This window comes from Phyllobates terribilis, unplaced genomic scaffold (genome assembly GCF_046119375.1).
Source record: "Phyllobates terribilis strain yellow unplaced genomic scaffold, ASM4611937v1 Scaffold_11__3_contigs__length_659146591, whole genome shotgun sequence".
Lineage (NCBI taxonomy): Eukaryota > Metazoa > Chordata > Amphibia > Anura > Dendrobatidae > Phyllobates > Phyllobates terribilis.
In genome coordinates, this window is record NW_027362771.1 from 533,277,524 (window position 1) to 533,413,098 (window position 135,575).

General features: G+C 46.5%; 1 protein-coding gene across 1 annotated transcript; it reads left to right on the forward strand.

Moving 5' to 3' along the window:
- Positions 1–30,212: 30,212 nt before the first annotated feature.
- Positions 30,213–92,345, forward strand: LOC141165287 (melanin-concentrating hormone receptor 1-like). The gene is made up of 4 exons (XM_073650881.1): positions 30,213–30,661; positions 31,122–31,785; positions 69,278–69,829; positions 89,803–92,345. Exons 2-4 carry the CDS (start codon positions 31,427–31,429, stop codon positions 90,017–90,019), a joined length of 1,128 nt encoding a protein of 375 aa, XP_073506982.1. The 5' UTR covers positions 30,213–30,661; positions 31,122–31,426; the 3' UTR covers positions 90,020–92,345.
- The last annotated feature ends 43,230 nt before the right edge of the window (positions 92,346–135,575 follow it).

Genomic DNA, 135,575 nt, shown 5'->3' on the forward strand with positions numbered 1-135,575 from the left:
GGCCATTGCCCGCAACTGGGTTCGGTGGGCATTGCACAATAGACCCTCAATAAATTGTTCAGTCAACAGCTTATCTTCATTTCCCACGCTGTCAGGGTCTGCCTGCTTAATGGCTCTCAGGGCCTCTTGTAGGTTTAGAGCATAGTCTCTTATACTCTCATGTGCCCGCTGTTTACACCCGTAAAATCTGAGCTTTATTTCGGCTGAGGTGCGGGTATCAAATGTGTCTTTCAGCCGGGCTAGTATTTCTTTGACAGTCCTCTTCCTCCCAGGTGGCCAGGACTTTACCTCCCGATTAATTGGGCCATCAGGATGCTCACTTTTTGCTCTTCTGTGAGGGGGTACACCTGGAAGAGGCTATCCAGTCTTTCTCTAAAGTCATTTAGAGTATGTGACTCCCCTGAGTACTGGGGTAGCCAGGTTGCCCCCGGGATATAGGGCATGGTGAATGGCATGACTGCTGCAGCGGTTGCGCTGGCGGTGGCTGTGGCAGTGGAGCTCCCCTCGGTATCCGGCATCCTCCTCCCCCCTAGTGGACCGTGGCCTACCTTGCGATGCTCTTCTTCCGTAGGCCGCGGCTCCGCAGTCGATCGTCGGGGTTGAGGACCTGGCGTCGCGCTCCGATGACGTCAGCGTCGCTCTTCCTCCCTTCCAGGATCTTGCGCAGCGTCAGAGCGTGGGGCGGAGCTTCGGATCTCGCGCGCTTTCGGCGCCCACGCCCCTCTTCTTCCCGTGCGGCATCCCGAAGATGGCGTCCGAAGGCGGGAAGCAGCTGCGGATGGCGGGAAGAAGGCAGAAGACGGCGGGAAATGGTCCAAGATGGCGTCTGATGGCGGGAATCGGCTCCGGGTGGCGGGAAACTTCACCACAGGTAAGTATAAAAGTCTCTTTTTCAGGCACGCAGTACCCGGTGGTTGCGGGCACGAAATCCTGCCGACTACGCCAAAGTTGACGCGCCCCCTGGGCCTGTGTTGTGCAGGGGAACCCGGAACCGGGCCTGTTGTAGAATGCTGGGGGTTGTAGTCTCCGTGTGGCGGTGACCCGGTCCGTGCCCAGGGTGGTCAAACCAGTGGCAGTCTTAATGTATAGCAAATGTCCGACTACGCCACCCGTGGATTGCGGTCAGTGGGGACCGCCGCTGCGCTGCCGACCGCTGAGGCTGATGTTGTTTGCGCAGCCGAGTATGGGATAACTCCCCACGGGAGAAGTATTGCCTCAGGGCAGCTAATGTGAGAGATGATGGGAGTGATGGTGTGAGGGTCCCAGTGCTAATGGTGCTGGTGCGGCAAGGAATCACAGAGACGTGAGGTGCAGTTCAGGGTCTTTACTGATGGTACAAGGCAGACCCTCCCGGGAGTACTGGCTAGTATAAGGGGCCTGGTCAGTCTGCGAGCAAGCAGGAGTTCCCCTGGCCAGGTGGAGTTGTAGGCCTCCCCGTTTATCTGCACTCTTCCTGGCTACCTTGCTGTTAGCGGTTACAAGTAGCCCACGTCCCTGAGTATACCGTGTGGTGCTCACCCGTATGGCTGGTGACTTGGGGCCTTCTGTTAGCCTCCGCTCCTGGATGGCGGCGCTGGTCCCTTCTTTGTGACTGAGTGTCACACTGTCACAGAATACTGGAGGTAGGGGGCCTAAGCTGACCCTAAGCTGGGGCCCTGACTAATCCCTCATCCTGGAGGTACTGTTAAAGGTACAGAGGTCCAGGCCGCCAGCGTAACCCCTACCTCCTGAGGATCCCTGCACCACAGTAATCTAGTCCTGAGAAGGACCCCGATCACAACAATAGGGAACCAGCAATAATATGCCCACACACAGTATTTAGACGAACGAGACAGTACAAGGGAAAAACCAAAACCACCTTGCATACAACTTCAACAAAACTACAACAGAGGGAACACCAACGGGAAAGGAGATAAATGATAAAGCGAGGAAAGGGAAATAACACTTTCAAATACACTTATCTCAGCAACTCCAAACACCACGATCCGCTCTGTAAGTCAGAATGAAAAGCTTTCACCGACACCTCACAAACAGACCTGCAGGAATATAAAGGAGTCTCACTAACGAAGCATTGATTGCAGCTGGGCGAGGCTGGACCTCAGCTAGCCCAGAGAGAGAGAGAATTAACTCCTTCACTGCCGAGAAAACACAAAGCACCAACAAGTCAGCTGCGAGAAGTCAGGCTGTGTACTCGTGACGATCTTCGTGGCAACACACCCGTGACAGTACCCCCCCTTCTACGAGGGGCCTCCGGACCCTCAGGGCCAGGTTTATCCGGGTGAGTCGTGTGGAAGGCCCGAACTAATCGGTCTGCGTTAATATCCGACGCAGGAACCCACATCCTCTCCTCAGGACCATACCCCTTCCAATGAACCAAGTACTGAAGGGACCGGCGATTAAAGCGTGAATCAATGACCCTCGATACCTGGAACTCCAAGTTACCATTGACAACCACAGGAGGGGGAGGTAAAGGTGACGGTACCACCGGCGCCACATACCTCTTAAGCAATGATCTGTGAAACACGTTGTGAATTTTAAACGTAGGGGGGAGGTCAAGACGGAATGCCACCGGATTAATAACAGAACTGATTCTGTACGGCCCGATGAACCTGGGACCCAGTTTCCAGGAGGGAACCTTAAGTTTAATATTCCTGGTAGACAACCATACCTGATCGTTCACACTTAGGTCCGGACCAGACACTCTCCTCCTATCAGCCATACGTTTGTATCGGTTCCCCATAGTATTCAGATTCTTCAGCACCCCTCTCCATACTGAAGCGAGAGATGAGGAAAATCGTTCCTCCTCCGGAACCCCCGAAGAGCCCCCCCTACTGAAAGTACAAAACTGGGGGTGAAAACCATATGCCCCAAAAAACGGGGACTTACCCGTGGACTCGCTTCGCCTATTATTGAGAGCAAACTCTGCCAGAGGTAGGAAAGAAGCCCAGTCCTCCTGGTTCTCTGACACAAAACACCGAAGATATGTCTCCAAGCTCTGGTTCATACGTTCCGTCTGACCATTGGTCTGAGGATGAAAAGCCGACGAGAATGACAAATGCATCCCCCGCCGTGCACAAAACGCCTTCCAGAACTTGGACACAAACTGAGACCCCCGATCAGACACCACCTCGGAGGGTACCCCGTGAAGCCTCACAATCTCCCCAATGAACACCTGCGCAAGAGTTTTAGCATTAGGGAGAGCCGGAAGAGCGATAAAATGTGCCATCTTGCTGAACCTGTCCACTACAACGAGTATGACCGTTTTACCCGAAGACGGAGGGAGGTCCGTAATAAAGTCCATAGACAGATGAGTCCAAGGACGCTCCGGGATCTTCAAAGGTAAGAGGGCCCCAGACGGACAGGTATGTGAGGTCTTAGAGCGCGCACAAACCCCACAGGACGCGACAAAAGTTACCACCTCTTTATGTAAGTTAGGCCACCAAAACCGACGCGAGAGGAGATCCACAGTTGCTTTACTCCCCGGGTGTCCTGCAAAAACTGAGTTATGGTGTGCCTCGATCACCTTTTGTCGCAACTGATCTGGAACGAACAGTCTCCCCGGAGGTCCAACAGGGGCGTCCCCCTGAGCCTCCAATATCTCCTCCTCCAGCTCAGAGCATACTGCCGAAACCACCACCCCCTCCTGAAGAACAGGAATCGGGTCGTCCGTATTCCCGGCCCCAGGGAAACTACGAGATAAGGCATCCGCCTTTACATTTTTAGACCCAGGACGATATGTAACGACGAAATTAAACCTGGTAAAAAACAATGACCACCTAGCTTGTCTGGGATTCAGACGTTTAGCGGACTCCAGATATAGCAGGTTCTTGTGATCGGTGATGACGGTGACCGGATGAACTGCCCCCTCCAAAAAATGGCGCCACTCCTCAAAAGCTAACTTAATGGCCAGGAGTTCCCTATTGCCGACATCGTAATTCCTCTCAGCGGACGACAATTTTTTAGAGAAAAAGGCGCACGGATGCCACTTACCAGGGGACGAACCCTGTGACAATACTGCTCCCACCCCTACCTCGGAAGCGTCTACCTCTACAAAGAATGGCTGAGACGCATCAGGTTGAATGAGTATGGGTGCCGAGGCAAAACATTTTTTCAAGGAGGAGAATGCTTGACAAGCCTTGTCAGACCACCTAGAAAAATCCGTCCCCTTTTTAGTCATGTCTGTGAGAGGCTTAACCACGGACGAGAAATTACGAATGAACTTCCGGTAATAGTTAGCAAACCCCAGGAAACGTTGTAGTGCCTTAAGATTCTCCGGCCGATCCCACTCAAGAACTGCCCGCACTTTCCCAGGGTCCATACGAAAACCGGACGCAGAAACCAGGAAGCCTAAAAACTGGAGTTCCTGTACGGCGAACACACACTTTTCCCACTTGGCATACAGTTTATTATCCCGCAAGATCTGTAACACCTGTCTAACGTGCTCCTGATGAGACACCAGATCCGGCGAGTAAATTAAGATATCATCCAGATATATGACAACAAACTGTCCCACCAGGTGGCGAAAAATATCATTAACAAAGTGTTGAAACACCGCCGGGGCATTAGTCAGACCGAATGGCATGACAAGGTTCTCATAATGCCCCTCCGGAGTGTTAAAAGCCGTCTTCCACTCATCCCCCTCCTTCATCCTAATCAAATTGTACGCCCCCCTGAGATCCAACTTAGAGAACCATTTGGCGCCCACGATCTGATTAAAGAGATCGGGAATAAGTGGGAGCGGATACGGATCTCGGACCGTAATCCGATTAAGTTCACGGAAATCCAGGCAAGGGCGTAGGCCTCCATCTTTCTTCTTAACAAAGAAGAACCCCGCGGCCACCGGTGAAGATGAAGGTCTAATATGCCCCTTAGCCAGACTTTCAGAAATATAATCCTTCATGGCCTGCCTCTCAGGACCAGAAAGGTTATACAACCTAGCTTTAGGTAACTTGGCCTCAGGGAGCAGTTTTACAGAACAGTCATACTCGCGATGAGGAGGTAGTTCCTGACACCCATTCTCCGAGAATACATCCTCAAAGTCTGCCAGAAATGGAGGTAAGACCCAAGGAGTAACCGCACCGATGACCGTGTTCATGCAGTTTTTATTACAGAATTTACTCCATTGGCTTATCTCTCTGGTTTGCCAATTAATAACAGGGTTATGCTTAGCTAACCAAGGAAGGCCCAACACTATAGGAGTGGGAAGACCCTCCAACACGTAGCAAGACAACAGTTCTTTATGTATTGCCCCCACTTGAAGTTTTACGCCATGCACAGCTTGCAAAAAACTTCCCTGACCGAGAGGCCTGGCATCGATCGAGAATATGGGGATGGGTTTAGCCAACTCACTCAATCGCATACCTTGAACCCGGGCAAACCGAGCATCAACCAGATTAGCCCCGGCCCCACTATCCAGAAGAACAGATATCCTCTCAGTTCTCGTACCCACCACCACCTCCGCCGGTACGAGAAACTGAGACGAACCTAGGGACGAAATACCTACTCCCAGATTGCCGTCCACCACACAACCTGGGATCAACAGTTTTTTCGACGACTCTTTACTCAGCAAGGGACGGGATGGACACCCCCCAATAAAATGTCCCTTTTTCCCGCAGAGGAAACACCTTCCTGTCTTATGGCGCACCACCGGTCCCCTTCCCCGAAATGATGTCCCTCCTAATTGCATAGGCTCCTCCGGACTGACCAGGGGAACCACCATATGAGGGGACCTTGTAAGAGGTGGAGACATTACAGGGGGTAGAGTTATCCCGCACCTCTCCCGAAGCCGTCTGTCAACGCGAATAGCAAGGGCCATAGCGGCTTCCAGTGACGCGGGAGAGTCATACTGTGCCAACACATCCTGTAATTTGTCGGATAAACCATGACAAAACTGGCTCCTAAGAGCCGGGTCATTCCACTGGGTGTCCGTGGCCCACCTACGGAACTCCGAACAGAATTCCTCCGCCGGACGATCTCCCTGCTGAATCCTACGTAACTTAGACTCAGCAAGGGAGATCCGATCTGGGTCATCATACACGAGTCCCAAAGCAGCGAAAAACCTATCCACTGGCTGGAGAACTGGGGAGCTAGGGGGAAGAGAGAACGCCCAAGATTGTGGGTCCCCTTGTAGGAGCGAGATGACAATTCCCACCCTTTGTTCTTCACTGCCCGATGACCGAGGCCGCAGCCGAAAGTACAATTTGCATGCCTCCCGGAAAACAAAAAACTTGTCCCGCCCCCCAGTGAACCTGTCAGGGAGAGCTACTTTAGGTTCTGGTCCGGCTTGCTCCAGAGGATGCAAAACCTTGGACCTAACGTCCGCCAGCCCCATGGACAAACTCTGCAACTGCTGAGCTAGACCGGCTACTGGATCCATGGTAGCTGGAGAAAAACTAAGATGGTCGGTGAAAATGTCACACTGTCACAGAATACTGGAGGTAGGGGGCCTAAGCTGACCCTAAGCTGGGGCCCTGACTAATCCCTCATCCTGGAGGTACTGTTAAAGGTACAGAGGTCCAGGCCGCCAGCGTAACCCCTACCTCCTGAGGATCCCTGCACCACAGTAATCTAGTCCTGAGAAGGACCCCGATCACAACAATAGGGAACCAGCAATAATATGCCCACACACAGTATTTAGACGAACGAGACAGTACAAGGGAAAAACCAAAACCACCTTGCATACAACTTCAACAAAACTACAACAGAGGGAACACCAACGGGAAAGGAGATAAATGATAAAGCGAGGAAAGGGAAATAACACTTTCAAATACACTTATCTCAGCAACTCCAAACACCACGATCCGCTCTGTAAGTCAGAATGAAAAGCTTTCACCGACACCTCACAAACAGACCTGCAGGAATATAAAGGAGTCTCACTAACGAAGCATTGATTGCAGCTGGGCGAGGCTGGACCTCAGCTAGCCCAGAGAGAGAGAGAATTAACTCCTTCACTGCCGAGAAAACACAAAGCACCAACAAGTCAGCTGCGAGAAGTCAGGCTGTGTACTCGTGACGATCTTCGTGGCAACACACCCGTGACACTGAGCCTCTGGGCTTCTATGGCCAGAGGACCTGGAATCCCCTGCCGGCTGGTTTCTGCTGCTGGGTATATATCAGTCCCCACAGCCTCGGACTCCTGTGTCCGGTTTTAGTAACTTCAGCCAGGGCGAGCTATATCTCTGCTCACAGCCCCTGGCCTTCTGCCTCTGCTCCTACAGAGCTCCTGATCTCACTTTCCCTCTCCAGGCTCTGACTGCTCTGCTTGTTCTGCAGGCTCTGTCTCTGTCTGCTCTAATCCCGCCCCAGACCCAGTTTATAAGGGCAGATTCCTCCCCTCCCAGGTCTGGGCGGGCAGTGTTGCATGCTTAGGGCTCCTGACCAGAGAAACCTCCCACTTGCTCTCAGACATAATATCTCTATTACTGTGGCAACCAGACCCCTGGGGTGTCACACAGGCAAAAGATGCTAGGGTCGGGCCTATTGCGAAAGCAAGAGCAAAAATACTGGCAGGTTTTTTTTCTGAAGAAAACGCCGTTGGCTCCGCTGTCAGACTAAACACGTCGTGTGCACATTGCCACTGAGCGGAACTCTCCAAATCTCAAAACACTTCAAAAATGTTACGTTTCCGCTCAGTTTCTGCTCCGTAAACTCAGCACTAAGATTCCATGTGTACTTAACCTTAGACTATGTGCAAATGACATGCCGCAAGAGCGCCCCATAAAATGATTATAATGCACAGCAATGTCAAAACTGCATTGCTGTGCACATGTTCCGTCTTATGTCATATCTTTTAACTGCTTTGGGCTTCGGAAATCAAACATTTCATGCCCCTTGTCAGTGCAGAGCAGGGTACTGAAGGGCTGGGTTAGAGGAGTTTGATTTTGATTTAGGGGGTACGGTTTCTTCTCTTCCCACTTGGAAACAGTTAACAAGCTGCTCATTAACTTAATTAATCAAGGTATATGGCGTATTAAATATTTATGTGTTAATCAGGCCATTTGGATATTTGTGCAATAATAATGAGAAGTATAATAAGGTAAAAAACTAACTGTGGCTTTTCGGAGTTCTTAGCTTGGGGACACAAGTCATTAGATCCATCAACATCACTTACCCTGCAATTGGAATATTTCTAGATAGCTATATAATTTGACCCATAGAATGGTAAATAAAAATTAAGAAATCATTTAAAACAGCAAAAAAGGTAATGCAAATACAGCGGGTGGAATAAGTATTGAACACGTCACCAATTTATTTCTAAAGGTGCAATTGACATGAAATTCTCACCAGATGTTGGTAACAACCCATCCAATCCAAACAGGCTAAATAATCAAACCATAGATGTCCAAAAATTAAGTTGTGTGTAATAATAACAAATGACACAAGGAAAAAGTATTGAACACACTTACTGAAATGTAATTAATACTTTCTAGACAAGCCCTTGTTGGTGATGACAGCTTCAAGATGCCTCCTTTATGGAGAAACTAGTCACATGCATTGCTCAGGTGTGATTTTAACCCATTCTTCCACATATACACTCTGCACATCCTGAAGGTCCCGTGTTCTCCTTCTATGAACTCTGAGCTTTAGTTCCTTCCATACATTTTCTTTTGGATTCAGGTCCGGTGATCGGCTCGGCCATTCTAGCAGATTTATTTTCTGTCTCAGAAACCAACTGAGAGTTTCCTTGGCTGTGTCTTTGGAATCATTGTCTTTTCTGAAATATCCACAGTTGATTCATCTTCATCATCCTGGGAGATGGCAGCAGATTTTCAACAAGAATGTTTTGGTACATTTGTCCATTCATCCTTCCTTCAATTACATGAAGATTGCCAGTGCCTTTGCTGAAAAACAGCCCCACACCATGATGTTCCCACCTCCAAACTTCACTGTTGGTATGGTGTATTTGGGGTGATATGCAGTGCCTTTTGACCTCCAAACATGATGTGTATTCTGGCATCCAAAGAGTTAAATTTTGGTCTCATCTGACCAGACTATATTCTCCCAGTATTTCACAGGTTGTCTAAATGTTGCTGAGCAAACCTTAAACGCGCTTGAACATGCTTTTTGTTCAGCAATGGAGTCTTGTGTGGTGAGCGTGCATACAGGCCATGGAGGTTGAGTGCATTACTTATAGTTTTCTTTTAAACAATTGTACCTGCTGATTCCAGGTCTTTCTTTAGGTCTCCACTCTCCACCTTTGCTCTTGGATAACTCTTCTGATAACTCTTTACACTCCTCTGTCTAAAATCTTCCAGTGGAGCCCCTGGTAGTGAAAATTATATTCCTATGGTGAAAGTATGTTCTTTCCACTTCCGGATTATGACCCCAACAGTGCTCACTGGAACCTTCAGTAGTTTAGGAATTCTTCTGTAACCAATGCCATCAGTATGTTTCGCAACAATAAGGTTGCAAAGGTCTTGAGACAGCTCACTGGTTTTACCCATCATGAGATGTTTCTTGTGTGGCACCTTTGTAATGAGACACCTTTTTATAGGTCATCAGTTGAACCAGATGATATTATTTTTCACTAAGTGGCCGGATTACTGATATATTTCAGCTGGTGCCATGACTTTTCATGGCTTTTTGCACCTCTCTTTCTTCATGTGTTCAATACTTTTTCCCTGTGTCATTTCTTATTATTACACATAACATAATTTATGGACATCTATGGTTTGATCTCTTTGCCTGTGTGGATTGGATGGGTTGTTACCAACATCTGGTGAGAATTTCATGTCAATAGCATCTTTAGAAATATATTAACTTAGAAAATTGGTGATGTATTCAATACTTATTTCACCCACTGTATATGACATTGCCAAGATTGTTAAAACAAGCACTTTTGTGATTTACTGTTTATTAAAACTTTTCTTGATATATTAACACTTTTTTTTTCTTTTCCATATAGCCAGTTGCATAGGTAACCGACCACCACATCTGTGTAGCAGCAGTGGCCGAACATGCACAGTGCTTACAGGTTCTTTTCTAGTGAACTAGTAAGCACTACTTTAAAGCTGGTGGGATCACTGGAACGTACTGTTATCTCCTAATCCCGGCCAGCGTCAGCTCAGTGCTTACAAGATAGACAGCAGCGGTGGTCGGTCTCTTAGGTAACGAGTTGTAAACAAAAGAAAAGTGTTAATATATCTCAAGAACGGCTGCAAATTTTGATTAACAATAAAGTTCAAAATCACTTGCAAGCCCTATCTGACAATATCCATTTATAAAGATGGGAATTACCCTTTATAGGAGGGAATGGTAAATGAGGCGGAATACAATAAATAGCTAAATGCAAATAAGAAAAAAAAACAGAGAAATGCAGTCACAATTCAGATCCAGGTCCATCAGATAAAATGCTGATCAGTGTATTTATGGAAATGAATTCAGAACAATAATTAACTTAGAGGAAATTACCTTTTACTATTACTATAGGAAACATTGGGGCGATCACAATACAGTCTGCTCGTGTAAAAAGTGTATAAATCATATAAGGAAAAAGTGGGTCAAAGATAATGCAGAAAAGGCAACATAAGGACATAGACATCAGAAGCAATGAGAAGCAGTACTGAAGATATATAGAGAGGTGGACTTGAGTTCAGAGCTTCAGAAGAAACTTAAAGGGATTGTCCCAACTTGGCAAGATATGACCTATACAGTGATCGCTGAAGATCCTACAGCTGAGTTGGGACTGTTGGAATATGTTTAGTGCAACAACTCTGTTCCTGTGTATGTAAATGTTCTATTGCTAGGTTTGTGTATTGTCTATAAAGTTAAAAAAAAAAAAACTCCCAGAGGCTCTCACACAGAAAAGACCATGTGACTGTGTTCAGTTTCCTGTGTCTGTGCATAAGAGGAGAGGCAGCCTGCTGATGCTGCACAGAGACACAAGATATGTACCGTATATTGCTGATTCCACAAAGCCTATCATATCTGTACCTGTTTATAGCTAATTAAATCTTTGTTCTGTTGTCAACACGCTTTGAGAGTATCCTGAATGATCCGCTGCTAACACGTTATGGGCCCAGTGTGACACAGAGCTCCAGCGTGACACAAAACTCCAGGAGTGACACAGAAGAGTAATACAGCAACAGAAGTCCAAAGCAAAAGCAGCACAGAGCAACAGAGAAGATGTCCACAAGCAGGGATCACTGCAAGTTCTCAGTGCAAGTCTCACCAATCAGAATTATCAATCTTGGAAATTTAAGGTGAAAATGCTGCTCATAAGAGAAGGTACATGGAAATATACGCAGGAACAAGTGCCTCATCCATTACCAGATGATTGGCTAGAGAAGGATCAGAAAGCTCAGTGTAGATGATGATCAGATTGTGCATATATGCAAATGTGCAACTGCAAAGGAGATGTGGTATGAATTACAGAAAGCGAATGAAAGATCAAATCTCAGCAATAAGCTTGATCTCATGAGAAAACTGTATCAGTCTAAGCTAAGTGATGAGCAGAATATGCAGGACTATATAAGAAACACCCTAGAGATTGTGGAGCGTCTCAGGGGCATTGGAGAAGAAATTAAAGACTTTCATGTTGCTGCACTACTATTAAGTGGTCTTCCAGAAAGTTATGACACACTTGTCACCGCACTAGATGCACGGCCAGATGATGAGCTCACACTAGAATATGTCAAAGGCAAGCTTGTAGATGAATTCAAGAGAAAAACACACAATCTAAGGGAAACCCGTGAATGTTTAGTCTGTAGAAAGCTCGGCCACCTTAAAGCAGACTGCAGAATTTGGAAAGCAAGAATGAATCAGCTTAAAAAGCAGAACAGTGATCAAAAGGTGAAAACAGCTGTAGAGGAAAAGCCTGCATGTGTTGAAACTGCATTTAATACCAGTACAGGCTCATATGCAAAGCATATGTGGTGTATAGACTCTGGTGATAGCAGCCATATGACAAATAACAAGGATTTCTTCACTGACCTTGATGAAAGCAAGTCAGAAAAGGTCATCTTAGCTAATGGTCAATAAATGACTTCAGAAGGAGTAGGAGACGGCTACCTCCACTGTCCAGTTTCCTCAGCACAAAGCAGAAAGATCCCAGTAAAGCATGTTCTCTATGTTCCCAGTATTGAAAGTAATCTTCTGTCAGTAAAGAAGCTTACGCAAAAAGGGAATGTAGTTCCTTTTAAAGATAACAGCTGCATTATATTAAAGAAGGGTCATACTCTTGCAGAAGGAAAAATCCAAAATGAACTTTATCAGCTAAAATGCAAAGGAAGAGTGTACAGTGCTAGACAAGATCTGCATAAGAACAGTATCCATATATGGCACAGACGTCTTGGGCACAGAGACCCAGAAGCAATAAGGAAGCTAGGTCAACTTGCAAATGGTGTGGAAATCAAGCAATGTAGTCAAATGATGAAGTGCACTAGCTGTCTTAAAGGGAAAATGTCCAGAAAATCCTTTCCTAAAGTAAGCACCACTAGATCTGCACAGCCACTGGATTTGATACACACAGATGTTTGCGGTCCAATGAGTGTTCAAACTCCAAGCAAGAAGAGATATTTTCTCACATTTATTGAAGACTACTCCTGATATACAGTCACCTACCTGCTTCACAGTAAGGATGAAGTTCCACAGAAACTTGAAGAATATCTTGCCGTAGTATTTAACAAATTTGGAAAAATGCCAAAAGCCCTGCGTGCAGATAATGGGACTGAATATACAAGTGGTAAGGTGCAAACCATTTTGAAAAAGAATGGAATCGTGTTCCTGACTACCATCCCATACAACCCAGAACAGAATGGCATTGCAGAGAGAAAGAACCGCACTCTCTGTGAAAGTGGAAGAAGTATATTGTTTGATGTGAATCTACCTACAATGTATTGGGGGGAAGCCATCACGACAGCATGCTATCTTCAAAACAGACTGCCAGGTAAAGCCACAAATAAAACTTCATATGAGCTATGGACTGTGAGAAGCCTAACCTGAAGCACCTCTAAGGATGTTTGGAAGCAAAACGTTTGTGTATGTTCCCAAAGAAAAACGTTCCAAGTGGGAATGACATGCAAAGCAAGGAGTCCTGGTGGGCTATAGCGAAACTCAAAAGGGATACAGAATCTTGCACCCAGAGACCAACACAGTAACAATCAGCAGAGATGTGGTGATTGAGGAGAACTCAGTTTCGCTCAAATTCCATGAAGTTACACCAGTCATTCAAGCCAAGAAACAAGAATCTCAATCACCAAACCCAGACACTGAAAAAGAAAACACTGAAGTCTGGATAAGCTCTGAAGCCAGCAAGAAAGAAACAGAAGAACCAAGTCAACCTCCAGTCAGGAGATCAGAAATCCCAAACAAAGGTATCCTAGCTAGACGCCTTTCTCATATGGTCAGAACAGTCATGGCAAGAGATGCAAAAACTGCCTGTCCACGAGAAGCAGAATATGTGTCAGCTGCTTATGTAAGTCAAGAAGTTATTTGGTTGAAACAACTTTCGGAAGATTTCGGCAAGCCACTAGCTCAGCCAACAGTTATCTATGAGGACAACCAAGGATGTATTAAAATTGCCAGCAGTGAGAAGATTAGTGCAAGGACTAAACACATCAACGCTAAACATCACCACTTACGTGACTTAGCAGAACGTGGTGTACTAGAGTTTGTTTATTGCGAGTCTGACAAGATGTTAGCTGATGGTATGAGAAAACCATTGCCAAGAGCCAAGTTTGAGGACTTCAGAACCGCAATGGGACTAACAGGATAAGTAGTTGTTGAGTGGCGGTGTTGGAATATGTTTAGTGCAACAACTCCATTCCTGTGTATGTAAATGTTCTATTGCTAGGTTTGTGTATTGTCTATAAAGTTAAAAAAAACAAACTCCCAGAGGCTCACACACAGAAAAGACCATGTGACTGTGTTCAGTTTCCTGTGTCTGTGCATGAGAGGAGAAGCAGCCTGCTGATGCTGCACAGAGACACTTAAGATATGTATATTCCTTATTCCACAAAGCCTATCATATCTGTACCTGTTTATAGCTAATTAAAGCTTTGTTCTGTTGTCAACATGCTTTGAGAGTATCCTGAATGATCCGCTGCCAACAAGGACCCCCACCATTTGCCAAATTGGGGCTCTGAGATGCATGTTCAGTGCTGTTCTATTCATTGTTTATGGGACTGTCACATAGGGTACTTCCTTTAACAATTCCATTCTGGTTTTATCACTAGTATTTTAAAGGGAATCTGTCAGCAGGTTTTTGCGACCCTGATTCCAGTGATGTGTCACTTACTTGGCTGTTTGTTGTTGTTCCAATAAAATCAGCAGGAGACTATCACTACAAGACAAGCTGCCTCCTGCCACCTAGTCAACCTGCTTAGTGTAACCCCGCCCCCACCACTGATTGGCAGCTTTCTGTCAATGTACGGTGTACACAGAAAGCAGCCAATCAGAGGTGTGGGCGGGGCTATACCCTGCTCAGTATTCTGGGCACTGCAGCAGAGAACACAGTGATTGTATCAAAATGACATCATGCAGACCAGCAAGTGACACATCACTGGAATCAAAGTCTCAGCCCCTACATCATGCTGCTCTCAGATTACTTCACAAAAAACTGGTGACAGATTCCCTTTAAATACCATTTTATTTTTCAACTTCAGCTTGCGTAAAAAAAAAAAATGTTTACCATGTGTTGATTATCTCCCTCTTCTGACTTAAATTGATCTCTTACAGAATAGCTATGGAGGCAGCCGCATACTTTTCAAACATTGGAATCAATAATAACACAGTATGCAATACGCTCCTAAGCTCCCTCTACTGGTGACAGAATTTAACTGAATGTCCATGCAGGAATTTGGGGCTGTATATGAAAAAAAAACCCATAGAACTCTAACCCTATAAAGAGTTTTTAGAAAAATCAGCACAGAATGTTAGACCTAGAAATGATTAGGGTTTAAGTAATCTAAATGAAGCAATATCGAATTTTCTTTTAGTGCATGTCGCCAGGGAGAAAGAATGAAAGGAAATAATGATTGTCTCGTTAAATGGATGTGAAGACAGACAGGTAATTGTTCAATGTTAATTAAAAGAGAAAAAGCGAGAGTAGCATAAGAATAAAATATAAAATAAGAAATCTCATTGGTTGCACTTGCAGTACATGTTAGGAAGAGACGTAAAGTTACAGATGACTAGATCTACTGACTTGCTGCTTTCTTCCTTCTGGAGGAGAGCTAGTTTGCATACCTTTTCCTGATGGAGGGTTTGCTTTGCCTATAAGTCTCCTTATGCTAGCTAGGGGTCTTTCTTTACATGGAGACATAGCACCTGCTGCCATGTACTCCTTCATATTCATGAGCGCTGTATAACCCCGCCCCCAGCACTGATTGGCTTTCTGCTTATGCACAGTGTACGCAAAAAGCTGCCAATCAGTGGTGTGGGCGGGGTTATTCAGAGCTCAGCATTCAGAGATCTGCTAGATCTGCAGCATCACATGGCTCAATGACGTCACCACAGGTCCTTCACACCACCGCGAGCAATGCAAGACACCGGACTGAGCAGACAAAACACCGGGAGGACAACGGAAGGTGAGGATAAACTTTATTTTTTTATTTTTTACCATTCTTATTCTTTTTTTTTTTAACTAACTTGGTCACACTACTATAAATCCATACCGGTTGCATGGATTTATATAGTGTGAACAAGTTGTCAAGCACTTTTCCAAGTGATGCTAAAATCGCTTGGAAAAGCGCTTGATAACCCGCATGCGGAAATGCATGCAAAGACGCTTCACAAACGCTTCTACCTGGCGGGAAAAACGCATGTAAAAAACGCAAGCGTTTTTCCTGCCAGGGAGAAGTGTAAAAAATATGCAGCATTTCTGCATCGTGGGCACATAGCCTTAAAGCAATGCTCAAAAAGGTCGTAGAGTAGGATGGTCGTGACTGGGACTACCTGCGACTGTTCCTCCTTTTCTCGATAAGAGAGGTCCCACAAACCTCTACTGGTTTCTTCCTCGTTTGAGCTACTGTGGACGACATCCGCTAGGGCTTCTTGATATCGCCAAGGAAACCTGGGAAGCCGAGGTTACGCCCCACCGGAGCATCATAGAACATGTCGCCCAGATACAGGAGAGAATGTCGAAAGTGATGCCTATCGTGAAGGCGCATCTCCTCCAGGCGCAAGAGGCACAGGCAAGGGTCTATAACCAGTCAGCAAGGCTGAGACAGTTCCAGCCTGGGGATCGTGTTCTGGTGCTTATTCCCACCGTCGAGAGCAAGTTCCTGGCCAAGTGGCAAGGCTCATATGAGGTGGTGGGGAAACTCAGCGAAGTGAACTACAAAGTTCAACAGCCTAGCTGAAGAAAGCCGCACCAAGTGTACCATGTGAACTTGCTCAAGCCATGGCGAGATCGGGAAACGTTGGGGCTCTTTGTTTGGGAGCCAGTCCCAAAGCCAAAATCGAGGATGTCACGATAGCAGAGACTCTATAGCCGGCACAGAAGCAACAATGTAGAGAGCTGCTGCAATGGAACCGTGACCTGTTCTCGGAGTTGCCAGGGCGTATGCAGGTAGTCGAGCTTGACGTGCTGACGGAAGCGCATGTTAGGGTATACCTTAAACCCTATAGGGTTCCTGAAGCTTGCAGTGAGGTAATCTCAGCCGAGGTGAAGAGGATGCTAGACCTCGGGGTGATAGAGGAATCAAAGAGCGGATGGTCGAGTCCCATCATTCTTGTGCCGAAGCCCGACGGGGAGTGGAGATTTTGTAATGACTACCGCAGACTGAATGAGGTATCCAAGTGTGACGCATACCCAATGCCCCGCGTCAATGAACTCATCGAGAGGCTTGGACCTGCGAGATATATTACCACCCTCGACTTGACGAAGGGCTACTGGCAGATCCCCATGTCCCAGAGGGCCAAGGAGAAAACAGCTTTCTCACTATCTGATGGGTGTTTCCAGTACACCCTAATGCCTTTCAGACTGCAGGGGGCACCAGCCACCTTCCAGAGGGCCATGGATCGGGTCCTCAGCCCACATAAGAAGTATGCCACAGCCTACCTTGATGACATTGTCGTCTTTAGCCCAGACTGGGCTAGTCATCTGCCAAAGGTACAGGCGATTCTGGATGCTCTAAGGAAGGCGGGATTTACGATAAATCCAAAAAAATGTGCCATTGGAAAGGAGAAGGTCAAGTACTTAGGATACGTTGTAGGGAGAGGCGAAATTAAGCCACAGGTCAATAAGATCGAGGCAATTCAGAACTGGCTGCAACTGCCATCCAAGAAGCAAATGAGAGAGTTTCTTGGAATCGAGGGATATTACCGGCGGTTTATCCCAAATTTTACCATGATTTCCGCACCACTGACGGACCTTCTGAAAGGCACAAAATCAACGATGGTGAAATGGACGGTTGAAACTGAGATGGCATTCCAACAGCTGAAGCTAGCACTCTGTAAGCAGCCAGTCCTGGTCGCACCAGACTTTATTAAAGAGTTTGTGCTCCAGACAGACGCCTCAGAAGCTGGCCTAGGAGCTGTGCTGTTGCAGGACATAAATGGGGAAGAGCATCCCATCCTGTATATGAGCCAGAAGCTCTCGTCCTGTGAGAAAAATTATGCCATTGTGGAGAAAGAATGCTTAGCCATAAAATGGGCCATAGAAATGATAAGATATTACCTACTTGGCCGAAAGTTTTAATTGGTGTCACACCATGCCCCTTTGAGATGGTTGAGGGAAAAGAAGGGTAAGAATGCTCGGGTAACTAGGTGGTTCTTAGGTCTCCAAGACTTTAATTTTCACGTGGAGCATAGACCCGGGAAGTTACACGCTAATGCTGATGCCCTTTACAGAATTCCCTGCTTGGTGTCTGAAGGTGCCCAAACCCCCGGCTTTGGGCAGAGGGGGGGGATATGTGACAGAGTCACTGGTGTGATATACGAGAGGAGGTATGTGTCACTCAGGTTGCTCTCCTGTGTGAACTGAAACCTACTAAATTTCTGCCAGAATGTTATATGCTGGGGGTTAACTCTCTTAAAGGGTGTGGTTTTATGGGAATGGCAAAGAGGGTGGGAGGCAGAGCAAGGTTCAGGGTGTGGTAGAGCAAGGTTTAAATGCTTAGTCCTGTTTTTTTCTGTTGTTGGTGAGTCTAGAGCAGTGATTTTCAACCAGTGTTCTGCGGCACACTAGTGTGCCGCGACACATGGTCGGGTGTGCCGCGGGGAAAGTTCCCCAAACTATGGTGCCCCCTGTGTTTTGTTTCCCGGCAATGCGCTCGATGCGCAGTCACGCCTTCTTACAATGTAGGAGACGTGTACAATAACACATGCGCAAGCTTTGAACCTCGCGCGACTTAATGACGTCACCGAGGCCGGCGCGTCATCCTGAGAGCGGAGAGACTCTCGCATTTGCCCGCCACCAAGGTAATGCCCGCCAATAATGCTGACTATATGAGCTTTTGCCTGAGTATATGAACTGTTGGCAGAATACTCAGCATATGAGCTGGTACTTTTAGTACTCCAGCAGTATACTGCATATAACAATGAGAAATGTAAAATGAGAAATACTATAGTCATGAGGCTGTAGTACTACAAGTACCAGCTCATATGCTGAGTATATGAGCTGGCACTTGTACTCTGGCCTCATGGCCATAGTACTTCTCATTGTACCCCTTTATATTGCAGTATATGAGCCACATAATAATCAGCACCATATACTGTGGCGCTGTACAGTGCACATCACCACAGTATATGATGCTGATAATCATGTGCTCATATACGTGGGACTGTATTTATGAGGTTACATGGGATTGAATATATGAGGGGGTTATCCTTTTTTATTTCACTTTTTTAAAATAAATAATTTATTGAAAGGACCTCTGCCAGGCATATTTCACTCTTGAGGGCTAAAAAAGTAGCTCTTGTGGTGGTAAGAAGCTGATTTAAAACCCCCAAGAGTGAACTCCGTGAGAGTTGTATGTATGGAATAATAAATGATATTAGTACCGTTCTTCAGCAGTCATGTCCTGCTTGAATTGACTCTAGTGGCGTAGCACTTGGCAGCCGGCTCTATTCTACTTATAGAGAAAGTTGAGTGCTACGTCACTAGTGTCAATTCAAGCAGGAAATGCAGACCGTAGTAATATAAGTTATTATCACACACATACAGCTCTCGCAAAGTTCACTCTTGGGGGGTTTAAATCAGCTTCTTGTCACCACGAGAGCTTCTTTTTAAGCCCTCAGGAATGAAATATGCCTAGCAGAGGTCCTTTAAGTGTGGCAGATAATGTAATACTCTTCTATTTTAGTGTGTGGCTGCGCACACTATCTCAGCAGTGATGGAGAAGTATTTGAGAATGGAAAAGGCAAATGCCGAACAGGACCCTGGACACAATTCTAACCCAAATGAAGGCCCTAGTATGAGAGTTCGACAAAAGAAAAAAGACAAGACGGTGAGCTCAAGGCAATACAGTGAAAGCTATCTTTCATTTGGATTTACTTCCACTGGGGATGCGACAGCACCAACACCGCTGTGCTTGGTGTGTGGTGAGAAGCTTTCCAATAGCGCTATGGTGCCAAGCAAACTTAAACGCCATCTCCAAACGAAACACCCTTCCGTTTAAAATAAACCGATGGAGTATTTTGTACGCTTACGTACAAACAATGAGAAAGGGGCAACTTTTTTGAGAAAAAGCACAAAGGTTAAATGAGAGAGCCCTCAAAGCTAGCTACCTTGTTGCTGAACTCATAGCTAAATGAAAAAAGTCCCACACTGTGGCAGAAACAATAATACTACCAGCTTGTAAAGCTATTGTAAATGAGATGCTTGGCCCTGAAGCAGCTAAAGAGATAGCTAAAGTGCCTCTCTCTGATAACACAATTGCCAGACGGATTGATGACTTGTCTGCGGACATTGAAACAGTTGTTTTGGAAAAGGTGCGCATCAGTAAGAAATTTGCCTTGCAACTTGATGAGTCGACGGATATCAGTGGACATTGTCAGTTGTTGGCCAATGTGCGTTTTGTGGATGGTGAAGCCATTAGAGAAAACTTCCTATTTTGCAAGGCACTGACAGAAAAATCAACAGGAGAGGCAATATTCCAAGTCACATCGGAATATCTTGATAAAAGTGGACTTACATGGGAAAACTGCACAGGTGTCTGCACTGATGGAGCCGCAGCCATGGTCGGGCGCATCAAAGGCTTTGTAAGTAGGGTTAAAGAAAGAAACCCAGATGTTCTTGCTACCCACTGTTTCTTGCACCGTGAGGCCCTCGTTGCAAAGACCTTACCAGCAGATCTAGCTCCTGTGTTGGATGATGTTGTGCGCATAGTGAACTTTGTGAAGACGCGACCTTTGAGATGTCTCTTATTTGCGTCTTTGTGTACAGAAATGGGAGCGGAACATAAAATCTTATTGCTCCACACGGAGGTCAGATGGCTGTCACGCGGCAAAGTGCTGGCCCGTGTGTATGAGTTGCGAGAGGAACTTAAAATATTTCTTACAAACGAGAGGTCCGATTATTCAAAGCTGCTTGCAAGTGATGAGTGGTGTGCAAAGCTGGCATACCTGGCTGATATATTTAAATATCTGAATGAACTAAACACACGGATGCAAGGTCGAAATGAAAACCTGCTTACAAGCACTGATAAAATGAACGGATTCCGTTTAAAGGTGCAGCTCTGGCAACAACATGTGCAGGGTGGCAACCTTCAGATGTTCCCACTCACCGAGAAACTGCATGATGACAATACTGCTGCAATGTGCGAAGCGATTGGCAGACATTTGAAAACTCTTGAGGAGAAGTTATCGTTCTATTTCTCTTCAGCCTTCACAGAATGCCTTGACTGGGTTAGGGACCCATACAGCTCATTATCCGTTGCTGGAAAGGACATGACTTTAAAGGAGCAAGAGGAACTCGTTGAACTGAAGCAAGATCGCGGTTTAAAGCTAAAGTTTGCTGATCTTCCTTTGGACAGTTTTTGGTTATCTGTTGCCAAGGAGTTCCCCATTCTGGCCAACAAAGCTATTTTGACATTGCTCCCATTTTCAACCACATATCTATGTGAGCTGGGTTCTCAAGCTTGACTGCAATAAAAACTAAAAACAGGGAGAAACTGAGAACTGTTGAGGAAGAGCTTCGTGTGTGTCTTTCCACCATTCCTGCCAGGATATCCCTTTTGTGTTTATCGAAACAGGCCCAGGTTTCACACTGAGTGAGTAAAATAAATTTAGAATCTATATTATTAACTATATGTATAATATGACAGTTTTAGTGTCATTTTGTGCTATTTTGGTTGGTGGTGTGCCCCAGGATTTTCTAAGTATAAAAAGTGTGCCGCGGCTCAAAAAAGGTTGAAAATCACTGGTCTAGAGAGACAAGCCTCCAGGCTGTGTAACTTCAGCTCAGAGAGAAGTTGAAGGTGCTGCAAACTGGTGTCTTTTGTTTTACCTTTATGCCAGCAAGGCTGAGTTTATTTTTGCTGAAGTCTGCAATGCTTTATGCTGACATAATAAACCTGCAGACAAAATCGTTCCTGTGTCTACTTCCGACTGCAGCCGAGTGAGTCGTCTTGCCACAATATATATATATTGTGATGAAAGCCGGCCGGTGGGTGCAGCTCTCTGGCGCCCCCTTACCTCTCAGGTCAGTCAAGGAACTGCACCTAGGATAAGCGGTCGCCAGAGAGACTGTCCTGTAACCTACTGGGTATCGGGGCCCTCTGTAGTGAGGGCGGTATATATATCTTCCTTGGCCGCGCCAGGAATATATATATCTGAACCTCCGACCGTCACTACCAGCCTTCCCCAATCCCCAGTTGGTATGCTGCCACCAGTCCCTATTTTAGATATACGCCCAGTCCGTGAATGGGCCTATATCGGGTCAGGAACCAACCCTGGGTAGCGTTTTTGGCTTGAGCCGAGCTCACACGGACGTGCGTTCGTTATGCAGAATAAAAGGCAGGCCCACAATTACTTGAGGTAATTGATTATAATAATACACTAGATACACGATATACAACTAAATATACACAGGTATAAGGTCAGGCTAAACTATACAACAATGGAATACAACACACAGAATCACCACAGCATATCAGTTACCGGTTTCTTGATTTTCTTGTGACGCAGGGAGAGGATTCTGCGGTCGCAGGCACGGTTCTTTGTTACAGGCTGAGGCCTACCACCGCATGGTCAAACTGCTCCTCCCCTTGGTGGCCTCAGCTGGTGCTCAGATGTTCAGCACCCCACTCTTGGGTCAACAACTGACTTGTCTCTTGTCTGTCCTGCTATCTTACCTGCCCCGTCCCGCCCACTGCTGGTGAGGTCAGCTGGCTCAGTCTCCACCCTCAGGTCTAACTTCGATCAGAAGCCCAAATTCTAAGGAACCCAATAACTTCTTCTGGGATGGTCTCAGGATACCCACAGGGGTTCCCACGGATTCGGGCCGCCGTAACCGACCTTTTGATATCAATTATGATACCATACGGTCCTCAGGAATGGCTCAGCGCTATATCTTGGCTTCCAGAGCACGTACAAACGTCTACCGCGGAGGCTTGTGTGCGCAATGGCTCCGGGACACCGTGATATTTTTTTATTGGCCCATCCCACGCAACATGCGTGTACTTTTCATGTTTCTATATCTTATGCCTCCATGCTTGTGACAGACAAAGAAACTAGTCCTATGGGACAAATGGTCAGGTACAGATAGACGAAGCACCCCCCCCTGCTGGCTGTGTTTCCTCTCGAAGTCTTTGAAGCTCCTAGCATTCAAGTGTTAAGTAGGCTTCTTATCTTACAGGAGCCTGGATGGGGGGAAACTATCTAGTTGACGTTTTAACAGAAGGTCCCAAGGGTGGGGGCTGCTGAAGTGTGGCCATCCCTGGATATGATTTATCATTACCAAGATGGCGGCTACAGGTTCATCACATATATATATATATATATATATATATATATATATATATATATATATACGGTATACTTATACAGTACAGACCAAAAGTTTGGACACACCTTCTCATTTAAAGATTTTTCTATATTTTCATGACTATGAAAATTGTACATTCACACTGAAGGCATCAAAACTATGAATTAACACATGTGGAATTATATACTTAACAAAAAGGTGTGAAACAACTGAAAATATGTCTTATATTCTAGGTTCTTCAAAGTAGCCACCTTTTGCTTTGATGACTGCTTTGCACACTCTTGGCATTCTCTTGATGAGCTTCAAGAGGTAGTCACTGGAAATGGTTTTCACTTCACAGGTGTGCCCTGTCAGGTTTAATAAGTGGGATTTCTTGCCTTATAAATGGGGTTGGGAGCATCAGTTGTGTTGTGCAAAAGTCTGGTGGATACACAGCTGATAGTCCTACTGAATAGACTGTTAGAATTTGTATTATGGCAAGAAAAAAGCAGCTAAGTAAAGAAAAACGAGTGGCCATCATTACTTTAAGAAATGAAGGTTGGTCAGTGCGAAAAATTGGGCAAACTTTGAAAGTGTCCCCAAGTGCAGTTGCAAAAACCATCAAGTGCTACAAAGAAACTGGCTCACATGAGGACCGCCCCAGGAAAGGAAGACCAAGAGTCACCTCTGCTTCTGAGGATAAGTTTATCCGAGTCACCAGCCTCAGAAATCGCAGGTTAACAGCAGTTCAGATTAGAGACCAGGTCAATGCCACACAGAGTTCTAGCAGCAGACACATCTCTACAACAACTGTTAAGAGGAGACTTTGTGCAGCAGGCCTTCATGGTAAAATAGCTGCTAGGAAACTACTGCTAAGGACAGGCAACAAGCAGAAGAGACTTGATTGGGCTAAAGAACACAAGAAATGGACATTAGACCAGTGGAAATCTGTGCTTTTGTCTGATGAGTCCAAATTTGAGATCTTTGGTACCAACCACCGTGTCTTTGTGCGACACAGAAAAGGTGAATGGATGGACTCTACATGCTTGGTTCCCACCGTGAAGCATGGAGGAAAAGGTGTGATGGTGTGGGGGTGCTTTGCTGGTGACACTGTTGGGGATTTATTCAAAATTGAAGGCATACTGAACCAGCATGGCTACCACAGCATCTTGCAGCGGCATGCTATTCCATCCGGTTTGCGTTTAGTTGGACCATCATTTATTTTTCAACAGGACAATGACCCCAAACACACCTCCAGGCTGTGTAAGGGCTATTTGACCAAAAAGGAGAATGATGGGGTGCTACACAAGATGACCTGGCCTCCACAGTCACCAGACCTGAACCCAATCGAGATGGTTTGGGGTGAGCTGGACCGCAGAGTGAAGGCAAAAGGGCCAACAAGTGCTAAGCATCTCTGGGAACTCCTTCAAGATTGTTGGAAGACCATTTCCGGTGACTAGCTCTTGAAGCTCATCAAGAGAATGCCAAGAGTGTTCAAAGCAGTCATCAAAGCAAAAGGTGGCTACTTTGAAGAACCTAGAAGAACCTTTGAAGTCACCTTCAATAGAATGGTCAGCTGGCTATGTTCAAAGTAAACTCAAATGTGGATTCATGTAGCCCAGAAGTTTCCTAGGGAATGCAGTGTTTGGATCAGCAGTCACATTTTGCTGGCCTTTAAGTGCTCCAGTCACAATGAGCGAGGGCGCGCACACAGCATTCATGGGGTGGGCGAGCGGTCCACGTGGGGGAGCCCCGACATTACAGCTTGTAGCCCAGGTAACCTTCTTGATATTATGCAGTATTTGCCTTTATTCAACTCTACACCTACCTATTTTCATACTGTGCATCTGATACGATGAAAAGCACAGTCTATTAGCCCACATATGGCATTCAGATAGTACTGATTATGAGTCCCCCCTGAGGAAATCTTCAAGTACTTTAATACTGCCTGTGACATGCATTACTATATGTATATTACTATGGGTATTTCTCTGTGGCTATCCGATAGTCCTCCTTATTGACATTATAGATGAAGGACTAGATATATATATGTTTTTGCTGTGGTGCTGAGGCCCCCCCTTCGTCATTTGTGGACCACATCGTCCCTTCAGTGAGACGGTTTTTTCTACATGTTATATGTCTTTTCGTATTTCTGTACTGTGCCCTATATTGACTATGTAGTAACTTTTTATACTATTTATGAATAAAAGTTAATTTTTATTATAATTTTGGGTTGATATGGTCGGATTTTTTCTCTTCAAGTATTTAACACAGCATTCATTATAGAACACTGCCGCGCACGCCATATATATATATATATATATATATATATATATATATATATATATGCCCCCAGACACTCCTGTGCTGTATATATGACCCATGTCTCCTGTGATGTACATATGCCCCAGCCCCCCCTGTGATGTATATGCCTTATGTCTCCTATGGTATATATATATGCCCCAGCCCCTTCTGTGATTTATATATGCCCCATCCCCTCCAGTGAGGTACGGTATATGCCTCAGCCCCTACTTTGATGTATATGCCCCGGCCCTTCCTGTGTTGTATATGCCCCGGCCCCTCCTGTGATGTACACAACCGTTCAAAAGTTTGGGGTCATTTAAAAATTTCATTATTTTTTAAAGAAAAGCACATTTTTTTTCAATGAAGCTAATATTACATGAATCAGAAATACACTCTATACATTGTTAATGTGGTAAATGACTATTCTAGCTGCAAACGTCTTGTTTTTAGTGCAATATCTACATAGGTGTATAGAGGGCCATTTCCAACAACCACCACTTCAGTGTTTTAATGGTACATTGTGTTTGCTAACTGTGTAAGAAGGCTAATGGATGTTTAGAAAACCCTAGAAAACCCCTGCACAAGTATGTTAGCCCAGCTGAAAATGGTTTGGCTGATTTGAGAAGCTATAAAATTGACCTTCCTTTGAGCTAGTTGAGAATCTGGAGCATTACATTTGTTTGTTCTATGAAACTCTCAAAATGGCCAGAAAAAGAGAACTTTCATGTGAAACTCGACAGTCTATTCTTGTTTTTAGAAATGCAGGCTATTCCATGCGAGAAATTGCCAAGAAACTGAAGATTTCTTACAACAGTGTGCACTACTCCCTTCAGAGGAGAGCACAAACAGGCTCTAACCAGAGTAGAAAGAGAAGTGGGAGGCCCCGCTGCACAACTGAGCAACAAGACAAGTCTCTAGTTTGAGAAATCGACGCCTCACAGCTCCTCAACTGGCAGCTTCATTAAATAGTACACGCAAAACGCCAGTGTCAATGTCTACAGTCAAGAGGCGACTCCGGGATGCTGGCTTCAGGGCAAAGTGGCAAAGAAAAAGCCATATCTCAGACTGGCTAATAAAAGGAAAAGATTAATATGGGCAAAAGAACACAGACACTGGACAGAGAAAGATTGGAAAAAAGTTTTATGGACGAATCAAAGTTGGAGGTGTTTGGATCACACAGAAGAACATTTGTGAGACGCAGAACAACTGAAAAGATGCTGGAAGAGTGCCTGACGCCATCTGTCAAGCATGGTGGAGGTAATGTGATGGTCTGGGGTTGCTTTGGTGCTGGTAAAGTGGGAGATTTGTACAAGGTAAATGGGATTTTGAATAAAGAAGGCTATCACTCCATTTTGCAACGCCATGTCATACCCTGTGGACAGCGCTTGATTGGAGCCAATTTCATCCTACAACAGGACAATGACCCAAAGCACACCTCCAAATTATGCATGAACTATTTAGGGAAGAAGCAGGTGTGGCACCCCAGAGGTCTGGTTGCCACAGTAATAGAAATATTATGTCTGAGAGCAAGTGGGAGGTTTCTCTGGTCAGGAGCCCTAAGCATGCAACACTGCCCGCCCAGACCTGGGAGGGGAGGAATCTGCCCTTATAAACTGGGTCTGGGGCGGGATTAGGTCAGACAGAGTCTGAGAGTCAGAGCCTGGAGAGGGAAAGCAAGAACTAGGAGCTTTGTAGGAGCAGGAGCGAGTGCCAGAGGCTGGAAGCTAGAAAGCTCGCCTTGGCTGAAGACACTAAACCCGGACACGGAGTCCGAGGCTGTGGGGACATCCAGGTCCAGCAGCAGAATCCAACCGGCAGGGGATTCTATGTCCTCTGGCTTTAGGAGCCCGGAGGCACGGTCACAAGCAAGGGACCAGCACCGCCATCGTGAAGCGGAGGCTAACGGAAGGCCCCAAGTCACCGGCCATACGGGTGAGCACCACACGGTATACTCAGGGACGTGGGCTACTTCTACCAGCACACAGCAAGGTAGCCAGGAAAGAGTGCAGAGAGACGGGGAGGCCTACAACTCCACCTGGCCAGGGGGAGATCCTGCTAGCTCTCAGACTGACCAGGCCTCTACTGCTAGCCAGTACTCCCAGGAGTGTCTGCGTTATACCATCAGTAAAGACCCTGAACTGCACCACACGTCTCTGTGTTTCATCGCCGCACCAGCACCATCAGTACTGGGACGCTCACACCATCACTCCCATCATCCACACTAGCTGCCCTGAGGCAATACTTCTCCCGTGGGGAGTTATCCCATACTTGGCTGTGCATACAACATCAGCCTCAGCGGTCTGCAGCGCAACGGCGGTCCCCACTGACCGCAATCCACGGGTGGCGTAGTCGGACATTTGTTATCACACTCAGACTGCCACTGGTTTGACCGCCCTGGGCACGGACCGGGTCACAGCCACGGAGGACTACAACCCCCAGCGATCCGGCTCCGGGTATCCCCTGCACAGCACAGGCCCAGGGGGCGCGTCACAGGCAGCTGGTATTCTATCTGTAATGGAGTGGCCAGCGCAGTCACCAGATCTCAACCCCATTGGGCTGTTGTGGGAGCAGCTTGACCGTATGGTACGCAAAAAGTGCCCATCAAGCCAATCCAACTTGTGGGAGAGGCTTCAGGAAGCATGGGGTGAAATTTCTCAAGATTACCTCAGCAAATTAACAGCTAGAATGCCAAAGGTCTGCAATGCTGGAATTGCTGCTAAGGGAGCATTCTGTGACGAAAGCAAAGTTTGAAGGAGAAAATTATCTTTCTAATAAAAATCATTATTTCTAACCTTGTCAATGTCTGGACTATATTTTCTAATCATTTTGCAACTCATTTGATAAATAAAAGTATGAGTTTTCATGGAAAACACAAAATTGTCTGGGTGACCCCAAACTTGTGAACGGTAGTGTATATGCCCCCAGTCCCTCCTGTGCTATATGTACGCCATGTCTCCTGTGATGTATACATGCCCCAGCTCCTCCTGTGATGTATATGACCCATGTCTCCTGTGATGTATACGCCCCAAGCCCCTCCTGTGATGTATATGCCCCATGTCTCCTGTGGTGTATATATGCTCCCAGCGTCTCCTGTGATGTATATGCTCAGCCCCTACTGTGATTTATATATGCCCTATCCCCTCCTGTGTCTTATATATGCTCTAGCTTCTCCTGTGATTTTTATATGCCCCATGTCTCCTGTGATGTATATATGCTCCCAGCGTCTCCTGTGATGTATATGCTCCAGCGTCTCATGTGCTGTATATACGCCCGGCTTTTCCTGTGATGTATATGCCCAGAGTCTTCTCTGATGTATATGCCCCCAGCCACCCCTGTGATGTATATGTCCCCAGCCTCTCCTGTGATGGATATGCCCCCAGCCCCTCCAGTTACGTATATATACTAATGCACGTTATTTTCAAAATTATTAGCAAAAAAGTTACCTGTGCTCCAGACCAATGCAAACCTGGAAAAGCAGTTGTGAGTAGCAACATCATCAATACAACCTAACATCACATCTCACCAAAGAGAAGCAGCTCCAGCCATCACATTAGAGGTGAGTTAATTTTTGATCAAATATAGTATGATAGATTTCAAGATGATAATTTTGTACGACCCCCAAAGGATGGTATAAATATCCAAATGGCCCATGGGAGAAAAAAGGTTCCCACTCCTGATGTAGTCCAATGTATATAAGACACGCTGGGCGTCCTCCAATAATACATGCAGGACTACAATACATGTAGATCAGGAGACCATCAGTCATTACATGTCTCACACTCGTAACATCCTCTTGCATTTAAAATAATCTTTGGAGGTAGATTCTCAGGGAGATCTATGTCCGGCCCGTAGATCTTAACAGCTCATTTGCATTTTAAGAAAAATGTGGATTTCTCCAGAATAAGACATCGGATCACAGATATCAAGGTATCATTTTATTCAGATTTGTATGTCCTGCATGCCCATATAGACGGCTTAGGAGGGTTGATCCTACAGACAGAATGGAAGCTAAAAGAGAGAAAAGGATGCAGAAAAGGAGTACAGAAGGAATTATAATTATTACTGATATTTATTTTTAAAGTACCATTAATTCCAGGGTGCTGTACATGTGAAGATGGATTACATACATAAAATACACAGAAAAATACAGTAGACAAACTATCAGTGCCAGACTGGTACAGAAGGAAGAGGACTCTGCGCTCATGGGCTTACAATCTATTAGGTACTGGCCTGGGGAAGGAGACCGTAGGTTTCTCCAGCATAAAGAAATAGGAAGTAGGGAGTAGAAGAGAATAGAAAAAGATTGAGAGAGGAGCAAAGATGAAGAGCAGGAGAAGGAAAGCAGGAGGTAAGGGATGGAAGAGAAGATGGAAAAAGATGGACAGAGACGCTAATGAGGCAAATTAAGAATGGAAAGAGTAAGGGGGGTATTAAGGCAAATAAGTAAAAAATATAAGAAAAATTGCAAAGTGAGAAAGATAGAAGGACAGAACAATAAAAGAACATAAAAAAGTGGCGTAAAAGCAATGTACAAGCACTATAACTAGTGTGTACGAAAGTACTAGTGAACTGATCTGGACCAGATTATAATACCTTTCTAGACCGACTCATTTGTTCATATTCCAAGAAAACATATTTCTAGAATAATCTGGGAAGCTAATTGGGGTAAGATGAGAAGCAAAGCAGAGAAAAATAAGGGTTAACCAGAAGAAAGAACAAGAGCGAGGGAGAGGAGTAGAAAAGAAGAAAGGAAAAGGATATGTAATGGGTAGGAGGTAAAAATAGAGAACATGGAAATGAAATGTAGAGTATAGATAACTGCAAAGAGAAAGAAAGAGATAAACTGGGAAAAAGAGACGGGTTAAGGTGGGCGAGGAGTAGAAGAGGGTAAATAGAAAGGAGACGGAAAAAGCGGAATAATACAAATATGAAGGCAAAAAACTGAAAAAGAAAGAATAAGAGCCTCGAAAAGAGAGGAGGGATTGAATAAAGAGTACTATAACAATGAGAGTGCTGGATGAGAGCGCAATAATGAGACACTAATGGAGAGAGTGGAGGGGTGACAGAATATGAGAACGAAGGAGGAAATGAATGAGGGTGGAGAGGATGACTAAAAGGAAAAATAAAGGGAGGGAATGAAAGAGGCAACGTGAGTCGGTCTATACAGAGGGGGCAGCAGAAGTGATCGGAAGCAGAAAATGGACAAGTACAACTGGAAAGCAGGGGGAGGAGAGACATAAGACAATGAGCAGAATACAAGAGAGCAGCTGTAGAAAAGGCAGGAAAGAGACCTGGCTTTATTAATAGAGGGAGGGGAAAAACACTCAGGGACAGATTTAAGTAGATTAATATGTCCAGTCCTTACCTAGCAGCCTTCTCATTTCTTGTTATTTTTCATGCACTTCCAAGCAACAAGTCCCAGGTAATGGTAGCAGGGATCTAGTCTGGGTGTCACATACTTCCATGCAGGCACAGACATACACCAGCTCTCAGACACAGCTGGGGGAGGTAAGCGGCTGGCACAGAGACGTCATCTATGGATTTCTATATGGTATTGATTGGGGTAGTAAATGTGTGGGTATAATGTGTGTATGGCAAGTGCTGCATTGTAAAATGTGGAGTGATATGATACGTGTGGATGCCATAGACATATTGTGCCTTGTGCTCCCTCCAGGCTCTGTACGGATGGCTTGCGAGAGGCATACTATATATATCAGCATATTTCTGTGCTGCAGAGTGAATGGCATTTGTTAATGCAGTGCAGGTGCAGTGCCCGGAGTTATAGGATGTATGCGGTGCTGTAGAGCTGGCTGTGGGCTTATATAGGGTGGCAGTGCATGTATATGGGGTATATTATATATACTGGACTGGATTGTACGTAGCCACTGCTGGCACAGAGTCCTACAGGTGACTGATCCGTGTGTGGGAGGGAGGTGATTAACTAACCTTCTATCCTTTTATATTTCAGCTTTCGGTCTGTCACACTGGAGGAAAAAGTGAGAAATGGTGAAAAGGAGACGGATACAAGTGAATCAGCTCACACCAAGAATATGAAGAGTAAATAGTGGGATGTGTGAGAATGAGGGGTTCGCTCTGTATGTATGTATCCTTATAACATTTCGGCCAAACTGGACTTAAAAGATATTAAGAATTATTACAGTGAAGGACCATCTCTTCAAATCTCCCCTATGGGATGGACTATGACAATCTAAGAGGGAGCAGGACAATCTCCAACATCCACGTCTTGACCCCTGTTCACACCACTGTAGCAGCATGACACCATCCCTGCCTCTGATGCCAACGACTCTGCCCCCCGCCTCTGGTGTTTTGTCCCTACGTGGTCCTGGGTGGGGAGTAGTCTATGGAATGATCTGTGGTTGTGGAGTCTTGTGCAATGGACTGGTCTTGGCCGTACTTCTCAGCTGTAGGCACACCTTGGTATCCGACCTGTATGTGGTGAACCTGGCGTTGGCTGACCTCCTCTCTTTACTTGGCATGCCATTACTTATCCATCAGCTGCTCCATGATAGAGGATGGGTCTTTGGAGATATCCTGTGTCGCGCTGTGACCGCCTTGGACTTGAACAATCAAATCACCGGTGTGGGCATTATTACTGCCCTCTGCGTTGACAGGTAATAAGTCTGGGATGCTGTGGGTGTTTCTTTTACTTTTAAGACTTTTCCTTGCCTACTTTTTCTGTTTCTGGGACATTGGTTAAATATGCCTATAGTGTCCTGAATTCTGAAAGTCAAGTGTGCAACAATATGTTTTGTGGGCATGTGAGGGTGAAATCACACATCATTAATTTTTCGCTAAAATTTTGGTTGCAAAATCTACCCAAAAATTTAGCAAAAAAGTATAAAGTAATGTAACGCTGGCCATAGACATCAGTTAGCTGTCAAACAAATGATTGTATGACTGGCAGCTATTTCTCCACGATACACAAGAAGGCTTGGCTTCTATGTTCCTTATGAGAAAGCAGCTGCCAGAATCATTTGGCAATGGCTTATCTAAGGGTTGTTTCCTAACTGATCAATACATATGTCTCCTGACATAATCTGTCGGGGTACAGTTGAGAGGTCCCCATGCTCATTAGATAGTCAGCTGATTCTGCCAAAATCGGCGGGATTGGCCAACCTTTATCTAATTTAGATGGGGGTCTTAAAGGGGTTTTCCAGTTTCTGAAAAACCCTGTCCGCCTTCTGCAGTTTGTATTAAAAAGACCTTCCCCAAGTGTAGCGCTGAGTCCCCACCGCTGCACCTGGTGCCTGGTACTGTCTGCAGCGCTGACGTCACATTGACAGTGCTGCAGCCAATAACTGAGCCCATCGGCAGAACCGCTTGGGCAGAACTGCTGAGCTCAATTATTGGCTGCAGCACTGTCAGTGTTACGTCAGCGCTGCAGACAGTACCAGGCACCAGGTGCAGCAGTGGAGACTCATTCACTCACATTGTAAAAACCTCCATGGATTGTAGGCATGCTGCCAATTTTCTGACTCTGCAGCATATCCCTATACTTGCAGAAACGCTGCTGATTATTTCTACAGATTTATTTCATTCCAATGCAATGAGATAAATATGCGGTAAAATTCTGCATCAACATCTAAATCCGTAGGTAACACACAAGGATTTAGTGGCAAGTTTTGGCACAGATTTTAGGCCAGTTCCACGGTATAGGAGGATATGACGCGCCCCCTGGGCCATGTTCAAGGGATACCCGGAGCCGGATCTGGATAGGGGTAGTAGTCCTTGTGGCGGTGACCCGGTCCGTGCCCAGGGTGTCAGACTAAGTGGCGGTATATTAGCAGTAGATGTAGGACGACTACGCCACCCGTTGAATGCAGCTATGGAGCTGCCGCTGCAGGGCAGACCGCTGAGGCCGGTGGAAGGATGGTGCAGCGTGGATGGTATAACCCCCAACGGGAGGGGTATGGCCTCAGGGCAGCCGACGTGGATGATGGGGGTAGTAGGAACCACTCAGAGACGATGCGGTGTAGTTCAGGGTCTTTACTGGTGACAAAGAAAGACCCTCCCGGAGTACTGGCTAGCGGTCGGGGCCTGGTCAGTCCTTGGGCAGATGGGATCCCCCTTGGCCAGGCGGAGTTGTAGGCCTCCCCAACTAATTGTACTCTTCTGGCTTCCTTGCTAGAGGCGGGTAAAGGTAGCCCACGTCCCTGAGTGTACCGTGTGGTGCTCACCCGTATGGCCGGTGACTCGGGGCCTTCTAGTGGCTTCCGCTCCACGACGGCGGTGCTGGTCCCACGCGTGTGACCGTGCCTTCGGGTTTCTTGGCCAGAGGACCTGAAATCCCCTGCCGGGCGGTTTCTGCTGCTGGGTCTGGGTTAATCCCCACAGCCTCGGACTCCGGGTCCGGTGGTAACTCTTCAATCAGGGCGAGCTCTTCAGCTGCCAGCCCCTGATTCCTTTTAGCACTGCTCCCACTGAGCTCCTGATCTTTCTTTCCTAAGCTGCTCCTCTCCAGACCAGACTATGTCTCTGTCTGGGACTTCTCTTCTTCTCTTCTCTCTAACCCTGCCTCAGCCCCAGTTTTATATAGGGGAAGTTCTTCCCCTCCCAGGACTGGGCAGGAGGTGTGGCATGCATAGGATTCCTGACCAAGAGACCTCCCACCTGCTCTCAGACATAACATTGCTATTACTGTGGAGACCAGACCCCTGGGGTGCCACAGATATGTCATCGAGGAACACAGGAAAACAGAGTGACAAGCCAGATGAGAGTTACAATTGTAGCCATATTGGTTGTTATTAGTGATGAGCGAACGTGCTCGCCACTACTCGGTACTCGCCCGAGAATCATGGTGCTTGACAAGCTCGGCGAGTATTTGCGGGGTTGCTCGGGCGGGAACTGGGGTCCCCTCCCTGCATGTTTGGCGCTCTTTAGAGAGCCAATGAACATGAAGGGATTGCCTGCCATGCACTGTAATACCGTAGCCGTGTTGGTTGTGGGCATTGTAGCATCGGCGTCTCTGCCCCGTTCTAGGCAGAGATGCCGTCCCTCTCACCTCCCCACTCCTGGCGCGGCGTCCTCCAGCGCTGCTCTCCCCGCTGCTTCCGGCACGCGCTCCTTCCCCGGCAGTGTGCTTAGGGCGCGCGCGCTCCCCCTCTCTTAAAGGGACCGCGCGCGCCGTCCTAAGGAGTCCCCGGCCTATTGCCGGAGGACCTCCCATATAAAAGGCACCTCCTCCAAAATGGAGGTGCCCGAGCAATGTTGTAGCACTGTTCACTACTCTGCTTCAGCCCTCAGGTCCCGTTGCCAGTTACCTGCCAGATACCTGCCAGATTCCTGCCAGTCTGCTGTCTAATTCCTGCCTGATTTCCTGCTACCTGCCTGCTAGCCTGAGGTCCGAAGGTCTGCCTTACTACTCCTGTCAGTCTGTCTATGGACCAGCTTGCCCGCTCACCTGGGAGCGCACTCCTGCTACCTGCCTGCTAGCCTACCTGGAGGCTCTGCCGTCACGTGCTGTGACCACCTGCCTGTCCAGTGACTCCTGCCCGCTCACCTGGGAGCGCTCATCTGCTGCCTGTCTGCTAGCCTACCTGGAGGCTCTGCCGTCACGTGCTGTGACCACCCGCCTGTCCAGAGACTTCTGCCCGCACACCTGGGAGCGCTCATCTGCCGCCTGTCTGTTGGTCTTCCTGGAGGCTCCGCCGTCACATGCTGTGACCACCCGTTTATCCAGAGACTCTCGCCTGCTCACCTGGGAGCTCACGTCTACCATCAGCCGCCACAGGTCGTACCAACCCTTTACCCAGAGACTGCCCCGGTCACTTGCCGTGACCATCTGCCCGTTCACCCAGAGACTGCCCCGGTCACTTGCCGTGACCATCTGCCCGTTTATCCAGAGACTGCCCCGGTCACTTGCCGTGACCTCCTGCCGTTCTTCTAGAGACTGCCCCGGTCACTTGCCGTGACCATCTGCCAGTTTATCCAGAGACTGCCCCGGTCACTTGCCGTGACCTCCTGCCCGTTCTTCTAGAGACTGTCCCGGTCACCTGCTGTGACTGCCTGCCTGGTCGCCACCCGCTCCCTTACAAGGACCGCCCCCTTGTATAGTAGCTCAGAGGTTCCGCCTCCCAGACCCGTTACAGTTTGCTCGGGCCATGGAACCCGGTGGCACCCAAGCTCCCTCGCTCTCTGACCTATACCATGAACTCTCCCGTCAGAGATCCCAGCAGGAGTCCATCCTGAACCACCTGCGGAATGTCAACTCCCGCCTGGACACACTGTCTGCTCCACCAGCAACCACCGCTAGTGTAACGACTCGCGCCCCGGCAGCACCGTTGCCCACCAATACCATGGCATCCTGTCTCGGACCCCGGCTGTCTGCACCTCCTCGCTTCGGAGGGGACCCCGCTCAAGCTCGGGGCTTCATAAACCAGTGCACCCTGCACTTTGAACTCTTGACTCACCAGTTTATCTCCGACCGGGCCAAAGTGGCATTCATCATGTCCCATCTCACTGGGGAGGCACTGGCATGGCTTAACCCCCTGTGGGAGAGAGGGGATCCCCTGGTGTCCGACCTGTCGTCTTTCCTCATTGCTTTCCGGAGAGTCTTCGATGAACCGGGACGAAAAACCTCATCTGCCTCCTCTTTGCTACGTCTCCGTCAAGGGAGTCTCACCGTGGGCCAATATGCCATACGGTTCCGCACCCTCGCTTCTGAGCTTGCCTGGGATAATGAGGCCCTGGTGTCCGTCTTCTGGGAGGGCCTTTCCGGTCGGATTAAAGATGAGCTCGCCGGTCGGGATATTCCTACCACCCTGGATGTCCTGGTGTCGTTGGCTACCCGGATTAACATCCGGTTTCAAGAACGCACCAAAGAGACCACCCAAGAGAGAAGGTTTCCCCGCCTAGCTCCTACTTTCCAGAAACCTATCTCCTCTTCTGTCACTCCCCGGGCACACTCACCCGAGCCCATGCAGGTCGACCAGACCAAGATGGTCAAATCTCGCCAGGAGTCTCGCCGAGCCGAGGGGAGCTGCTTCTATTGTGGCAGTAAGGAGCACTTGATTCGTTCCTGCCCGGAGAGGCCGGGAAACTCCAGTGTCTAGGACCGCTCGGAGAGGTCGCCCTAGACAAAAATAAATCCTCTCCAACCCTGACCTTGTCTGTATCTATCTCCTGGGGAGAGACCCGTCACTTTGAACTCGCCCACCTGGATTCTGGATCCGCTGGAAACCTCATCTCCCAGTCCCTGGTTGAGAAATACCGTATTCCCACCAAGTCTCTGGTTGAACCCTTGTCGGTCGCCTCAGTGGATGGAAGACTCCTTCCGGTGACCATCCTGCTCGCCACGGAACCCATAACCCTGCAGGTGGGAATGCTGCACTCTGAGGTAATCTCCTTCCATGTGTTGCCCGGACTCTCCCACTCCCTATTGCTAGGTCTACCTTGGCTCCAAACACACGAACCCGTGTTGAACTGGCATTCCGGTGAAGTACTCCGGTGGGGCCGGACTGCCATAAGACCTGCCTGGTTCCGGTTCGTCCGGTTCGTCCTCCACCTACCCCAGCTAACTTACCCGGTCTTCCGGCTCCTTACTGGACCTATGCTGACGTCTTTGGTAAGAAGGAAGCAGAGACATTGCCACCTCATAGGCCATATGATTGCCCGATTGACCTTGCTCCTGGCGCCACTCCACCCCGTGGGCGTATTTATCCGTTGTCTGCGGCCGAAACCCGGGCCATGTCTGAGTATATAGAGGAGAATCTGGCCAGGGGATTCATCCGGAAGTCTACTTCCCCGGCTGGAGCCGGATTCTTCTTTGTCAAAAAAAAAGATGGCTCGCTACGCCTCTGTATTGACTATAGAGGACTCAATCAGATCACGGTTAAAAATAAATACCCCCTTCCGCTCATCTCCGAGTTATTTGATCGCCTTAAAGGCGCCAGGATCTTTTCCAAGCTGGATCTACGTGGAGCGTATAACCTGGTCCGTATCCGTCAGGGAGACGAGTGGAAAACGGCATTTAATACCCGTGACGGACACTATGAGTACCGTGTGATGCCCTTCGGTCTCTGCAATGCTCCCGCCGTCTTCCAAGAACTGGTCAACGACATCTTCCGTGACCTTCTTTACTCCTGCGTGGTGGTATACCTGGACGATATCTTGGTCTTCTCTCCGGATCTTCCCTCACACCGGAGGGATGTTCGTCAGGTCCTGCTGAGGCTCAGGCAGAACCACCTCTATGCTAAATACGAGAAGTGCCTTTTTGAGCAGACCTCTCTTCCATTTCTGGGCTACGTTATCTCCCAGACGGGTTTGCGAATGGATCCCGAGAAGCTCTCTGCTGTCCTAAAGTGGCCCCGGCCGGAGGGCTTGAAGGCGATACAGCGATTCCTGGGCTTCGCTAATTACTATCGTCTCTTCATTCCTCACTTCTCGTCTCGGACTGCGCCCATATCTGCGCTCACCCATAAGGGAGCAAATCCCAAGGTATGGCCACCCGAAGCTGAGGAGGCCTTCCTTTCCCTGAAGCAAGCCTTCTCCTCTGCCCCTGTGCTGCACCGTCCGGACTGCAACAAACAGTTCTACCTGGAAGTTGATGCTTCCTCCTCTGGAGCCGGAGCGGTGCTCACCCAAAAGTCTTCTTCCGGGAGAATGGTAACCTGCGGCTTCTTCTCTAAAATCTTCTCCTCCTCTGAGCGCAATTACTCCATTGGAGACCGAGAACTGTTAGCCGTTAAATTGGCGCTGGAGGAGTGGCGTTACCTGCTTGAAGGGGCTCTATACCCGGTGATCATCTACACGGATCACAAAAACTTGGCATATCTCCAAAATGCCCAGAGACTTAATCCACGTCAGGCCCGGTGGTCTTAGTTTTTTGCCCGCTTCGATTTCATCCTTCATTTCCGCCCGGCGGACAAGAATGTCAAAGCTGATGCCTTGTCCCGATCCTTCCTGTCCTCCGACCAAGAGGAGGAGCCTATGCACATTATCGACCCCTCCAAGGTGATGAATGTGGCCCCCCTGGATTTGACTCGTCTTCCACCCGGCAAGACGTTCTTGGCGCCTCCTGACCGTGAGAAGATTCTTCACTGGGGTCATTCTTCTAAACTTGCTGGCCATGCCGGCCAAAAAAAGACCTTCCTACTCATTTCCCGGCATTACTGGTGGTCTACCCTGCGTAAGGATGTGGTAGACTTCGTCTCTGCATGTTCATCTTGTGGCCGCAACAAGGTTCCCAGACACTTACCAGCTGGTCATCTCCTGCCGCTTCCCATACCTGTTGCCCCATGGCAACACATCGCTATGGACTTCATTACCGATCTTCCTGTCTCTGCCGGGTGTACTGTCATTTGGGTGGTCGCTGACCGCTTTTCTAAAATGGCCCACTTCATTCCCCTGCCTGGTCTTCCATCTGCACCTGAGCTGGCTAAGGACTTTATCCGCCATATCTTCCGTCTTCATGGCCTACCCCTCCACATCGTGTCGGATCGAGGAGTTCAGTTCACCTCGCACTTCTGGAGAGCCACATGTAAACTGCTGGACGTCACCCTGGACTTCTCCTCCGCTTACCACCCTCAGTCCAATGGTCAAGTGGAGCGGATCAATCAGATCCTTACCAGCTATCTCCGGCACTTTGTTAATGCCCACCATTCTGATTGGGTGGACCTCCTCCCTTGGGCCGAGTTCTCTTACAATAACCACGAGAGCGAGTCCTCTTCCAAATCCCCGTTCTTTGTTGTCTTTGGCCAGCACCCCCGGATTCCGTTTCCCGTCTCCGCCTCTGTGGACAACCCTGCCGCGCAGTCTCTTGTCAGCGAGTTTTCTACCATTTGGGAAAGTACTAGATCCGCACTTCTTCTGTCCTCCGAGCGGATGAAGAGATATGCTGATAAGAGACGTCTGGATCCGCCTCAATTCCGTCCGGGAGACAAGGTTTGGCTCTCCTCCAAACATGTGCGGCTCAAGATACCCTCCTACAAGTTAGGTCCTCGCTTCATCGGCCCATTCGAAATCCTCAGGCAAATAAATCCGGTGGCCTACAAACTGAAACTCCCGACCACCTTACGGATTCCTAACTCCTTCCATGTGTCTCTCCTCAAACCCGTTGTCTTTAACTCTTTTTCCAATAATCCAGGTGCCCCTCCTGCTCCGGTTTCCGCTGATGACGTCTTTGAGGTAGAGAGTATTCTGGCCTCCAAGAGGGTAAGAGGAAAGACCTTTTTTCTGGTAGATTGGAGGGGGTTTGGTCCTGAGGAGAGAACTTGGGAACCCAGGGAGAACATCAACGCCCCGCTTCTCCTTGAGAAATTTCTCAAAAAAAGAGGGGGCCTAAAGGGGGGGGTACTGTAGCATCGGCGTCTCTGCCCCGTTCTAGGCAGAGACGCCGTCCCTCTCACCTCCCCGCTCCTGGCGCGGCGTCCTCCAGCGCTGCTCTCCCCGCTGCTTCCGGCACGCGCTCCTTCCCCGGCAGTGTGCTTAGGGCGCGCGCGCACTCCCCCTCTCTTAAAGGGACCGCGCGCGCCGTCCTAAGGAGTCCCCGGCCTATTGCCGGAGGACCTCCCATATAAAAGGCACCTCCTCCAAAATGGAGGTGCCCGAGCAATGTTGTAGCACTGTTCACTACTCTGCTTCAGCCCTCAGGTCCCGTTGCCAGTTACCTGCCAGATACCTGCCAGATTCCTGCCAGTCTGCTGTCTAATTCCTGCCTGATTTCCTGCTACCTGCCTGCTAGCCTGAGGTCCGACGGTCTGCCTTACTACTCCTGTCAGTCTGTCTATGGACCAGCTTGCCCGCTCACCTGGGAGCGCACTCCTGCTACCTGCCTGCTAGCCTACCTGGAGGCTCTGCCGTCACGTGCTGTGACCACCTGCCTGTCCAGTGACTCCTGCCCGCTCACCTGGGAGCGCTCATCTGCTGCCTGTCTGCTAGCCTACCTGGAGGCTCTGCCGTCACGTGCTGTGACCACCCGCCTGTCCAGAGACTTCTGCCCGCTCACCTGGGAGCGCTCATCTGCCGCCTGTCTGTTGGTCTTCCTGGAGGCTCCGCCGTCACATGCTGTGACCACCCGTTTATCCAGAGACTCTCGCCTGCTCACCTGGGAGCTCACGTCTACCATCAGCCGCCACAGGTCGTACCAACCCTTTACCCAGAGACTGCCCCGGTCACTTGCCGTGACCATCTGCCCGTTCACCCAGAGACTGCCCCGATCACTTGCCGTGACCATCTGCCCGTTTATCCAGAGACTGCCCCGGTCACTTGCCGTGACCTCCTGCCCGTTCTTCTAGAGACTGCCCCGGTCACTTGCCGTGACCATCTGCCCGTTTATCCAGAGACTGCCCCGGTCACTTGCCGTGACCTCCTGCCCGTTCTTCTAGAGACTGTCCCGGTCACCTGCTGTGACTGCCTGCCTGGTCGCCACCCGCTCCCTTACAAGGACCGCCCCCTTGTATAGTAGCTCAGAGGTTCCGCCTCCCAGACCCGTTACAGGCATTACAGTGATTGGCTGGCCGCACAGCGTCATCAGGTCTATATCAGACCTGGCGCCGCCATGCTCGTCACAGTCACTCCGGATCAGACAGTGTAGGGAGAGCTGCTGCTGAGCTAGGGAGAGATTTTCTTGTGTATTAGGTAGTGTAGGGAGAAAAACCGTACATTACACATATCCATCTTAACAAACAGTCCTTCTGAGGACTAATCCATCTGCAGAGATATCAGTCAGGCAAAGTATATAGACAGGCGGTGTATATAGCAGACTGCAGTGCATATAGCACAAGAGACTCCATTCCAGTTCTGCCTTCTGCTGCTGTTAGATATTTCTATACAAAGGCCCAGGTCTCAGGGGCCAGGAATAATTTTTTTAGCATCTTAATCCTCATTATTTGCTTAAAAAGCAATCCAGAGAACACGGTTTTTCTGCGCCATTTGCTTGTTGGCACTGCAGAATACAGCCAGGTCCTTTCCATATTACAGCGCTAAAAATCCATCTATTTAAAACTGTGTTTTCTCCGTCACACGGATCACAAATACGTTTTCAGAAAATACTGCCATTTCTGGCCTCCATTAAATTTTTTTTTCAGTGTGTCAGCAAAGTTTTTGACTCTGGTTTGCTGTTCAAAACAGTTACCTACAGGCCAGGTATTTAAAACTGTGTTTTCTCCATCACACGGATCACATATACGTTTTCAGAAAATACTGCCATTTCTGGCCTCCATTAAAAAAAAATTTCAGTGTGTCAGTGAAGCAATTGACACCAGATTGCTGTTCAAAATAGTTACCTACAGGCCAGGTATTTAAAACTCTGTTTTCTCCGTCACACGGATCACATATAAATTTGCTCCAAACTCAGTCATTTGTAGTGAGCGTGGAAGATACTGTCCTCCATTTAAAATGGGCAAGGCACGTGGCAAGGGACGGGGAACTGGACGTGATGGTAATGGTGCATGCAGAGGCTGAGGACAAGGCCGTGGGCAAGCCGAAATTGTGCCACAACAAACACCCACATCTTCTCGCCTGACCTTCCTGTCCCAATTTCTAGGGGACCGCAACACACCACTATTGAACCCAGAGCAGTGTCAAAAGGTTGTTGGTTGGATAGCGGATAATGCTTCCAGTCACTTAGCCGCCGCCACCACCACCACCCTGTCTTCCACACAGTCAAGTCTCAGTAGCCGTGAGTCTGGACCGCATATTCCTCACCCTGATCCTCCTTCCTTCCACCATGCCGAGTACTCAGAGACAACTGAACCCACACTTGGACACTCTGAAGAGCTGTTCACTTTTCCATTTATAGATTCGGGCCTCTCGCCCGGTCCACTTAAAGCGGGTCAAGAGGAGATTGCGTGTAGCGATGCCCAAATATTTGAGCAGCCATGGTCACATGAAGGCAATGGTGGGAAAGTGTCACAAGAGGTGGACGATGATGAGACACAATTGCCAGAAAGTCAGGAGGAGGACCAGGGTGCGGAACTGGAAGACGAGGTGGTGGATGATATAGTAACTGACCCAACCTGGCAGGAGGACATGCAGAGCAAGGACAGCAGCACACAGGGGGAGGGAGGCAGAGCACCCCAACAGGCAGGAAGAAGCAGTGTGGTGGCCGCAGACAGAAGGCAGGCAACCGTTCCCCGTAACACCAACACAAAGGAAGTTGCCAGTACAACTCTTAGGTCTTCCCGAGTCTGGTTGTTTTTTAAAGACTCTGCCGATAACCCCAAAAAGGCCATTTGCACCACCTGCCAGGCCAGCATCAGCAGGGGTGGCAAAACGACCAGCCTGACCACCACCAGCATGATCAGGAACATGGCAGCAAAGCACCCGACTTTGTGGGCCGAACCCCAGGGTCCAGGAACAGTGTAGGCGGGTGGCACCATTGCTTCTTCCGCTGTTGTGCATGCAAGCCAATCCCCTGTCCATGGTGCATGCAAAGATGCCTCCTGCCCTGCACCTGTCTTTGCACACTCTCAAGTAGCAGCATCAGGAAGCACGTCCATGTCCTTGTCCCAGCACAGCGTTCAGTTATCCATACCCCAGTCCTTGGAACGCAAGCGCAAATATGCAGACAACGCCCCACAGGCCACACTACTAAATTCTACATTTCACGACTGCTTGCACTCAAAATGTTGCCTTTTAGGCTTGTGGAGACGGAAGAATTCCGAAACCTGATGGCACAAGCTGGAAGCTCTGCATCACTGCCTCGGCCAAGCGGCAACAGGCTGTGCTGAAGCTAATATGCTTAGGTGACAAACCGTACAATGCTGAAGAGTTGTGGACAGCTCTGAAAGAGCAGGCAGATTTGTGGCTCACACCGCTGAACCTACAGCCAGGCATGGTCGTGTGTGACAATGGCCGGAACCTGGTGGCGGCTCTGAGGTGAGGCAAGCTCACACACGTACCATGCCTGGCCCATGTGCTTAACCTCGTGGTTCAGCGGTTTTTCAAATCCTACCCGGAGCTGCCGGATCTGCTTGTTAAAGTACGCCACCTGTGTGCCCATTTTAGAAAGTCAGCTACAGCTTCCACCGCCCTCGCAGTACTTCAGCAACGTTTGCAGCTTGCGGCTCACAGACTGGTGTGTGATGTCCCCACGCGTTGGAACTCTACACTGCAGATGTTGGGAAGGATTTGTGAGCAGAAGAGGGCAGTTGTTGAGTACCAGCATCAATAAGGCTGTCGGTATTCAGTTCAGACTCCGCACATAAGACCTCAGGAGTGGACATGGATGTCAGACATATGTACCATCCTCCAAAACTTTGAGGACTCCACCATAATTAGCGTCACCATCCCGCTTCTCTGTCTTCTGAAACGCTCTCTGCTCACAAAGAGGATGCATTGCAGGCGAAGCTCGATGAGATAGAGCAAGGAATCATACAGGGTGATTACACACAGCCAAGCCTCATCTCATCCCAATGTGGATTGGGTGACAATGAGGAAGAGGAGGAGGAGGAGGAAGGACAGGAGCTAGTTTCATGCATTATAGACGGTACTACCTGCACAGCTGTCATACCGTCTGTTCAGCGTGGATGGCCAGAGGACAGAGAGGAGGAGGAGGAGGAGGACAGCATGGTCAGTCATCCTCTTGGTGAGGGCACGGAAGGCACAGAAGTCTTGCCTGTTAGTAGTCTGGCACGCATGGCCGAGTTTATGTTACGCTGCCTTTCCCATGACCCTCGCGTTCTCAAAATTTTGGGTGACAGTCATTACTGGTTTGTGACACTTCTAGACCCATGCTACAAGGAGAACTTTATATCTCTTATTCCTGAGGCGGACAGGTCTACAAAAATGGAGCTGTACCAGAAGGCCCTTGTTGCTGAACTATTAAAAAAGTTCCCATCTGAAAACGCTGGTGGCAGAGGGCACACTTCGTTGGACAACCAAGGAGTACAGGCGAGAGAGACACAACTTCAATCTAGCAGAGGCAGGGGAACACTGTCAAAGTTCTGGGAGAGTTTTCTCAGACTCTCCCATCGGACAGGCCCTGAGGCGCGGGGTACTCTCACAAGGAGTGCAAAGTTTGGGAAGATGCTGAGGGAGTACCTTGCCGACCGTACCAACGTCCTCCGTGATTCCGCTGTGCCTTATAATTATTGGGTATCCAAGCTGGATACGTGGAAAGAACTGTCTCTCTATGCCTTGGAGGTCCTGGCCTGCCCTGCCGCCAGTGTTTTATCAGAGTGGGTTTTTAGTGCCGCTGGTGGAATTATAACTGATAAGCGCATCCGCCTGTCAACTGAAAATGCTGACAGGCTGACTCTTATAAAAATGAACTAAGGCTGGATTGATCCAGACTTCTCAACACCACCGAATGATAGCAGCGCAACATAAACTCCAATGTCTTTTCTTGGGAGGTGTATTCCCATGCACCTTTTCACACCCACACATGGGTATACGCTTCCTGATTTTGGCTATTTGCTCTTGTCCTCCTCCTTCTCCTCATCCTCCACCACCATATCACCAGGGTGACCGTGGTCCGTGATGCAACACCCACCTAATTTTTTTAAAGGGTGTTTATGATGCCCGTAAAAATTTTTTTTTATACAGTATGTTCATGTATACCTCCCAGGGGTACATTTTTGTCAGCCCATACACTTAGTGCATGGGCATTACAAGTATAGGAGGCCCCTCCTTTCTAATGGGAACATTTTTTATGAGGCTCTCCTCCACGTCTCTTCCAAGGGGCATTGAAGTGCCTCCAAATTTTTGGCAGCCCTTGCATTCACTGCATAGGCCAACACGATGGGAGACTCTCTCCTTTCTAATGGGAATTTGTCGTTACTGTGGCCCTGCTCTGTGTGTCTTTAAATTCTTAGTGGGGTTTTTCCTAAAATTGGTCAGCCATTGGACTCACTGCATACCCTATAACTGTATAGCAGACTCTCTCCTTTCTAATGGGAACATGTCGTACCTTGTTACTGTGGCCCTGCTCTGTGTGTCTTTAAATTCTTAGTGGGGTTTTTCCTAAAATTGGTCAGCCATTGGACTCACTGCATACCCAATAACTGTATAGCAGACTCTCTCCTTTCTAATGGGAACATGTCGTACCTTGTTACTGTGGCCCTGCTCTGTGTGTCTTTAAATTCTTAGTGGGGTTTTTCCTAAAATTGGTCAGCCATTGGACTCACTGCATACCCTATAACTGTATAGCAGACTCTCTCCTTTGTAATGGGAACATGTCGTACTTGTTACTGTGGCCCTGCTCCATGTGTCTTTAAATTCTTAGTGGTGTTTTTACTAAAATTGGTCAGCCGTTGGACTCACTGCATACCCTATAACTGTATAGCAGACCCTCTCCTTTCTAATGGGAACATGTCGTACCTTGTTATTGTGGCCCTGCTCTATGTGTCTTTAAATTCTTAGTGGGGTTTTTCCTAAAATTTTCAGCTGTTGGACTCACTGCATACCCTATAACTGTATAGCAGACTCTCTCCTTTCTAATGGGAACATGTCGTACTTGTTACTGTGGCCCTGCTCCATGTGTCTTTAAATTCTTAGTGGGGTTTTTCCTAAAATTGTCAGCCGTTGTACTCACTGCATACCCTATAACTGTATAGCAGACCCTCTCCTTTCTAATGGGAACATGTCGTACCTTGTTACTGTGGCCCTGCTCTATGTGTCTTTAAATTCTTAGTGGGGTTTTTCCCACATTTTGGCAGCCCTTGCAGTCACAGCATGGGCATTACCACTATAAGAGACCCGCTCCTTTATAATGGGAACATTTTGTTTACTGAGACCCTCATCTATGTCTCTTCAAAGGGGTATTGGGTTGCGTCCAAATTTTTGGCAGCCCTTACAGTCACTGGACACGCAATAACAGTATAGGAGACCCACTTGTTAATAATGGGAACAACAAAGCATTGCCGGCTGATGGCTCTCTAACAATAGCTAGGGCCGACTGCTGGCCTTTTAAGAATAGTAAGGGCCATCTGATGTCCCTATAAAATAGGCTTTATGACTTTCAGAGTCCCTCCATCATAAATAAAACAGGATGTGTCTGATGATGTGTCACACACCACATTGCCAGATAAGGTTGTAAAATGTTAAAATGACATTTCCCGGTGAATGCATTTGTCTTAAAAAAAATGTAACAAAACAATAGGATCTTTCTTTAGTATAAAAAACAGCGTCACCAATTTAACAACAATGTAATCATTGTTCAGCTCATGCACCTCCTCCTCCATCTCCGAAATGACCACATCAGTCACAAGCAGACAGCACTGCAGCACTGCCTTGGCCAAGCGGCAACAGGCTGTGCTGAAGATAACATGCTTAATGCTTAATTGACGAACCGCCCAGCGCAGCAGGGTTGTTGAAAGCTGTAACACAGTAGCCTGATCTGTGGCTCTCATCGCTGAACATACAGCCAGGCATGGTCATGTGTGACAATGGGCGGAACCTGGTGACGGAGAAATGACAGCTGGGGTAGATTCGGTTTCCCTCTATGCCAGTCCTTTCACCGAGCTAAAGAATATGGCTGTGGTGAAATACAACTCCCACTGAGAAGCTGTTTCAGATTGAAAAACATTGTGCCCACCAGAGGATTTGATTCTGAGGGCTAACCTTTCTCCCCTGCTCAAGAGCCCCATAGCAGCTGCAAAGTTAGCGAAATCATGAACTCTGTGGGTGGGTGGCTGGCTGCATACTTGCACTTTCATTCCAAGTAGCAGAAAACTAAGCAGATGGTGGCCTCTATCATCATCATGGCCTCACCTCGGGACTATGAACTCTCCTGAAGGAGAAGCCAGGGCCCGCCGGAGGAGTCTCCGGTTCTCTGATGGGCCCGTCCAACCCTGCCGAAAAGCAGCCATGGCTAAGAAAAGTGTGGGGGAAGGTTCCCGGACACTCTATGGCTGCTTTTTCAATGTGGATCGGCCATTCTTATGCATGTTATTTCTCAAACTGCATTACAGATCAGGCCATTGTCTAACTCTGTATTCAAGAAATTAAATGCGCAAAGAAAGATGTGTGTGTGTCAAAGCACCACCGACAAGGGCGAGTTGATGTTGGACAGGCTGCCATTGCTTCTGCAACAAGCTGCATTACTGGACTTCCTGTGAGAAATGACATGCAGGGTAGATAGGGTTTCCCTCTATGCCAGTCCTTTCACCAAGCTAAATACAACTGTCAGCAAAACAAGTTGTGGACTGGCTCCGTACTGTCCCTGGCCACATTCACCTGTCCACGTGTTTGTAGTTAGGCGGTCCTTCCCAGTAAGTGCAAGGTTGTGAAAAGCTTCCGCCTCCACCAGCTTAAAAGGCCATATTTCAAGTGCAAAAAGCTGCCCAGAAATCTGGCAGTTTAGTGTTGCGGCCTGTGAGTGGGTGGCTGGCTGCATACTTGTGCTTGCATTCCAAGGAATGGGGTAGGGACAACTGAACGCTGCAGTGGGACAAGGACGTGGATGGTGATTGTTGCAAGTCTAGAGGTTCATGGCCGGAGGCATCTTCGCATGCGCCAAGGATCACTTATGATGGGCACACTTTTAGGCAGTGAGGCACTTTTAGGCATACTTTTCAGCACAGTATACATGTGTCTGATAATGTGTCACACACCACATGGCCAGATAAGGTTGTAAAATGTTAAATTGAAATTTCCTGGTGAATGCATTTGTCTTGGTTGAAAGCAATGCAAAAAGTCCGTAAAAGTGGCGTAATACCTCTGACAACGTTGTTGACAGCAGTGACCTAGTAGTCAGAAATGCTTCCAGGGGTCTTCTCCATGCTGTTCCCATGTCATTTGAGCACTGTTCCCATCGATTTGGGTAATTCTTAGGCCCTCTGCAGACCACCGGGGGAGCCGCCTGAAAAATGCTCGAGTTTCTCATAGACTTACATTGGGCTCGTTGCTTGGGTCGAGCACCCGAGTATTCCAATTTGCTCGACCCGAGCAATGAGTTCCCGAGCATTTTAGTGCTTTCTCATCACTAGTTGTTATCCAAATTTACCCAAGAGCACATATTACTAGGGTCTCATTCACACGACAGGATTTGGTCAGTATTTTGCATCAGTGTTTGTATGTCAAAACCAGGAATGGAAATTACAAAGAAAAACTATAATTGAGAGATTTACTCCTGTTCTGTTTTTTTGGAGACACTTTTGGTTTTGGCATAGAAATACTGATGAAATACTGATCAAAAATACTGATGTGTGAAAGCCGAAAGCAGGAGTTGTTGATCAGCAGTTATATATGGGGCTTCCTGACTCTGCACCGGCAGGAGATGAGCAGCCACCAGCAGTTTTCTTAACTCTCCCTAATAAAAAGACATGAATGCTCGGACAAGCTGAACATCTACGTGTATGGGGGCTTAGGAGAGATCGCTGTCGGCCAATTGAGTCTTTGGCTGACATCTTTCTCATTTTTGTGCAGTGTTGGACCGGATTAGCAAAGGCCCACCAGTAACATTGATTCTTGGGGCCTATTCTTCATCTACATGCAAAAATAACCTGACCCTAGTACACAAATGAACTTTTCCTTCTATGTAATATTAATTTGGCTAGCTTGTTTAATGAATGATTAAATGATACCTTTTTCTTCAAATTGTGAATCAAGTGTAATAGCACTACTCATCAGCACTCAGGAGCGGCCTACCGGAGAATTCTCGTATTCCCCGGTGGGCCAGTCCACCCCTATTTGTGTGGGCACTTTAGACATGGTTTAATATTACTGCAAGTAATTTAATAGGAGATGGCCACATAATAAAGAAATCCTCTTTTCGGCAGCATTTTAAGCAAATCAACGAAGCTTTGTGGTAATATATATCTTAACACAGAAGTGAGAAACAGTCTGCTACAGCTAAGGCTTTGTGTCATTATGTATCTGGCTGTTCTTGTGATGTTCGTCCAACATCCTAAAACCTGAAAACTGTCTTCTTTTCGATATTGGAAAAATGTCAAGTCTTGACTGATGACACCAAAGAAACTCACGTCATTCTCTATAAGATTGTGTAGCATGGAACAGACACAGTATATAAAGCTACAGCACTGGGCGACATATATAAAATCAGTGCAAAGTATAGCAGTCATCAAGACATTTAAGCTGAATGTTGTTGATTGTTTTATGTTCTTCGACCAAAGAATGGACCCCCGAAATAGATCTGATAGGGGTGTAAGACAATTTGGAGACACTGCTTCCTATTGAGTCACGGCGTAATTATGATCTGGAATGTATTGGGTACATTTATTTTACTTGGAAAAAAAGGAGGAGGTAATGCCCTTTAAGTGGAGAGTGGCAGAAAATCTACTTTTATATAAGGTATTAGGAAAAAGACAGTGATACTTAGAGTTGCCCTAGAAACTGGAAGAAAGTAGGAGGGAGTGCCATTAATAAAAAATGCATATAATCATGAAAAACAACCTACTGCTAAAGGCTATGTATGACACTTTAAGGGTGACAGCTATAATAGTCAGTTTTTTTTACAGGGAGAGTAAATTAGATTTAATATGAGGTTTTGTCCTTGATCCAGCTGTGCAGATAGCAGCTGTTGTGTGCATGACAGGGGGGTACATGTACCAAAAGCGTCTTTGTGTTTAAAGGTTTTTGTAATTAAAAGTGGCACTAAATTTACTAGAGAGTCACCAAATTCGCAAAATTGATGCATGGCAATATAAATTTGGCGCATGCTACCAAAGCAACAGAATGAAGGACATTATACAGCAGTACTGAAGAGTGTAACTGTGAATCCAGCTCTGGGGTGAGATAAACACTAAAAATAGGAGAATATACAAACTCTATGCAGATGTCATCCTTGGTCAGATTGGAAGCTAAAACCCCTAACCACTGTGCCACTGTGCTTTTCTTAACTTTGTGCTACAGATGGGAGGAGTAGAAGCCAAACCATGTTGCTAATTTTGAGTAAGTGTTTATCTCACACCAGAGTTGGATTCACAGCTACACTGCTTAGCACTGCTGTATAATGTCCTACATCCTTGTTTTCATGGGTTTCTCCTGGACCCTCTGGTTCCCTTCTACACTTACTCCAAAAAATGTGTTGGTAGGTTAATTGGTTTCCCCCCTCTCCCCAAAAAAATATAAAGATTCCTATCTTAATAAATGTAAATTTATATAAATGTTACAGTTAGTCACACTGAGGTCAGGGACCAATGAGGTTGATGAAAATATCTGTACAGCCCTGCTGAATATATAGACTCATTCTAATAATAATCTTTATTTATATAGCGCCAACATATTCCGCAGCGCTTTACAGTTCAGAGGTTCATATACAACAGTCATAAGTAACAGTTAAAAATAATACAATAATTAAAGCAAATATAATGACGACTCTGCTCATAAGAGCTTACAATCTACAATGAGGTGGGGGTGACACATATATAACATATATAAACCAACATGAATAAATCCGATAAATGAAAGGCATATTAGGAATCTGCTATTTACATATTTGCATTACATCATCATTATAGTCATGTTAATGACCTTAATTGGAAGATGTAGCACATATCTGCATACTTGGCAACATTTTAGGAAAAAAAATCCAAAGAAAATTTTGACTGAGAATAAAAATGATGTGCAAGACGTGAAGTGAACCAAAGCAAATTTGTCACTCAGCTCACGTCCACAATAAACAGGACCCAATCTCATTTGTTATATAACATACTGTATCTATCAAAGGGTATGTAGCTCTTATACCACAATGCATCACAGGCAGAGCAGAGCGGGACGACGCCGGCGACGCTGGAGTCCGGAGCTGAGCAGCGGGTGAGGAGGAGGGAGGTATTTGATTTTTTTTTAATGTATGGAGGCATGAGGGATTGTATGGGGGGGGTGACATCCTGCATGGGGCATTATATGGGGGAGAGGTGACATCCTGCATGGGGCATTATATGGGGGGGTGACATCCTGCATGGGGCATTATATGGGGGGTGACATCCTGCATGGGGCATTATATGGGGGGATGACATCCTGCATGGGGCATTATATGGGGGGATGACATCCTGCATGGGGCATTATATGGGGGGGTGATATCCTGCATGGGGCATTATATGGGGGGGTGACATCCTGCATGGGGCATTATATGGGGGGGTGACATCCTGCATGGGGCATTATATGGGGGGGTGATATCCTGCATGGGGTATTATATGGGGGGGGTGACATCCTGCATGGAGCATTATATGGGGGGATGACATCCTGCATGGGGCATTATATGGGGGGATGACATCCTGCATGGGGTATTATATGGGGGGGTGACATCCTGCATGGGGCATTATATGGGGGGATGACATCCTGCATGGGGCATTATATGGGAGGATGACATCCTGCATGGGGCATTATATGGGGGGGTGATATCCTGCATGGGGCATTATATGGCGGGGTGACATCCTGCATGGGGCATTATATGGGGGGGTGACATCCTGCATGGGGCATTATATGGGGGGGTGATATCCTGCATGGGGTATTATATGGGGGGGTGACATCCTGCATGGAGCATTATATGGGGGGATGACATCCTGCATGGGGCATTATATGGGGGGATGACATCCTGCATGGGGTATTATATGGGGGGGTGACATCCTGCATGGGGCATTATATGGGGGGGTGACATCCTGCATGGGGCATTATATGGGGGTGACATCCTGCATGGGACATTATATGGGGGGATGACATCCTGCATGGGCATTATAAAGAGGGGGGGTTGACATCCTGCATGGGGCATTTTAAAGAGAGGGGGGTGATATCCTGCATGGGGCATTATAAAGAGGGGGGTGACATCCTGCATGGGGCATTATATGGTGGTGGAAAGGGACATCCTGCATGAGGCATTATATGGGGGGGGAGGGACATCCTGCATGGGGCATTATATGGGGGAGGAAGGGACATCCTGCATGGGGCATTATATGGGGGGGAAGGGACATCCTGCATGGGGCATTATATGGGGGGGAAGGGACATCCTGCATAGGGCATTATATGGGGGGAAGGGACATCCTGCATGGGGCATTATATGGGGGGTGACATCCTGCATGGGGCATTATATGGGGGGAGAAGTGATATCCTGCATGGGGCATTATATGGGGGGGAGTGACATCCTGCTTGGGGCATTATATGGGGGGTGACATCCTGCATGGGGCATTATAAGGGGGGGAACAGCCTGCATGGGGCATTATAAGGGGGGAACAGCCTGCATAGGGCATTATGTGGAGTAACAGCCTTAATGGAGCATTATATGAGGGCCAGTACCCTGTATGGAGCGTTATAAGGGGACCAGTATCCTGTACGGAGCGTTATATGGAGGCCAGTATCCTGTACGGAGCGTTTTATGGGGGCCAGTTTTCTGTATGGAGCGTTATATGGGGGCCAGTATTCCGTATGGAGCGTTATATGGGGGCCAGTATTCCGTATGGAGCATTTTATGGGGGCCAGTATTCTGTATGGAGCATTTTATGGGGGCCAGTATACAGTGTGGAGCGATTCGCTGGTTTCTGAGCTATTGTGGAATTTACAATAGATATCATTCATGTAATGTAAGAAGTGAAATCTTTGCATTGTACTATATATATATATTTCTCTGCTGTATCTGTGCATCATGAATCGTGGTATGTGTTAAAGGAGCCCACTGAGACTCTTTCGACCGGGGTCCAGAAAAACCTGGAGCCGGCCCTGCCTTTATGTATATATTTCTAAATAGTATATTTTTTAAAAAGTGTCATACAGTGCTTATAATTGGAGTACAATAGAGTGTTAAAATCAATAGTCCATTTATAATGCCTTGAAAAAATATTCATACCCCATAAACTTTTCCACATTTTTTCACATTCACATTTCACCCACAAACTTAAATATATCTTATATGGATTTTATGTGATATACCAACACAAAGTAGCAAGTAATTGTGAAGTGTACATGGTTTTCTACATATTTTAAAAATATAAGTCTGGAAATTGTCTCATGCATTTGTATTTAGCCGCCCTGAGTCAATACTTTGTAAGACCACTTTTCACTGCAATTACTGCTGAAAGTCTTTCGGGGGATGTCTCTACCAGATTTGCACATCTAGAGCCTGACATTTTTGCCCATTCTTCTTTGCTAACTAACTTTCTTGCTCGAAGGTGAACCTATGCCCCAGTCTCAAGACTTTTGCAACCTTTAACATGTTTTCCTCCAGGATTTCCATGAATTTAGCTCCATTCATCTTCCCATCAACTCTGACCAGCTTCCCTGTCCCCGCTGAAGAAAAGCATCCTCACATTAAGATGCTGCCACCACGTTTGACGGTGGGGATGGTGTTTTCAGGGTGATATGCAGTGTTAGTTTTCCATAAAACATAGCATTTTGCATTTTACCCAAAAAGTTCTACATTGGTCTCATCTGACCAGAGCACCTTATTCCATATGCTAGCCGTGTCTCCTATATGTTTTTTTGCAAATGCGACTTTTTATGGCTTGCTTTCAAAAATGGCTTTCTTCTTGCCACTCTTCCATAAAGACTAGATCTGTGGTAGGACTAAGGCCACGGCCCCACTATCAGTAATTGGTCAGCGTTCGGTCAGTATTTTTTCTCAGGAGTGGGAGCCAAAACCAGGTGAGGAACAATCAGAGAAAAGGTGTAATAGAAACAAGTCACCAATTCTGCATTTATCACCAACTCCTGGTTTTGGCTCCCACTCCTGAGAAAAAATACTGACCTAATACTGACCAAATAGTGATAGTGGGGCCGTGGCTTAATAGTTGTCCTGTGGACAGATTCTCCCACTTGAGTTGTGGATTTCTGCAGCTCTTCCAGAGTGGGCTTCTTGGCTGCTTCTTTAATTAGTGCTCTTCTTGCTTGGGATGGAAGTTTAGGTGGAAGTCCATGTCTCGGTAGGTTTGCAGTTGTGCCATACTCCTTACATTTTTGGATGATGGATTGAAAAGTGTCCCATGAGATGTTTAGAGCTTGGGCTATTTTTTTTTTCAATAGTCCGAAAAAAAACATCACTCACATCATCCATGAAAGAAAGGGGGCTTTATTTCAATCTATAATAAAATTAATGAAATTCACACAGCAGTACTCAGCAAGGCATGGAAGGACACTACAAAAAATGATTTCAGTCAACGCTTTTCTGACCAGTGCCGTCCTTAGTCTCAGCTTTCAATTATAGATTGAAATAAAGCGCTCTTTCTTGTATGGCTGAAGTGAGTGCTGGTCTGTTTTTGGACTATTTCTGCTTTGATTTTTTTGACCGTGCACAAAACAGGTGAGCTGAACTCTTTTTTCACTATTTTTTTTATAACCTAACTCTGCTTTACTTTTTCTCCACAACTTAATCCCTGACCTGCCTGGTGCATTTGCGTTTCTTGGTTTTCATGATGCTGTGTGATCACTAATGTACTCAAACAAACCTCTGAGGCCTTCACAGATTAGCTATAGCTGTAATGAGAATGAATTATACACAGGTGGACTTAGTTTACGAATTATGTGACTTCTGGCGGCAATTGGTCACTCAGGATTTTATTTAGGGGTCTCAGACTGCATGGGGCTGAATTCAAATGCACCTCAAAATATTCAGATTTATATTTTTAAAATAATTAGAAAACCGTGTATCTTTTCCTCTACACTTCACAAATACTTGGTACTTAATGTATGTATAACACATAAAATTCCAATAAAATACATTTAAATTTGTGGGTATCATGTGAAAATTGTGGAAAAGTTCACGGGTATGAATACTTTTTCAAGGCACTGTAAATAGTGCTGTGGTAAAGTGACTTGCTCGGCTCTCCGGAGGCAGACACAGGACACACGGTTGGGGTAAAACTTCCTGCGGGTTTATTATGCGGCATAAACTCCAGCAGCGTCCCATAAAAAATAAACAGGCCCTCTCGGGGTTAACGAGAAAACAAAAGAGAAAGTACAACAGAGTCTATTAGCAAGCAAGGCTCGGTCTGCTCCAGGTAGCACAGCGAAGTCTTCAGCAACACCAGTCCTCCGGTGTTGCTCTCTGGCTTCAGCCCAACACAGCCTGGAGACTTCCTTCTCCAAGCCACACACTACACAGAGCAAACTACTGACTGAGTATTTAACCCTGCTCAGCCACACCCTGAGGGGAGGTAGGGGAATGGCCTTCCACCCTCTTTGCCATTCCCATAAAACCACACCCTTTAACCCCTTTCTGGCCTGAGGCGTATTAGTACGCCCCAGGCCATCACCCCCGGTTCAGTGAGGGCTCCGGCGGTGAGCCCGCACTGAACCGGGCACATGTCAGCTGATTATTACAGCTGACATGTGCCCGCAACAGCCGGGGGAGGAATCGCGATCCACCTGCGGCTGTTAGCATGTTAAATGCCGCTGTCAATCTCTGACAGCGGCATTTAACAGCGCCACGCCAGAAGCGCATCACTTACCCCGCCCATCGGTGACCCTGTCACGTGATCGCGGGTCACCGATGGGTGGTCATGACAACCCTGGGTCTGCAGCAGAACCCAGTGGTTGTCATGTAAAGATCGCTATGAGCGCCACCTAGTGGTCGGCTCTTATAGCACAGGAGCATTTCTGCTACATAGAGGTGATCTGTTCATCACCTCTATGTGGCAGAGGCGATCAGACAGTTGCGGCTTCTAGTCTCCTATGGAGACTATAGAAGCATGCAGAAAGTGTAAAAAAAATGTTTTTAAAAATATTAAAAAAATTAAAAAAAATATAAAAGTTTAAATCACCCCCCTTTTGCCCCATTCAAAATAAAATAATAAAAAATAAACCCCACATACACATATTTGGTATCGCCGCGTTCAGAATCACCCGATCTATCAATATAAAAAAATAATCCGATCGGTAAACGGCGTAACGAGAAAAAAATTCCAAACGCCAGAATTATTTTTTTTGGGTCGCCGCAACATTGCAATAAAATGCAATAACAGGTGATTAAAACATCGTATCTACCCCAAAATGGTATAAATAAAAACGTCAGCCCAGCGCGCAAAAAATAAGTCCTCACCCGGCCCCAGATCCTGAAAAATGGAGACGCTACGGGTCTCGGAAAATGGCACCATTTTTTTTGTTTAGCAAATTTTGGATTTTTTTTTCACCACTTAAATAAAAAAGAACCTATACATGTTTGGTGTCTACGAATTCGCAATGACCTGGAGAATAATAATGGCAGGTCAGTTTTAACATTCAGTGCACGTGGAAAGAAAAAAAGAACAAAAAACAACTGTGGAATTGCATTTTTCTTGCAATTTCACTGAACTTGGAATTTTTTTCTCGTTTTCCAGTACACGATATGGTAAAACTAGTAATGGCGTTTAAAAGTACAACTTGTCCCACAAAAAGTAAGCCCTCAAATGGCAATATTGCCCAAAAAATAAAAACGCTATGGCTCTGGGAACAAGGGGAGCAAAAAACGAAAATGCAAAAACGGAAAATCTCAAGGTCGCGAAGGGGTTAAGAGAGTTAACCCCCAGCATATAACATGCTGACAGAAATTTAGTAGGTTTCAGTTCACACAGGAGAGTAACCTGAGTGACACATACATTCCCTCGTATATCATACCAGTGACTCTGTTACAGTGCATATAGGGTCCACATAAATAATACATACAGCTCCAAGATAAATAGTGCCTACAGAAGTCAGCTAAATGGTGAATACAATATGCCGATAAATAGTGTGATACAGCATCCAGGTAAATAGTGCTATAGAGTGACCAGATAAATAAAGCTTACTGTACCAAGATACAGTTATATGAAAAAGTTTGGGCACCCCTATTAATCTTAAGCTTAATGTTTTATAAAAATTGGTGTTTTTGCAACAGCTATTTCAGTTTGATATGTGTAATAACTGTTGGACACAGTAATGTTTCTGCCTTGAAATGAGGTTTTTTGTACTAACAGAAAATGTGCAATCTGCATTCAAACAAAATTTGACAGGTGCATAAGTATGGGCACCTCACCAGAAAAGTGACATTAATATTTAGTAGATCCTCCTTTTGCAAAAATAACAGCCTCTAGTCGCTTCCGGTAGCTTTTAATGATTTCCTGGATCCTGGATGAAGGTATTTTTGACCATTCCTCTTTACAAAACAATTCCAGTTCAGTTAAGTTTGATGGTCACCGAGCATGGACAGCCCTCTTCAAATGATCCCACAGATGTTCAATGATATTCAGGTCTGAGGACTGGGATTGCCATTCCAGAACATTGTAATTGTTCCTCTGCATGAATGCCTGAGTAGATTTGGAGCGGTGTTTTGGATTATTGTCTTTCTGAAAGATCCATCCCCTGCGTAACTTCAACTTTATCACTGATTCTTGAACATTATTGTCAAGAATCTGCTGATACTGAGTGGAATCCATGCGTCCCTCAACTTTAACAAGATTCCCAGTGCCGGCATTGGCCACACAGCCCCAAAGCATGATGGAACCTCCATCAAATTTTACTGTGGGTAGCAAGTGTTTTTCTTGGAATGCTGTGTGTTTTTGCTGCCATGCATAACGCCTTTTTGTATGACCAAACAACTCAATCTTGGTTTCATCAGTCCACAGGACCTTCTTCCAAAAAGAAATTGGCTTCTCCAAATGTGCTTTTGCATACCTCAGCCGACTCTGTTTGTGGCGTGCTTGCAGAAACGGCTTCTTTTGCATCACTCTCCCATACAGCTTCTCCTTGTGCAAAGTGCGTTGTATAGTTGACCGATGCACAGTGACACCATCTGCAGCAAGTTGATGCTGCAGCTCTCTGGAGGTGGTCTGTGGATTGTCCTTGACTGATCTCACCATTCTTCTTCTCTGCCTCTCTGATGTTTTTCTTGGCCTGCCACTTCTAGCCTTAACAAGAACTGTCCCTGTGTTCTTCCATTTCCTTACTATGTTCCTCACAGTGGAAACTGACAGGTTAAATCTCTGAGACAGCTTTTTGCATCCTTCCCCTGAACAACTATGTTGAATAATCTTTGTTTTCAGAACATTTGACAGTTGTTTTGAGGAGCCCATGATGCCACTCTTCAGAGGAGATTCAAACAGGAGAACAACTTGCAAGTGGCCACTTTAAGTAGCTTTTCTCATGATTGCATACACCTGGCTATGAAGTTCAAAGCTCATTGAGGTTACAAAACAGAAAAAAGTGCGTTAGTAAGTCAGTAAAAAGTAGGTAGGAGTATTTAAAACAAGAAAATGATAAGGGTGCCCATACTTATGCACCTGTCAAATTTTGTTTGAATGCAGATTGCACATTTTCTGTTAGTACAATAAACCTCATTTCAAGGCAGAAACATTACTGTGTCCAACAGTTATTACATATATCAAACTGAAATAGCTGTTGCAAAAACACTAATTTTTATAAAACATTAAGCTTAAGATTAATAGGGGTGCCCAAACTTTTTCATATGACTGTATATAATGCTATACGGTGGAGTATGCCCTAAGCTTTAGTGATAAATCTGTAACAAGTTTCCCCCACCTATCATTTGACTTTTTTAAAAACTGGTATACTGCATCTTATGTGGCAGAGAGGTCTTTGAGGGAGACTGAACAGAGGGCTCTTTGAGTGTGACTGAACAGAGGGCTCTTTGAGTGTGACTGAACAGAGGGCTCTTTGAGCGTGACTGAACATAGGGCTCTTTGAGCGTGACTGAACAGAGGGCTCTTTGAGCGTGACTGCTCAGCTCTGATTAATGCGTAGTCGCTGCTGCCGAGAACTGCAGATCAGCATAGAAGCTGATCAGCAGCTCTGTGCAGCAACTGCTATCCATACATTTAATATTTACATCCATTCACCTTTGTAACTGTGAGCTACACTCACCTATCTGACATTGATGACTAGTGTTGAGCGATACCTTCCGATATCAGGAAATATCGTATCGGATTGGATCGGACCGATACCCAAAAAAAAACACAAACACCCAGAAAAAAGTCCTTTAATTGAAATAAACACACAATTTTTTATTGTTCTAAATTAAACCATACTCACCATCACGCCCATTCCAGCTGAAGCCAACGATCTCCTGCAATAAAAGTAAAATAATAAACCAACATCATCCTTACCTTTCCATGGTTCCCAGGACAGCTTCAGCTCTGCTACATCGAGATGACAGGCTGGACCGCAGCCGAAAGCTGCCATCCAGCCTGTCATCCCGCAGACACTGAGAAGCGCAGGCATGCTTGCGCTCCTCAGTGTCTGGCTGTGACGGCATCCAGATGAGCCGAGGTCATGTCCAATGAACTCAGCTCACCTCATGCACGTCACTGACAGCGTGGGAGAATTCTCACGCTGAAGCGCTGAGTGCAGGAGAATTTTCCCACGCTGTCAGTGACGTGCATGAGGTGAGCCGAGTTCATTGGACATGACCTCGGCTCATCTTTATGCCGTCACAGCGAGACACTGAGGAGCGCAAGCATGCCTGCGCTTCTCAGTGTCTGCGGGATGACAGGCTGGATGGCAGCGTTCTGCTGCGGTCCAGCCTGTCATCTCGATGTAGCAGAGCTGAAGCTGTCGTGGGAACCATGGAAAGGTAAGGATGAGGTTGGTTTATTATTTTTCTTTTATTGCAGGTGATCGTTGGCTTCAGCTGGAATGGGCGTGATGGTGAGTATGGTTTAATTTAGAACAATAAAAAATTGTGTGTTTATTTCAATTAAAGGACTTTTTTCTGGGTGTTTGTGTTTTTTTTAAATACTTTACTAGAAATTCATGGTGGTCATGTCTAATATTGGCGTGACCCCATGAATTTCGGGCGTAGGGTCAGCTGATAATGCCAAGCTGGCCCTAACCCCTTTATTACCCAGTGAGCCACCGCACCAGGGCCCTGGATGAGTTGGGTACAGCGCCAGAAGATGGCGCTTCTATGAACGCGCCATTTTCCGGGGTGGCTTCGGGCTGCAATTTGCAGCGGGTGGGGCCCAGAAAGCTTGGGCCTCCCAGCGCTGCGAATTCCAGCCCCCAGCTGCCTAGTTGTACCCGGCTGGACACAAAAACAGGGCGAAGCCCCACGTCAAATTTTTTTTAATTATTTCATGAAATAATTTAAAAAAAAAGGGCTTCCCTATATTGTTGTGTCCGGCCAGGTACAAATAGGCAGCTGGTGGTTGGGGGCTGCCCGTTCCTGCCTGCTGTACCTGGCTGGACACAAATATAGTGCGAAGCCCCATGTCAATTTTTTTTAAATTATTTCATGAAATAATTTAAAAAAAAGGGCTTCCCTATATTGTTGTGTCCGGCCAGGTACAAATAGGCAGCTGGGAGTTGGGGGCAGCCCGTTCCTGCCTGCTGTACCTGGCTGGCATACAAAAATATGGCAAAGCCCACGTCAAAATTTTTGGGAAAAATTAATTAAAAAACAAATAATAATTTAGGGACTGCATCTTTATTAACCCCTCAAGTGTCATTTAGTGTTAAAATAAAGGATTTATTAAAAATAAAATTAGCGTGGGATCCCCCATAATTTTAGTCTCTAGCGGAGGTTAAGCAGATGGCTGGGGCAGATGTTTGAAGCCTGGGAAGGGGGTAATACCCACGGGGCTTCCCAGGCTTCTAATATCAGCCCCCAGCTGAATACCTACCCTTTACTAGCTATTAAAATGGGAGACCCCCCCAAAAAATGACGTGGGGTCCCCCCTATTTTAATAGCTAGCAAAGGCTAGGCAGACAGCTGGGGGGTGATATTAATAGCCCAGGAAGGGTGCCATGAATATTGGCCCCCTCCCAGGCTAGAAACACCAGCCGTCAACCGCCCCAGAAATGGCGCATCCATAGGATGCGCCAATTCTGGCACTTAGCCTCGCTCTTCCACGCTGCCCTGGTGTGGTGGCAGGGGGTAATAGTGGTGGGGTTCATGTCAGCGCCAGCTGCCATGAAGCCCAGGTTAGTAATGATGGGCGTCTATAAGACACCCCCATTACTAACCTACAAAGTGTTAAAAATAAAAAACACACTACACCCAGAAAAAAAAAAAATATTTGAAATAAAACACACCATTTTATTTAATTCTTAGTTTACTAAAAAAAAAATAGTTACCTGTCCACGTTCCTGCGCTGATCTCCCATGCACAGTTGTCACATCTGGAGATGTGACAGCTGTCATTGCTGCTGTAAGCTCACGCTGCCGGGAACACGTCCGCTCCCGGCAGCGGGAGCCACTGACTGAGGTCACCGGAGTGCATTCAGTCAGCGCAGCTCCGGAGACCTCCTTTACGGCACTACTGTACCGTGGGAATTTCTCACGGTACAGCGGGGCCGTAAAGCAGCTAACCGGAGCAGCGCTGCCTGATCTCCGGCGAACCCGCTTATGCAATGACGGGGCTGCTTTACGGCCCCACCATTCTAGCGGCGGCAGCGGTTCAGAGCGGTCACATTCTATGTGGCTGCTCTAAACTGGAGATCATCGTGGGACACTTGTGGACTACTACGGACGGGTAAGGATAAGGTTGTGGTTTATTATTTTATATTTTATTACAGGAGATCGATGGCTTCGGGGAATTAGGTGTCTAGGTGAGTATAGGTGTAGTTTTTTATTTTTTACTTTATTTTAGGTGGCGATCGGCGGGGACAGGTAATGTATAAACTAATTTATTGTAGGTAACCACTGGTCACCAATGACATGTATTTAAAATTTATTGGGGACCATGGAGCAGTTTAAATAGCAGGATCAGGCTGATGGGAACTACTGCTCCCATCGAGCTGATCCTGCTGGCACGAGTGGACGGGGGACAGACATAGGCCGATGGGAGTACTAGTGTCACATCGGCCTATGTTTGCCTGCACGCAGACACCGGCAGACATCGCACACACCCGCAGACACCGCGCACACCCGCAGACATCGCACAGACACCGCGCACACCCGCACACATCGCACAGACACCCACACACACTAATCATGACGGGTCTGGGAGGTGAGGCTGACCTGTGCGACCGTGGGAAAGTTCATGTGAGTTCATGCAATGCAGTCAAGCATGAACTCACATGAACCCTCCAAGGGCACCGCGGCGACTTCAAATGAACAGCTGATCAGCATCACCTGATACCTCAGCTGTTCATTTGAAATAACCGGCGGGAAAGCGCAGCACAGAACGGGAAAGCCGGCGGTGAAGTCTTTTCACTGCCGGCTTCCCCGCCCGGGTCCTTCGCTCCTTGGTGCTGCGCTCCCCGCCCGGTCCTAACTTACGATCGGGATGGGAGGTGGTGAGGGGAGCGGAGGATCGGGGTGGGAGGCTGCGGGGAAGCGAGTATGGGGCTGTGTGATTGTTTAAAAGCCGGCGGCTTTTTACCGCCCGCCGGCTTTTAAACAATCAGGAGAATTCTCTCACGCTGGGATGGCATTCTGATTACAGGCTGGATCGCAGCTGAGCGCTGCCATCCAGCTTGTCATCCTTCAGAGACACTGCAGAGCGCAGGCATTATGGGAACTTCCGATTCCGGTATTCGATATTGTAAAAGTATCGAAATTAAGTATCGGAATTCCGATACCGCGAATATCGGCCGATACCCGATATTTCAGTATCGGAATGCTCAACACTATTGATGACCTATCCTGTAATTTGCCTGGAGAACCCCTTTAACAATTTGATTACATTTCATAAAGATTGAGCTACCTTCAGACAAGAGTCAGGATTATGCAAAGTAAGTATTATGAGTGAAACAAGAAAGAGATGAGGATTATAAAATCGTAACTGTCATTTTATGTGACTTTTCAGACTAATCTGTATTGTATGTGTATTTGAGGAATAACATTATTTCTGAGATTTTTATGAGTAGTATCCTTAATTTTTCACCAGTTTTGCCCCTTGGCAAACTCAATCTCTGATTTTCAGTTGCCTCTGTGTTACGATACTGGCATAGCACTAATGGAATCCAGTGGCCGAAGGAGCACGAGCAGGATCAGCAAGCGGTAGTAGAAATTCTTGGAGTTAGCAAAGGAGTTGTAGGAAACAATCCGTAGATAGGTGAGAACAGTCTGGGTAGGAGCTGGACACTGGAACTAGACTAAACAGCTAGACAAAATACTCAAGCAATGAGTGAGAGATCCATGCAGCTTTAAGTAGGCCCATACAGGAAACAAGATGGAAACAGAATCTGACATCTTAATAAAGGGCAATTACAGGACACAGCAGCAGCCTCCAGTGGTAAGGCGTGGTATTGCAGCACAATTATTAAGGTAGCAGCCACTAGTACTCAAACTGTAGAAGGACAACAGGAAACCTGACACTGAGCTAGTAGTTGGAAACTGCTATGATACCCTGCACACAGACAGGGATTCCTGCTCTCCTATCTCTATCTAGCACATCACATGTTCAGAAGCAGCAGAATGGAGCACATTATACATCAATGCTGAGCAGTGTAGTTGTGAATCCAGCTCTGGGCTAATATAAACACCATAGCTGGGTTTACACTGCATTATGTCAGCCATTAAACAGCCATTGATCAGCTACATTTATGTTGTTTAATAGCACAGGTCTACAAAAAAATATTTTTGTAATCATCGCAGTTGACCTTGTACTTTTCTGAATCATTTTTTTGTTCTGATTTAAAAAATGTATATAGTTTTTCTGTAGCAGGTATAGTTTCTACGGAGCAGCATCATTATTATAAGGTATAGGAAACATTAAGAAAACAGTAATCTACATATCAGAAAAAAATGCTTGACCTTACAAAACAGTTTTTACTGAACCAAAATAATTTCACATGCAAAATAGAAACCAAAATATGAGCAAAAATTAAAAGTGCTTGACATTATACTGTCGTTGATACGATTTTTCAGGGTTGTCCCTATATAACATCCAACAGTAATCTGCCATCATTGAGTCATTCCAAAAACCCTGGTAGCGGTGTACTATTAGTGTAATGTCCTGGTGAAACCGCTCGCCTTGTTTAGCGCTGACATGCCCAAGATTTGGAGGGAAGAAATCTAAATGTGAATGCAAAAAAGTGCGACATCCAAAACACTGGTATGCATTCAGCAGTTCCTCAACACCTTCAACATATTCTGGAGATTTATTTTTTCCTAAGAAGTTTTCACAGATCCACTTGAAGCTTTTCCAAGCTCTCAATTCCTTATCATTTAGAGTTCCTTCAAACACATCATCTCTCATAAGCTCCCTGATGTGAGGACCAACAAATACCATTTCCTTCAGTTTTGCTGGTGAAATGCTGGAGAATTTCTGTGAAATGTACTGGAACCCTTGTGAATTTGTCTTTGCCATGGTTTCACAAAGTTTTTAATCAATCCCAACGTTATATGTAGTGGAGGAAGAAAGATTTTTGTTGGAGCAACTAAAGGATTATGCTGTACATTGTGTCTACCTGGAGCATAGATGTTTCTCTGTCCCCAATCACGTCGAACATGATGCTGTACTGTATTTCTACTGTCCCATAAACACAAGAAGCAACAATATATTTTGTGAAACCTCCTTGCATTCCCATTAGCAGACCAATCACTTTCAAATCTCCATTGATATTCTAATGATGATGCTTATATTGTATAGCATCCAAAACAACTGACAGATTTTCCTAACTTTCCTTTAGATGACATGAGTGAGCAATAGGGAGTGATGGTTTCATATTTCCATTGTGAAGCAACACTGCTTTCAAACTTCTCTGGGATGAGTCAATAAACAATCGCCAATCTGCAACAAAATACTCTTGATTCAGTTCTTCAAAGAGGCCATTCACATTGTTACAGTACACCCAGGGGCGGACACAGACTGTAGTGAGCCCCTGTGCAAGAATTTTTTTGGGGCCCCCCCCCTGCCCTTCATAGGGGGCACGAAGGCCCGCCCCCCTCCCCGTGCATCTCTCATCCCCCCGTGCATCTCTGATTCCCCCCACTCCTAGTTAATTGTATTTAAAAAAAATAAAACTTGTTATACTTACCCCCAGGGCGGGCTCCAGGTTTTTGTGGGCCCTGGGCGACAGAGTTTCAGTGGGCCCCTTTAACACATACCATGATTCATGATGCACAGATACCGCAGATAAATATATATATATAGTACAAGGCCAAGGATTAAACTTCTTACATTACATGAGCGATATCTATTGTAAATTTCACAATAGCTCAGAAACCGGCGAATCCTCACAGCGCACAGTGCAGACCGGACAGTATAGTCCTCCATACAGTATTATGGGCACCATATAATGCTCCATACAGGATACTGACCCCCTTATAATGCTCCATACAGGATATTGGTCCCCATATAATGCTCCATACAGGATACTGGTCCCCATATAACGCTCCATACAGGATACTGGTCCCCATATAACACTGCATACAGAATACTGGCCCCCATATAATGCTCCATACAGAATACTGACCCCCATATAACGCTCCATACAGAATACTGACCCCCATATAACGCTCCATACAGAATACAGGCCCCCATATAATGCTCCATACAGGATACTAGCCCCCATATAACGCTCCATACAGAATACTGGCCCCCATATAACGCTCCATACAGAATACTGGTCCCCATATAACGCTCCATACAGAATACTGTCCCCCATATAACGCTCCATACAGAATACTGACCCCCATATAACGCTCCATACAGAATATTGGCCCCCATGTAACACTCCATGCAGGCTGTTCCCCCCTTATAATGCCCCATGCAGGATGACACCCCCCTTTTAATGCCCTATGCAGGATGTCACCTCTACCCCCCATAAAATGCCCCATGCAGGATGTCACCTCTCCCCCCGATATAATGCCCTTTAAAGGATGTCACTTCCCCCCTTTTCAATGCCCCATGCAGTATGTCAGACCACCCCCTCCCTTATAATGCCCCATGCAGGATGTCACACCCCCCTCCTTATAATGCCCCATGCAGTATGTCACACACCCACCCCCCATATAATGCCCCATGCAGGATGTCACTTCCCCCCCATATAATGCCCCATGCAGGACGTCACTTCCCCCCCATATAATGCCTCATGCAGGATGTCACCTCTCCCCCCCATATAATGTCCCATGCAGGATGTCACCCCCCCATATAATGCCCCATGCAGGATGTCACCTCTCCCCTCATATAATGCCCCATGCAGGATGTCACTCCACACCCCATATAATGCCCCATGCAGGATGTCACCTCTCCCTTCATATAATGCCCCATGCAGGATGTCACCCCCCCCTATAATGCCCCATGCAGGATGTCACCCCCCCATATTATGCCCCATGCAGGATGTCATCCCCCTATAATGCCCCCTGCAGTATGTCACCCCCCCATATAATGCCCCATGCAGGATGTCACACCACCACCCCCCCCATATAATGCCCCATGCAGGATGTCACACCCACTCTCCCTCCCACAATATAATGCCCCATGCCCCCATTCATAAAAAAAAAATCAAATACTCACCTCACTTCTCACCTGATGCTGATCCGTACTCCAGCGTTGCGCGCATCTTCCCGCTCTGCACTGTGACAGGTCAGGAGAGAGCGCGCGCGGTGTAAACATATCACCGCGCCCTCTGACCTGAGACGTCACAGTCAGAGGACGCGGAAGACGCTGCGGAGGCACGGGGAGGGGTAAATATTGTGCCGGCGCCGTCACATGACCGGAGATGTCCCTGCGCTCAGCATGGGGCCGGGGGCCCATGCTGAGCGCAGGGACATCTCCGGTCATGTGACAGCTGGGGGTCCTGCGGGGGGGGGCCCCATGAGGAGACGCACAAGAGGGGGGCCCCAACGGGGCTCCGAGGGGGCCCCGACCGGCCGGGCCCCATGCTGGAGTCAGGGCAGTCATGCCCTGATGGCGGCCCTGCTGGAGGGGCCCCCTCTCCCTCGGGGGCCCCCGTTCAATGAACCGGCTGCACGGGTGGTAGGTCCGCCCCTGAGTACACCATTGGTCCATCAACTGTGAAAAATTGTGTTACACTGTTATTTCTGTTTCGATATTAACACACTTTGACATTATCATGAAGAAGATTCTTCTGTTTCAACCTAGATGCAAGAAGTTCGGCTTTATCTTTTGACAATGACAGGTCTCTGATGAGATCATTTAATTCATGTTGAGTAAAGCATTCTGGCTGCTCCATCAGGTACATACTCATCATGACTTGAGGTCTCCATGCCTTCGCTAGTAGCTTCAGCTCCATATTCTACTTAAATTTCATCCAATCCAGACAACGGTGATACAGGAACTGTCAAGGTAACATCATGTGGAACTGGCCTAATCGCAGATTCAAGTTCAGGGTAATTAATCTTATGTTGGTTCTTTGTAGAAAAGCCCTTCAGTTTGACAAAACAAAAGTAGCAGTCATCACTATGATTTTTGGGTTCTCTCCAAATCATGGGAACAGCAAATGGCATAGCCACTTTCCTCATATTCAACCAGTCACGAAGACCATTTGAACAACTTGAGCATATCACACGAGGGGCCCAGATTTTGTCTTGATCACCAAGTGGACAGTTAAAGTCCGTCTGGTACATCATTTTAATATCGTGAGTGATTGAATGTACTTGGCCTTTTGGTGTAAAAGAACCACACACATGGCAGAATCTGTCCTGATGATTGATACACTGTCGGTGCATCTTTCTCCTTTAAATCAGATCAAACAGTAGAGTAAGTTCAGTTCAATGGTGGTGACAAACTCAAAAAAAAAATGTGATGAGCCGGTATGTAGATATTTCCCCAGAGATGACAGAGGCAGCTTGTATTTAGAACTGATTTTACTGGAGGTAATCTGGTAGATAACTATATACTGGTGTGAGGTAAATGGGTCAGCCTATTCCTTACAGATGAACACTTGCAGACAGGCAGTTTCTCAGTGTGATATTGGCTGCTTTCAGGTTCTCCCTCTGTGGAGACCGTCACTCAGTTACACCTCAGTGTTAGAGGCCTGTAGAGGCCTGTCTCCTGTCACAGTCTCACATACCAGTCCTTGCTGCCATCACCATCCTTTTTTCTGACTGACTCAAATCTTACCACCTCATAACAGTTAGCTCCTCCCCATAACATGTGACTTTCCGAGAAGCAGCCATTGGCTGACTGCACTGTCAATACTCCTTCCCATAAAACTCACTAAAAACTTTACTGATGCTGTAAGAAAATTCACAATTAAGTACGACAAGCAAAGAAATGGGAATAACGTAGAAAAACCACATACATTCAAAATGTAGAAATAACGTAATACCAAAAATGCTTCTATATCAGAGACTTTATGTGATAGAGCAAAACTAAGCATATTTTTGGAATCAGCACACCAAACTCCATAAAACAGACATATTACCTTTGCTGATGATTTTTTTGTGTTGACCAGTGTAGTCTTAGTTTAGGCCAACAGAGCACACTACCATGAACACAGAATAAGCGTTGATATAATAATTCTGTGCACAGAGAACATCATGTTATCGGCGGCACAGCTACAGAAGACAAACCACTGCCTGCTTAAAAGTCATCTTCAAAGACGAATGGCCATTTTGCTCATTGTTGGATGATTGCCAGCCTGTTTAAACACACTGATAATCGGGAAACAAGCGTTCCTAGGAATGCTCATTCTCAATTATCGGCCTGTCTAAATGGACCCTTTCACAAAAGCAGGAGTATGGTTTGGGTACATCTGCATCTCTCTCTCCCTCTGCTCCTTCCTCCGGCCCTCTACATAAAGTTCAATCGGTAGCTGTAATTTGTTCCTTCAAGAAGCTGCGAGTCTGTCTTGTTTCAAGCAAGACTAAGCTTTAGCAGTTTTTCAGAGTGAATGATAAAATCAGGATATGTGGGAGAAGAATTTGCTTATAAGTGGAGAAAGAAGTACATTTCTCTTATAAAATATAATACAAAGTTACCTATAGTTAGTTGTAATAACTATTTATGCAAAGTTTGTTAAAAAGTCTGTGTCCACTTACAGTTTCTTATGGATATTACGTGAGCTAGTTATAGCTAAGCTAAGTTATAGGCTAAGGATTGTTTATGGGGTGTCCTGAAGGAATTTATAAGGTTAGTATTCATGGGGCACATGTGTGTATAGTATTTACTGGGCATCTGTGGCTAAAGTATGGCTTAGGGCTGATATATAATGTTATAGAATCATTTGTGACTTATTATCAGAAACTGTTGGGCCAAATAAGAATCTGAATGTGCCGCAACACTTTCACCATTTTCTGTTTTTGTTGTTTTTTGGGAGGAAGGGGGTGTAATTGAATCCTTCCATGTTTTTTTATAATAGTGCAACACCTAGCACCGCTGTTTAACAGATCCACACTCTCATATGCACTTCTATCCAATGACGTACCGATCTTTCTCTTCCTTGTTTACAGATATGTAGCAGTGGTGCACTCTTCTACCGTGGGCCAACGACGGAGTGTGCGTTGTACGTGGATAGTAACTGGCTGTGTTTGGCTGTGTTCCCTTCTCCTCAGTACTCCGGCTCTCCTCTACTCTGGAGTCAGATGGGGAGATGGCGTGGCCCTGTGCGTATTGGATCTTCCTGGTGCTCCGCCATCCCTTTACTGGTACACACTGATGCACAGCCTCCTGACTTTTCTACTGCCTTTATCAGTCATAGTAGTATTGTACTCCCTCACTCTTCACCACCTCTCTCGGGTCATGAGAAGAGTCCAAAGGGCACCATCTCAGCGCAGTCGGAGGGTTACACGTATGGCTCTGGCTATTGTGGCTGCATTTCTGTTCTGCTGGGCTCCTTTCCATGCAGTGCAGCTTGTTAATCTGTTCTCCACTGGACCTCCTTCAGCCTCTACTTTCTACCTCAACCAAGCTGCTATTTGCCTAGGCTATGCTCATAGCTGTGTCAGTCCTCTGCTGGTTATCTGCTGTACTGAGGGCTTCCGAGAACGCCTCCCGCATGCACGGTGAGCACTTTTAGTAATTTTCCTATGGATAAAAGTTTATGGTACTCGCCTGTTATACAACAGTATAATGAGACCCCTAAACCACCTAAAGAAAAGTTGTCAGGGGTCTCCTGACATTTCTATTTTAGTGAATACCTGTATTCTTCACGAAATACAATTCTGGACACAAATTAGTTTTATTTCACAGCTAAAAAAAATTATCAAGTATCACTTATGACTGGTGGCTACCAGAGATTTGTGAATGGTTTTGAGATGAATTTTATGAAATTCGCAAGTCCTGGCGAATTCGATTGGAGCGACATGACAAAAAAATGACCACTGTAGTTTTACACATTGCAGAAGACTGCATCAGCCATACAAGGCTGACATGACCTCAGGCACAACTGTGCCTATCACATCGCATATCACAACCAATCAGGAGAGACTATAATAGCCTGCATAAAAGCTCAGGCAGAGAATGCAGAAGCCATGTTATGGTGATTTAAGATAGTGAGTGGGCACCAACGCTGACAGATCAGCAGTAGAGATTGGAAGATAAAGCCTTAATAAATTGGACAGTACTTCAGACAGTAACATTTTGCACAACTGCAGGAGTGAAAAAGAGAGAGTGCTAGTCTGTTAATAATAAAGCGTTTCAATTGATTAGGGGGAGAGAGAGAAATAGGAGAGGTGCCAGCAACAGAAGTGCCAGATTCATTGTGATTGATCAGTGATATGGTGTAGCTGGCATTTGAATTACATCTTTTTTTTTCCTTCCTTCATTCTTGCACTAGAAAGCAGCAGCAAGACAGCACAATATTTTTAACGAAAAGAAAAAAAAATCTAAAAATCAGTGTCAGTCAGAGACGGTCCGCTTACTTGTCACAAGGAACTACACTAAGTTTTTGCATGTCTTGTGCAATCCTTTTTGTGAAGGGGAATAATTGTTTTTAAAATTAGAAAATTCCCCAAAATCAAGACATTTAACTGCGACTATCTACCTCACAAAGTTTGCATGTCACAAAATTTTTTTTTTACACTCTTCTTTTACTAGTCAAATTTTACATCCGTACACACCACACTAATATTGCATCCTGTTGCAGGTAGTGGACATGTACCTACTGATCACTTGTTACATCTTTTTTTTCACGTGGCTTTACACTTGTTAAATAGAATAGAAAAAAATATTTTCAAAACATAGACATTTAACTGTACATGTCTGTTTTTGCACACCTGCGTAACTAGTCCAATTTGACAGCCGTACATGTCATACCTATGCAGTGGCCTGCTGCCACATTTTGCTTTCCGTACATATACACACGTGGTCAAAATTGTTGGTACCCCTTGTTTAATGAAAGAAAAACCCACAATGGTCACAGAAATAACTTGAATCTGACAAAATTAATAATAAATTAAAAATGTATGAAAATGAACAAATGAAAGTCAGACATTGCTTGTCAACCCTGCTTCCACAGAATTAAAAAAAAATTAAACTCATGAAATAGGCCTGGACAGAAATGATGGTACTCCTGAAAATAATGTGACAAAAAGGACTTGTTAAATCAAGTTGTGTCCACTAATTAGCATCACAGGTGTCTACAATCTTGTAATCAGTCAGTGGGCCTGTATATAGGGTTACAGATACTCACTGTGCTGTTTGGTGATATGGTGTGTACCACACTCAACATGGACCAGAGGAAGCAAAAGAAAGAGTTGTCTCAGGAGATTAGAAAGAAAATTATAGACAAGTATGTTAAAGGTAAAGGTTATAAGACCATCTCCATGCAGCTTGATGTTCCTGTGACTACAGTTGTACATATTATTTAGAAATGTAAGATCCATGGGACTGTAGCCAACCTCCCTCGACGTGGCCGCAGGAGGAAAATTGATGACAAATCAAAGAGATGGATAATACGAATGGTAACAAAAGAGCACAGGATAACTTCTAAAGAAATTAAATGTGAACTCCAAGCTCAAGGAACATCAGTGTCAGATCGCACCATCCGTCGTTGTTTGATCCAAAGTGGACTTCATGGGAGACGACCAAGGAGAACACCATTGTTGAAAAAATATCATAAAAAAGCCAGACTGGAATTTGCCAAACTACAAGTTGACAAGCCACAAAGCTTCTGGGAGAATGTCCTATGGACAGATGAGACAAAAATGGAAGTTTTTGGCAAGGCACATCAGTTCTATGTTCACAGATGGAAAAATGAAGCATATCAAGAAAAGAACACTGTCCCTACTGTGAAACATGGAGGAGGCGCTGTTATGTTCTGGGTCTGCTTTGCTGACTTATTGCAAGATTGTAGACACTTGTAATACTAATTAATGGACACAACTTGATTAAAGATGTCCTTTTTGTTCCATTATTTTCAGGGGTACCATCATTTCTGTCCAGGCCTATTTCATGAGTTTAATTTTTTTTTAAATTCTGTGGAAGCAGAAAAGCAATGTCTGACTTTCATTTGTTCATTTTCATACATTTTTAATTTATTATTACTTTTGTCAGATTCAAGTTATTTCTGTGACCATTGTGGGCTTTTCTTTCATTAAACGAGGGGTACCAACAATTTTGACCACGTGGGAATAAACATCAAGCTCTGTTTATTTTATATGTCTTAATAAAAGGATTGTCTCATTTTCATTAATGGGTAAAATTTCAAATCACTTGTAAAAACAAGCAACTTTACAATGTACCTCTTGCTAAAAAAAAGTTCTCAAAAACGGAGGGATTTTTTATTATATAGTGTACACCTCATTGCCTAGTTACCGGCCACCCTGCAGTCTCAGAGTGGCATTTATCTAGGCAAGGAGCGCACATGACTTTCAGGCTCTATGCTTTAAAGGAGTTGTCCACTACTAGGACAACCCCTTCTTGAACTAAATGTTTGGCCTCCTGCTGGTGCCATTCCAGTGGTGTCAGCACTCGCGGTCCCGGGGCTCTCGTTCGGTTGTTGTGACACTTGACCCCGGCGCCCAATCAGCGCTGGTGTCACTGTCTCCGCCTTCGGACAAATCGAACATGAAGAGTTAGTCCGGGCTACAGCTGATCTCTGACTTCCTCCTCATGTTCAATTTGACAAAAGGTGGAAACAGTGAAGCCAGCGCTGATTGGCTGCCGGCGTCATGTGTCACAACAACAACATGGGAGCCTGGTACCGCGAGTGCCGACACCGTGAGGGTGGCGCCAGCATGGGAGGTGACTATAAGCTTTTTTATTTTATCGGGGCCAAGCGTAGGGGATGACAAGGAGTTGTCCAAGTAGTGGACAACTTCTTTAAGTCTGGAGCGTCACGTTAAAGCTGGGCCCGGATTGCTGGATCCGACCAACTTCAGTTCTCCTGAGCTTCTCCTATGCTGCAGAGGCAGATCTGCCTCTGTTTGCAGCATGGAAGAGCGCTCGGTCAGGACAATCGACATAACCATGCTGCTAGTCTTGTGGCCAGGAAAAAATGGGGATTACAGAAGTGGGACCCATACCAATCCAATAATTATCACCTATCCATTGGATAGGTGGTAATATACCGTATGAAGGCTGGAATACCCTTTTAATTCACCAAATACAGGAATATATACATACTACCTGGCTTGTATAGTGGACGTTAGGTAAGTATATATGATATTGATGCATTTTGGTCCCCATAACATATTGCTGTATTAACCTTTTCACCCCTCAGGCCGTTTCTATCTTCCTGACTAAGCCAATTTTTTCAATTCTGACCAGTGTCACTTATTTTTTCATGACATGTTGTACTTCATGTTAGTGGTAAATTTTGGTCAAAATGATTTGCGTTTATTCACGAAAGTATCGAAAATTTGACAAAAAATTAGAAAATTTTGCCATTTTCAAACTTTGAATTTTTATGTCCTTAAACTAGAGAGTTATACCACGCACAAAATGGTTAATAAATAACATTTCCCACATGTCTACTTCTCATCAGAATAATTTTTTAATCATAATTTTTTTGATAGGAAGTTACATGGGTTAAATGTTTATCAGCAATTTCTCATTTTTTCCAACAAAATTTACAAAAACATTTTTTAGGGATCACATCCCATTTGAAGTGACTTTGGGGGGGCCTATATGACAGAAAATACCCAAAAGTGACACCATTCTAAAAACCGTACCCCTCGAAGTCATTAAAACCACATTCAAGAAGTTTATTAGCCCTTTAGGGGCTTGACAGGAGTTAAAGCCCCTTTTTTCCTACAAAAATATTGCTTTAGCCCCAAATTTTGCATTTCAAAAGGGTTAACAGGAGAAAGTGGACCATACAATTTGTTGTGCAGTTTCTCCTGAATACACCGATGCTCCATATGTGGTGGAAAACTACTGTTTTTGTGCACAGCAGATCTTGGAAAGGAAGGAGCGCCATTCGACTTTTGGAGCACAAAATTGGCTCCATATTGGGGTGATCGCGGACGCCATGTCATGTTTTCAGAGCCCCTGATGTACCTAAACAGTAGAAACCCTCCACAAGAGACTACATTTTGGACACTAGACATCTCAAGAAATGTATCTAGAGGTGTGGTGAGCACCTTGAACTCACAGGTGCTTCACAGAATTTCATAACGTTGAGCTGTGAAAATGAAAAAAACATTTTTTTTCTGCAAAAATGTTGCTTCAGCCCCAAATTTTTAATTTTCACAAGGATAGCAATTTCTTCTGGGCACGCCAATACCCCATATGTGGTGGAAAACTACAGTGTGTTCGCACGGCAGAGCTTGAAGGGGAAGAAGCTCCATTTGATTTTTGGAGCGCAAAATTGGCTGGAATAGATAGCGGACACTATGTTGCATTTGGAAAGCCCTGATGTGCCTAAACCGTGGAAAATCCCCACAAGTGACCCCATTTGGGAAGTTACATCCCTCAAAGAGCTTATCTAGAGGTGTGCTAAGCACTTTGAACCCACAGGTACTTCACAGAACGTTGAGCCATGAAGATGAAAAAATAACATTTTCCCGTGTGTCTGTTTTTATCATCAGTGTCATCACTGATTTTCACGGATGGATAAAGAAGGAAAGAAATTACAAAGTTTCTCCTAACCTTTCCAATGTTTTGACAGCTGCTTGCACTTGAAATGTGGCCTTTTAGGCTCGTGGAGGCGGAAGCTGTCCACAATCTTATGGCGGCGGCAACCTGGTATCCATACTCGGTCCCCAGCTGCCACTATTTCTCCCGGTGTCGTCTCCACCTTCCATTAGCACGGGTCCTACAACATTACCCGTGCCCTCCCCAATGCACTTACTGGGAAGGTCCGCTTAACCACAAACACTTGGTCAAATACATGTGGCCAGGGACGGTACGGAGCCAGTCCACAGCTTTTTTTGCTGAGTTGTATTTCACCACAGCCATATTCTTTAGCTTGGTGAAAGGACTTGGGAAACCATATCTACTCCAGCTGTCATTTCTCCCAGGAAGTCCTCTAAAGCTGCTTTCACTTGAAATGTGGCCTTTTAGGCTCATGGAGGCGGAAGCTTTTCACAACCTCATGCCGGTGGTGGCCGGGTGTCCATACTCGGTCCCCAGCTGCCACAATTTCTCCCGGTATCGTCTCCGCATTCCACAAGCATGGGTCCCACAACATTACCCATGCTCTCCCCAGTGCACTTACTGGGAAGGACCGCCTAACCACAAACATGTCTTCAAGTGAATGTGGCCAGGGACGTACGGAGCCAGTCCACAGCTTTTTTTTTTGCTGAGAGTTGTATTTCACCACAGCCATATTCTTTAGCTTGGTGAAAGGACTTAGGAAACCATATCTACTCCAGCTGTCATTTCTCCCAGGAAGTCCTCTAAAGCTGCTTTCATTTGAAATGTGGCCTTTTAGGCTCGTGGAGGCGGAAGCTCTTCACAACCTCATGCCGGCGTCGGCCGGGTGTCCATACTCGGTCTCCAGCCGCCACTATTTCTCCCGGTATCTTCTCCGCCTTCCACAAGCACGGGTCCCACAACATTACCCGTGCCCTACCCAGTGCACTTACTGAGAAGGACCGCTTAACCAAAAAACACGTGGTCAAGTGAATGTGGCCAGGGACGGTACAGAGCCAGTCCACAGCTTTTTTTGCTGAGTTGTATTTCACCACAGCCATATTCTTTAGCTTGGTGAAAGGACTTGGGAAAACATATCTACTCCAGCTGTCATTTCTCCTAGGAAGTCCTCTAAAGCTGCTTTCATTTGAAATGTGGCCTTTTAGGCTTGTGGAGGCGGAAGCTTTTCACAACCTCATGCCGGCGGTGGCCGGGTGTCCATACTCGGTCCCCAGCCGCCACTATTTCTCCCGGTATCGTCTCCGCCTTCCACAAGCACGGGTCCCACAACATTACCCGTGCCCTCCCCAGTGCACTTACTGGGAAGGACCGCTTAACCAAAAAACACGTGGTCAAGTGAATGTGGCCAGGGACGGTACAGAGCCAGTTCACAGCTTTTTTTGCTGAGTTGTATTTCACCACAGCCATATTCTTTAGCTTGGTGAAAGGACTTGGGAAAACATATCTACTCCAGCTGTCATTTCTCCTAAGAAGTCCTCTAAAGCTGCTTTCATTTGAAATGTGGCCTTTTAGGCTTGTGGAGGCGGAAGCTTTTCACAACCTCATGCCGGCGGCGGCCGGGTGTCCATACTCGGTCCCAAGCCGCCACTATTTCTCCCGGTATCGTCTCCGCCTTCCACAAGCACGGGTCCCACAACATTACCCGTGCCATCCCCAGAGCACTTACTGGGAAGGACCGCCTAACCACAAACACACGGACAGGTGAATGTGGCCAGAGACGGTACGGAGCCAGTCCACAGCTTTTTTTGCTGAGAGTTGTATTTCACCACAGCCATATTCTTTAGCTCGGTGAAAGGTCTGGCATAGATGGAAACCGTATCTACTCTGGGTGCCATTTCTCCCAGGAAGTCCTCTAATGCAGCTTGTTGCAGAAGCAATGGCAGCCCGTCCAACATCAGCTCGCACTTGTGGGTGGTGCTTTGACACAAAAACATCTTTCTTTGCGCATTTAATTTCATGATTACAGAGTTGGACAATGGCCTGATCTGCAATGTGGTTTGAGAAATAACATGGATAAGCACGTCCGATCCACATTAAAAAAGCAGCCATAGAGTGTCCGGGAACCTTCCCCCACACTTTTCTTAGCCAGGGCTGCTTTTCGGCAGGGTTGGACAGGCCCACCAGAGAACCGGAGACTCCTCCGGTGGGCCTTGGCTTCTCCTTCAGGAGAGTTCATAGTGCCTAGGTGAGGCCATGATGATGATAGAGGCCACCATCTGCTTAGTTTTCTGTTACTTGGAATGCAAGCGCAAGTATGCAGCCAGCCACCCACCCACCGACAGGCCGCAATACTAAGCTGCCAGATTTCTGGGCAGCTGCTTGCACTTGAAACATGGCCTTTTAGGCTCATGGAGGTGGAAGCTTTTCGCAACCTCATGCCTCGTGTCCATACTCGGTCTCCAGCCGCCACTATTTCTCCCAGTGTTGTCTCCGCCTTCTACAAGCGCGGGTCCCTGAACATTACTGCTGGTACTTTTCTGTGGGAAACTGCTTGCCTCCTACCAGCCTGGAATATTTCCAGTAAACTATGGTACGACGCCATGGTATTAGCATTGCCCCCCGGTACCAGTAGCGAAGCCATCCCCAATTTCCTTCTCAGGAATTTTATTTGGTAGACTGAGTGGCTGCCCAAACACGTTAGTTTCTCACAAAGGAGCTGAACATAGAGTGGCAGTAGGTGCAAGTTTCTCCAGCCTGTTAGATATCAGAGGGTGAACGGCAGCACATATGATCAGTGGTTAGCACTGAAGCCATGCAGCGCTGGGATCCTGGGTTCAAATCCCAGCAAGGACAACATCTGCAAGGATTTTGTATGTTCTCCCAGTGTTTGCGTGGGTTTCCACCTCTGTAAAAAAGCACAATTAAGCAAAAAATATATAGAGATGCCAAAGCATAGTAAAGATTCCTCAGGACCTCTTCCAATATCCACACAAATAGTTTTGTCAGAAAATAGCAAAATTGGGGATTTAAAACATAACTTAAACTGAGTATTTTTCTTAAAAAAGAGAATTTTTTTGGTAGACAAACATATTAAAATTATAAGAGAGAACTGACTGATGACCCTTGTCCCTATAAGAGTACAATTATTGACAGTGGTCAAAATTATTAGGGTCTCAATACACACGAGTCCATATAGTGAGTAGACTCAATACATATAACATTTGAGTGTACAAAGGATTAAATAAGAAAGATCTCAACCATATTCAGTTTTGTCCTCTATGTCCTTTGTATCTCCTCAGGATTCCCTGTTAGTGGTGGAGTTCTCATCGTTTATTGTCCCTGCCAGTCCCTATAACTTAGAGAGGCCCTGAGACACCAAGAACTCCCGCCCTTACAAGGGCAGTCCACAGCTGACCCTGTACTAGTACAGCCCTGAACTAGCCCTATTAGTGCCTCCCGACGCTTTTCTTCAGGATTCTGAGTCTTCAGGGGATTGGCACATGCATCTCCACATCAGGAATAAGGGAAAAAGACCCACCCTCCAGATTATGGATGGGATACTCTTATAGGGACAAGGGTCATCAGTCAGTTCTCTCTTATAATTTTAATATGTTTGTCTACCAAAAAAATTCTCTTTTTAAGAAAAATACTCAGTAAAAGTTACATTTCAAATCCCCAATTTGCTATTTTCTCTCAGTAAAAAAGCAGCCATAGAGTGTCCGGGAACCTTCCGACACACTTTTCTTAGCCAGGACTGCTTCTCGTCAGGGTTGGACGGTCCCATCAGAGAATCCTCTGGTGTGCCCTGACTTCTACATCAGGAGAGTTCATAATAGCGCTAACTTTGCAGCTGCTGTGGGGCTCTTGAGAGGGGGAGAAAGGTTAGCCCTCAGAATCAAATCCTCTGGTGGGCCCAATGTTTTTCAATCTGAAACAGCATCTCAGTGGGAGTTGTATTTCACCACAGCCATATTCTTTAGCTCGGTGAAAGGACTGGCATGGAGGGAAACCGTATCTACACCGGCTGTCATTTCTCCGTCACCAGGTTCCGCCCATTGTCACATACGACCATGCCTGGCTGTATTTTCAGAGGTGAGAGCTACAGATCAGGCTGCTGTGTTACAGCTTTCAACAACTCTGCAGCGCTGGGCGGTTTGACACCTAAGCATTAAGTATGTTATCTTCAACACAGCCTGTTGCCGCTTGGCCAAGGCAGTGCTGCAGTGCTTTCAGTTTGTGACTGATGTGGTCATTTCGGAGATGGAGGAGTAGGTGCAGGAGCTGAACAATGTGATTACATTGAGGTTACATTGGCGACTCTGCTTTTTATACTAAAGAAAGATCCTACTGGTTTTATTTTTACGTTATTTTTTAAGACAAATGCATTCACCGGGAAATGTCATTTTTACATTTTACAACCTTATCGGGCAATGTGGTGTATGACACATCATCAGACACATCCTGTTTCATTTATGATGGAGGGACTCTGAAAGTCACAAGGCCTATGTTTATAGGGCCATCAGGCGGCCCTTACTATTCTTAAAAGGCCAGCAGTCGGCCCTCGCTATTGTTAGAGTCATCAGCCGGCTATGTTTTGTTGTTCCCATTATTAACGAGTGGTTCTCCTATACTGTTATTGCGTATGCAGTGACTGCAAGGGCTGCCAAAAATTCGGACGCAACCCAATACCCCTTTGAAGAGACATAGAGGAGGGTCTCAGTAAAAAAAATGTTTCCATTATAAAGGAGCGGGTCTCCTATAGTGGTAATGCCAATGCTGTGACTGCAACGGCTTCCAAAATTTGGGAAAAACCCCACTAAGAATTTAAAGACACATAGAGCAGGGCCACAGTAACAAGGTATGACATGTTCCCATTAGAAAGGAGAGAGTCTGCTATACAAGTTATAGGGTATGCAGTGAGTCCAACGGCTGACCAAATTTAGGAAAAACCCCACTAAGAATTTAAAGACATAGAGCAGGGCCACAGTAACGAGTACGACATGTTCCCATTAGAAAGGAGAGGGTCTGCTATACAGTTATAGGGTATGCAGTGAGTCCAGCGGCTGACCAAATTTAGGAAAAACCCCACTAACAATTTAAAGACACATAGAGCAGGGCCACAGAAACGACAAATTCCCATTACAAAGGAGAGGGTCTCCCATAGTGTTGGCCTATGCAGTGAATGCAAGGGCTGCCAAAAATTGGGAGGCACTCCAATGCCCCTTGGAAGAGACGTACAGGGCCTCATGAAAATTTTTTCCCATTATTAGGAAGTGGGTCTCCCATAGTGTTGGCCCATGTAGTGAATGCAAGGGCTGCCAAAAATTGGGAGGCACTCCAATGCGCCTTGGAAGAGACTTAGAGGGTCTCATAAAAAAATGTTCCCATTAGAAAGGAGCGGTTCTCCTATATTTGTAATGCCCATGCACTAAGTGTATGGGCTGACAAACATTTACCCCTGGGGGGTATACATGAACACACTGTATAAATTTTTTTTTTTACGGGCATCATAAACACCCTTTAAAAAAATTATGTGGGTGTTGCATCACGGACCACGGTCACCCTGGTGATATGGTGGTGGAGGATGAGGAGAAGGAGGAGGACAAGAGCAAATAACCAAATTCAGGAAGGGTATACCCATGTGTGAGTGTGAAAAGGTGCATGGGAATACACCTCCCAAGAAAAGACACTGGGTTTGAGTTTATGTTACGCTGCAATCATTCGGTGGTGTTGAGAAGTCTGGCCCAATCCAGCCCTTGTTCATTTTTATAAGAGTCAGCCTGTCAGCATTTTCAGTTGACAGGTGGATGCGCTTATCAGTTATACACTGTGTGCCGAATTATTAGGCAAATGAGTATTTTGATCACATGATACTTTTTATACATGTTGTCCTACTCCAAGCTGCATAAGCTTGAGAGCCAACTACCAATTATGTAAATCTGGTGATGTGCATCTCTGTAATGAGGAGGGGTGTTGACTAATGACATCAACACCCTATATAAGGTGTGCTTAATTATTAGGCAACTTACTTTCCTTTGGCAAAATGGGTCAGAAGAGAGATTTGACGGGCTCTGAAAAGTCCAAAATTGTGAGATGTCTTGCAGAGGGATGCAGCAGTCTTGAAATTTCCAAACTTTTGAAGCGTGATCACCAAACAATCAAGCGTATCATGGCAAATAGCCAACAGGGTCGCAAGAAGCGTGTTGGCCAAAAAAGGCGCAAAATAACTGCCCATGAATTGAGGAAAATCAAGCGTGAAGCTGCCAAGATGCCATTCGCCACCAGTTTTGCCATATGTCAGAGCTGCAACGTTACTGGAGTATCAAAAAGCACAAAGGTGTGTGATACTCAGGGACATGGCCAAGGTAAGGAAGGCTGAAAAACGACCACCTTTGAACAAGAAACATAAGATAAAACGTCAAGAATGGGCCAAGAAATATCTTAAGACTGATTTTTCAAAGGTTTTATAGACTGATAAAATGAGAGTGACTCTTGATGGGCCAGATGGATGGGCCAGAGGCTGGATCTGTTAAGGGCAGAGAGCTCCACTCCGACTCAGACGCCAGGAAGGTGGAGGTGGGGTACTGGTATGGGCTGGTATCATCAAAGATGAACTTGTGGTACCTTTTCAGGTTGAGGATGGAGTGAAGCTCAACTCCCAGACCTACTGCCAGTTTCTGGAAGACAACTTCTTCAAGCAGTGGTACAGGAAGAAGTCGGTATCGTTCAAGAAAAACATGATTTTCATGCAGGACAATGCTCCATCACATGCATCCAACTACTCCACAGCGTGGCTGGCCAGTAAAGGTCTAAAAGAAGAAAAAATAATGACATGGCCCCCTTGTTCACCTGATCTGAACCCCATAGAGAACCTGTGATCCATCATAAAATGTGAGTTCTACAGGGAGGGAAAACAGTACACCTCTCGGAACAGTGTCTGGGAGGCTGTGGTGGCTGCTGCACGCAATGTTGATCGAAAACAGATCAAGCAACTGAGAGAATCTATGGATGGAAGGCTGTTGAGTGTCAGCATAAAGAAAGGTGGCTATATTGATCACTAATTTTTTTTTTTTTTTTTTACATGTCAGAAATGTTTATTTCTAAATTTTGTGCACTGATATTGGTTTACCTGGTGAAAATAAGCAAGTGAGATGGGATTATATTTGTTTTTTATTAAGTTGCCTAATAATTCGGCACAGTATTAGTTATCTGCACAAACAGATATCCTCCTAAGATAGCCAAATCTAAAAAAAAAAAACACTCCAACTTCCAAAAATATTAAGGTTGGATATTTATGAGTCTTTTGGGTTGATTGAGAACATAGCTGTTGATCAATAATAAAAATAATCCTCTAAAATACAACTTGTCTAATAATTCTGCACACAGTGTAATTCCACCAGCGGCACTAAAAACCTGCTCTGATAAAACGCTAGAGGAAGGGCAGGCCAAGACCTCCAAGGCGTAGAGAGCCAGTTCATTCCACGTATCCACCTTGGATACCTAATAATTATAAGGCACAGAGGAATCATGGAGGACGTTGGTACGGTCGGCAAGGCAATCCCTCAGCATCTTCCCAAACTTTGCACTCCTTGTGAGAGTACCCCGCGCCTCAGGGCTTGTGCAATGGGAGGGGCTAAGAAAATTCTCCCAGAACTTTGACAGTGATCCCCTGCCTCTACTGGATTGGAGTTGTGTCTCTCTCGCCTATAGTCCTTGGTTGTCCAACGAACTATGACCTCTTCCGCCAGCGTTTTCAGATGGGAATTTTTTTAATAGTTCCGCAACAAGGGCCTTCTGGTACTGCCACATTTTTGTAGACCTGCTCGCCTCAGGAATAAGAGATATAAAGTTCTCCTTGTAGCGTGGGTCTAGAAGTGTCACCAACCAGTAATGACTGTCACCCAAAATTTTGAGAACGCGAGGGTCATGGGAAAGGAAGCGTTATATAAACTCAGCCATGCGTGCCAGACTACTAACAGGCAATTCTTCCGTGTCCTCACCAAGAGGACGAGCACCATGCTCTCCTCCTCCTCCTCTCTATCCTCAGGCAATCCACGCTGAACAGACGGTATAACAGTTGTGCAGGTAATACCGTCTATAGCGCATGAAACTAGCTCCTGTTCTTCCTCCTCCTTCTCCTCTTCCTCATTGTCACCCAATCCACGTTGGGATGAGATGAGGCTGGGCTGTGTGTAATCACCCTGTATGGTTCCTTGCTCCATCTCATCGTGCTCCGTCTGCAATGCATCCTCTTTGATTGTGAGCAGAGAGCGTTTCAGAAGACAGAGAAGTGGGATGGTGACGCTAATTATGGCGTCATCGCCGCTTACCATCTTGGTGGAGTCCTCAAAGTTTTGGAGGATGGTACATATGTCTGACATCCATGTCCACTCCTGAGGTCTTATGTGTGGAGTCTGAACTGAATACCGACGGCCTTGTTGATGCTGGTACTCAACAACTGCCCTCTTCTGCTCACAAATCCTTCCCAACATCTGCAGTGTACAGTTCCAACGTGTGGGGACATCACACACCAGTCTGTGAACCGGAAGCTGCAAAAGCTGCTGAAGCACGGCAAGAGTGCCGGAAGCTGTAGCTGACTTTCTAAAATGGGCACACAGGCGGCGTACTTTAACAAGCAGATCCGGCAGCTCCGGGTAGGATTTGAGAAATCGCTGAACCACGAGGTTAAGCACATGGGCCAGGCATGGTACGTGTGTGAGCTCGCCTCGCCTCAGAGCCGCCACCAGGTTCCGGCCATTGTCACACATGACCATGCCTGGCTGTAGGTTCAACGGTGTGAGCCACAGATCTGCCTGCTCTTTCAGAGCTGTCCACAACTATTCAGCATTGTGCAGTTTGTCACCTAAGCATATTAACTTCAACACAGCCTATTGCCGCTTGGCTGAGGCAGTGCTGCAGTGCTTCCAGTTTGTGACTGATGTGGTCATTTCGGAGATGGAGACTGAAGAGGAGGAGGAGGCTGAGGAGGATGAGGTGCAGGAACTGTAGACTGTGGGGGCAACCCAGATTGACCTAGGGCCTGCAATCCTTGGCGTCGGGAGGACGTATTCCGTCCCAAGGTCCGACTGGGTCCCGGCTTCCACTATGCTAACCCAGTGTGCCGTCAGCGAGATGTACCGTCCCTGCCCACAAGCACTTGTCCACGTGTCCGTGGTTAGGTGGACTTTCCCTGTAACTGCGTTGTTGAGGGCACGGCTAATGTTTTGGGACACATGCTTGTGTAATGCGGGGACGGCACCCCGGGAGAAATAGTGGCGGCTGGGGACCGAGTACCGAGGAACGGCCACTGCCATTCGGTTGCAGAATGCTTCCGTCTCTACGAGCCTAAAAGGCAACATTTCTAGCGCAAGCAGTCGCGAAATGTGTGAATTTAGTAGTGTGGCCTGTGGGGCGTTGGCTGCGTATTTGCGCTTGCGTTCCAAGGACTGGGGTATGGACAATTGAACGCTGCAGTGGGACAAGGACATGCTTCCTGATGCTGCTACTTGAGAGTGTGCAATGACAGGTGCAGGGCAGAAGGCATCTTCGCATGCACCATGGACAGGGGATTGGCTTGCATGCGCAACAGCAGAAGAAGCAGTGGTGGCACCCGCAGACACCGTTCCTGGACCCTGGGGTTCGGCCCACAAAGTCAGGTGCTTTGCTGCCATGTGCCTGATGATGCTGGTGGTGGTCAGGCTGGTCGTTTTGCCACCCCTACTGATGCTGGCCTGGCAGGTGGTGCAAATGGCCTTTTTGGGGTTATCGGCAGAGTCTTTAAAAAACAACCAGACTTGGGAAGACCTAACAGTTGTACTGGCAACTTCCTTCGTGTTGGTGTTATTGGGAATGGTTGCCTGTCTTCTTTCTGTGGCCACCACACTGCTTCTTTCTGCCTGTTGGGGTGCTCTGCCTCCCTCCCCCTGTGTGCTGCGCTCCTCGCTCTGCATGTCCTCCTGCCAGGTTGGGTCAGTTACTATATCATCCACCGCCTCTTCTTCCACTTCCTCACTCTGGTCCTCCTCCTGACTTTCTGGCAATTGTGTCTCATCATTGTCCACCTCTTGAGGCCCGAATCTATAATTGGAAAAGTGATCAGCTCTTTGGAGTGTCCAAGTGTGGGATCAGTTGTCTCTGGGCACTCGGCATGGAGGGAGGAAGGAGGTTCAGGGTGAAGAATATGCGGTCCAGACTCACAGCTACTGAGACTTGACCGTGTGGAAGACAAAGTGGTGGTGGTGGTGGCTAAGTGACTGGAAGCATTATCTGCTATCCAACCAATAACCTTTTCACACTGCTCTGTGTTCAATAGTGGTGTTCTGCGGTCCCCTATTAATTGGGATAGGAAGGTCGAGCGAGAAGATGTGGGTGTCTGTTGTGGCACAATTTCAACTTGCCTATGGCCTCGGCCTCTGCATGCACCATCACCATCACGTCCAGTTCCCCGTCCCTTGCCACGTGCCTTGCCCATTTTAAATGGAGGACAATATCTTACACGCTCACTACAAATGACTGAATTAGGAGCGAACTTATATGTGATCCGTGAGACGGACAAACCACAGTTTAAATAGCTGGCCTGTAGGTAACTATTTTGAACAGCAAACTGGTGTCAATTGCTTCACTGACACACTGAAATTTTTTTTTAATGGAGGCCAGAAATGGCAGTATTTTCTGAAAACGTATATGTGATCCGTGTGACGGAGGAAACACAGTTTTAAATAGCTGGCCTGTAGGTAACTATTTTGAACAGCAAACTGGTGTCAATTGCTTTACTGACACACTGAAACTAATTTTTAATGGATGCCAGAAATGGCAGTATTTTCAGCGCAATTATATGTGATCCGTGTGATGGACAAGCCACAGTTTTAAATAGATGGATTTTTAGAGCTGTAATATGTAAAGGACCTGGCAGTATTCTGCAGTGCCAACAAGCAAATGGCACAGAACAACGGTGTTCTCTGGATTGCTTTTTAAGCAAATAATGAGTATTAAGATCCCAAAAAAATTATTCCTGGTCCCTGATACCTGGGGCTATTTCTAGAAATATCTAACAGCAGCAGCATACAAAACTGGAATGGAGCCTCGTGTGCTATGTGCACTGCAGTCTGCTATATACCCTGCCTGCCTATATACACTGCCTACCTGATATCTCTGCAGATTAGTCCTCAGAAGGACTGTTTGTTGAGATGGATATGTGTCTCTAAAATAGTTTGGTACACCTACACTAACTAGAAACAAGCAAATTTCTCCCTAGCTCAGTAGCACCTCTCCCTACACTGTCTGATCCGGAGTGACTGTGACGAGCATGGCGGTGCCAGGTCTGATATAGACCTGATGATGCTGTGTGGCCAGCCAATAACTGTAATGCCACAACCAACATGGCTGCAACATTACAGTGCGTGGCAGGCAATCCCTGCATGTTCATTGGCTTTGTAAAGAGAGCCAAACATGCAGGGAGGAGACCCGAGCTCCCGCTGAGCAACACCGGAAATACTCGGCAAGCACCGAGCATCTCGAGCAGTGAGATGCTCGGGCGATCACCGAGCAGTAGCGAGCATGCTCGCTCATCACTAGTTGCATCTAGAAAGTTTGCTCCTAAATTTGTTGGTTCTCATAAAATTATTTGAGGTGGATTTCAAAGGGGATAAAGAGTATGAGTTAGAGCGTGTTTTCGGTTCCAAGCGGGTCAGGTGCCAACTGCACTATATGGTTAAGTGGAAGGGTTATTTTCCAGAAGATAGCTACTGGGTTAATTTGGAGGATCTTCATGCGGATCGCCTGGTGAGTGAGTTCCATCAGCGACGTCGGAGGCTTCTGAGGGTCCTGTAGCCCTTTGTAGAATGAAGGGATAATGTCATGGCTTGGTTTTGGGATCCAGTGACCTTTTGTTGCATGGTAGTTTTCCATCTCTGCTGGGCTACAGTCCTTTTTGTCTTTGTCCAAGTGCTGATGCTTTATTTTGTCTTGGTTCTCCTTTTTTAGTTGACTTCTCTCCTGGTGTTTTTCATTTTCCCTTTTGGCTCTGTCCTATCACATTTTGGGATGGCTTTATATTTTCACCTTTCAATTACCTCACTTGCTTGTTATACTTCCATATAGATTGGTGTTTGGAGTTCCAGCTCCTCAGCTAGGGGTTTACCTTGTCTGGTAAGACGCAGTTGTTTTTCCTGCAATGAGTCTGAGAGTTTTACACCCTAGCATCTTTCCCTCCTTTTCCACATTTGAGGGTCTGGGAGGTCTCACTTATTCTGTTTGTTTATTTGGTTCTCCTTATTTATCCGTGTCTATCCTTTGTGAACATGTTTTAGTTTCTCACCCTGGGTTCTGATGTCTCCCTGCACGCTTTACTCTACCTTTGCAGGATTTGTGTTGCAGCCTACCCTCTGGTTCCTCAGGAGGTACAAGAAACCCATTGACGGCCTTTTAGGGAGCCAGGTCCGACAAGGTGTATTTAGTTGTGCGGCTAGGGCCTTTTCTAGTCTGTAAAAGGACTAGTTGGGTACAGGTGCGGCTTCTCTCTTTGGTAGTTCTTTCCCTTTTCTCTTACCCATGTAAGTGTGTGAGCACGATCATAGCATATACCTCTTGAGGAATTCATCTGTGGGTGTAGTGAGCATTTTTAACTCTCTGCCAACCCAAAGTGAACCCCGTCCCACCAAGGCTTGACTAAGCTGATATGACATATTTGTTGGGGCTTCCTTTCCAGTGCTTGGTAAACTTTATAGTGGCCCTCACCAACCCTTTCCATCACCTCATAGGGCCCTTGCCACTTGGTGAGAAATTTGTTCCCCACTGTTGGCACCAAGACCCACACCCGATCCCCAGGCTTAAATTGTTTCACCCGAGTCACCGGACTATACCCCCTGGATCGTGCCTTGAGGAGGCGCTCTTTTACCTGGCCCCTCACTTTGGTCCCTTGACCCAAGAAATCAATATGGCTGGCTGAATGTGAAAACTGAAAACTGGTTCCTGGATCCTGGGGAACAACATTTACCATTTTTACATTTTCCAGGGTACCTTTCAAAGTTAAGTCCCTGAGTTGGGCAGTTCCAAATTTTTTCCTGGACACCTCCAGCTCAGAGATATTGACTTTAGGTGATGCTTCCACATCCTTATTGCCAACCCATGGTATGTGACAAAGTTTTTATCACTATAACCTGGTTGTCAGTCAAGCTACCAGGTCATATCGCTTACCCCCACAAATTCCAAAATAGAGTAAAATAATGACCGACAATTATAGGATGTGACAAGTTTTTGACCATTCCCACCTTGTGGTTCATGGAACCTCAGTCTGTGTCAATGTCGATCCTTGCAACAGACAAGTTTTTGTCAGCTCCATGAATACACCTGATGCCTATCACTTTCCTAGGGACTGGCACATGTGAAAGTGTGGCACCTACCAGGGTCACTAAACTCCTAGAGACCATAAGTCCAGTCACTTGCAGTCCCACCGGAGGCCCCTCGCCAGGATGAGGAACAGTGTTAGCGGCAGGGTAGGGGAACTCAGGCTCTCTTGACTGCTCAGGGAGTTCTCTGCAGCAAAGAATCTTGCCACCAGGCTCACTAGGTCATCTGTGTTTTGGAGATCTCCTTTAGCAACCCAGCTTTGCACGGATTTCGGTAGTAGAATGGATAAATTGGTCCACTGCCACACTTTCCACCATCTGTGCTGGATTTTTGTACCAGGTGTAACAGGTCGAACATCTGTGCCCAGGGAGGTTTTTCCCTTTGGTAGCGCCAGAAGTGCATTCGTTGCTCCCGGCCTCCCAGGGTTACACCCAAACATGCGATAATCTGTCATGCTTCTGGGTTCAAACTCTTGAGCCTGTGTTTTGTGGCCGGTTTCTCTGTCTGCAGAGCCACAGCAGATACACCTTTTCTTTTTTAGCATAACACAGGTGTTTACATTTATTCATTTGTCTGCCCGATCACCATTCATGTGCAGCTTTATATTCTGGCCCCCTGCTGGCATTTCATGCTGGTTAAAGTTTCTTTAGGATGTTCAGCCATTCTGCTATAACTTAAAGCCAGTCAGTGAAATTCCAGCTAGAGTTTTTCTTCTTGCTGTTTCTGTTCTTTTCTCTACACCTACCTTCTGTTTCTTTTTAGGAAGTAAGCTGCATATAATCTAACAGTATGTACTTTATGCTTTACTTGGTATTTTGTTTAGTTTTCTTTGCTTACTCTGGGATCTTTCCTTTTTTTAAGCACACTTTCCCTTAGGAGGTACAAGATACACTTGTCAGCCTATCAGGGAGCCAGGTCCGAGTGGTCATCTATAGTTTTTCCTCCAGGTTGCTGTGAAGCTGCTAGGGCCTGCGTTACCAGATACTTTATAGTTTTACCTCTAGGTTGCTGTGAAGCTGCTAGGGCCTGCGTTACTGGATACTTTAGTCTGTACAGGAACCGGGTGGGGTTTGTGCAGTGTATTCATAGTTACATCCTTTCTACCCTGTGTTTACTATTAAATGCCCATAAAAAATCTCTGCCTTCAGCTTTTCGTACTCCTTGGCATCCTTGCAGAGCTAGGTCATAATATGCCTTCTGTGGTTCCGGAGTAAGATATGGCGCAAGGACGTTTGCCCATTGCTCGGGGGGGCAGTTTTTCTCTGTTTGCCACCCCCTCAAATACAGTCAATTACAAGATGACGTTTTCAGCTATACCATTTTTATTTACATTCAGCTTTTTTGTTGCGTTTTATTGCACTTTTTGTCCGGCAGTATGATGAAAAAGCAACGTTTTTTTCCACGGTTTTTATTTATTTTTTACTGTGTTCACTGAAAGGGTTAACTAGTGTGACAGTCAGGTCATTTCGGACGCGACAATACCATATATGTGTACATTTTTTATTCATTTTTACATAAATATAACTATTTATTGTTAAAATATTTTTTCATTTTTATTTATTTTGAGATATATTTATTAGCCAAACTTTTATGAGTGTGTCCATTTGGTTGATATATGCCGTAATATTAATTGCCTCCTTTCTAATTGCAGTTGCTGCCGATTTCTTTTCCGCCATTGGGCTGGATTTTGGCCGATTGCAACCTTACCGAATAATGGTCCAAGCTCTGCCATCAACAGTCCTCCCATAGATGGATATTGTGCTCCTCAGCACCGGAGGAGGACTATTCACCTGGAGACCCCCCCATGTTCTATCACTGAAAGCACCAGGATCAGTCTGGGAATTCGGGATGAAAGCAGCGTCTTGTAATACCTGCTGTAATTCTTATTGGGATGATAATGGAAGCCCTAGCTGTGCCTCATCCAAGTAAACATCTTCTTGGTTGCTGTACGTCAGGTTTAGTGCCCTGATGTTCAACTTGTGATTTTCCTCCTGTTGGACAAACTACAACACCCAGCATCCCAAACAACCTACAGCTATTATAACATGCTGGAAGTTGTAGTTTGGCATCAATTATAGAGTGGAAATCACTGTGTTAAAGCTCTGATGCTTGATTATCGGTCTAGTATTTTTTTAAATGATACTTGAGGTGTTATAGTAGCGGTATATTTTATGTACAGAGATATAACGGCACAATCATTAATCATAACTTTAGGCTTAGCTTAAAGAAGAAGACTACCTTGTTCAGATGAGACAGGATGGACAGGGAACATATTTGCACTAAGGCTTTATTCACTTGAGTTTTGATTTATTTTGACAGCTAAAATGAGTAGTAAAACAGGAAAAGTGAAAAGGACCAATACAGAAGATTTATGTCTTTAAGGGCTGGTTCAGATGACTGTTTTCTCTCCATCCGAGAAAATCGGTCCAATTATGCTAATCACACTTTGATCAGAGTGGGATCTGATTTCCTCGGAGGTGGAGAAAATAAAAGTTTCTCCACCTTCCCCATTATATCAGTCCGTGATGTCACCCGAGTGCGGTCCGATTTTTTTCACTGATTCATAGACTTGAATGGGTGAGTGCCATCCGATTCTCAGAGGAAAATTGTGCATGCTGCAATATTTTTTCCTTGGACCACTTGTCCGAGGAAAAATTTGGACGTGTGCACAGCCCCATAGAATAACATGGGTAGGAGTGCGATCCATCAAATCCGAGAATAGCACTCGACCGATTAAAACAGCCATCTGTATGAACCTAATGAGTGCGGATCAATGACATCAAAAGTTGATTGGAGCTTGTTTAAAGGAATGCATCATCAGAAAATGACATATTGTTGAACCCGTTCGTCAGCAGGCAATCTTTCGTTTTTGCGCTCTCTTTTTTTCCCTCCCCTTCTTCCAAGGGCCATTACTTTTTCCTTTCTTTTTTTTTAATGACATAGCAATATGCCAGTATTGTTTTTTTTTGAGTGATGAGTTGTAGTTTTTAATGTTTACCATACAACGTACTGGAAAAAAAAAAAATCCAAGTGCTGTGAAGTTGCAAAAATAAAATCAGAATCTCAGTTTTCAGACACAGTGTTTCAGGCTATTGGCCTTCATCAGTGCAAAGTATGTGAACTGATTTGGCTAGGTGAGAGGCTCTGGACTGAGGTCCAAGGGGTAACATTTCTCCTTGTGGAGAGTGACATATCGGTTCTGGCATGCCAAGGTAAGGAGGCTTATTCGCCATGCAATGCTCCACCCCTTAGACCTCAGTCCAGAGCCTCTCACCTAGCCAAATTAGTTCTCATACTTTGCACCGATGAGGGTCAACACCCTGAAACACTGTCTGAAAGTTGAGATTCTGATTTGGCTTTTATCCTAAGTCATGTGCCAAGGCTCATTAAAGGGTCGATGGTGACTTGTAGGATTGCTGCTTCCAACAGGTGGAGCTATACAGTTTAAGTCCTCTTCCTTTCTGAAGAGGCAATTTGCATATTCAGTTTCCCAGAGGAGAATTACACGGTGAAAGGTTACCTTTTTTAATACCAGTAGTTTCATGTCCATGATGCTATGATCAGGGATACAAAAATGTTTGGCTACAGGTAGACCTATTCTTTTTTCTTTTATTGTGTGGCAATGAGAATTCATCCTTGTTCTAAGCTTTTGCCCTGTCTCCACTACATACAGACCGCCAGTTGGACATTTGGTACATAAAATTAAGTATACTACATTTATCTAATGTCCTTGTGGCTATTTTACACTCATACTTCCCTGTCTTTAAAAAAAGATTTTAAAGAAGACTTTTCAGAAGTCTCATTGTCATCACAGACAAGATGACAGTTAACCTCTAAAACACAAGAGGCGAGTCTAGAATAGCCTTAGTGACCACTGTGAAAATTGCAAAATCTCTTTTTTTTTTAAATACAGATTTTGATGAGAAAAATGAAAACAAAAAAAACATATTTAGCATATAACATTAATATGAACATTTTTTGATGATACAGTCTCTTTAAGGCCCTTTCACATGGCTGGTGAAAACTGCATGGGGATGAAAGAATGGTTCGGTCCATGTACAGCATACATATTGTCATCAGCATGTCCGGTGTTTACATGGGAGATGTGCAGCTGACAACAAGGTTTTTTAGGCATGTATATGTAGCACCCTGAGGATTCGGCTGCTACAGGGGTATTGCACCTCAACCCAGAGGTGTGGTATTCCACTCCCGGGTAAGGATGGAGTGTGGAACTGAGCTCGGTAGGCTGCATGCACTACACACATCCCATTTCCGGGGAACAGGCCGACGGTACTCCCACTTAGAAATGTGCAGGTACGACCGAGTCTGTTCCTGGCTGGAGTGGGAGGGGGGTGGTACATCCCATGTAGTGTAGGGGCAGATAGGGGGAGCAGCCTGGGTAAAGATAGGAGCTCATTGGGTGCTGGTCACCTGAGCTCACACATAGAGGGTGTATATAAGGTGGGCACCAACTAAGATCAGGGTCAGATGCAGAGGATCAGATGCAGAGAGTCAGTCAGCTGCAGAGAACAAGTCAGGAGCAGAGGAGAGAAGAAAGACAAAGACCCAGAGTGAGAGAGGAGAAAAGAGAGAGACCCAGAGCACAGAAGAGAAGGACTCTGAGATCCCAACTCAAAGCACCGGGTGAAGAGTCGGCATCAGGGTACCGGAACCCAAGCTGGTGGGGGTAAAAACATTCCCCAGCCAGAGACCGGAGACCGTGGGCAGCGTCTGCCACGGTCACCCATCACATCCACCCCGAAGGCACACCACATGAAGGGTCAGGGAACCCAGGGCCAAGGGTGTCCCAACAGAAGGCCCGAGGGAGCTGGACCTAGGTGGATTACTGGTGGGGACGGCCAGAGAACGGGACAGAAAGAGAGCTCAGGGCCACGCTCCGGACTTGTTTGGGGGTTGGCTGGATCCAGGACCTGGTGGACGCAGCACGGCTCGGGTGGTCACTAGCAGCTGGAGTGACCAGTACAACATCTGCAGTAAGTAAACACCCTTAACTGCACAACCCGACTCTGTCTTCACTGCCGTCTGCACTACACCACCACAACCCCCATCCTCTGCGCCTGTCCCCTCTGAGGCTATACCCCTCCCGTTGGGGGTTATCCCACCAAGCTGCGCACCCACCATCAGCCTCAGCGGACCCTGCTGCAGCGGCGGCCACAGTGACCGCATCACAACGGGTGGCGTAGTCGACACAAAAGAACTCTTAATAACATCTGTAGGACTGCCACATAACACTGAGCTTGACGCCCTGGGCACGGGCCGGGTCACAGCCGCTCGGAGACTACAAACCCCCCCATCTGATCCGGTGCCGGGTATTCCCCTCAAAAAGGAATATGTCCCAGGGGGCGCGTCAACTTTGGCGTAGTCGGCAGGATTTGAACCTGCGCGGGGAAACCCCAATGGATTTCAACCAAAGTTGACGCGCCCCCTGGGACATATTCCTTTTTGAGGGGAATACCCGGCACCGGATCAGATGGGGGGGTTTGTAGTCTCCGAGCGGCTGTGACCCGGCCCGTGCCCAGGGCGTCAAGCTCAGTGTTATGTGGCAGTCCTACAGATGTTATTAAGAGTTCTTTTGTGTCGACTACGCCACCCGTTGTGATGCGGTCACTGTGGCCGCCGCTGCAGCAGGGTCCGCTGAGGCTGATGGTGGGTGCGCAGCTTGGTGGGATAACCCCCAACGGGAGGGGTATAGCCTCAGAGGGGACAGGCGCAGAGGATGGGGGTTGTGGTGGTGTAGTGCAGACGGCAGTGAAGACAGAGTCGGGTTGTGCAGTTAAGGGTGTTTACTTACTGCAGATGTTGTACTGGTCACTCCAGCTGCTAGTGACCACCCGAGCCGTGCTGCGTCCACCAGGTCCTGGATCCAGCCAACCCCCAAACAAGTCCGGAGCGTGGCCCTGAGCTCTCTTTCTGTCCCGTTCTCTGGCCGTCCCCACCAGTAATCCACCTAGGTCCAGCTCCCTCGGGCCTTCTGTTGGGACACCCTTGGCCCTGGGTTCCCTGACCCTTCATGTGGTGTGCCTTCGGGGTGGATGTGATGGGTGACCGTGGCAGACGCTGCCCACGGTCTCCGGTCTCTGGCTGGGGAATGTTTTTACCCCCACCAGCTTGGGTTCCGGTACCCTGATGCCGACTCTTCACCCGGTGCTTTGAGTTGGGATCTCAGAGTCCTTCTCTTCTGTGCTCTGGGTCTCTCTCTTTTCTCCTCTCTCACTCTGGGTCTTTGTCTTTCTTCTCTCCTCTGCTCCTGACTTGTTCTCTGCAGCTGATTGACTCTCTGCATCTGATCCTCTGCATCTGACCCTGATCTTAGTTGGTGCCCACCTTATATACACCCTCTATGTGTGAGCTCAGGTGACCAGCACCCAATGAGCTCCTATCTTTACCCAGGCTGCTCCCCCTATCTGCCCCTACACTACATGGGATGTACCACCCCCCTCCCACTCCAGCCAGGAACAGACTCGGTCGTACCTGCACATTTCTAAGTGGGAGTACCGTCGGCCTGTTCCCCGGAAATGGGATGTGTGTAGTGCATGCAGCCTACCGAGCTCAGTTCCACACTCCATCCTTACCCGGGAGTGGAATATCACACCTCTGGGTTGAGGTGCAATACCCCTGTAGCAGCCGAATCCTCAGGGTGCTACATATAAACTGTGATTAGCCAAAGAACAAGCATTTTCTCGTTCATTGGAAGCTCATCTCCACATTTATAATGGCCAATGATTGGGAAAAAGCGTTCTTATGAGTGTGTACGGAGTGCACAGGATCCTGATTTTTCGAAATAAAAATGAATAAAAGCTGCACAATGTGAACAAGGCCTAAAGTTTTCAAAATTTATACTTCTCAGTGTCTAATATGGAGATTAGTGTTTGGGTCTTTTCTCTTCTAGGACTAATAAAACCAACTGCAGGAAATACTGCATCCCATTATAGAAGCACCATGCATTGTCAACACTGTTGGCCTAAAAGAGTACATCGATGACAGATATTTGTGTCATGTCCGTAAAAAAAACCCTCATGTGTTTTTGTCACTTGACATATAATGGAGATTGCGGGTTTCTGGCTATTTTACCCCTTTTGAGTTAGGCTGGGCAAGTCATAAAGAGGTTTTCCAGTGTAAACAGGTTATCACCTATCTAAAGGATAGGTGATAACTTGCCGATCAATGGGTGTGTAACTAATGGGATCCGATCAGTGGTTTAGGGAAATTTTATGCCAGTTACAAGAGGGCGCGTCAGGTTGGACGCCCAACCGCCATTCCATTCATCCCCTATGGGGCTGCCAGAAAAATGCAGAGCACAGCAGACCCATAGTAAATAAATGGAGCGCAGTTCAAGCATGTGCACTGCCACTCTATTTTTTTCGAAAAAATTTCCCATTCTGCTGAGCAGTTGCACCCCCACTGATCAACAATCCTATGGATAGGTGGTAACTTGTTTTGACGGGACAATCCCTTTTGTAACACAGAATCCATATTCTATAGAAACACAGGGTCCTAGCACTGGCACCCCACCTATTAGATCTTTGGGCATATATTCGAGACATGCTATATCTGTCGTTAGACAATCCCATAAAAGCTCACCGCCATTTTCACTAAACTATATATGCAGGCAAAATCCGACATAGTTCATTAACCTTCTGTGCCTCATCGTCCCCTGATGAAGAAAGAGTAAAATAATCCCAATGATAATTATTTTCTATCTACTTTTCCATTTTTCAATTCAGAGCTCAAAGGCACAACTACCAGGATAGCAAGCAGCAATGAGGCCCATCCTAAGGGCTTTGTATAGTCACCTTTTGCAGCCATTTTTTCTTATGCAATGCATCTAAAGTATAAAGAGAAACAACATCGCAGACAGTCTTCATTACCGTATTCTATTGCTTTGTGTCTATCCCAATAGAGGCGTGGGGGTGTCCGCTGTAAAAAAATCAACTAACAAACAAACAAAACTTGCGAATGATCCTACATTCATGTTCCCTACACTGTCCCCTATTTCTTGTTAACATATCAAATATACGTTAGTTACATCTACAGGACAGACAGGGGTGACTATTACTGCAGGATCAGACTACACAGGGTTTGTTTGTTGTCTGTTACCATGGAGATGCATAGTTCTGAGACACTAAAGAAGACGATTTGCTCCGTTGTTTCACTTTGCCGTACAGCAAGCATTCTTCTTACTTATGGCGTTGTATTAATTCCTAGAATACAGGCCGAGAGGTTTTTTAGAGTATTACATAGGTTACAATTTGAAATTAAGAGGATCTGACGGCTTTAACTAAATGGTATTTCTAATATTGATACAGTAAAGCATACTGTATAAGTTCAGTCATTGCATAAATGTTCACACCACTGCAAAAGTTTACCGATGATCAAAACTGAAAATGATGCAGCCCATATGGAAAAATACCTTTTTATTTTATTAAGCTCCCATAATGCAGCTATTTTTTTTTACATTTCCTACCTTTAAAGGAACTTGTCATGTCAGATAACGCTGTTAACCAGCATACATGGGGATAACCTGCAAGTTAATAGTGTTAAAAAGCTGCCCGACCGCTGTACTGAAAGCCCGGCTCCCAGGAGAAAATGAACTGTAATCCTCCCGGGAGCCGCCAGCTTTCAGTCATAGAGGCATGCCAATGAGGCTTCAGTCACCACTCAGTATCCAGTGAGTGGCAACTGTAAATGTGCCCCGGCACTTTGAATTTCAGCCACCTCTGCATGGATGCATTGCACTACCAGCTGTCAGTCAGTGCAGGGGCACTCATTGTATACTGAGCGATGACTGTAAGCGCGCCTCTATGACTGAAAGCTGGCGGTTCCTGGAAGAATAAAGCTATTTTTTTCCCAGTAGCTGTGCTTTCAGTATGACCACTCACAGTGTACTGAGCGGCGCCTGTAGCCGCGCCGGCGCGCCTCTATGACTGAAAGCCGGCGACTCCTGGAAGAATAAAGCTATTTTTTTCACAGTAGCTGTGCTTTCAGATTGGCAGCCGTGCACCTTTCTAACACTATTAGCCTACAGATTAACCCTATATTTGCAGATTAATAGCGTTATACGACGAGACAGATTCCCTTTAAACAGAAATGAGTTGTCAATGCGAGTATATCCATTGACACCTGACCTGAACAAATCATCACGTATTGCAAAATTAGTGCCATGATTAGGTACTAGCAGTTACAGAGTAGATACCATAATGTAAGAGCAAATACACTGAGCCCAAAGCTGTTATAGCGTGCAGGTAACACATACAAATGAACACTATGAAAAAAATCAATACCCTTTAAGGGTGTCCAAACTTTTAAACATTTTTTAGTAGCATTCAGCCATAGGAATCAGGGTTCCAAGATCCCATTGATTGCTTAAACAAACGCTGAGCTGATCCTCCACTGCAAGCGGATTGGTATATATGGTCTGCTCTGCGCTCATGGTCAAGTATAGGTTGAATGCTTCTGCCACTGGTCTTGAGAAAACGGTGGGGTCCTCAGGACCCAGATTCCCACCCATCATCACTACAAATGAGGGGCTTCAACATATCATAAAATATTAAAATGTAGTTACCCATTAAGTTTCATTTATAGTATCCTTTAAGAAGCCATATGCAGAGCAGCAAAAAAAAACCTTTTAAGCTTATAGAATTATCTTTTTAATTTACCGTATTTTTTGGAGTGTTTTTTTTCTTTTAGTTTTTATTTATTTTCCAAAGCAATTAAGCAGGAGGCTAAAATTACTGATAAATCAATGGAATTTAAAAAAGTAAAATATGAATTAGATACTCATAGAGGCCAAACATACTGGTGCCGTGGCCCAACATATCATGCAGTACATTAAGGCTTCGATTCTCAAGCAGTTTTCAGCCAGAACTCTGGCGTGAAACTGCTTAAAGAGGTTGTCCAGGCTTGGGGCTCAAGTCTGCAGTCACTCTATGTGGCTGCAGACTTCTGAATCCTCTCAGTGAACACAATGCACACTGTCAGGATTCTCCGGTGCAGGGAGAGAGCGGGCGCGTGATCGCAAGTATGTCACTTGCGTACTTCCAGTCACATTCCGACTAGACGTGTCCGGTCTACTCAATTCACTTGTATTGAGTGAGGTCACACACGTCTAGAATCATAGAATCATAGAATCATAGAATGGTAGAGTTGGAAGGGACCTCCTGGGTCATCTGGTCCAACCCCCTGCTCAAAGCAGGATTCACTAGATCATCTCAGACAGATGTCTGTCCAGCCTCTGTTTGAAGACGTCCATTGAAGGGGAACTCACCACCTCTCGTGGCAGCCTGTTCCACTCATTAATCACCCTAACTGTCAAAAAGTTTTTTCTAATATCTAATCTGTGTCTCCTCCCATTTAGTTTCATCCCATTGCTTCTAGTCTTTCCTTGTGCAAATGAGAATAAAGATGATCCTTCTACAATGTGACAGCCCTTGACATATTTGTAGACAGCTATTAAGTCTCCTCTCAGTCTTCTTTTTTGCAAGCTAAACATTCCCAAATCCTGCAACCGTTCCTCATAGGACATGGTTTGCAGACCAGTCACCATTCTGGTCGCTCTTCTCTGAACTTGCTCCAGTTTGTCTATGTCTTTTTTAAAATGTGGTGCCCAAAACTGTACACAGTATTCCAGATGAGGTCTGACCAAAGAGGAGTAAAGACCGATAATGACTTCACGTGATCTAGACTGTATGCTTCTGTTAATACATCCCAGAATTGTATTTGCCTTTTTTGCTGCTGACTTGTCTAGTCGGCACATGACAAATCACATACTTCCAATAGCATCTCCACCTGCTCCCGGCACTGAAGAATCCTGAAAGTGGGCACACTGCACTCTGTGAGGATTCACAAGTCTGTACTCACATAGTGTGACTGCAGGCGTGAACCCCGAGACCAGACAACCCCTTTCAAATTTTGCAAAATTTTTGCACAACGCATCTTAATGAATCGGGGGCCTTTGTGTCTAATGATGGTCATATCAATAGTGGCAGGCATTGTTTTTCTAAATTGGGACAGTTTGCAAAAAGACTATGAAGGGTGAGTGCTCAACGGCCATATGCTGCCACATCAAGCATAGTCATGAGTACATTCTGTACAATGGGCCATAAGCAAAAACTGGTGTAATCTAATATGTACTTGCACCACATCTCGAAGGACAAGTCATCTAATTTTGTATTACAGGCCTAATGGTCATAAATAATAATGCTTTGTAATAATAGAAGAGATCTGTCACCCCAGTGTCAACTTTAATCTAGTATTGTGTGGAGATCCAAGATCCAACCCGCAAAGTCTTGTCTGATTAGTATCCTGTTCACCTTGAATCTGGTGCCAAGTGATAATAATTTGAAGCTCTGTTCACACTGGCTTCATGTTTTTTTTAGTGTACGTACTGCACATACTAGTGGCCAGATGAACACCATTGGCTATAATGGGGTCCATCAGGATTCCATAATGGTGTTGGACATTTTACAGGACAAGAAAGCAGCATGCTTGTCTAGTTAGAACCCGTGATGCAGGCCCCAAACATAGATGTGAACACAACCTTAAAAGTGTACTAGTGTGAACAGAGCTTTACTGCATGTATATTTTACACTCCTACGACAAAACCCTATGAGATCTGTCATTTTGTTGTTTACCGGCTGATGGATCTCTAATGATGTTCTGTACTGTGCTCAATGCTAAAAGGACAACCACATCATTAGCTTACAGGATAATGGAGTTACTGCTAATGTGTACGATGTCAATACATCTGCATGTAAGTAATGAGCGACCTCTGCAGTAATGTGAACCTTTGTGGGGGTCTTTCAAATATGTTTTGAGGAGATATATCATTATAAAGCGGTTCTCCGGTATGTGTGAAAAATACAACATATTAAAATACTGTATTGTGTTTTAGTACAAGAAGTAAAGAAAAAAATGTGAATATTGTGCACCGACCTCTGCTCTGTTGCACCCATTGTTTTCACTGCTGTGTACCTCAATATGGGTGGGCACAATGAGTGATTGAAATCTAACTTTGCTCTAAATCTAAAGCTTCCTATGTGCCACAGTCCGGTGTTAGTAACACATAGCCATAAGTATTGTAAAACATATTATTTGCACACAGATAAATGTCTTATGGAGGGGAGCCCTACTGCTAAAGCCTCCACCAAACAAGAGAACGTAGGTCGTAATCCCCTCGTTCTTCACATCACAGGATTGAGTGGCATGGTCGTTTTGACTGTTGATATTCCATTCATATCTATGGGACTGACAGAGACTGGACTTGTTTACCTCTGCCAGTCCTATAGATACTCGATGGAGCAGCACCAGTCATGAACGACCATCCACTCCAATCAAATCTCCACCACACTAAGGAAGAACGGACTTAAAGGGGTTTTCCCACGAACAACAGTTCATTTTAATCAACAGATTTTTGAATAATAATAAGTTCCACAATTAGATGTGTTGACATTTTTTTTCTCCTGTGCTGAGATAATCTTATAAATGTGCCCCTGCTGTGTACTGTGTAATGGCTGTGTCTGACCGTACAGGGACATGGTCTGATCATACCACATCTCCTGGACAAGGGAGGAAGCAAAAGAATATACAGACATTTCAGCACGGGATCACAGCTGATTCTTTCTTTGAGGTAAAACATTGCTTAAAAACAGGCAGGGAAATGTTTTACCTCACAGAAAGAATCATTTGCAATCCCATGCTATGCTATCTGTATACTCTTTTGCATGCTCCCTTAGCCAGTAGCTTTGGTATGATCAGACCATGCTCCAGCACAGTCAGACACAGCCATTACACAGTACAGTCATGGCCAAAAGTTTTGAGAATGACACCAAAATGATATTTTCACATGATCTGCTGGCCTCTGGTTTTTATTAGTGTTTGTCTGATGTTTATATCACATACAGAAATATAATTGCAATCATATTATGAGGACCAATAGGTTATATTGACAGTTAGATTGAGTTAATGCAGCAAGTCAATATTTGCAGTGTTGCCCCTTCTTCTTCAAGACCTCTGTAATTCTCCCTGGCATGCTCTCAATCAACTTTTGGACCAAATCCTGACTGATAGCAGTCCATTCTTGCATAATCAATGCTTGCATTTTGCCAGAATTTGTTGGTTTTTGTTTGTCCACCCGTCTCTTGATGATTGACCACAAGTTCTCAATGGGATTAAGATCTGGGGAGTTTCCAGGCCATGGACCCAAAATCTCTATGTTTTGTTCCATGAGCCATTTAGTTATCACCTTTGCTTTATGGCAAGGTGCTCCATCATGCTGGAAAAGGCATTGTTGGGCGCCAAACTGCTCTTGGACGGTTGGGAGAAGTTGCTCTTGGAGGACATTCTGGTACCATTCTTTATTCATGGCTGTGTTTTTAGGCAAGACTGTGAGTGAGCCGATTCCCTTGGCTGAGAAGCAACCCCACACATGAATGGTTTCAGGATGCTTTACAGTTGGCATGAGACAAGACTGGTGGTAGCGCTCACCTCTTCTTCTCCGAATAAGCTGTTTTCCAGATGTCCCAAACAATCGAAAAGGGGATTCATCAGAGAAAATGACTTTGCCCCAGTCCTCAGCTGTCCACTCCCTGTACCTTTTGCAGAATATCAGTCGGTCCCTGATGTTTTTTCTGGAGAGAAGTGGCTTCTTTGCTGCCCTCCTTGAAACCAGCCATTGCTCAAAGAATCTCCGCCTCACAGTGCGTGCAGAAGCACTCACACCAGCCTGCTGCCATTCCTGAGCAAGCTCAGCACTGCTGGTAGTCCGATCCCGCAGCTGAAACAGTTTTAAGATACGGTCCTGGCGCTTGCTGGTCTTTCTTGGGCGCCCTGGAGCCTTTTTGACAACAATGGAAGCTCTCTCCTTGAAGTTCTTGATGATGCGATAGATTGTTGACTGAGGTGCAATCTTTGTAGCTGCGATACTCTTCCCTGTTAGGCCATTTTTGTGCAGTGCAATGATGGCTGCACGTGTTTCTTTAGAGATAACCATGGTTAACTGAAGAGAAACAATGATACCAAGAACCAGCCTCCTTTTAAAGTGTCCAGTGATGTCATTCTTACATAATCATGACTGATTCATCGCCAGCCCTATCCTCATCAACACCCACACCTGTGTTAATGGATCAATCACTAAAACGATGTTAGCTGCTCCTTTTAAGGCAGGACTGCAATGATGTTGAAATGTGTTTTGGGGGTTAAAGTTCATTTTCTGGGCAAATATTGACTTTGCAAGTACAGTAATTGCTGTTAAGCTGATCACTCTTTGACATTCAGGAGTATATGCAAATTGCCATTACAAAAAATGAAGCAGTAAACTTTGGAAAAATTACTATTTGTCTCATTCTCAATACTTTTGGCCATGACTGTACACAGCAGGGGCACATTTATAAGATTATCTCAGCACAGGAACATTTTATTTAAACACATCCAATTGTGGAACTTATTATTATTCCAAGATCTATTGATTTAAATCAACTTTTGTTCATTGGAAAACCCCTTTAATGGGACCTCGGTTCCAGTGATCAGTGGGACCTCCGTTCCAGTGATCAGTGGGACCCCCAGCGATCATATAATTATCATTTATACTATAAAAAATTTTCATGGAAAAACCTCTTTGGAGGGATAGATAGGTGATAAATTCTAGATCGGTGAGGGTTCGACCGTTAGGACATCCCACGATCACTAGAATGGGGCACTTTTATCCCCATTGGAATGGAGTGGCTGTACGCATGCTCGACATGCGCTCCATTCATTTCCCATACAAAGCTGAATATAGCACTCCTACAGTCCCATATAAAATGGACCGTCCACACCTACACTCCATTATAACCTGCATAAAAGTGCCCTGCTCTGGTGACTGATCGGAGAGCTAAAAGCTATCCACAGGATAGATGATAACTTCTTCCAACCAGAACACCCCTTTAAGGCATCCTACTTTAATAAAAAGGGGCCCTTATTGGGAATCTCCTCCAATAACCCAAAGCACAATGCAGCTACTAAAAGCATCTCTGTCTGGGGCACAACTGTGCTGATCAAAGTCAATGAGAACCATGTAATATTTACTGTAATTTCCCCTGTCGTGGCGCTGCTAGGGAATTAAACACTGCCGTCTCTCCCCGCAGATTGCACATAATCACTAGGGGTCTCGGCAGCAGGACATCCAGTCGTCAGCTTATGGTTTAATAAAAAGTGACCACCGCCTGACGGAAATACCTGCAAGAGCTCACAATGTATTAAAGGGATGGGGCTATCAAACAGATGTGAATGTATGAGATTATATGTGCACAGTAAAAGAAGCCATCTTGCCTTACCAACCCCCTAACACATGTTATGTGCATCAATTTGGAAACTGTTTCTCATTGTGCTGTGTGGAAATGATTTTCTTGCTGTGTGTTTTGAAATAAAGATGACATTTTTCTATTACATTGCTTTTATGTCCGTGGATTATTTTGTCCTAACGTATTACAAGGCCACCACTGTTGAGAAAAAAAAGTTTTTTTTCCATTATTAACGGTTAGGTGAAAACTGCTGGGACCCCCTTTTTAGAATGGGGCTCAGAGTAGCCCCATCAGAACGCCACGTAACTGTGCATTCGCACCACTGCACCAGTCACTCTCTATGGGATTGCCAGATATAGCCCAGTACAGCACTTGGATTTTACCAGCAGTCCATTCGAGGATGAATGGAGCAAAGAAGTGCATGCACAGCCACCGCACCATTCCAACAAGGCATTTCTGAGCCCTTATTCTCAAGATCAGTGGGGCTTTCAGCAGTCAGACTTCCATTATTCCGCAACTGATCACCTATCCTATCCAAGCTCCATTAAACAGTAGCTTGTTAAATACAGCTTACAAATATATTGTTATTTTCTGAAACACTGCCTTTCTTAGTAAAATATACCCGGCTGAAATTATACAGCCATTGTTTGATACATGCTGCCTGTGGATTAGATTCAGCATGAAGCAGATGTTACACGCTAATTCCCGCTCAGGATACCCTGTACAGGCCACCAATGTTACATGCACGCCGCTAGGTTCAGATAGGGGTGAGACAGGATACATGAATTCTTTGGAATCCTGGGGGAACCGTTAATCAGGGCGACCATAGACCATGTGCTGCATCTTCTCTCAGGCACACAGGGGTATTGACCCTCAGGCACAGACATGTAGGTTGTTTCACTTGCTGACCAGACACACTTGACAAAAGTGCTCATAAACGGTAGAACAGTAGCATTTAATAAGAAACCGCACAGACAGTGCAAGTTAAGTCTTATGAACAATAGGCTCCAGTGACAAACAGTACAGATTCCTTAGCAGCACAGCAGTTCACAGCCTTCCCAGGGAGTACAGGACAGCTCAGTTCTAATGCAAAGGCACATTAATGAACACACCATTCTTTACAGCACAGAGAGATGGAGGAGGGGGCGGTCATTGCTGACAGAGGTGACTTGGATATCAACTGTGAGTAAAAGGCCTGAACTGCACCATTGGACTCTGAGTGATTTATGCTGCGCCTGCACCATCACCCCCAGCATTCACCTACATTGCCCTGAGGCTACACTCTTCCCGTGGGGAGTTATCCTATCCCTGTGCTGCACACCAACACCAGCCTCAGCGGTCTGCCTTGCAGCGGCGGTCATCCCTGACCGCAATCCACGGGTGGCGTAGTCGGACATTCCAAAACACTGATAAATAGACTGCCGCCATTTGGTCTGACCACCCTGAGCCACGGGATCTGGTTGCCACTACTACCCCCATCAGCACCGTACACAAGAAGGCCCGGTTCCGGGTACCCCACGGCCCAGGGGGCGAGTCACTTGCATGACCTCCTCAGGCTCTAGTGGCATTCTTGACAATCCGTCAGCATCCGCATCGCATTTTCCTGGCCTGTACTTAATGCTGAAATTTGAGTCAGCTAGTTTAGCGACCCATCTCTGACCCACTGCATTCAGTTTGGCTGTAGTAAGGACATAGGTCAAAGGGTTGTTGTCAGTGTACACCTCAAACACTTTGCTGTAGTAGAGATAATCTCTAAATCTTTCACAGATAGCCCATTTCAATGCCCGGAACTCCAATTTCCGGAATGTAGATGGTAATTCTTCTCAGCGTCTGTCAACGTTCTAGAACCGTAACTGATGACTCTCATTTTTCCATCTTGATGCTGGTACAGGGCAGCTCCCAGTCCAACTTGAGAAGTGTCACAATGAAGAACAAATGGTAAATTGAAATCAGGATATCCCAAGATGAGTGGTTTTACCAGGTAGTCTACTAGTTGTTCCAATACCTCGTGGTGGTCTGCTGTCCAGAGAATGGGCTGTTGGGATGAAACGGCGTTGTTTCTTTTAAGCCCGGTCCTACCCACGTTCTTCTTCTTCTCCGTGGCTGTTGTTGTCTCTGTCGTCCACCCCAAGAGGAAGTATAGTGGGGTGGCAATCCTGGAGAAGTTCCGAACGTAAGTACGGTATTAGGAGAGGAATCCTAATATCTGCCTCAACTCCCCGCCGTTTGAGGGCCGCTTGTCTTTTAAGGCCAGTACTGGAGAGATTTCTGCAGGGTCCATGGTATATCCTTCAACGAACACAATTTTCCCTAGAAATCGGACTTGTCTTTTGAACAGTTCACACTTCTTTGGGGTAAACTTAACTCCGTGTTGTTGATACCGTTGTAATACGGTCCTCACGTGTTCAACATGCTCCCGGAAAGTTTTACTGTGTACCACATTGTCATCCATGTATGGCTGGCAGATATCGTGCCTCAATCATTCTAAACAAGTCTCCATGCTCCTCTGTAATTCTGCTGGAGCTGAACTGAGCCCAAACGGTATGCAGATCCACTTATATAATCCCTATGGTGTGATGAATGCTGTCAAGGGTCTACTGGACTCTTCGACAAACCCTTGGTGGTACAGTGGGTACGCAAAGTATTCACACCCCTTTAAATTTTTCACTCTTTGTTTCATTGCAGCCATTTGGTAAATTCTAAAAATTTCATTTTTTTTATCATTAAAGTACACAATGCACCCCATCTTGACTGAAAAAAAAACAGAAATGTAGAAATTTTTGCAAATTTCATAAAAAATAAAAACTGAAATATCACATGGTCATAAGTATTCAGACCCTTTGCTCAGACACTCATATTTAAGTCACATGCTGTCTATTTCCTTGTGATCCTCCTTGAGATGGTTCTACTCCTTCATTGGAGTCCAGCTGTGTTTAATTAAACTGATAGGACTTGATTTGGAAAGGCACACACTTGTCTATATAAAACCTCACAGCTCACAGTGCATGTCATACCAAATGAGAATCATGAGCTCAAAGGAACTGCCCAAGGAGCTCAGAGACAGAATTGTGGCAAGGCTCAGATCTGGCCAAGGTTACAAAAGAATTTCTGCATTACTCAAGGTTCCTAAGAAGAATGGAAGAATTTGGGACCACCAGAAGTCGTCCTAGACCTGGCCGTCCAGCCAAACTGAGCAATCATGGGAGAAGAGCCTTGGTGAGAGAGGTAAAGAAGAACCCCAAGATCACTGTGGCTGAGCTCCAGAGATGCAGTAGGGAGATGGGAGAAAGTTCCACAAAGTCAACTATCACTGCAGCCCTCCACCAGTCGGGCATTTATGTCAGAGGGGCCTGACGGAAGACTCTCCTCAGTGCAAGACATATGAAATCCCGCATAGAGTTTGCTCAAAAACACATGAAGGTCTCCCAGACTATGAGAAATAAAATTCTCTGGTCTGATGAGACGAAGCTAGAACTTTTTAGTGATAATTATAAGCGGTATGTGTGAAGAAAACCAGGCACTGCTCATCACCTGCCCAATACAATCCCAACAGTGAAACATGGTGGTGGCAGCATCATGCTATGGGGGTGTTTTTCAGCTGCAGGGACAGGACGACTGGTTGCAATTGAAGGAAACATGAACGCGGCCAAGTACAGAGATATCCTGGATGAAAACCACTTCCAGAGTGCTCTGGACCTCAGAATTGGCCGAAGGTTCACCTTCCAACAAGACAATGACCCTAAGCACACAGCTAAAATAACAAAGGAGTGGCTTCAGAACAACTGAAGAGCCAGAGCCCTGACCTAAACCCAATTGAGGATCTCTGGAGAGACCTGAAAATGGCTGTCCACCAACGTTCACCATCAAACCTTAGGGAACTGGAGAGGATTTTAAAGGAAGAATGGCAGAGGATCCCCAAATCCAGGTGTGAAAAACTTGTTGCATCATTCCCAAGAAGACTCATGGCTGTACTAGCTCAAAAGGGTGCTTCTACTCAATACTGAGCAAAGGGTCTGAATACTTATGACCATGTGATATTTCAGTTTTTCTTTTTTATGAAATTTGCAAAAATTCCAACATTTCAGGTTTTTTTTTCATTCAAGATGAGGTGCAGAGTGTACTTTAATGAGAAAAAAATTAACTTTTTAGAATTTACCAAATGGCTGCAATGAAACAAAGAGTGAAAAATTTAAAGGGGTCTGAATACTTTCCGTACCCACTGTATGCCTTACCCTGATCGAGGACAGAGAACCAGGTGCTTCCTGATAGGCTATCCAGCATATCTTGGATCTTTGGTATCGGGTGTCGATCAGGTACTGACTTTCGGTTTAGTTCCCGGTAATCACAACAGAGTCTCAAAGTACCGTCCTTCTTCCTAACACAGACAATAGGAGGGGAAAAAGACGACTTCGACTTTTGGACCCAACCTCTGTTGATGAGATCTTGTAAATATTTTTTCACTTCACGATGTAATGGTTTTGGCACAGACATGTAACTTCTGGTTACTGGAGTCGTGTCTTTGAAATTGATTTTCAAATACAACGACGGGATACAGCCTATATCAGAGTCATCTTTGGAGAACGCATGACACTCTTCTCTCAGCATCTGTTTTGCTACCGCTAGATCTTCAGCACACAAGTGTTCCAGGGGTACTGGGGGATCCCAGGACCCCAAGGTGGGTTGCGCAATTTCCTCCCCTGGGAAACTCCTGTTCCTTTGTGGGGAGACTGAATTCACTGTAGACCCCTAGGCTTGTCTCACACTGGCAAGATATACCGTTTTAACAGTTTCGATGTGACCTGGCCTAGCAGTCTTTGGATCCAGTCTAATTTTATGTTTCGTAGTATTCATCACTGGTACTGTCACTCGAGCAAACCCAACAGTAGGAATCGTAAGCACAGCCTCACCTTGAACAAGGCCTACCGGAAGTTCTGAGGAGTCTTTTGGCACGAACAGTCTTTTCTTGACTTTTCTTCCCGATTCTACCTGGACTCCACACCTCACCCCCACCATTTGGTTTGCAGGGATGATGGTTGGGCGCAAGCCTACCTTGACTTCTTTTAGGTCCATTGTATTCTGTGCTTTCTTTACTCTATAAATCACGTTTTCCGCTACGGCGTTGGGTATGGCGAGCGATGTGGTGATTGCATCTGTAATGCACACGCCCGGACTGACTGGCGTGTGCGTGTTTAGTGGTTCCACTGTACCATGAACCGGAGAGTGCCTGGAGGGGCGTAACTAAGTATCTGCCCGATCCGACCAAGGTCGCACGACGGCATACGACGCCAGTGCACCAGGGAGGAACCGAGCAGAGGGACCAGGGTCTACTCCAGGTCAGACTCCGGACACGGCTGTTGACCCACACCGGGGAATACAGGAACAGGCAGACTAGAGCGCAGGCTGAGTAGGGTCCAGTACAGACTGGGAGAAGAGTTCAGAGCCGCAGATGCGGTAAACAAACAGAGTAAAGCGAAACAGCAGGTGCAGTAGACAAGGCTGAGCAGAGCGAAACCACAGACGCGGTGGACAAGGCTGAGCAGAGCGAAACCGCAGACGCGGTGGACAAGGCTGAGCAGAGCGAAACCGCAGACGCGGTGGACAAGGCTGAGATAATTCGCCGAAGAGGTAAACAAAGACAAACCAAAAGGGATAGGGCTCTGTTCACACGGAACAGACTGGAAAAGAAAAGCAGAACCAGATACACACAAGGTACTTGCAAAGAAGTAGCGAAAGGACTCCAACTCACAAACGGAAGTACAATGACAACGAGTAGAAGTTAGGTGCAGGTTCAGACTCTACAGAAAAAGGGAGCAAACGGACATAAAGACAAAACAGATAAGAAGCTAGGAGACAGTTCAGACAAGAACAGTTACTGCAACAAAATGCAGGAACGAGCCTAGGTAAAGCCAAGCGTTGGTTCAGACACTGCAGAAAAGGGAACAAACGGACATAAAGACAAAACAGGTAGGAAGCTAGGAGACAGTTCAGACAGGAACTGTACTGCAACAAATACAGGAGCGAGTCAGGGTATACGGCCCCCAGAGGGCGAGACAAACAGGCTAGGAGCGTGTTCAGACAGGTCTGGAAATACAGCCTCCAGGAAGGCAGAGAGACAGCTGGCTAGAGTGCACAGACAGGACACAGTTCAGACACGGGAACTGATACCGTAAGGCAGGAAACATAGACAGGACCTGGCATGTCAGCGACCAGAAGCCAACTGACAGAATAAGATGCTCAGGCATGGATTCCAGGGAGGAGCTGGGTTAAATACCAGGTGACAGACAGCAATAGGCTGAGGACGCATTAGGGGTGTGTCTGCAGCAGCTACAAGAATCAGGAAGTTCGGCGGGCGTCGCCCTAAACAGCAAGAGCAAAGCAAAGCAGACAACATGGAAAGAAGCCAGAGCGGCAGTCTGGACTGGAGACCAAGTGCGCGCTCCCGCACAGTGGGAGATGGACCACCATGCAAGGACGCCGCCAGGTATGTTACAGCATCCACCACCAACAACCCTGTCTTGTGTTTCGTGGTGACCTCATTGATTACATTATAACTCAGGATAGTATCCTCTGCCACGTTCTGATCACTGGTCACGAGAAAAGGTACCAAAAGCTTGATGGTGTTGCTGTTCTTCATGGCCCTGAGTTGGAAAGTCACTTCCACCCAGCATATGAAAGGGATTTCGTTCTGGTTGAAGGCTTTGCCGTAGAGTTCCACCGGTTCCAAGAGTTCTTTTAGTGACCGAAGGCAAGTGTGTGGCAGGTAGCGCCTTCTCCATTCTTCATTTAAAAGGCTCGCTTGGGCTCCTGTGTCCCACAGTGCTTTTACTAGGAGTCCATCTAGTTGGCACTGTATAAAGCACCTTTCACCGATTAGGCTGATGAGGCTATCTTTACTGACTGAGGAATCCTCCTCCAAGGAGTACATCGTTTGACTTCCGCACTGGGCATTAAGTAACTGATGCCCCTGTCTCCCTTGCAGCTGTTGTAGACGGGAACACACTTGGAGATAGTACTGATGCAGCCGTTTTACCTCATGCGCCGTTCTGGGGTTTGGTGAGATTTGGATTTGCTTCTGGGGCCTACTTCGTGTCGCGGTTACCAGTCGCCCCGCACTGGTAATCTCCTGTCTTTTAACTCAAACTACCGTGACCATTGGCATTCCTTGGCATAATTTCCTTCCTCACCACATCTTAGACAGTGGACACACACCGTACTCTGATTTGATGAACGGCACGCTTCACAAGCCGGGTATCTTCTATTTTGGAACCCACTCCTGGGTCTGAGGGATACCGTTTCTGGCCTGGAACGAATCAACTTTTTCACCTCAATCAACTCGGCTCACAGTTCTCCTATTACTTCCTCCCAGTCAGCGCTCGCAGGCCTGTCTTTTGTTGGTGATTTAAGGTTCCCTCTCAGAGGTGACACTGGGGGGTCTCTATGATGATCTTTGGACTGGCCACCGGGGGTCTCCAACTTCAGCTGACTCATTTTGGTGATTTTAGGAGCAGAGCCTTTTTTATCTAACTTTTTTTTCGCTCTCTGACTCCAAACTAGCTGCCTCATTCATTTTTTCAATTAGGACTTCGTCCAAAATGCCGGGATCTTCTGGGTACTGTTTCAGCTGCAATTTGATATCTTTGCTGATTAATCCCGTTCCCAATGATCTCAAGAACTTCTTCTGGACTAGTCCAGCATCAAACTTCTCTTCCCCTTCTACATCTCTGGATGCAAACAACAGTCTATCCTTCAGTTCAACTGGTCTGAACAAGAAATTTTGGGGTGATTCATTATTTTTCTGTGAGAGGTTAATGAGTCGGTGGAACAATTCTGAAGTACTCTCTTCTTTATAGTGCCCTTTTAAAATCATCTTCAGCTGATGCAAGGTCAATTGACTCTTCATTTCTAGTATACTACGGAGGTTCAATCCTGGGCTGATCGCTTTCACCACCTTCTCAATGATCTCATCTATCTGGCAGCCGTTCTGTAAGCCTGCATCGATCTGGAGCAACAAGTTCCTATAAGACAGTCTCTTTCTGTTCACATTCTCCAATCTGTCCCAGTGTAACACAGGTACTTTAGATGCAGTGACACAGAAACATAGAGCAGCCAGTACAGGGTTAATAAACAAGGGGGATTTACTGTAACAGGGTCAATCTCCACGCAGGGAGTAACAGGGGAAATATGGGGAAATATGGGGACAACAAGGGGAGTAGCTGGTGCTATGGAAACCCTCTTTGTTTCAAGGAGAACTTTGGAATAGACAGCAAAGGGTCTTCACATTGCCAGTGAGATTCAAATTAAGATACTTCATTGATGAAGGAAGAGAGAGACAGAATACATGCGACATGCATTGTCAGCAGGTAGAGTCTTCTGGTGTGGCAACATAGACTCACCATATTTATTAGCTAGACAAAAAGCGGAAGTTCATTGTTACATACAACTGAACAGAAAACCGAAATAGATTTATCAGTAACAAACACATTTCCCTTGGCCCAACGTAAACCTTCTTGTCAATGAGTTTACAGGAAACCAGTATCTTAGTCAGACATTTCACAATGTATGTCTTAAACACTCAAGCAGACTTCAGACGTAGCAAAAATATAAATTGATTTTTCTAAATTAATGATATCGAGATATTAAAAATTAACCATAACACAGGTAACAGACTATAAACGACAATTCACAGTTTGGCTAGATGTAGCAGAGTCGACACGGTTGCAATCGGCAGTTTTACACTAAGCTGACTCTTGTTCCCAACAAGGCAGATGCCGGCTGATGCCGGTGTTGTTTTCTTCTGGCTTCCCCGCCTAAACAATGCTCCGTCTTCTGGCGGCAGCGGGCAGTCTCCGGTTTGACCCACTGAGCCCCTAATCCATAACACTGCACCTCACTTGCTCGGCTCCACGTCTTCTGGCGGCAGCGGGCGGTCTCCGGTTTGACCCGCTGAGCCCCTCGTCCATAACACTGCACCTCACTTGCTCGGCTCCACGGACCCTGCGTCTCTTCTCCCTCTAGTCGGCCTTGACTCCCACTGTCAACTGCCTGCTTTCCCGTGCAAAACTCCTTTTTCTCCCTCTTCCTAGACATGCTTCCAGCTCCCCGGTCACTTGACCCCTGAGCTCTGGCTTGGACACGTCCCCAGCTTCCCGGTCACCTGACTCCTGTGCTCGCAGTCTGTCTCCCCCCTGCAACCAGAGGCACAGCCCCGGCAGTTCCGGATCCCTTGTTCTGAAAGTACTTACACCCCGGTCTTCCCCCTTACACCAGGATCTTGAATTCTTTCCTTATGGTGATTTGTGGTGTTAGAGAGGACTGTCTCCCTGATTTATTTAACCCGAGCACGTTAAAGGTCTTGTCTGAGTCTATCACTCATTCTGAGGTTTTGGTCAATTCCTGCAGGGCTGTTGTTAGGGCTTTGAATTGTTTCAATTCCTGTAGTTCAGTCTGTGGATGGAGATTCCTGCTTTTGGTAATTGGTGCCGCCCCTCCATCCTCCAACTTCAACCTGGTTAGAAACTGTGTTAGTTCCTGGAGGAATGTCCGCATGATGTCTTCAGCTTCTTTCTCCCCCGACTCATCCATTTTTGCATTAATGGCAGCTAACGGTTGCCTGCGGTTGTGTGCTTTGGAAATCTTTTCTATTGACAACTTTATATGTTCATAGAATCATAGAATCATAGAATGGTAGAGTTGGAAGGGACCTCCTGGGTCATCTGGTCCAACCCCCTGCTCAAAGCAGGATTCACTAAATCATCTCAGACAGATGTCTGTCCAGCCTCTGTTTGAAGACGTCCATTGAAGGGGAACTCACCACCTCTCGTGGCAGCCTGTTCCACTCATTAATGTTCTGCTACTGTTCTCAATTCTTCACAGGTTAACTGAAGAAGCAGCACACTAATTCTGTCCATTTGTATTTCCTCATCCATTGCTGCTAGTGAGTTTTTCTTTAGGGCTGATCCTCTTTAACTGGTATAGCAGAGTTGAATTGAGGTGCTGTGCTGCTGTGTTTTTCCAGATACTTTTCTTCTTCTCCCTCTACATGCTAATTCCTGCTCAAGATACCCCGTACGGGCCACCAATGTTATATGCACGCCACTAGGTTCAGATAGGGGTGAGACAGGTTACATGAATTCTTTGGAATCCTGGGGGAACCGTAAATCAGGACGACCATAGACCATGTGCTGCAGCTTCTCTCAGGCACACAGAGGTATTGACCCTCAGGCACAGACATGTAGGTTGTTTCACTTGCTGACCAGACACACTTGACAAGAGTCCTCATAAACGGTAGAACAGTAGCATTTAATAAGAAACCGCACAGCCAGTGCAAGTTAAGTCTTATGAGCAACAGGCTCCAGTGACAAACAGTACAGTTTCCTTAGCAGCACAGCAGTTCACAGTCTTCCCAGTAGTACAGGACAGCACAGTTGTAATGCAAAGGCACATTAATGAACACAGCATACTTTACAGCACAGTGAGATGGAGGATGGGGGGGGGGTTTCTGAGGGAGATGATCCCTGTGACAACATTTCTTCCAGTCCTTATCTTTCTGCCTGACAATACTCTACACTGTTAGTTCAGGAACTCTACCTGACCTGTGCTTAGCTACACTCCTGACTTGAATCTTTTTCACTTGCAGGGGCGCTTCTGTGAGATACAGAACACACACACCACCTTTCTCTTCAGCTCCAGCCAGACAGTAAACAACTTCCCCACAATCCCCCTGGGGTTCTGCTAAAACACTCCCCTTCTCCTGTGACTGTATTAACCCCTCTAGTTGCTGGATGCTTCTGGAGCACAACCCTTCCTGTCTCATGTGCTTGTGTTACTTCTAATAGTTGCTGAATGCTTTTAAAGCAACAGCACTACTTCTACATGTCACACAGAGCTCAATTACAGCCTCTGCCCACACCAGGCTCTGTATGTACATTGTCTATTGACACTTTGCCTTATCTCAGGAGGGGGCGTGGGCGGAGGACTTGACACAAACAGCTAACAGTGATAATGTCCAAGTGATAAAACCTTCATTGTAAGTAAACAACAGCACACAACCTAATAAGTGACACATCGCTGAATTCAGTGTTTTAACCCCTACCTCATGGTGTCCTCAGCTTACATAGCAAAAACCAGCTGACAGATTCCCTTTAAGCTTGAAATGTGATGTACAATTTCCCTTGTAGTACAGAACAAATCCGAGTACCCAGTGGAACAGCAATTTTTCCAAAGTGTCCCAGGAGCCGTTTTTCAACATGACAATACCAGTCATCATGTTGCTCGTACTACTGTGAGCAGCCTGCATGGCCTAAACATGCTATCATGGCCTGCAGCATCTCTGGACTTGTCTCACATCGAGCACATCTGGAATGTCATTGGTCGGCAAGTACACAGGGAGCTGCCAGCATTGGATCTTGATGATTTGTCCAAGTGCATTCAAGGGGGATGAGACTGCTTTAGCCTTGTTTAGATGTGTTGAAGCGGTTGCCCTATTATATGCATACTTGGTAAATCTCCCATAATGTTCGGGAAGCTCTCGGAAAAGAGGAGACCTTCTGCGCTGAAGGAAAACTTGGTACATCTTACAAAAACCCAAAAAAGCAGCACTCCTGAAAGATTGTTCCATAAAGATGATGTGGAAGAATCATTTATGGTATGAAAACCATTGGACATTCAGTCTCAAAAGTTGGCAAGTATGATTATATATTCCTATTTACTTAGAGGTGTTTCCTGGATTCAGGAAACCCCAGCCATCCAGGTGCAGGTTATTTTAAACAAACAAAATGTTCTTTACTCGCCCTCCCCAGGTCCAGCACTGAGTCTCTGCCGCTACTCACGGTGTCTGCAGCACTGACATCACGTCAACAATGCTGCAGCTAATAACTCGGCTCTGCTTGCGTTGACGGCACGAACCTGATAGGCAAAGGTGGCAGCGGATACAAGACTATGGGCCCTTCTTTTAGACTCATGGCCAGTTTGTTTAATCAGATTATAGATTACAGGAATCATATAGCTTCAGACCTCCAAATGGCAATTATGTAATTTACAAGCAGCAAAAGGTGCAGAGAAGCAGTTAAAAAAGAAAACTATTTAGTGGCATCATAGACCTGGTACGTAATTACCAAGACTAGAAGATGCAAGAAATCATTAAGCAGGTTAATGAAACATGTCCTGAAAATAAAATATTAGAAAAACCCTTTTAAATTTTAAAGGGAACCTGTCACGTGGATTTCTTGACAATGCCACCAGCACGTTATTCTAGTGCTTTCTGGCCTGATTCACAGACAAGCGTATACATAAATTTTCTAAAAAAGTTATAGTGAAACAAACTAAATAAAAAATATTACAATTAGCTTTCAAGGGTCATCTGGATGTGTCCTTCCTGGGACTAGTTACGCTGTAGAACCCCCTTAGGCACATCATGCCATATAATGCCATATAAAGCCTCTACGTCTCAGAGTATATTACAGGTTTTTTAACTCTATACCTTCACATCCTCTCAAAAAATACCAATAATAATAAGAAAAAGACAAAAAACAGCAGTGCCATCTACAGGCTACATAAAATACTAGAGCTTTTCCTGCAAATATAAAAAAAATCAATATAATTTTTTTTAGGCAAAGACTTACAGTAATTTATGTTCATTATATGATACCCATCAGGTCATAAAAGATCTGCCCTGTCCATCATAGATCCTGTAAAAATGGAAGCCATATCCCTGGAGTGAAGAGAGCCGTACTAAGCCTTAAGGCCAGTTTCACACTTATAACTTTCACAGGGAGAGTATGCATTGTGATGTCCGGACCTGTCGCAGGTCTCCTGGCCAAAAGTCAACAGCCTCATATATACTTACATGACAGGTCAGGACATCATGGTCCATAATTGGACTGTGAATGTTGGACAAGTAAACCTGGCCTAGGGCTTACTGTGAAGGCTCCAGTGTCGACTGGGGTGTCTGGGGCCCACAGGAGGAATTGATCCTCGGGGCCCACCCTACAGCTATATGCAAATACCTGATAGCCGATATCCCAGTTATAGTGGAGCGTCTGTGTGCTGCCCCTGAGGGTTCAATCGCCACAGAGGTACTGCACCTCACCCAGAGGTGTGGTGTTTCCTTCTCTCAGGTAAGGAGGAAGTCCTGCCTGGAACCCCGACACCTGCATCCAACACTTCACTGCTCCAGGCCGGCTGGAAGGGCAAGATGCAATGTGTTTCCTGCTGAGCCCTGTCCCTGGCTGGAGTGGGGGGAACCAGTAGTGGGTGTGGGTGGAGGATGTAGATTAGGGGAGCGCCATTGTGGGAGGTATATTAAGGGAAGCCATCTTAGGGTGGCAGGACAGTCAGTGGACAGTCAGTGAGAAGTAAGGAGGGGAGCAGAGGCTCTTCAGGAGCTCTGCTCCACAAGTGGGGCCTAGTAACAGAGGCCCAGGAGGGGAGCAGAGGTGAAAGGCTCCGTTCTACTGAAGGGATCCCAGGGGGTACGGTGAGTGCAGGACGGCACCCGTACGCCCCGAATCTGCCAGGTGTCAGAGGGATCAGGCCGGAAGAAGGGGACCGGCCCCTGGACCAGCCGTGTTACTCCAGGTCTCGGCTGTAAAAACCGGAGGCTTCTGCACTTCCATGGTGCAGTTGCCATACCCTCATCCTAGTCACTGTGAGGGTCAAGTAGGTCCGGGAACTCCAGGTTGCCCAGAGGGACTTCAGAGCACCCGATCGGGACTGAGTGTGGGGAAGCGCAGGGCAGGAGGGAGAAGACCCAGCGTGAGAAGTCGGTCTAGTAAGGAACGTAAAGAAAGCGGGGTTCCGTCAGGCGCTCCTGACATATCTGAGGAAGAGCTGAACCCCTAGTCTGGTAGACGCAGTGCGACGCGGAGGCGGACACCCGTACAGTGTACCTGAGAACCTTGCACAAGAACTGTGAGTAAAACTCGAATGACTGTACTCCACTGCCTCCATCAGTTATTTCCGCTGCGCCATCTCTCCTGCACCACAAAACCCAGCACCTACCACCATCTACCCTACACTGCCCTGAGGCCCGCTCCACCTGTGGGGAGCCGTTCCATCCCAGCTGCCTTATCAACTGCCTCAGAGGTCTGCAGCAGCGCTGGTACAAATTACCAGAAACCACAGGTGGCGTCACGATCGAATTATAAACCCCATATAAACTTTCGCCTCCTTTTAGTTGACCACCCTGGGCCACGGATCGGGCCAGCCACTGTGACATATCCCTTTCCCCCAGCATCTATCGGCCCGGACTCCGAGTACCCCATTGCCCTGGGGGCGCGACATCTGCTGTAAATCACAGGCGGCTCCTGCACATATACTGTGCACCACCATAACTGGGATGTAGAATTATGGTAGTTTGCAGTAAAGGGGTTCTTTGGTTAAAATAAGTTATCATCGATCCAAGGGCTGTCTGTGTAGTCTTGTGGAGCAGGAAACTTGTGCGCAGGCGCCAGTGAGTCACTCTGCCTTTCCGGCGCCTGCGCACAAGTTCCCCACTCCACAAGGCTACACAAACGGCAGGAAGAAGAGCGCCGTCCGTACAGGGGAAACTGCGCAGGTGCGGGATCCGGCCGGGAGTGGCACGTCACAGGGGAGGGAGGTGAATATGGAAATGAAGCAAATAGGCGGGGATTTCTTGGTGTCCCCCGGACGCGAAGCTTGGCAGAACTAATTTAATAAAAAGCTATTACAAAGCAAGTAGACCTCTAATATGGGCCATACAGGTAAGTATAGATTCACTTTTCTATCACCTGTATGCCCATATTAGAGGTCTGATAGGTCCCAGGTGGTGACAGATTCCCTTTAACTGTCCAAGCAAAGTGGATGTGATTTCATGAAAACTGCACCAACTGTGCGTCCAAAGACGCTGCTGAACTGTGTGGTTTTGGTGCTTTTTTTCTCTGGTGCTTACAAAAAATTAACCCTCTAAAAGTTAATTTTATTGATTTACCAAAAATATAAATATAACCAAGCTATAAGTAATTAGATACTGTGATATATCTTTAAATAAATATTACATAAGTATCACCACAGAAAAAACAGACAATTTACGCCTTAATAAGGTATAAATATATGTATTGTATCTCTCCCTAGATGGCCCTAGATTGTAGATCTTCCTAACCGATGAGGTTGGCAGGGCACCCTATAATCCACGCAAATGTCGCCCCCGCTCAGCAACGGCTGACCCTATTAGGTTCTATTGCTTGCGAACCTTAAAGGGGTTGTCCACTACCCCCCCCATGTATCCCCCCAGGGCCCTTAAGACTTTTTGTAAATACCTTCCGTTGCTGATTATGCCTGTGAGTGGCGCTATCGGTGGCCGCTCACAGGCATCACATGACCCCCGGCTGCAGCCGGCTCTGACATCCGCTGATGTCACGACAAGTGCTGGCAGCAGCCAGGGGTCACGATCTTCCTGATTCTACGGTGGATGCCAGGCTGTGGGCGGGGTTATCCCCCGCATCACACCCGGCATCCACCGCACGCTCTCTCTCCCCATTCACTGGGAAAGCGCGCGGTGAATGCTGGGTGTGACGGGGAGGGTAACCCCGGCCACAACCCAGCAGCCATCGCGGGGACCCCAGCACTGAGTCACGACTTGTCGTGACGTCAGTGACGCGCCCCCTGGGCCGTGGGGTACTCGGTAGCCGGGCCGGTCGATGCTGGGGATGTCACGGTGACGGTGACCTGGTCCGCGACTAGTGTTGAGCGAACATGCTCGACACTGCTCGGTACTCGCCCGAGCATCACGCTACTCGGGATGTTCGGCGAGCACCGAGCATTTCCGGGTTACTCGGGCGGGAGCTCGGGTCTCCGCCCTGCATGTTTGGCGCTCTTTACAGAGCCAATGAACATGCAGGGATTGCCAGCCAGTTACTGTAATGCTGCAGCCATGTTGGTTGTGGGCATTACAGTGATTGGCTGGCCGCACAGCGTCACCTCGAGTATTTAAAACGGGGCGCCGCCATCTTGGACACAGTCGCTCCGGATTAGACAGTGTAGGGACAGCGCTGCTGATTTAGGGAGAGATATAAACTGCGAAATAGTTAGTGTAGGGTCTGTAAAGGCTGCCAGAACAAACAAACAGTCCTTTTCAGGACTAATATCCATCCCAGATACAAGGCAGGCAGGCTGTATAGGAGACACAGTGGTTATACCAGCAAACGCTGCATTACAGTCCTGTGTGCTCCTGTTGCTGAAATTGCTGGACTTAGCACCAGGTGTTGGGGGCCAGGAAAAATCCTTTTTTTTTCATCTAAATCCTCCTTTTTTTTCCCCTCCTTCACACTGTACAAATACCCGTCTTATTAACCTTTAGGTGTTCCCCCCCCCCCCCCCCAAAAAAAAAAGCGTGTCTCTGATTTTTCAGACACAAATATAACTGTTGAAAATAGTCTGGTGTAGGCTAGAGAAACAGAAGTGTTGTTTTGCACTGCCACAGTTCAAACCTCTGTATTATCCATTTTGGGACATTTGTATCTAAAAAAAAAAACAGTTTGAGTGTGTCGCTCACTGTTCAGCCGCAAATATCTCTATTTAAAAAAGTGTGGTATACCCCAGTAAACAATAACTGTGGTTTTGCCATCCCACGGTAAAAAATCTCTATTATTCAGGTTTTGGTAGTTTTTTCCGTAAAGAAAAACAGTAGTGTCTCCTGACTGTTGTGACACAAAAATAGATCTGTTGAAAATAGTCTTGTGTAGGCCCGACATCCCAGTGTGGTTTCGCAGTTCCACGGGTCAAATCGCTGTACTATCCAGTTTTGGGCCTTTGGTATCTAAAAAAAAAAGCAGTTTGAGTGTGTCGCTCACTGTTCAGCCGCAAATATCTCTATTTAAAAAAGTGTGGTATACCCCAGTAAACAATAACTGTGGTTTTGCCATCCCACGGTAAAAAATCTCTATTATTCAGCTTTTGGTAGTTTTTTCCATAAAGAAAAACAGTAGTGTCTCCTGACTGGTGTGACACAAAAATATATCTGTTGAAAATAGTCTTGTGTAGGCCCGACATCCCAGTGTGGTTTCGCAGTTCCACGGGTCAAATCGCTGTACTATCCAGTTTTGGGCCTTTGGTATCTAAAAAAAAAGCAGTTTGAGTGTGTCGCTCACTGTTCAGCCGCAAATATCTCTATTTAAAAAAGTGTGGTATACCCCAGTAAACAATAACTGTGGTTTTGCCATCCCACGGTAAAAAATCTCTATTATTCAGCTTTTGGTAGTTTTTTCCGTAAAGAAAAACAGTAGTGTCTCCTGACTGTTGTGACACAAAAATATATCTGTTGAAAATAGTCTTGTGTAGGCCCGACATCCCAGTGTGGTTTCGCAGTTCCACGGGTCAAATCGCTGTACTATCCAGTTTTGGGCCTTTGGTATATAAAAAAAAAGCAGTTTGAGTGTGTCGCTCACTGTTCAGCCGCAAATATCTCTATTTAAAAAAGTGTGGTATACCCCAGTAAACAATAACTGTGGTTTTGCCATCCCACGGTAAAAAATCTCTATTATTCAGCTTTTGGTAGTTTTTTCCGCAAAGAAAAACAGTAGTGTCTCCTGACTGTTGTGACACAAAAATATATCTGTTGAAAATAGTCTTGTGTAGGCCCGACATCCCAGTGTGGTTTCGCAGTTCCACGGGTCAAATCGCTGTACTATCTAGTTTTGGGCCTTTGGTATCTAAAAAAAAAGCAGTTTGAGTGTGTCGCTCACTGTTCAGCCGCAAATATCTCTATTTAAAAAAGTGTGGTATACCCCAGTAAACAATAACTGTGGTTTTGCCATCCCACGGTAAAAAATCTCTATTATTCAGCTTTTGGTAGTTTTTTCCGTAAAGAAAAACAGTAGTGTCTCCTGACTGTTGTGACACAAAAATATATCTGTTGAAAATAGTCTTGTGTAGGCCCGACATCCCAGTGTGGTTTCGCAGTTCCACGGGTCAAATCGCTGTACTATCCAGTTTTGGGCCTTTGGTATCTAAAAAAAAAGCAGTTTGAGTGTGTCGCTCACTGTTCAGCCGCAAATATCTCTATTTAAAAAAGTGTGGTATACCCCAGTAAACAATAACTGTGGTTTTCCTCTTCCATGGTTCTAATCTACTCTTTATTACCCTTTTTCCATTGATAGTGCAAGTGTAAGCTATTTTACTTCATTTACAATGGGCAAGGCGCGTGGCAAGGGACGTGGAAGTGGACGCTCTGGTGATGGTTCGTGCAGAGGACGGGGCCGTGGCCAAGGTGAAAATGTGCCACAACCAACAGCCACATCTTCTCGCTCCCACTTCTTGACCGAATTACTAGGGAAGCACAGAACAACACCAGTATTGAGAACTGATCAGTGTGAACAGGTTATTAATTGGATAGCAGATAATACTTCCAGTTACCTGGGCACCACCACCTCCGGTCTGTCTTCCAAACGGTCAACTCTTAGTAGCCGTGAGTCTCCACCGCATACTCCTCACCCTGATGCTCCTTCCTCCCACCATGCCGAGTGTCGTCAGACAGCAAGTGATCCCACACTTGGACACTCTGAAGAGCTGTTCACTGGTCCATTTCCATATTTGGGCCCCTCGCCTGATACGCTTGAAGTGGTGGAAGAGGAGATCCCATGTTGCGATGCCCAAATATTTGAACAGCCACGGCCACAGGAAGTCGACGTTGGCAATCTGTCACAAGAGGTGGACGATGACGAGACACAATTGCCACGAAGTGAGGAGGAGGATCGTGGTGCGCAAGTGGAAGAGGAGGAGGTGGTGGATGATCTAGTAACTGACCCAACGTGGAAGGAGGACATGCAGAGTGAGGCCAGCAGCACACAGGGGGAGGGAGGCAGAGTACCCCAACAGGCAGGAAGAAGCAGTGTGGTGGCCGCACACAGAAGGCAGGCAACCGTTCCCCGTAACACCAACACGAGGGACGTTGCCTGTACAAGCGGTAGGTCTTCCAGAGTCTGGAATTTTTTTAAAGACTCTGCCGATAACCCCAAAAAGGCCATATGTTCCACCTGCCATGCCAGCATCAGCAGGGGTGACAAAACTACCAGCCTGACCACCACCAGCATGATCAGGCACATGGCAGCAAAGCGAAACCCAGGGTCCACGACCAGTGTCAGCGGGTGTCACCACTGCTTCTTCCACTGTTGTGCGTGCAATAGAAAGCCCTGTTGTGTGTGCAAGGCAATCCCCTGTCCATACTGCATGTAAAGAAGCCCCCTCCTCTCAGTCTTCACTTGTTATGGCAGTTTCTCAAGAAACAGCATCAACGTCCACGTCTACGTCCCACCGCAGCGTTCAATTGTCCATATCCCAGACCTTTGAACGAAAGCGGAAATTCGCAGCTAACGCCCCACAGGCCACAGTCCTAAATTCGCACATTTCACGACTGCTTGCATTGGAAATGCTGCCTTTTAGGCTGGTGGAGACGGAATCCTTCCGCAATCTTATGGCGGTGGCGGTCCCTCGGTACTCGGACCCCAGCCGACACTATTTTGCCCGGTGTGCCATCCCCGCACTACACAAGCACGTGTCCCAAAGCATCTGCCGTGCCCTCAACAACGCAGTTACTGGGAGAGTCCACCTGACAACGGACACGTGGACAAGTGCTTGTGGCCAGGGACGGTACATCTCTCTGACGGCACACTGGGTAAACATAGTGGAAGCCGGGACCCAGTCGGACCTTGGGACGGAACACATCCTCCCCACACCGAGGATTGCGGGCCCTATGTCAGTCAGAGTTGCCCCCACAGTGTACAGCTCCTGCGCATCCTCCTCCTCCTCCTCATGTTCAGCCTCCATCTCAGATATCACCACATCAGTTACAAGCTGGAAGCATTGCAGTACTGCCTCCGCCAAGCGGCAACAGGCTGTGCTGAAACTCATAAGCTTAGGTGATAAACCTCACACTGCTTGTGAGTTGTGGACAGCTGTGAAAGAGCAGGCAGATCTGTGGCTGAGACCGCTGAACCTACATCCCGGCATGGTCGTGTGTGACAATGGCCGTAACCTGGTGGCGGCTCTGAGGCGAGGTGAGATCACACACGTACCATGCCTGGCTCATGTGCTTAACCTCGTGGTTCAGCGGTTTCTTAAATCGTACCCCGAGTTGCCAGATCTGCTCGTGAAAGTACGCCGCCTGTCAGCTCATTTTCGCAAGTCGGCTACAGCTTCCGCCGCCCTTGCTGTGTTGCAGCAGCGTTTGCAGCTTCCGGCACACCGACTGGCGTGTGATGTCCCCACACGTTGGAACTCTACCCTCCACATGTTGCAAAGGATTTGTGAGCAGAAGAGAGCAGTTGTGGAGTACCAGCTGCAACAAGGCCGTCGATATTCAGGTCAGACTCCACACATAAGACCTCAGGAGTGGACCTGGATGTCTGACATATGTACCATCCTGGTAAACTTTGAGGAGGCCACCAAGATGGTGAGTGTCGATGACGCCATCATTAGTGTCAGCATCCCACTTGTCTGTCTTTTGCAACGCTCTCTGCAGAGAATTAAAGAGGAGGCATTGCAGCCAGAGTATGATGAGATGGATCAAGAAGCCGTAGCGGGCGATTACACACAGCCCAGCCTCATCTCATCCCAACGTGCATTGGGGGACAATGAGGGAGAGGAGGAGGAGGAGGAGGAAGAACAGGAGCTGCTATCATGCGTTGTAGACGGTAGTACCTGTACAAGTGTCATACCGTCGGTTCAGCGTGGGTGGCCTGAGGACAGGGGGGAGGAGGAAGAGGAGGAGGAGGAGGAGAGCATGGTCAGTCGTCATCTTGGTGAGGACACGGAAATCTTGCCCGTTACCAGTCTGGCACGCATGGCTGACTTTATGTTACGCTGCCTTAACCGTGACCCTCGCGTTGTCAAAATGTTGGGTGACAGTCATTACTGGTTGGTGACACTTGTAGACCCCCGCTACAAGGAGAACTTTCACTCTCTTATTCCTGAGGTGGAGAGGTCTACAAAAATAGGGCAATACCAGAAGGCCCTTGCTGCAGAACTCTTAAAAAAATTCCCATCTGAACACGCTAGCGGCAGAGGTCACAGTTCGTTGCCCAACCAAGGCGTACAGGTGAGAGAGATGCAACTCCAATCCAGCAGAGGCAGGGGAACACTGTCAACGTTCTGGGACAGTTTTCTGACACCCGCCCAGCTTACAGGCCCTGAGGCGCGGGGTACTCTCACAAGGAGTGGAAAGTTTCAAAAGATGGTGAGGGAGTACCTTGCCGATCATACCAGCGTCCTCCGTGATTCCTCTGTGCCTTTTAATTATTGGGTATCCAAGCTGGACACTTGGAATAAACTCGCTCTGTACGCCTTGGAGGTCCTGGCCTGCCCTGCCGCTAGCGTGTTATCGGAGCGTGTTTTTAGTGCCGCTGGGGGAATTATAACTGATAAGCGCACTCGGCTGTCAACTGACAATGCTGACAAGCTGACCCTTATCAAAATAAACAAGGGCTGGATTGGGCCAGACTTCTCATCACCACCAAATGACAGCAGAGTAACATAAAGTCAAATCCACTGTGTTATTTCGGGAGGTGTATTCACATGCACCGCTTCACACCCACACATGGGTATACGCTTCCTGAATTTGGTTATTTGCTCTTGTCCTCCTCGTTTCGGCTGTTTAATCTTCTTCTCCTTATCCTCAGCCTCCACCACCACTATACCACCAGGGTGCCAGCATTGCAAGTTCCTCCGTCCTAATTTTTGGCAGCTTTTGCTGGGAAAGCATAAGCAAATACTATGGGACACCCACTCCCCAATAATGGGACTTATGTTTGTAATATGCTGTACTGCATGGCTCTTGTAAGGGGCATTGCAAGTTGCTCCGTCCTAATTTTTGGCAGCTTTTGCTTGGAAAGCATAAGCAAATACTATGGGACACCCACTCCCCAATAATGGGACTTATGTTTGTAAGATGCTGTACTGCATGGCTCTTGTAAGGGGCATTGCAAGTTGCTCCGTCCTAATTTTTGGCAGCTTTTGCTGGGAAAGCATAAGCAAATACTATGGGACACCCACTCCCCAATAATGGGACTTATGTTTGTAATATGCTGTACTGCATGTGACGCGCCCCCTGGCCGTGTATACACGTGTGTGGGATACCCGGTGCCGGGTCTCTGGGGTCTGTAGTCTCCGTGGCGGTGACCCGGTCCCGTGGCTCAGGCTGGTCAAACCAGTGGCAGTCTTTCTTAGGTTTTGAGGTTAATTGTCCGACTGCGCCACCCGTGGATTGCGGTCAGGGAGTACCACTGCTGCGAGGCAGACCGCTGAGGCTGGTGTTGTGTGCGCAGCAGGAATGACTCAGAGTCTTTGCAGTGCAGCTCAGGGTCTTTACTGATGATTATAAGGTAGACCCTCCCGGGAGAACTGGCTAGCATAAGAGGCCTGGTCAGTCTGTGAGCAAGCAGGAGTTCCCCTGGCCAGGTGGAGTTGTAGGCCTCCCAGTCTGTCTGCACTCTTCCTGGCTACCTTGTTGTAAGCGGGTAGTAGTAGCCCACGTCCCTGAGTGTACCGTGTAGTGCTCACCCGTACGGCTGGTGACTTGGGGCCTTCTGTTAGCCTCTGCTCCACGACGGCGGTGCTGGTCCCTTGCTTGTGACTGAGCCTCCAGGCTTCTATGGCCAGAGAACCTGAAATCCCCTGCCGACTGGTTTCTGCTGCTGGATATATAAGTCCTCACAGCTTCGGACTCCTGTGTCCGGTTCCTATTGTCTTCTGCCAGGGCGAGCTCTGCTCAGCTTCCAGCCCCTGGTCTTTAGCTCCTAGCTCCTACAGAGCTCCTTGCTGTTACTTTCCCTTGCTCTCACTCTGACTCTGACTGTTCTCTGACTCACTCAACCCCGCCCCAGATCCAGTTTATAAGGGCAGAATTCTCCCCTCCCAGGATTGGTGCAGGAGGATGTTGCATGTTTAAGGGATCCTGACCAGGAAACCTCCCACTTGCTCTCCGACGTAATATCTCTATTACTGTGGTGACCAGACCCCTGGGGTGCCACACATGGCTCTTGTAAGGGGCATTGCAGTTCCTCATAATTTTTGGAAAGCCTTCCATTCACTGCTTAGGCCAACAGTGCACGGGAGACCCAGTTGCTATAAATGGAAAAAAAGGTTTAGTTAACGCCCTCTGACCTCCATGTCATTTCCAAGGGGCATTGGAGTGGCTCAAAATTTTTGGTAGGCATTGCACTCACTGTATGCCCTATAACTGTGTAGCCGAACCGCTCCTTTTGTTACAGAAACATATCCTACAAGACATATCTGGTTGACTGGCCTGATATTGATGTGAATGGTCCCTGTTCCTCCTGCTCTTTCTCCTTTGCCACTACCTCATCCATCATTTATCACCTGAAGCTTTGTTTTAACGGGAGTCATAGAACTTGGATAGTAGCAGGAAAACATCCAGCAATCCTCGGAGGAGGTAGGATATGCGCCAAAACGCTGACCACCTCAGGCCTAGCCGCTACTACATACATGCGCTTGCATTACAACAAAACAAAGCAGATGTTAACTTCTATCATCCTCATCATGCTCCTCACCTTGGCACTCTCAATTCCCCTGATGGAGAAGCCAGGGCCCACCGGAGGAGTCTGATAGTCCGGTGGGCTCGGCCAATGCTGCCCTAAAGCAGGCCAGGCTAAGAAAAGTGTGGGAAAGGTTAACGGGACAAATAGGGGTGGCTGGGGACCGAGTATGGACACCCGGCCACCCCCTGGAGGCTGGGGAGCAAGCGGGGACACCCGGCCACCAGGCGGCTGGGGACTGAGTATGGATACCAGGCCGCCGACACAGCCATGGCGTGGTGGCCAGATTCCGCCTCCACATGCCTAAAAGGCCCAATTTAAAGTGCAAGCAAGCAAGCAGTATGGTATTGCAGCCTGGGGTGGGTGGGTGGCAGGCTGCATACTTGCGCTTGCATTGCAAGGAATGGGATGCTTCCAGGGGTCTTCCCCATGCTGTTCCCTTGTCTTTTCAGCACTTTATGCATGTGTCACACAGCACATGGCCAGATAAGGTTGTAAAATGTTAAAATGACATTTCACGGTGAATGCATTTGTCATAGTTGAAAACAATACAAAAGTGCAAAAACGCATAAAAAATGCTACTTGTGAACATAGCCGAAGGTGTGGAGGAGTATTTTTGTTTTTGGTCATTTATTTTAACTTATACATAAGTCTTTACCCTGGAAAGGATGTTCCTTAACATATTTCACAGGAAAAAAGTTTCACTTTCGTTTTTGAACGTTTTATTGTGAGCCTGTAAAAGTGGCTTAATACCTCTGACCACGTTGTTGACAGCAGTGACCTGGGGGTCAGAAATGCTTCCTGGGGCGATCCCCATGCTGTCCCCATGTCATTTGAGCACTGTCACTATCGTTTTGGGCACTTGTTAGGCTTTTAAAAGACTGCCGGGGGTGCCACCGCAAAAATACTCGAGTCTCCCATAGACTAACATTGGGCTCGTTGCTCGGGTCGAGCACCCGAGTATCACTGCGAGCTCGGCCCGAGCTTCGAGCACCCGAGCATTTTAGTGCTCGCTCAACACTATCCGTGACCCAGAGCGGTCAATTAAAGGGGAAGTAAAAAGGGGAATAAAGTTTTTATAGATAATGTTCGGGACGCCACCGGTGGTATGCGGCTATATGGGGCCGCCGCTGCGGTGCAGATCCTCTGGAGCTGATGATGATGCAGCAGAGTTGGTTCAGCTCTCCATAGGCAGAGCTTAGCTCCAGGGCAGTAGATGGTGGTTTTATGAGGTAGATGTTGTTGGTACTGTGTAGTGCAGGGCTGGTAATGGAGCAGCAATTATTCAAGGACACAGTGGGGTGCAGTCTTCAGATTTTATTCACAGTTGATAAGTTCCTCAGGTTACACTTTCCGGATTATAACCGCCCACGTCATCCTGTGTCCTCCGGGGTAGTGATCCAGCAAACTCTCAGGTATTTCAGGAGCACTTGCATGGGATCCCATTCTATATACCTTTCCAGGTCGTCTCACTACGCTGGCTCTCACCCTCCTGCCCTGCGCCTCACAATCAGTGTCCCAAGCCAGTAGCTTCGGGTCTTGTCGGGCAACTTCCAGTCCCCTGGACCCTATGCAGCCACCTTTTCGGCGATGTAATTGTGGCTGTTGGCTGCAGCACCTTGAAAATGCAGCAGCTTCCGGTTATCTAGCTGAGCCTGGTTGTTCTCCACTAGTTTAGAGGCCGGTCCCCTCTCTGCGGCCTAATCCCTCCACATCAGCGTGGATTCGGGCGCACGGGTGGCATCCGCACTCACCGTGCCCCTGGGATCCCCTCTGTTCCTCCTGGAGCCCCTCTCACTGCTCCTCTCTCCTCCTGGGCCTCTCTCACTGAGCCCTGCTCCTTTCTCCACTCCTCCTGAGCAGAGCTCCTCCTGAGCTCCTGCTCCCAGCTCTCTCTCCTCTGACTGAACACTTCCAGAACCTTCCACCCTCTCTTTTATACTGCTACCCTCTGTGCTCCACTGAACTTCTTCCTCCACCCACCTCCTCTACCTAGTTCCACCCTCCAGCTAGGGACCAGGGACTGTGCTCTCCCTTAGGAGCAATCTCGCCCTTCCCTACTGAAGTGGAGTGTATTGGATGTGGGTGTGTGGGTCCCGGGTTGTACTCCCTCCTTACCTGAGAGTGGGGTACCACACCTATGGGTGAGATGCAGTACCTCTGTGGCGACTCAACCCGCAGGGGCGCCACATCAGCGCGGGGTCACGTGATGCCTGTGAGCGGCCACCAATAGCGCCGCTCACAGGCAGTATCAGCAACGGAAGGTATTTACAATAAGTCTTAGGGGCCCCGGGGGGATACATTGGGGGAATAAAATAAAATAGTGGACAACTTCTTTAATTGATACTATTGAAGCAGGATATATTCAACGGATAATCAATTTACGCCCTAATAATGTATAAAAGACCTGCAACCTAGCCACAGTACATCATGGATGTCATTTTTGTGATGCCACATTTTCCTGGAGCCTTCTGAGGAACCACAAGACGGAAAGGAATAGCGTCGAGGCTACGTACAGCGGGATATGCAGATGAGTGAATTCTTTATTAGATTTCCTGCTGTTTTTCTTAACTACTACCCCTTATACCTTTGTGAGCTTTTTTTCTCTCTTGTCTTCTATGGGACCCGTGAGCGGAGGAGAGCAGTGCCAGCGCCCGCCCTCCCAGCCCGCTTGTTCAGGGCCCTGGCACAATACTTACCTCTCCCCGTGCCTCCGCAGCAGCTCCCGCACCTTCCGTGGCTGCTGCACTGTGACGTCTCAGGTCAGAGGGCGCGATGACGTCTTTCCACTGCGCCCTCTCCTGAGCAGTCACAGCGCAGAGCGGGAAGACACCGGCGACACCGAGGAGTCCGGAGCTGAGCAGCGGCAGCAGGTGAGGAGGAGTGAGGTGAGTATTTGATATTTTTTTTTAATGTATGGAGGCATGGGGCATTAGAAGGGAGGAGGGGGGGGTGACATCCTGTATGGGGCATTATAAGGGAGGAGGGGGGTGACCTCCTGCATTATAAGGGAGGGGGGGTGACATCCTGCATGGGGCATTATAAGGGGGGGGGGTGACATCCTGCATGGGGCATTATATGAGGGGGAGGAAGTGACATCCTGCATGGGGCATTATATGGGGGGGAGTGACATCCTGCATGGGGCATTATAAGGGGGGGTGACATCCTGCATGGGCCATTATAAGGGGGGGGGTGACATCCTGCATGGTCCATTATAAGGGGGGAACAGCCTGCATGGGGAATTATGTGGGGGGAACAGCCTGCATGGGGCATTATGTGGGGGTAACAGCCTGCATGGGGCATTATGTGACGGGAACATCCTGCATGGGGCATTATGTGGGGGGAACAGTCTGCATGGGGCATTATGTGGGGGCACAGCCTGCATGGAGCATTATATGGGGGCCAGTATTCTGTATGGAGGATTTTATGGGGGCCAGTATTCTGTATGGAGCAATTCGCCGGTTTCTGAGCTATTGCGGAATTTACAATAGATATCACTCATATAATGTAAGAAGTGAAATCTTTGGCATTGTACTATGCCCATAATGTCTGTAAAGCGCTGTGGAATTATTGGTGCTATATAAGTGAGTAAAATAAATAAATAAAAATAAATATATATATTTCTCTGCTGTATGTGTGCATCATGAATCATGGTATGTGTTAAAGGGGCCCACTAAGACTCTTTCGCCCTGGGCCCACAAAAACCTGGAGCTGGCCCTGTCAATGCCGCTGGAATAACGCCAGCACCGGCGGTGAGTATGTTTTTTCATTTTATTGGGACAAACATTTAAGAAGGTGTTGTCCTAGTAGTGGACAACCCCCTTTAAGTACAGAATAAAAGCTTTTCTGTATTGTAGAAATGCGGCTTCACATCTGCACCAGAAGTGCATCAAATAAGGGGCAAAAGGCAAAAAAAATGCAGCAAAGATGCAATAATCAGAGAAGATTGTTATTGTGTAGTTTGGTGCAGACAGCTGCAGAAAACAAATAACACAGTATTTACGCTATGTGTGAAAATGGCCTTACAGAAACCAGAAAGCCAGATATGATATAGTGAAGCTACATAAAGATAAGAAAGTTCTGGCTGCTATAACTGTGAATGAAGGAACAAAAAATAAATACATAGGTACACTGACGGACATAAACAGAAAATGGCCCCTGTGCAAGAACAATATATGGGCCCTCTGCAGCCGAAGAGCTCCTAAAAATGCAAAATTGCACCTGCTATGGAGGTAGAAATGGGCCCCCTTACCACTTACACCAATGATATGTCCACCCCTGCACAGGTCTCAACTAGAGCTGAGCAGGACACATAGTATAGGCTTGGACTGGCCCACAGGAGAATCCTCCGGTGGGCCACCACCTCTTATATGAGCAGTACTTGGCACAATATACTTGAATCGCTATGTACAGACAAAGGCAGCATCTTATTCATCTAACAATCTACCCAGTTCATTGCTATATACATTTGGGATTAAGGATAATGTCGCATTTGCATGTCCCACTTACTGTTCTTCAAAAGATGGGAGGTATGGTATATATATATATATATATATATATATATATATATATATACACTACAGACCAAAAGTTTGGACACACCTTCTCATTTAAAGATTTTTCTGGATTTTCATGACTATGAAAATTGTACATTCGCACTGAAGGCATCAAAACTATGAATTAACACATGTGGAATTATATACTTAACAAAAAAGTGTGAAACAACTGAAAATATGTCTTATATTCTAGGTTCTTCAAAGTAGCCACCTTTTGCTTTGATGACTGCTTTGCACACTCTTGGCATTCTCTTGATGAGCTTCAAGAGGTAGTCACCGGAAATGGTCTTCCAACAATCTTGAAGGAGTTCCCAGAGATGCTTAGCACTTGTTGGCCCTTTTGCCTTCACTCTGCGGTCCAGCTCACCCCAAACCATCTCGATTGGGTTCAGGTCTGCTGACTGTGGAGGCCAGGTCATCTGGCGTAGCACCCCATCACTCTCCTTCTTGGTCAAATAGCCCTTACACAGCCTGGAGGTGTGTTTGGGGTCATTGTCCTGTTGAAAAATAAGTGATGGTCCAACTAAACGCAAACCGGATGGAATAGCATGCCGCTGCAAGATGCTATGGTAGCCATGCTGGTTCAGTATGCCTTCAATTTTGAATAAATCCCCAACAGTGTCACCAGCAAAGCACCCCCACACCATCACACCTCCTCCTCCATGCTTCACGGTGGGAACCAGGCATGTAGAGTCCATCCTTTCACCTTTTCTGCGTCGCACAAAGACACGATGGTTGGAACCAAAGATCTCAAATTTGGACTCATCAGACCAAAGCACAGATTTTCCACAGGTCTAATGTCCATTCCTTGAGTTCTTTAGCCCAAACAAGTCTCTTCTGCTTGTTGCCTGTCCTTAGCAGTGGTTTCTAAGCAGCTATTTTACCATGAAGGCCTGCTGTACAAAGTCCCCTCTTAACAGTTGTTGTAGAGATGTGTCTGCTGCTAGAACTCTGTGTGGCATTGACCTGGTCTCTAATCTGAGCTGCTGTTAACCTGCGATTTCTGAGGCTGGTGACTCGGATAAACTTATCCTCAGAAGCAGAGGTGACTCTTGGTCTTCCTTTCCTGGGGCGGTCCTCATGTGAGCCAGTTTCTTTGTAGAGCTTGATGGTTTTTGCAACTGCACTTGGGGACACTTTCAAAGTTTTCCCAATTTTTCGCACTGACTGACCTTCATTTCTTAAAGTAATGATGGCCACTCGTTTTTCTTTACTTAGCTGCTTTTTTCTTGCCATAATACAAATTCTAACAGTCTATTCAGTAGGACTATCAGCTGTGCATCCACCTGACTTCTGCTCAGCAGAACTGATGGTCCCAACCCCATTTATAAAGCAAGAAATCCCACTTATTAAACCTGACAGGGCACACCTGTGAAGTGAAAACCATTTCCGGTGACTACCTCTTGAAGCTCATCAAGAGAATGCCAAGAGTGTGTGTGGCGCCCTGCTGCGCATTGGTGCCACAGATCCAAGAGGGGTGCATGGATGGACTTCTCCACAAGAGGCCCTCATAGCATTCACACACCTCCACCCTACCACCTCAGACCACCAGAGGGAGCCCGGATAGGGATATATATACTGGAGGGTGGAGTTAGGCAGGCAGTCTAGAGAACAGTTCCCTCAGGGGACAGAGTTAGTTCCAGTTCCTGCAGAAGATGAGCCTGAGAGAGGTCAGTCTGCAGTGGAGCTCAGTCAGTTCCTCTAGAGAGAGTTCAGACTCAGTGAGCTCAGATTAGTGAGCCAGGAGCATGCCGACGCTCAGAGAGCAGCGAAGAGTAGCGAGGCCTACTGCCCGTGTGAAGCCTAGTGAGGGCCCCGAGTGTGGCCGAAGGCGAGTGAGTAAGCAAGCAACATAGGGGGCAGAGGAGCTTAACCAGCTCACCCCAAAACCATTTACCGGACACCGGGTCCGCGCCTACGGGGGGGCCTATATCCCCAGCAGGAATAACCGGAACCCCTGGAGAACTATACGTCCCAGGTTCACCAGAAGCTGACTGTTATACCAGGGTCAGGAGTCACGGAGGCCCCAGAGACCAGGAAGTGTGAACTCCAACAGAAGGCCCTACCACCAGGTCAGCAGGTGCAATACAGAGACCAAGTTAGGCCTAGCTCCAGGCAGGTCAGAAACTCATCTAAGAAAAGCAAGGAACAGGAGGTCCTATACCCGCTCACTGGGGAGAGTCCTGATATGCACCTTTCACCCTAAAGTGCCCTGGATCGGGCCTGAAACACCACCAGTAAAGGTACTGAAGTGAACTGTTGTGTGTGTGCCTATTCTCCCTCTGACCCGGCTGGGTCCCCTTTGTCCTGCATCCTTCACCTACACTGCCCTGAGGCCCCGCTCCACCTGTGGGGAGTTGCACCAACTAAGCTGCCTAAACACCGGCCTCAGAGGACTGTCGCAGCGCTGGTGATCCTCACCAGACAACACGGGTGGCGTCACGAACATCCCTATCCCATACAACTTCCCCCCTTCTTTTAACAGTGACCCCAGGGTACGGGTCTGGGAGCCGACCACCGTGACATCCCCCAAGATCAGGGAACAACAAGGCCTGGGCGCCGAGTCGTCCCCATCCCCTGGGCGCGTCATGTGCAAAGCAGTCATCAAAGCAAAAGGTGGCTACTTTGAAGAACCTAGAATATAAGACATGTTTTCAGTTGTTTCACACTTTTTTGTTAAGTATATAATTCCACATGTGTTAATTCATAGTTTTGATGCCTTTAGTGTGAATGTACAATTTTCAGTCATGAAAATACAAAAAAATCTTTAAATGAGGTGTGTCCAAACTTTTGGTCTGTACTGTATGTGTATATATATATATATATATATATATATATATATATATATATATATATATATATATATACACACTTATATACTGGGCAAACTTGCCCCCTACTTTACATTTTTTGTTTTAAGGTATTACAGAGCCTATACTGCCCCCTCCTCCCGGACCCATGACTCTCCTCCGCTGCAGCTTTCTCCTTCTATCTGTACAGTGAGCTCGTTCTGAGGAGTGGTCTGTAGCTCTTTTATCCGTCTTTTTCTGAGGGCCTCTGTTCTTTTTTTTTTTAATCACAGACCACATCAAAGTTTAACTGAACTTTCATGTTGTCATCTGAGAGGAGCTCACAAAACAGACAAAAGCGTTATATACTCCCCTTGAGAACGAGCCTACTGATAGATTCTTAGTTAACTCATCCAGCAGCTGGCAATGTGCATGGACCCAGAGAGCTAAAAAGCTAAACGGTTCAAATTTTTTAATTAAAGCCAATTATAAATCTGATTTTGAGCCCAATATAAAAATTAATTGCCCATTTTTGTGATGGGTGTCCATATATTTTAAGTAGAGGTTGTAAAGTAGAAAACAATCCCTTTAAATTTAATCTGTCAGAAGGTTTTGCTATATGGTCTGATAGCGGCATGATGTAGGGGCAGAGACCATGATTCCAGTAATGTCACTTACTGTGCTGTGTTTTGCTGTTTCAATATAGTATTTTATCAGCAGGAGATTATCACCGGAGGACTAGGTGTCTTGGGTCTCCTGGTTCAACCGCGCCCCCAGCAGTATATACAGTGTACACAAAAAGCAGCCAATCAGTGGTGTGGGCAGAGTTCTACACAGAAAGCAGCCAATCAATGGTGTGGGCGGGGTTATACACAAAAAGCCACCAATCGGGGCGGCTCAGTGGTTAGCACTGTAGCCTTGCAGCACTGGGGTCCTCAGTTCAAATCCCACCAAGGACAACATCTGCAAGGAATCTGTATCTTCTTTCTGTGTTTGTGTGGGTTTCCTCCAGGGTCTTCAGTTTCCTCCCACACTCCAAAGACATACTGATAGGGAATGTAGATTGTGAGCCCCAATGGGGACAGTGCCCATAATGTCTGTAAAGCACTGTGGAATATGATGGTGCTATATAAGTGTGTTAAATACATTTTAAAAAATATTATATATATATATATATATATATATATATATATATATATATATATATATATATATAAAGACGGATGCAATATATATAAAAAGACGGATGCAGAATCAGTAATATATAGATGGTAGTAGG

Coding starts and splice junctions, on each gene's coding strand:
- LOC141165287 (XM_073650881.1), top strand. CDS start 31,427: ATGACACCATCCCTGCCTCTGATGCCAACGACTCTGCCCCCCGCCTCT. Junction 31,786..69,277: donor ACTGCCCTCTGCGTTGACAG/GTAATAAGTCTG, acceptor CCTTGTTTACAG/ATATGTAGCAGTGGTGCACT. Junction 69,830..89,802: donor GAACGCCTCCCGCATGCACG/GTGAGCACTTTT, acceptor TTCTAATTGCAG/TTGCTGCCGATTTCTTTTCC.